The sequence below is a fragment of the Triticum aestivum genome, chromosome 7A (assembly GCF_018294505.1).
Source record: "Triticum aestivum cultivar Chinese Spring chromosome 7A, IWGSC CS RefSeq v2.1, whole genome shotgun sequence".
Taxonomy (NCBI): domain Eukaryota; kingdom Viridiplantae; phylum Streptophyta; class Magnoliopsida; order Poales; family Poaceae; genus Triticum; species Triticum aestivum.
In genome coordinates, this window is record NC_057812.1 from 330,609,161 (window position 1) to 330,753,339 (window position 144,179).

The window sequence follows — 144,179 nt, forward strand, 5'->3', positions numbered from 1 at the left end:
TTTGATCATTTCAAAAATTATACAAAAACATGGATTTCCCTGTTTCTAGAAAAAGTTAGATTTCTAATTCTTTAAGACAAAGAAGTCCAATTTTTATTACAAACCCCAAGAAGGTGAAACACAAAAAAACAAAGCATCTCAACACAAATTTATATAAAAAAGGGATTTTATTTATTTTAAAACCCTAGAAGTTCAAAATCGAAAAAACGGAGCAGTTCGATAGTTATAAGAAAACATATTTCCTCATTATTAAGGAATGAAAAAACAAGAACTTCAATTTTTTTAAAATAGAGCAGTAGAAAATTCGTAAAAAAGGATTTTCACCGTTTCTTACAAAAAAAACTCTAGAAGTTCATATTTAAATAACGGGTCGGTTCAATATTTATTAGAAAACTAGGATTTTTCCGTTACTACTAGGAAATAAACCAAGAAGCCCAAATTACGAAAATAGAGAAGTTTGATATTTATAAAAAACTCAGATTTTTCCTTGTTACTAAAGAATAAAAATGACAAAGTTCAAATTAAAAAAGAGGAGTAGTTCGATGTATACGGGAAACTCAAATTACTACCATTTCTAAGAAAAAAATAAACTATGAAGTTCAATTTACAAAAAAATGTTTGATGCTTATTTAAAATCATATTTCCTTTTTAAGAATATGACTAAGAAGTTGAAACTAAAATAACAGAGAAGTTCGAAGTATATAATAAACTCAGATTTGTTGCAAGAAGTTCACGTGCACCACCTTGCATGGTTCAGAATTTATATTGCGGGACATCCGACCTCCAATTACATGTTTTAAAATGGTAAAAAATAACGTGAGACCTTCAATTGCATGTAATTCGACGTATACACAAAAAGCGACAGAAGTTCATAGTGAAAACAACGAGAAGTTCGAGTAATGTAAGGAATGCATTTCAGGTGAGAAATAAAAGTATAGAAAAATAAAATCTTAAGAAGTTTGTTAACAGAAGTTCAAGTGCTCTATCCGGGGAAGTTCAAAAATTGTTGCAAGAGAGGTTCACCCTGTATTTCCATGTTCGATTTTTTCGTATAAAAATTGAATACAATTCTTTACTCAAAAAATAAAAAGGTGCAGTTCAAAATGAAATAACAGAGAATTTCAGAGTTTATTAAAACCTAGGATTTACCCCTTCAAAAAATAAAAAACACAACGACATTTTTTGCACTTTTAAAAACAACTCATAAACGAAAAATGGTTGCTAGAAGTTCAAGTGCTCTGTGAGGGAAAGTTCAAAAGATTCTTGTGAGAGAGGTTCACCGTGTATTTGGATGTCCAAAATACATAAAAAATATGTTGTTTTTTGTGTTTTAAAATAATTCTCTCAACCCAAAGAGATTTTCAAAGTGATGACAACATGGTAGTCCACGTACTACATGGTGTGTATTTCATATAGGAAAAATACAAATAAAGTGAAATAGAGTGAAGTTCAAATAGACACGCCTGAGAAATTCAACTATTGCACGCAGTGCAAAAAACAGAACGTCAAAAAATAGCACGTCAAAAACAGAGTGAAGTTCAAACAGACATGCCCGAGAAGTTCAACTACTTCGCGCAGTGCATTTCCATTCATGATGAAGGCAGAAAATCATTATCTCGTCGTTTTCTAATTTACTTCAAAACGGCCCAAATATCATTTGTGTAAGTTCAAGTCCTCGGTCGGAGAAAGTTAAAAAACATATCATGAGAGAGATTTGTACAAAAGAATATCATTTGTGTAACACTAACGAATGGATTAGAAAATTACAACCAAAAATACGTCACAGAAGTTCAACGTGAAAACAACTGGAAGTTCAACTACTAGGCTGAATGAATTTCACAAGAAAAACTTTTAAAACTGTCGCGAGTATGAAAAAATGATCAACACGGGAAAGTTGCGTGTCTACAGCAGCTTTCCATCGGTATATCACTTTGGTCAATGCCGGTGAGTGGATGGAGAGCTACAAGCAGTGGATGGAGAGCTACGAGCAAAAAAAACACGTGAAAAATAGAGTGAAGTTCAAGTAGACATGCCGAGAAGTTAAAGTCTTCACGCGGTGCATTTTGGAAGAATCTGTTTTGCGATAAAGGCAGAACGAATGATCCCACCGTTTTAGAAATTACTTGAAAACGGCTTGGAATCAGAGAAAACCATCAATACAAAAAAGTTTCGCATTTTCCATAGCTTTTCAACAGTATATTATTTGCCCCATTCTGATAAAGTTTGTAGAAATTACGGTGAAAATATGTTTTAGCCATTTTCAAAATTGACTTAAAATAGTAAGGAATTGGGAGAAATAATATATACCAAAAAGTTTCGCATTTCCCCAAGCTTTCCAACGCCGTATCATTTGTTGCATTCGGGCGTACGATTAAAAAACTAGCTCGAAAAAACGAATTTGGTGGGACTTGTACCGTTTTCTAAATTACTTTTAAACCGTTCAAAATTAGAAAAAACTTTCAACATGAGAAAGTAGCGCATTTTCATAAGCTTTCCAACGCCATATCACTTGCCTTAATTGGATTAGCCATTTAGAAATGACATCAAAAATACGAACTCGGCTGTTCGGTTTACAAAATTTTACAATTTTCCAAACTACTCTTTAACCATAGGGAATTAGGAAAAACTTTCAACATGTGGAAAGAGCGGTTTTCAGCAGTTTTCCAACGCCATATTATTTGCCTCATTCCGATAAACGATTTAGAAATGCGGTCGAAAATACGATTCATGTTTTTTGTATGAAGAAAAAACGGTTTTCAAAACCGCTCTTAAACCGCTTACATTTTGCCAAAAATTTAAATTGGGTCATGATACTGATGTCCATAGCTTTCCAACAGTATATAGCAAGCCCCATTTGGGCAAAGTTGGCGGAAGTTCAACCTAGCACAAGGGGAAGTTCAGGTCGAACAACTCACGCAGTAAAATTGCAAAAAAAACGCGAGTTCATCACGACCCGATTGCAAAATCCGCCTATGAGCGAGATTCCTATTTAAAACGGCTATTTAGTTGCTAAAAATCATTTGCAGATTACACTAACATCATATAGAACACGACTAACAAGAAAAAATCGTGGGGGAAGCCATGGTTGTGAAGATAGCCCGAAGGTCGGGTTCGTACACAGGGAAGTTTAGACGCGTTACTCAGGCAGTTCAGGTTGTGATCAGAATATTATTCTGATCCCCTGATCAGAAGAGTGTTTATGTATATATATATGATTGGTTCTATGAGAAATTCTATTTATATATATGCATAACATGTACAATATGTAGTATCGTAAAATACCAGTAAATAAAAAATATTTAAATGGAAAACACAAAATTAAAGGAAAAATAAAAAATAAAACCAAAACCCCCCAATATTTTAGTACCGGTTGGTGTTACCAATTGGTACTAAAGGGCTCCCTGCCCCCGGCGCTGGCTTGTGCCACGTGGTGGCCCTTTAGCGGCGGTTCGTGTAGAACCGGTACTAAAGGGGGGGCCCTATAGTCCCCACCCTTTAGTGCCGGTTGCAGAACCGACACTAAAGGCCCTTACAAACCGGTGATACATCCCGGTTCTGCACTAGTGGACATCTGAGATTGAATGTGATGCAAGCGGTGTTGGCATTAGTGGAGTTCTAATGCAAGAAGGTAAACCCATTGCCTACTATAGTGAGAAGCTTAATGGTCCAACTCTTAATTATTCCGTCTATGATAAAGAATTACATGCACTTGTTCGATCTATGGAAACATGGCAGCATTACTTATGGCCAAAAGAGTTTGTAATACATTCTGACCATGAATCTTTAAAACATCTAAAGGGCCAACTCAAACTGAACCGTAGACATGCAAAATGGAGTGAGTTCATAGAATCTTTTCCTTATATTGTCAAGTACAAGAAAGGGAAGGATAACGTTGTTGCCGACGCATTGTCTAGGCGTCACATTTTACTTTCCCAACTTGATGTTAAAATCCTTGGTTTAGAAAGCATCAAAGAATTGTATGCTAATGACTCATACTTTTCTGAACCATTTTCAAAGTGCAACAAGGGAAAGGGATGGGAGAAGTTTCACTTGCATGATGGATTTCTATTTCGAGCTAACAAATTGTGCATCCCAGATTGTTCTGTTTGTTTGTTTCTCTTGCAGGAGGCTCACGCTGGTGGTCTCATGGGACATTTCGGAGCCAAGAAAACTGAAAGTGTGCTCATTGATCACTTCTTTTGGCCGCGTATGAGGCATGACGTGGAACGCTACGTGATGAGATGCGAGATTTGTCACAAAGCTAAGTCCCGCTTGAATCCTCATGGTTTATATACTCCTCTATCTATTCCGAATATTCCGTGGGAAGATATTTCTATGGATTTTGTTCTTGGTTTACCACGGACTAAGAGGGGGAGCGACTCGGTGTTTGTGGTAGTTGATAGTTTTAGCAAAATGGCACATTTTATCCCTTGATAAGAGCGATGATGCTTCACACATTGCTGATCTATTTTTCAGGGAAGTTGTGCGGCTACATGGAGTACCACGCACGATTGTGTTAGACCGTGACACCAAATTTCTGAGCTACTTTTGGAAGACCTTGTGGGGAAAACTTGGCACCAAGCTCCTATTTTCCACGACATGCCACCCACAAACTGATGGATAGACTGAAGTTGTCAACTAAACATTGTCCATGATGCTACGAGCAGTCCTCAAGAAGAATTTGAAGATGTGGGAAGAATGTCTACCTCATGTGGAGTTCGCGTATAACATGGCGGTACATTCAACCACTAAATTTTGCCCATTTGGACTTGTTTATGGATTCAAACCTATTGCTCCCATCGATCTTTTGCCTTTGCCACTACAGGAACGAACTAGCCTTGATGCAAGTAAGCATGCTGATTTAGTCAAGAAACTTCATGCCCAAGCAAAGGAGAACATTGAGAAAATGACTGAACAATACACGAAGGAGGTAAACAAGACCAGGAAGAAGCTAGTGTTCGAGCAAGGCAATTTGGTATGGGTACACCTTTGGAAGGACTGTTTTCCTGAGCAACACAAGTGCAAATTGCAGCCACACTGTGATGGACCATTCGCGGTGCTCGAAAGGATCAACGACAATGCTTACAAGATTGATCTTCCAGAAGAATATGGTGTTAGCCCAACCTTCAATGTCTTCGATATTTCCCCATACTTAGGACCGTTAGAGTCGAGGACAACTCCTTCTCAAGAGGGGGAGGATGATGAGGACATCCCAACCATGGGCAACACACCACTAATCATCAACGGTCCAATCACAAGAAGCCGCAAAATGCAAATACATGATCAGGTGAACGCTAACTTAAGTATATCATTTGACCTTGAAAACATGGTTGTGCCTTCACCTCGTTTGTTGTTGGTTGAACTCAGGTGCGATAGCGAAGAAGGCCAAACATATTTCAGTCCGTGCAAAACAATGTTTTATGGTGAAGGAACAAAGTTAGGAATTCATGAAGAATGAGTTGTCTGCTGAAGAAACATTGTTCTGATTCTGACAAAACAATGTTTTGTACGAGTTTGCATATTCCAACTTACGAAAGGTTCCCAGAACTTGAGTTTGCTGCTGAACAAAACATTGTTCGACTCCAGTGAACAATGTTTGGTCGGGAACTGCCAACCACCTCCAACGAGAGTATTCCAGAAGCTACCCCATTAAGTCTTGAAGCCATTTAGTCAAACAAAGCTGGTTCCCTTTCACACCCAAGCTGGTTCCAGAAGCTAGTTCTATTTCACACCTATCCAGGGGGTTGTCCCGATTATAAATAGGCTAGCTCTTCCCTTTGTTGGGGACTTTTGCCATTTCTATCAAAGACCAAAGACATAGACTCCTCCTGAGATTGGAGAGCTCTTGTTACCCTTATTCTCATGATTCCTTGAGAAATTGCTCCTAATTCGTGCTCCACGACTATATCATGTTGTGTGGGTTAGAGTTTGTGGTTTCCCTTGCGGATTGCACCTATCCCATGCTCCACGACTTGAGCGTGGTTGTGTGGGGTAGTATTGCGGGTTGTGGATCGGCAAATGTTCGGATTGCAAGCTTCGTTGAGCCTCCTCCTCGTCGGGTCATAATCTCTTATTTTCCATTTTTCGGTTGCTTATAGCTAGTTATCCCCATCCATTTATCAATCCTACGCCGTGAAGATCGGACCTCCCCTTGAACACCCTCTTCTCTGAAGACGGTGTCGCATCATGTTCTTCCTCCAGAGCATCGAGAGAGTCCTAGCGAGCTTTCTTGTTATCTGCTTCAACATAAGCCTCCACTCTGGGGGAATCATGACGAATATCACTAGGTAGCACTTCTTCAACACCATAAACCATGAAGAAAGGCATATAACCAGTTGATCTGTTGGGGGTAGTTCGTATGCTCCAAAGGACAGAAGGGAGCTCCTCAACCCAACAACCCGGAGTATGCTCAAGAGGGACCATAAGTCTGGGCTTGATGCCTTGTAAAATCTCCTGGTTAGCACGTTCTGCCTGGCCATTGCACTGAGGGTGTGCCACAGAGGCCACGTTAAGTCGGATGTGCTCTTGCTGACAAAACTTCTTCATAGCTCCTTTGGATAAGTTAGTCCCATTATTAGTGATGATGCTATGTGGATAACCAAAACGAAAGATCAACTTCTTCACAAACTTGACTATTGTCTCAGCATCGCAATTACTGATAGGCTCTGCTTCAACCCACTTAGTGAATTTATCAACATCAACTAGAAGATGAGTTTTCTTGTCCTTGGACCATTTGAACGGACCAACCATATTAAGCCCCCATACTGCAAAAGGCCGGGTGATGGGAATCATCCGAAGTTCCTGAGCCAGTACATGAGCCTGACGTGCAAACTTCTGACATCCATCACATCTACACACGATATCCTCACCATCTGCATGAGCCGTGAGCCAATAAAAGCCGTCTCGAAAAGCCTTTGTGACCAAGCATCTTGAGACGACATGATGACCACAGTCACCTGAGTGGATCTCATTGAGGATCTCGCGGCTCTCATCTAGGGAAACGCAACATTGAAAAACACCAGTGATGCTTCTTTTGTGCAACTCGCCATGGACAATAGTCATAGACTTAGAGCGGGGGACGATCTAACAAGCAATAAGTTCATCCTTAGGGAGCTTGCCTCGAGTTAGATATGCCACATAAGGAACCGACTAGTCTGGGGTGGCACGAAGAGCCGCCGCCAACTGCGCCTCCGGGTCAGGCATAACCAGATCTTCCTCGGGTGGAAAATTCACAGAAGGATTATGGAGTACATCAAGGAAAACATCAGGAGGAACCGGCTTACGCTGAGAGCCCAGCCACGACAATGCATCAGCCACCTCGTTGAGCCGCTTATCAATGTGATCCACTTGATAACCCTTGAAGTGACCTACGATGTTAGTTACTGCTTGCCGATAAGGTGCCATGAGGGGATTCTTGGAGTCCCACATTGTTGGAATATTCCCGCATCAGTCGTCAGGGGATACCGCGAGTCGACAGATGCCACGGGGTGGCTTGAGGCAAGGGCAAGACTGTCGTGGAATATTCGGGGACGGGTATGCGAGTATCACGCGGTGGTTTACCCAGGTTAGGGGCTCTCCAAAGAGATAACACCCCTACTCCTGCATGTCTGTATCTATGTGGTATATCGGCAGTACAGAGTGTTCCTGGAGCTGTATCTGAGGTCAGTGCCATAGGCATGTGACTTTGTATATGCGGGTGGCCAGATGAGCACGCATGCTCTTGTGGCCAAATGGCTTGTGGTCGTGGGCATTCCTCCTCTTGGATGGATGGATGTGTCACCATATATATAGGCTTAGGGTAGCTTACTTCCTAAGCTAGGTAGTGGCATGGTGGGCAGGTGGGCATGGGGTACCATGCCCATGAGAGTGTGTGTGCGTGATGTGCATGCCTCCTTGTCCCTGGTGCACTTTATAAAATAGTGCCCATGGACAAGTACACTATAGATGATGTTGCCACTACTATTCGTCAACAGTGCCAGGTACAGCCGTCTCGTCCATGTCGTGTTCGATGGGACGCTGCAGTTGACTTCACGTAGCAGGCCGACTGGAGCAGCTAGACAGAGAGCAGGCTGGGCAGCCAGGTGGCGAGCCGGGCTATTGGCATTCTGGGACCGGGGGTGCCCAGACTTGCCTGCCTGCGGCCTAGAGTGTGTCTCCACCAACGGCCTGGTACATCCCATTTTCAGTAGCAACAACTCAAGACCCTCGCGAGGGGCCAAGCCTCGCGAGGCGGACGACACAAAGACCTCCCTAGGGGCAGCCTCTCTAGGATGGCTCCTGAGGAGCGGAGATATCTATGCAAGGGGCACCTCACGAGGTTCATGTGACGTGAGCCATGACGACCAAGGCCAGGCGGGCGCCAGTGGGCGCAGTGTACCAGTGTCCTATTTGGTGCTAAGGCGGCAAGCGCAGGCGCGGGGTCCCGAGGCATCAGACAAAGGTTTCCATATCGGTGCAACAAGACCAAGACCCCCAGGACGGCAGGACGGAGGTCATCGCAGAGCCCACAACAGCATCACCACCAGAGCCTTTGGCAGGCGAAGACCACCTTTTGTCAGGATAGATTGTACTAGTTGTCTCCCTTGAAACTTGGCCATTGTGGGATCCCTTCCCACCTAACATTTGGGAAGAGGACCAAGGCCTCTATAAGTAGGACCTAGCCACCACCATAGAAAGGGGGATGTGGTTCGGAGAGAGGATAAAGAGAGAGACTGATCTTGGATTGGATCCATTCCATCCCCACATCCACTAGCTCATTGAGCTCAAGAACACCTCTCTTCCTGAGGCTGTTTATCCATTGTACCAGTTCATCCTTAGCCCTCGAGGCAATCCACCACCACACTGGAGTAGGGTATTACACCACACGGTGGCCCGAACCAGTATAAACCTCTATGTCTCGTGTTCTTTGGGTTCGTCGAGCTAGGCCGTGGAATCACTGAGCAAGTGAGCTAGGGGAAGAGAGTACTTCGTGCGCACCCCAGAGTTCGAACCACACAAGGGTTTGCCGGAACCTGTAATCCGACATTTGGCGCGCCAGGTAGGGGTGCGCCGAAGCTTTTCCTCCATCGATCCACGCTTCACCGCTCCACCAGTCCCATGGCCGGCGCTCGTCGAGCCCACGCTGAGCGTCGTGCCACTCTCAATGCCCGTGTTGCCCAGACAGCGCTTGTCGGTGGACCTCCTCGCCGCTCTCCATCACCCGCTACCAACGCCACCACTGGCCTGGCAGCAAACGAGCAGTAGGATTCGTCGCTGCATCCCTCCGTGCGGCGGGACGGACGCACCGCCACCCCGTCGTTGACTCCGGCCGGTTCGTCATCCCACGCTCGCCGCGGGCCTGCGGACGCGCAGGCTGCGCTAGTCATGGCGCGCGAGCTCCTACGCTACCGCCTCGTCGACGACCTCTACAAGGACTGGCTGGAGCGCATCGCCGAGCTCGTCAACGCCGCTGGGGGCTCTCTTGCACCATCCCTCTCGCTGCCTCGTCCGCCTCCTGCTGCGCACAACGTGGCTCACGGAGCGCCTCCGCCACCTCCACATCAAGGCGTCTCCCTCGCACCAAGACACGCGGCCCCGTGGCACGACCCACCGCGCGCGGCACCCGCGCACGAAGAAGGAAGCTGCCAGGAGGTCCCTCGGCCGCAAGAAAGTGCTCCTGCAGTCCCTGCACCACCACGTCAAGACCGTGCGCTGCCCGTGGTGGCAGCGCGTGGGTACCAAGACCAGGCTCCACCTCCACGGCGGGCTCCAGTGACCACGGCGGGTTGCACCACCTTCACCTCAAGCTGCGCAGCGTTGTCTGGCCCGACAAGTTCAAGCCCGACCTACCTCCTCGCTACGACGGCACCCCCGACCCTGCTGAGTTCTTGCAGCTCTACGAGCTGAGGATCGAGGTGGCCAATGGCGATGAGAAAGTCATGGCAAACTGGTTTCCCATGGCCCTCAAAGATGGCGCGTGCTCGTGGCTCCTGAACTTGCCTGCGGGATCGATCTCCTCCTGGGAAGAGATGCGCGAGTGCTTCATCGCCAACTTCCAAGGCACTCACGACTGCCCGCCTGTCGCTGGTGACCTACGGTGCATCAAGCAGCAGCCAGGGGAGACTCTGCAAAAGTACATCCAACGTTTCAACAAAGTTCTCCTGAAGATCCCCAAGGTGATGGACGAGGCCATCATCTCAGCATTCTCTGATGGCGTCCGTGATGTCAAGATGAAGGAGGAGCTCGCCATCCACGAGGACCTGTGCACGGTTCTGGAGATGTTCAACATGGCGACCAAGTGCATGAGAGCCGAGGAGGGGAGCCTCTCCCTCCTCGAGCTTCCAGCCGCTAACCCAGAAGACAAGAAGGCCAAGACCAAGGACGTGAAGTGCAACGGAGCAGCCGTGCTAGCGGCCGAGCCAGAAATGAAGCGCGGGTGCGACCACCCCGAGTCATCCAAGGTCAACTGCCCGTTCTGCGCCTTCCACAACGTGCACAGCCACAACACCAATGACTGCCAAGAGCTCAGGCCCATCTGCGATGGGCGCTTTGGCCGACACCCCGAGCGCAACGACCGAGGCTACGACCGAGGAGAAGGACGAAGTGGAGGATGCTGGGACGATCGCGGCCCCTGCTAGGAGTGGTGTGACCGGCCTCGCGAGGACAGCTGGCAGGACCAGCCTCGTGAGGGCGCCTGGAGGGATCAGCCTCGTGAGGACCAACCTCAAGGCAAGGCTGGCCTTCCTCCGTTGCCACCACCGCCAAGGAGGAACGACGACCATCACCAGGACGAGGGGGCTGGGGGCTTCCAGGAGCTACGCGCCATCGCCTGCATCTTGGGCGGCACTCAGGCCCCAGCCTCCCAGCACATATTCAAGCAGTTCGGGCGTGAGGTGAACGTGGCTCTCCCGAGGCTCGAAGCCACGCGCCCTCTCAGGTGGTCCAAGTGCACCATTACCTTCAGCTTGTCCGACCAGCTCAAGTGCGCGGCAACTGTCGGCACCCCCCGATGCTCTGCTCACCCATCATCAGCAACGTCCTTGTCACCAAAACTCTCATTGACGGCGGCGCGGGGCTCAATGTTCTCTCTGTCGAGACATTCGACCGCCTCCAAGTGCCCTATTATCAGTTGCAGCCAACCAAGCCCTTCTCAGGAGTGACCAACGGCTCCACCACCCCGATAGGGCAGCTCCGCCTTCCTGTCACCTTCGGCAAGCGCGACAACTACCGCACCAAGCTCATCGACTTCGACATTGCCCACATCCGCCTGCTGTATAATGCCATCCTTGGGTATCCGGCCCTTGCCAAGTTTATGGCAGTGACCCACCATGGCTACAATGTCCTCAAGATGCCAGGAAGCTGCGGCGTCATCACGGTCGCTTGCGAGGAAAATGATGCAGTGTGCTCTCTCGAGCGCGCTTACCAGGCTGCGGCGGCCGAAAACCCAGATAACGAAGGCAACGTCTATCCTCCTAAGGTTGTCCCCAAGAAGAAGAAGCAGCTACTCTACCAAGGGCTTCAGGAGGGCGGAGTCTCCAGTGGCACCACCTCAGGATCTACACCCATGGATGGGGCGCCTTCCTCCCTTGCATAGGAAGGCGCACCTGGTGCCCTCCTTAGGCTGGGCTTGGGGGCTCTCTTCTGGAGGGCCTTTGACTTAGCCAATGTCACGAGGGAGGCGCTCGGGCGCCACGTGGAGGCATGCTTCAACGCACGCTTCCCTCATCAGGGCACAAGGCACGAGCTGCCTAGTGCTCAGGAGTTCATCACCAAGACCACCAAGGAGCTTCAAGAGGCAAGAGCCATGCGCGGCGACTGCCGTCCACCACCTAGCACAGCTCCTTGTCCTAGTGCAGACGACGAGCCCCGTGTCTGCATCGACGTCCCAAGGCTCAACTGGGCTGCATCTCAGGGGTGCTTCTGGCCATCGAGCGTTGGTTGGTGCGGGGGTCCCCCACACAACTACGTTCGCATGCCCTTCGGCCTACCGAATGCAGCTGTCGCCTTTCACTGGCTCATGCAAGGCGCCCTGGCGGTAGGCCGTCCTGGGGGAGGAGGAGCCAGAACCTCCGGGGTCCCCTGGGAACCAGCCCCCGGACGACTCGTGAGGAGCGACTTCTTCAGCGTGCATCTTCAGCTGCTCCAACACCTCTTCAACAACGGTGCCATGTGACATTTTCTGGTTTATTCAGCTGGGGGCACCCCTCGGGCTGCATCATCCCCAGGTCGCACGGGCCTGTCCCTGCGACATGTATCTTTTTGCATCTTACGCTTACTCTATTGGGGGCGCCCCTCGGGCTGCATCATCCCCTAGCCGCACGGGTCCGTCCCTGTGGCATGTATCGCTCTTGCATCTATTCTGAACTAGCTTGCCTCCTTGCATGGGTCACCTTATGATTATCACTCGCCAGTCCGACACTTCGATGCCATGAACATCGTATGCCCTTGCAAACCCACCCGTGACCACCTCATGATTAAGGACCGGCATGGCGTCTGTGCTCGGGTTCGTCCCTGCAGCGTCACTAAATCCAAGAGGATGAGCTCTGGCTCGCGGGCTAGCTCTCATGTACGTTGTCAGTGTCAAAACCGGTGGATCTCGGGCAGGGGGTCCCGAACCGTGCGCCCAGGATCGATGGTAACAGGAGACGGGGGACACGATGTTTACCCAGGTTCGGGCCCTCTCTATGGAGGTAATACCCTATGTCCTGCTTGATTGATCTTGATGAATATGAGTGTTGCAAGAGTTGATCTACCACGAGATCGTAATGGCTAAACCCTAGAAGTCTAACCTGTATGACTATGGTAATGAGTATATCCTTTCCGGAATCCTTTCCGGACTAACCCCTCCAGTTTATGTAGACACCGGGGGGATCTAGGGTTTACATAGAGTCAGTTACATAAGAAGGAATCTTCATAGTCGGTCGCCAAGCTTGCCTTCCACGCCAAGGAGAGTCCAATCCGGACACAAGTACGGTCTTCAGCCTTCATGTCTTCACAGCCCATCAGTCCGGCCCATGGATAACAGGCCGGACGCACGAGGACCCCTTAGTCCAGGACTCCCTCAGTAGCCCCTGAACCTGGCTTCAATGACGAGGAGTCCGGCGCGCAGATTGTCTTCGGCATTGCAAGGCGGGTTCCCTTCTATCCGAACTTCAAGATAGTCTTCGGATGCGATGATAGTATCCGGACCTGTCACACACACACAGCATACATAACCGCAGAGAGAATATATTTTCACACGAGTCTAATCTGCTGACAGCTTTTTATAACATGACATCACGTCTGCCCGGTCACAATTCCAAACCACTTTCATGTTTCGACGCCCCATGTCCCGAGACGCGGTTGCCATTGGCACGTCTTGTCAAAGCAGAGATCATGTCCTCTTATCGTGGGATTCTCATCAATGCGGGCATGGGTAAACCAACCGTGTCATTTATACAACCCTTGGGAATAGGCGAATCTTAAAGCGAGTGAGGAGGCGTTTTAATATTCGTTGCCTTCATAAGGGGATAAGGATTCCCTCTTCCTCTCTCACACCCTCTCTCTATCTCCGCCTTTCCAATCTCGAGCTCCAGCGCCCAAGTTCTCATCTCCTTTCCACTCAAGCAACCATGTCTAGATCCGGAGGTCAAGGCAAGTGGATGGTCTCCTCCGTCAAGGAGGAGGACATTACTAAGCTTTGGGCAGCCAGATACTGGGCGAAGGAGATTACTCACCGCCTGCCGACTGAGGGACAAGGCGTCCCCACGCCGAAGCCCACCGAGAGGGTAGTGTTCATTCCCCATTTCTTCCGCGGGCTAGGGTTTCCACTCCACCCTTTCATCCGCGGGCTGATGTATTATTACGGGATAGATTTCCATGATCTATCCCTGAATTCCTTCCTCAACATCTCGGCATTTATCATCGTGTGTGAGGCCTTCCTCCGCATCCAACCCCACTTCGAGCTGTGGCTCAAAGTCTTTAACATGAAGCCGAAGGTGGTGGATGGCCAGCACACGGAGTGCGGAGGAGCCATGGTGAGCAAGCTTTCCAACGTCTCCTGGCCCAAAGGTAGTTTTGTGGACACGGTAAAGGAGTGGAAGAAGCAATGGTTCTACATCACAGAACCTCGCGGCACCACCTGGGCCGCAGCTGCCGAATTCTGCACCGATGCTCCCATGCGACTCACCTCCTAGGTCGAGAAGAGTCCGGACTGATGTTCACCTGACGAGCTGATAGCACTACGGACGCGCGTTCAAAGCATGGTAATCAAGAATGTCAAGCTCGTTGATGTGATCCAGGTGATGCTAGTTCGCTGGATCCTTCCGTGCCATCACCGAAGCCACCCTCTGTGGGAGTTCAACCCGAAGAAGCACCAGACCCTGGTGAGGCTCTTCGAGACTACTCACGAAGGTGCATGGAAGTTGCTCTTTAAGGGCAACGAGAAACCGCCGGCCGCAGATTCAGATCGCGGGCACAATGCTAAACACCTCGCTAGCGAGGTATGTCTTTTTTGATGCGTTCTCCACTTGTTTGTTTCAAGGATGATGCCTGAGCTTTTATTGTTGCTTTTTCAGGACTGGATGGAGAGGGCAAAGCGGATCCAGTGTCTGGCTCCGCTGCCTGAAGAACCGATCATCCCGCGTCTAGCGAAGATGCTGGTGCCGGCGCCTTATAAGGCACCGGAGAAGAAGGCCAAGGGGGCCAAGAGTGTCCCTCGTTGCAAGGGCACTTCGGACGTGACGTCCGAAGACGACGAAGCTAATTCCTCTGTCCCTGAGGACAATGGCGAGGAAGAGGAGGAGGAGGAAAACAATCCTCCCCCTGAGGAGAGGAAGAAGAGGGCGGCTTCGGCGCATCCGGATGGGGAAGGGCGCCCCAGCGATCAACACCACATGGGACGTTGACATCAGTCCGGAACGACGCCCCCGCTCTAAGCCCCAGGCCGCATCGTAAGTGACATGGATCGCTCATGCGCGCATCCGGCTCTTTCTCTTCATTATCTTGACATAGTTAATTGTACTATTGCAGTCCGGCCCACGACCTTATCCAGCGATCCTCATCTGGAGGTTCGTTGGCTCCGTCGGAGATGGCGAGCATGTCGCCACCACCTGCTTATTCCCTCGGGGCTAGGGACGACACCGAAGTGTTATCTCGGAGGACCGCTTCGAACTGGGGAGGAGCCCAGGACACCGTCCGGGAGGCGCCACAAGGCGAGACCTCCACTGCCGGACACATGGAGGTGCCGATCCCCATGGAGACTGGTGAAGTGGGCCGCATCCAGTTTGGCCCTCAGCCGAATACGATTCCAGAGGCTGGCTCCAGAGTCGGGCGAGCAGCCCCCTTCGAAGGAGGGGGTGCGCCGCTTCCACCGATGGCCCCTGTCCATCCAGGGGCATCGGATAACCTGATGGAGGCGCTTCGAAGCGCCTCCGTCATGGACAAGCACAGTGTCCTTATGGGTGTGGTGATCGAGAAGATTCAGTCCGCCAAGAGTGGACTGAACGAAGCATGCAACAGCCCGTTGACAGGTTTCGGGGTAAGAAAGAGAAAAACCCCGTATAGACAGTAGCCCTTGAGACACTGTCTGGTGTTCGTCAAGAAGAACCGGACAGAGGATCAATCTTTTGTTATAGGAGACTAACATAATATGGATGGATAAGTAGGCGTCACTGTTCGCCGCAACCTTGCATGCTGCTGAAGTCTCTGAACTGAGGCAGAGGCTGTAGCGGACCAAGAACGGGATCGGCGAGGTTAGGGTTCAGCTCTAGGAGAAGCAAGGTGAGTGATGACTTGCTGTGTGTTCGGAAGGAGTAAGCGTTGTATATTGACCACGGTGTCGTAATATGTGCAGGAGCCGCGACCGCGGTCGAGGCCCTGAAGAAGGCCGAGGAGAAGGCTGTCCAGCAGCAAGCCGCCCGTAGGAAGTTCAAGGCTCGGGTCAAAGAAGTCCAGCAGGAGCTCCAGGATGCGGTGAAAAAATGCGAGGCCTTGGAGCATGATGCGTCGGTTCAAGGGGCCGAACTCACCAAGGCTCGTTAGAGCGCGGAGACCACACAAAATGAGGCCCAAGCCGCCCTCCAGGAGATCCAGGAGGCCAAGAAGATCACATCGGTTAAGGCATTTATGATGCAAAGCAAGTATGCGAAGAAGCAGTACCTTTTACTAACCCGGGTTTGGAGTTCCCCAGGAACTTTTGAGGATTTACCACGTAGTGTATCAGATGCCGCGGAGTTCTATCGAGCCGAAGGAGGGGGTTCTATGGAGCATCTCGTGTCCTTCATCGATCATCTGAAACAACTGGTGGAGCTGCATAGGGTGGCCGAACTAGACATGAAGGATTTGATAATCTAGCAATGGCCAGCCGAAGCTATGCCAAGCATCTACTTCAGACTCGTGAGGCGGATGGTGAACGCCTATCCTCGACTGGACGTTGTCAAGCACTCGGCCCGCATTAAAGGTGCACGCATGGCCTTCGCCCGTTGCAAGATGTGGTGGGCGAAGATGGACGCCGTCGAGGTGACCAGAGGGCCACCGGAGGGCAAGGAGCACCGCACACCCGAACAGTATTTTGTGGATGTCCTGGAGGGGTCTCGCCTTGCAGCAAGACAATGTTCGCAGGACGTTGTATTTGAATAAATGTATTCATGTTGCCTTTGCCTTGTATTATAAAAAACAAAGCCAGTTTTGTGATGTAATTTTGTTATGCTTTAATTGTTTCCTCCTGTGCGGCCGTGTTGTATGTAATCTGAGGGTTGGCCAGTCGTCGGCTTCTGCCCTCACATAGGTAGTATGGAGGTGTTCGGGATGGAATCTAAACAATTTTGATCCAATTATATGGTACTTGAAGGAGTTGTTTAGCGCAACGAACAAGGCAATCAGACTATACAGCTTAAATGCCCTCACTTAGCCATATGAGTTTTATAATAAAGCATGGGCGCAGCCCCTGGTTCAAGCCAGTGTGCTGTCAGTATGTGATCGGGAAGTGCCGATCTTTCGCATAATGCGGAAAAAATCTCCAACGATTTGTAACCCTTGAACAGCTGACCGGCTCTCGCCATATCATGACCGTCAGTTTTCGGCTTTCTCTATTGAGGTGCTCATCCGGTCAAGGCCAGGGCACAATCGCAGTAGTTCTCCCTTTACTACCCTAGCCGATTTAGCGGAACGTAGGGTAGCAAGCACAAGAGCCGGGCAACCCAACTATTGACCAAAGACATGATTCGGAGCCAATGCATATAATGCTAAATTTGGGGTGCCAAACTTATCTTTCAGGATTGTTCGGACTTTGTTGCCGTATTGTGGGGCGATGGGGAGCCCCTGGCAAATATGAAACTTACCAGAGTGTATGGTTGCTAGAAAATAAGTAATTTAAAGGAAAACAGAGGGAGAACAGAGATATGATCTAGGGCCCTTGAACTTGGATCATGAACTATTTCCATTATAGTTGGGTTAATGCGTCCAAGCACATTAGTACAAAATTATTCAATAAGCAACCGGCTGTTTGACATGCCGCGACCAAAGGCGAGCTGCGTGTGGGTCCTAAAAACGGATAGAGTAATTATTTAGTTAGCCTCTAGGGCTTCCCATGTACGCCTGTGCTCCGTGTCAATCCGGTGTGTTTATCCTTTGACAAGACCATTAGTCAGGCCGTCGAAGGAGGCCCACATAAGAGAAACCTGAAAAAAGGGAAAAGGAGATAGTAAAGTTATATGTGTGTCTGGTATCGGTCTAGCTGAACTGTAGATCCCGGGCTAGCTTGTGCCTCCGTCGATGTCCATGGAATTTTGAGTGCGTAATTATGTACGCGTGGTACGAATGCCACTACTTCATCGGGACTGGGACGGAGGCCGAATTGCTAATCGAGCTCTTGACGAGCCGCGCTGTCCTATTGCAGTGTAGTCCGGAACCTCTTAATGATGTCCACGGGCTCGGAAGCCGTACTATGGTGCTGCTTGAGGAGGCCGCTCTGTACCTCTGCTGCTAAGGCGGCGGTGTGCTCCTTTGTTCGGAGAGAGCGTTCAGTATTGCCATTGACTGTTATGACGCCGCGTGGATCAGGCATCTTGATCTTGAGATTAGCATAGTGTGGTACTGCGTTCAATCTAGCAAACACGGTTCGTCCGAGCAGTGCGTGGTAGCCGCTGTGGAAGGGGACGATATCGAAGATTAGCTCTTCACTTCGGAAGTTGTCCGGAGAACCGAAAACCACCTCCTACGTGATCAAGCCCGTACAGCGGGCCTCTACGCCTGGTATGACTCCTTTAAAGATAGTCTTTGTTGGTTTGATTCGTGAGGGGTTAATGCCCATCTTCTGCACTGTGTCCTGATAGAGCAGGTTGAGGCTGCTACCACCGTCCATTAGGACTCATGTTAGGTGAAATCCGTCGATGATTGGGTCAAGGACCAGTGCGGCTGAACCACCATGCCGGATACTAGTTGGGTAATCTCGATGATCGAAGGTGATCAGAAATGACGACCACGGATTGAATTTTGGAACGACTGGCTCTACCGCATAGGCGTCCCTAAGTGCTCACTTACGCTCCCTTTTGGGGATGTGTGTAGCATATATCATGTTCACTGTTTTGACTTGAGGGGGAAATTTCTTCTGCCACCCGATGTTCGGCTATCGGGGCTCTTCGTCCTCGTCCTCACTTTGTGATCCATTTTCCCTGTTTTCGGCATTTAACTTGCCAGCCTGTTTGAAAACCCAACAATCCCTGTTGGTATGATTGGCTTGTTTGTATGGGGTGCCGTGTATCTGGCACGTACAGTCGAGTATGCGGTCCAGGCTGGAAGGTCCATCATTGTTCCTCTTGTAGGGCTTCTTCCGTTGGTCGGACTTGGAGTCGCTGAATTCGGTGTTAACTATGGTGTCATCGGTGTTGTCACCGTTGCTTCGGCATTTCTGTCTGTTGCGCCGGAGCTTGCCGGAGCTGTTCTTGGCCTCGGAGGGGCCTGTCTCGCTGGCTGTGTTTTTGCTACGCGCCAGCCAGGTGTCCTCACCCGCGCAAAAGCAGGTCATGAGTGCCGTAAGGGCTGCCATGGAGTTCGGCTTTTCTTGGCCAAGGTGTCGTGCCAGCCATTCATCGCGGATGCTGTGTTTAAAGGCCGCTAGTGCTTCGGCATCCGGACAGTCAACCATCTGGTTTTTTTTGGTTAGGAACCTAGTCCAGAATTTTCTGGCTGATTCTCCAGGTTGTTGAACTATGTGGCTTAAGTCATCGACATCGGGTGGCCGGACATATGTACCCTGGAAGTTGTCAAGGAAGGCCTCTTCCAAGTCCTCCCAGCTGCCGATGGAATTCTCGGGCAGGCTATTTAGCCAGTGTCGAGCTGGCCCTTTGAGTTTTAGTGGGAGGTATTTGATGGCATGGAGGTCGTCTCCATAGGCCATGTGGATGTGAAGAATAAAGTCCTCAATTCATACTGCGGGATCGGTTGTTCCGTCGTATGATTCAATATTGACGGGCTTGAACCCCTCAGGGAATTCATGATCCAGCACCTCATTTGTGAAGCAGAGAGGGTGTGCGGCGCCTGTATATCGGGCCGCATCACGACGCACCTCCGATGAAGTCCGTCTGCGGTTATCGGCCTGGGTGTGACTAGGTTTGTCACGTCCGAATAGGTAGCCGTCATCCCGAGTCGGGAAGCGTCCTCGCGATCTGTAGATTGATCCGGTGTGTCCTACTCTTCTATCCAGATCCTGCCGAAGGTCGTATGTATGGTCCCGAGCTGTTCTGTCCCTATTTTTGCGAGGTGGTGGGGCAGGCTGTTGTTCAGCATGAGTTGCCATTTTATCCTGACTGCGGGGTGGTCGGTCCACCGCACTATCTCGACCACGTGGTGGTCGGTCCGCATTGCACGAGGGAGGTATGGGATCTGGTGCTTCCTCATCGAACTGAGGTAGCAGTCTGCTTTGGGTAACTCTTGGCTGGGCGCTCGAGGCCGTATTCTTCGGCTGCCAAGACATCAGTCCACCTGTTAATGAGCAGGTCTTGATCAGCTTGGAGCTACTGCTTCTTCTTCTTCAGGCTTCTTGCAGTGGCTATTAGCTGGCGCTTGAAGCGCTCCTACTCGAGGGGTGCCTCAGGCACGATGAAGTCCTCATTGCCTAGGTTCTCATCATCCTCAGAGACTGGACGATAACTATCATCATCTGGGTCATTGGGCATGGCCTGTTTATCAGGGGTATCTTGCCTGTTGTCTTGTTCCTCCTGCTCGGATGCAGCCCCGACAGGGTCTTCATTGTTTTCGGCGTCGCCCAGAGTACTGTTTTCTCCGGTGCTAGTGTTGCCATCTTTTGAGCGACGAGGCTTAGAGCGGCATTTAGGGCGCCGACGCTTGGACTATGTCTCAGAAGGTTTATTCACAATTGGATCTCCTTTGTCATCATCGCTAGCTTTTTTAGGTGTGCCGACCATGTACACATCGTACGAAGAGATGGCCATCCAACGTCCAGTAAATGGCGGGTCTTGGCCTTGCTCCTTGTCAGCATCGTCGTCCATACCGTCCATGTCTTCGGAGCTGTAATCAAGCACCTGGTTAAGTCATCAACAGTGGCTATGAAGTGGGTTGCGGGTGGGAAGCAAAATTTCCCGTCATCAGCCTCTCGCTCGAATCAAATATAGTTCGGCTATGAGTCCTTCTCCAAGGACAAATTCTTTGAAGAGTTTAGCACATCACCCAAAGGTGAGTGCTGAAAAACGTCTGCGGCGATGAATTCGAAGATCGATAACCGATCTAGCTCGGTGTCCATAAGCGTACATGGTGTCGGATGTGGGGTTCCGGCAAACCCTTAAGGTTCGAACACTGGGGTGCGTGTGAAGTCTTTCCCTCCTACCGATCTACGCTCTAGCTCGCTAAGATCTTGCGGACGAACTCGACGAACTCACAACACAGAAAGACACGGGGTTTATACTGGTTTGAGCCACCGTTGTGGTGTAATACCCTACTCTAGTGTGGTGATGGTGGATTGCCTCTTGGGCTGATGACGAACAATACAAGGGGAAGAACAGCCTCCTGAGGTTGAGGTGTTCTTGTGCATATGAACTTGTGGTTTGAGGATTCGACTTCATCCCCTTCTACTGTGGTGGCTAGTCCTATTTATAGAGGCCCTGGTCCTCTTCCCAAATATTGAGCGGGAAGGAAGCCAACAATGGCGGGCTAATTTGAAGGGGGACAGCTAGTACACGCTATCCTGACAAAAGGTAGTCTGCGCCTGTGAAAGGCTCTGGCGGTGACGCCGTCTTGGGCTCCATGGTGACATCCGCCTTGCCGTCCGCCTGTTCTTGGTCTTGTTGCACCGAAATGGCAACCTTTTCCTAAGGCCTCGGTACTCCGCTTCTGCGCTTGCCTCCTTTGCACCAAAGGGGAAACAAGGACGCTGCGCGAGCTGGCGCCCGCCTGGTGTCGATTGTCATGGCTTACGTCACGAGAGCCTCGTGAGGTTCGCCCCGCCTTGATATCTCCGCCCATCGCGAGCCTGCCTGACTAGGCCGCTCGGGAGGAGGCCTTGCACCGTCCGCCTCATGAGGCTTGGACCCTCGCAAGGGTCTTGGGTGCCTTGTTGGTGAAGACGGGCCATACAGCCTGCTGCTTGACCATGCCGCGGGCCGCAGGCAGGCAAGTCTGGGGGTCCCCGTTCTCAGAACGGTGATAGTAGCCCCCGAGCCCAAGGTGCGTGCGGGCTAGGCTTCGCGGCGAAGCCAAGGGTCAAGTTCGGAGCACCGCGGGCCCCAAAAGCCTGCGGCCTCGGTTGACGCGTGGCAGTTGATTGGACGTGGGCGTATCCGCTTCCCCACGCTGCCTCGACGACTGCACGACTTGACAAGTCCCCGCGACATGCAAGGAAAACCATCATTACCTGCGATCGTGGGAGACGCCGGTTAGTCTTCTCTTGCTATGAATGAGGGAGGGCGGAGCCCCCGTCGCCCATCTCTTCCTCGCTTGCTTGCTTCTTCTTTGCTTCATTGCTTGCAGTACCTCCGATGGCACCACGTAGGAAGTTCTCTGCCGCCGAGAAGGGGAAGGCCCCTCATGAGGGCCCTGGTTCCCCGGCGCCCAAGCGCGATCGCGTCCGTCCGCTCAAGCACGTTGCGACCCCCGCCGTGGCCCACCGTCGAGGCGGTGCCGCGACACGTGGAGGGGAACGTCCCAACCATGGTGGTCCAGCTGACGAGGGGAGGCGCATGGTGGTGGCGCGGCCTCCCCGCCCACGCTTCCATTCAACGGAGGTGTCGCCGGAGTTCATTGTCTGGTCAGAGAACCCGACCGGCAACTGGCTCCAGCTTCCCCGCTTCCTTGTCGATGAACCGCTGGCCCCTGGTACAGGCAGGCTCTAGTTGCAGGCGGATGGTTGCTGCAGCAAGGCCTCCTGGGTCGCGGTCGAGACTTCCGCCGCGGACAACATAGCCCTGGCCCGCAGCTGGCAGACGTTCACCCGCACGCGCGGCCTGGGCAGGCGTTGCACGCTTCACTTCAAGTATGGTGGTGGGTCGACCCTCTATGTGAGGGTGTTCGGGGAAGATGGTCGCCGCGCCGGGTGCTGCCCCGAGACGAACGACGGTGAGGAGGTGCTCGGCCTTGGTGATGGTCGCGACGAGGATGAGGGTGAGCCTGCCCTCGGCGGCGACCGCGTCTCTTCCAGCTACGGCGGCTCTTCCTCTGGTGACAGCTCCAGCAGCGGTGGCTACGACCAGCCACCGTGCCCGCTTCGAAGAAGGCAGCGGGTCATCTCATCGCTGCGCCTCCGTGAAGCGCGAGGAGGGGTCTGGCTAGGCTCGGGACGTCGCTAAGGGCCTGCCTCCGCGGATTGCTGAAACGCCGCTTTGTTTAGCTTTTTCCTTTTTTCCCGCATTAGAAAATGAAACCCGTATGGGCCCAGAGGGGCGTGTATCAAACTGTGGTTCTTGGTTAATGCAACGTGCGTGTTATTCCCATGCCGTGTTGTTATTTTGCGCAAATATAACTTAACCTGGCGCGTTTGGGACGCCCTTTCCTTCACGAGATGTCTGCGTTTGCTCAGGAACTACAAAAAAATTGTTAGGGGGTGCGCTAGAGGATTTGCCGTTTACCTAAACCTTGACTTGGCGCTTTGTATCGCGGTACCCGAGGGGCACGGATTAGGAGAGATGTGCCATCTTTTAGGCTCGAACGAGGGTGACTCGCGAGAAGGCAGAGAGAAGAAAAATGCTCGCGAGGTATGCGAGAGAGAGATCATGAGCAAACCAGAGCCGAAAAACGCAGTAAAAGGCGAAGGAACCAAATCAGCAAGGAACGCCAAATGCAAACTTGATTAAGGAGAAGCGAGCCAACTTCGGAAAGCAAATGAAAAGCTGCGTCCGACACCTAATCTAGTCTTCAAGTCTTCTCACCAGCGCAGAGCTAAGTGCTGTCCACTAGGCGTGGGAGGGAGCCCCAGGGCCTGAGGCCGGCGCTCCTAAGACTCCGGGGCGTGTACAACTCCAACTCATTATTATGTGAGAGTGTCACGAGCGGCGATTCTTCACAGGCACCGGGCCTTCTTCACAGGCTCTGGGCCTTTCTTCACAGGCTTTGGGCCTTGCTTCACAGGCTCTGGCCCTTTCTTCACAGGCTCTGGGCCTTGCTTCACAGGCTCCGGGCCTTGCTCCACAGGCTCTAGGCCTTTCTTCATAGGCTCTAGGCCTTGCTTCACAGGCTCTGGGCCTTGCTTCATGGGTAGAACCTCCGGAGGTGCTGGATGTTCTAGGCGTTTTGGATAGGTGTCCCTTCTTGCGTCTCCAGGCGCACGGCGCAAGGCCTGGAGATGTGGACGACCCTGAACGGGACCTCCCACATGGGTGAAAGATTGTGCAACCCTTCCCTGGAGAGGACCCGCCTCAGGACCAGGTCACCCGTCTCGAGTGTCCTGGAGCGAATGTTGCGACAGTGGTAACGCCGCAGCGCCTGGTGGTACCTTGCCGCCCTTAATGGAGCTTCATGACGATGTTCCTCCCCCAGCACGAGATCCATCCCCCGCATGGCGTCCTGCTGTGTTTCGTCGAACGCCAGAACCCGCGCAGAGCGATGCTTGACCTCGTGAGGGAGGACTGCTTTAGCTCCGTAGACGAGGAAGAACGGAGTCTCGCCCATTGGCTTGGTAGCGGTGGTGCGGATGGACCACATCACGGACTGGAGCTCGTTGTGCCAGCCCCTGCCGCAGGCCTCCAGCTTCTTCTTGAAGGTCCTGGTCTTGAGGCCCCTCAGGACCTCAGCGTTGGCGCGCTCAGCCTGACCATTGCTCCTGGGGTGGGCCACCGAAGCATAGAAGATCTGCGTTCCAAGGTTAGCACAATAGGTTTTAAAGAGGTTACTAGTAAACTGCGAGCCGTTATCTATGATGATGCGGTTGGGGACCCCGAAGCGGCACACGAGGCCCTTGATGAACTTGACAGCAGAGCCGGCTGGAATGGTACGGACGACTTCCATTTCCGCCCACTTGGTGAACTTGTTGATGGCGACGTAGAGAGAATGGTAGCCCCCTAGCGCTCGTGGGAACGGTCCTAGGATGTCTAGCCCCCAGACCGCGAACGGCCACGTGAGCAGGATGGTTTGGAGGCCCTGAGCAAGCTGATGGATTTGCTTGGCGTGGAACTGGCAAGCTTCGCAGGATTTCACCAGCTCGGCTGCATCGTTGAGTGCTGTGGGCCAATAGAATCCATTGTGGAAGGCCTTGCCGACGAGGGTCCGTGATGATGAGTGATGTCCATAGTCCTCGCCGTGTATGTCAATCAGCAGCTCCCTCCCTTGATCGCTAGAGATGCAGTGCAGCGTGACATCATTTGGCCGTTTCCTGTATAACTCGCCGTCTTGAATGTAGTATGCCGTGGCCTGTCGGGCCACACGTTCCGCATCCTCTTCCTTCTCCGGCAGTGTCCCGTGCATCATGTACTCCTTGAACTCCTTGGTCCAGCACTCCTCCTGGGGCTCAAGCGCCAAGAGTAGCCGAGCTCCTGAGGTTAGGCCGCAAGCTGGGGCTCCCGTGGCCGGGGGCTGTGGGAGCTCCTCCCGAGGCTGAGTCGTGCTTGAAAGAGGTGGCGTAGCTGACGGCTTGAAGAGCTGCTCTTCGAAGACGCCGGGCTCTTGCGGTTGCCGCTTGGATGCTCTCTTGGCAATGTTGTCGGCTTCCTTGTTGGTGCCTCGGGGCACGTGCTGCAGCTCGAAGCCTGAGAACTACTTTTCCATCTTGCGCACCTCCGCAAGGTAGGCCTCCATGTGCTCGTCCTTTGGCTCGTACACTTTGTTGGAGAAGTTAACAAGGAGCTGCGAGTCGCCCTTGACGGTAAGGCGCCTCACCCCCAGAGCCGCCGCAGCCTTCAGGCCGGCTATGAGGCCTTCGTATTCTGTGATATTGTTGGAGACCTTCTCGCCATGCTGGAAGCAGAGTTGCACGGCGCAGTAAAGCTTGTCCTGAGTGGGCGAGATGAGCACTGCTCCAGCCCCCGCGCCCTGGTGCGCAAAGGCGCCATCAAAATACATGACCCAGCCGTCTGGTGCCTCACTTCTTGGGAAGGTGGACCGGTCTTCTCCTTCCTCAAGAGCCGGGGCATCTATCCATTCTTCCACAAAATCGGCGAGCGCAGCTCCCTTGATGACCCTGGTGGTGCTGAACTCCACCTGGAATGCTTGCAGCTCGATGTTCCATTCAGCGACCCTTCCAACTGAGTTTGGGCTCCTGAGTACCCTCTCCAATGGGTAAGATGAGACGACCTTGATGGGGTGCCCCTGGAAGTAGTGTCGCATCTTGCACGAGGCCACCAAGAGTGCGAGCAAGAGCTTTTGCGACATGGGGTAGCGTGCCCTTGTGTCCCGCAGTACGGTGCTGACGAAGTACACCGGATGCTCGACGAGGGCTGGCACACTATTGAGGCTCGGGTCTTATGGAGATTGTGGCGTATCCTGAGGTGGAGGGCTTCCTGCGACTTGGCCATCCTCAGGAGTTTCCGCGACGTTGCCCTGCCAAGCTTGATCTTCCGCCGCTGATGGCTCTGGTGTGCCTTCCTGACCCTGCGCTGCATCAGCTCTGGCTTGGTGCGGCACACTCTTGTCTCTGCGCTCCTCCCGAACCGCCACCAGCGCCGCGCTGGCGGAGTATGGGGTGGCGGCGAGGTAGAGTACCAGAGGCTCAAGAGGCCGCGGCGCCACCATCACCGGGGGGCTGGTGAGGTATTTCTTGAGGTCTTGGAAGGCCCGGTCGGCCTCCGGGGTCCACTCAAAGGGGCCTTTCTTCTTCATGAGCTTAAAGAAGGGTAAGGCACGCTCGCCTAGCTTAGAGATGAAATGCCCTAACACGGTCACTCGTCCTGCTAGCTTTTGCATCTCCTTGAGGGTCTGTGGTGGGTTCATGTCTTTGATGGCCTTGATCTTCTCTGGGTTCGCCTCGATCCCTCTGTGGGATACGAGAAACCCCAGCAGCTTGCCAGAGGGGACGCCAAACATGCACTTCTCCGGGTTAAGCCACAAGTTCACCCGGTGCAAACTCTCAAAGGTCTCCTCCAAGTCTTGAATCAACGTCCTCGCCTCGTGAGATTTGACCACTATGTCATCAACGTAGGCCTCTGTGTTCCTGCCGAGTTGCCGCCCCAAGGCGATGTGCATCAGCCGCTGAAAGGTTGCGCCCGCGTTGCAAAGGCCGAAAGGCATGCAGGTGAAGCAATACACCTAACATGGTGTCAAGAAGGCCATCTTCTCCACATCCTCCACCACCATCTTGATCCGATGGTATCCAGAGAATGCATCCAGGAAACATAACAAATCGCACTCGGCGGTGGAGTCGACGATTTGATCGATGCGCGGAAGGGGGAACGGATCTTGGGGGTAGGCTTTGTTGAGGTTGGTGAAGTCAACGCACATCCGTTCCTTCCCACCTTTCTTCGGTACTACGACGGGGTTCGCCAGCCATTCGGGGTATCGAACTTCTCGGATGGTACCCACCGCCTCCAGCTTGCATGTCTCTTGGACGATGAAGGCCTGCTTCTTAGTGGACTGTCGTCTTGCTCGCTGCTTCACGGGGCGTACGTTGGGGCACACCCTTAGATGATGCTGGATTACCTCTCTCGGGACCCCTACCAGCTGATTGGGCTCCCACGCGAATATCTCCTTGTTCGCGCGCAAAAACCTCACCAAAGCTTCTTCTTGTCCTGGGCCAAGGCCGGTTCCTATGGTGAAGGTGGCTCTTGAAGACCCATCCTCGTTGACCGACACTTGCTTGGTCTCCGCCTTGTCTTGTGTGAATAGCTGCCTCTTCTTGGTGGGCGCGGTCTCCTTGGCCTCGGGTGCACCGGTGCCGACTGGCTATGCTGCTGCCGCGGTCTTGAAGGCCAGCCTGAGCACCGTCACGACCTCCTTAGTGTCCCCCTTGATGGTGAGGACGCCCTTGCTCCCTGGCATCTTCATGAGGTTGTAGGCCGGGTGAGTCACCGCCATGAACTGAGCGAGAGCTGGGTACCCGTGGATGGCGTTGTACGGGATACCGATGCGGGCGATGTCAAAGTCCACCAGCTTGGTGCGATAGTTGTCTCGCGTGCCAAAGGTGACAGGGAGGCGGATCTGCCCCAGAGAGCGGACAGCTCCACCACCCACACCCACGAAGGGCTTGCTTAGGCCGAGCCGCTTGAGCGGCACATGAAGAAGGCTGAAGGCTTCTACGGAGAGCAAGTTGAGGCCGGCGCCGCCGTCGACGAGGGTCTTGGTAATGACCACGTTGCAGATGGTGGGCATGCAGAGCATCGGGAGCACCCCGGAGCCGGCAGTGGAGTCGGGGTGGTCTTTCGAGCCGAAGGCGAGGTCGGCCTCCGGCGCGGCCCAACCTAGCGGAGCCCCCGGGTGCCTGGTGGCTGCCCCAATCTGACGGAAGAAAGGTTTGATGTGGCGATCTGAAGATGGTGCTTGAGAGCCACCCAGTAGTGCCACGAGTGCGTGGTGTGCCGGCACCGCATAACGTGCGGTGAAGAGGTCGCAGAGTTCCCCCCAGGATGCCACCGTGGATCCCGGGAGGTTGAGCAGCCAGGCGCGTGGCTCGCCGGCGAGGGCCATGGGGAACCAATTGGCCATGATCTTGTCGTCGCTCTGGCTTCGAGGACGGCCTCCTCGTACGCCAGCAGGAACGGCGTCGGGTCTGCCACGCCGTCGTAACGCGGCGGCATCTCCGGCTTGAACTTGGTTCGCCACTGCACTCACCGCAGGGCGGGGGCCAGGGCTCTGTACCCACACTCCCTGTTGCTGGTGTCGGCCGCAGAGGTGGGTGGCGGGGCACCTGCCATGGGAGCGAAGTGCGGCGGCGCGGGGCGCAGGTTGGTGGAGAGGAGCTCCGGCGCACCCCTACCTGGCGCGCCAAATGTTGGATGTGGGGTTCCGGCAAACCCTGAAGGTTCGAACACTGGGGTGCGCGCGAAGTCTTTCCCTCCTACCAATCTACGCTCTAGCTCGCTAAGATCATGCAAACGAACTCGACGAACTCACAACACAGAAAGACACGGGGTTTATACTGGTTCGGGCCACCGTTGTGGTGTAATGCCCTACTCCAGTGAGGTGGTGGTGGATTGCCTCTTGGGCTGATGACGAACAATTCAAGGGGAAGAACAACCTCCTGAGGTTGAGGTGTTCTTGTGCATATGAACTTGTGGTGTGAGGATTCGACTTCATCCCCTTCTACTGTGGTGGCTAGTCCTATTTATAGAGGCCCTGGTCCTCTTCCCAAATATTGAGCGGGAAGGGAGCCAACAATGGCGGGCTAATTTGAAGGGGGACAACTAGTACAAGCTATCCTGACAAAAGGTAGTCTGCGCCTATGAAAGGCTCTGGCGGTGATGCTGTCTTGGGCTCCATGATGACCTCCGCCTTGCCGTCCGCCTAGTCTTCGTCTTGTTGCACCGAAATGGAAACCTTTGCCTGAGGCCTCGGTACTCCACGGCTGCGCTTGCCTCCTTTGCACCAATGGGGAAACAAGGACGCTGCGCGCGCTGGCACCCGCCTGGCGCCCGCCTGGTGTCGATCGTCATGGCTTATGTCACGAGAGCCTCGTGAGGTTCTCCTCGCCTTGATATCTCCGCCCCTCACGAGCCTGCCTGACTAGGCCGCTCGAGAGGAGGTCTTGCACCGTCTGCCTCGCGAGGCTTGGACCCTCGCGAGGGTCTTGGGTGCCTTGTTGGTGAAGATGGGCCATACGGCCTGCTGCTTGACCATGCCGCGGGCCGCAGGCAGGCAAGTCTGGGGACCCCCGTTCCTAGAACGCCGACACATGGTCCGGAACTTATAGCCGGAGACGAGTCCGGAGTTCTGTTGGTGCAAATATTGCAGGGTGTCGAGTCTGCATGCGGCTCTAGCGCCACGGACTCTGTGGCCTCGAATGGCATGATCTGCTCTGGTTCTAAGACCATTGCAGCAATAGGAGACATCTCCTAAACCTGGTCCGATGACAGATTTAAGTCATGTTCATCGGGCGAGGGGGAGCGATCGCTGCGGTCTCAAATCCATTGAAGATCAAGTCCCCACGGATATCCGCGACGTAGTTCAAGCTTCCAAATCTTACCTGGTGGCAAGGGGCATAGCTATCGATCTGCTCCGGCTGGCCAAGCGAGTTGGCCCACAGTACGAAGCCGCCGTACATGAAAATCTGCCCGGGGAGGAAGGTTTCTCCTTGGACAACGTCACTATAGAAGATTGAAGGGGCCATCGAACCTTTCATCGACGGCACAGTGGAACTCTCAATGAAAGCACCAATGTAGGTGTCAAAATCGGCAGATCTCGGGTAGGGGGTCCCGAACTATGCGCCTAGGATCGATGGTAACTGGAGACAGGGACACGATGTTTACCCAGGTTCGGGCCCTCTCTATGGAGATAATACCCTATGTCCTGCTTGATTGATCTTGATGAATATGAGTGTTACAAGAGTTGATCTACCACAAGACCGTAATGGCTAAACCCTAGAAGTCTAACCTGTATGACTATGGTAATGAGTATATCCTTTCCGGACTAACCCCTCCGGTTTATATAGACACCGGGGGGGGGGGGGATCTAGGGTTTACATAGAGTCGGTTACATAAGAAGGAATCTTCATAGTCGGTCGCCAAGCTTGCCTTCCACGCCAAGGAGAGTCCAATCCGGACACAGGTACGGTCTTCGGCCTTCATGTCTTCACAGCCCATCAGTCTGACCCATGGATAACAGGCCGGACGCCCAAGGACCCCTTAGTCTAGGACTCCCTCATACGTCACCTCACATGGTCCTTGGTGCTTGGCCCTTGCATGAGCTAATCGCGGGCGGATGAGCGAGGGCGCGTGACACGGTGCCTCATCACCACGGGAGCCGCGCGCCGGTTGTCTTTCTTCAGGATTTTCGCATGAGAAGACTGGGCACGGCGTTTGTGCTCGGGTCCGTCCCTGCAGCGTCAATAAACCCAACGACTGAGCTCTATCTGGCGGCCCAACCCCGTTCACGTCACCTCCTAGGGTCATTGAGGGAGTCCTAGATTAGGGGGTCCTCGGACAGCCGAACTGTATACTTTGGCCGGACTGTTGGACTATGAAGATACAAGATTCAAGACTTCGTCCCGTGTCCGGATGGGACTCTCCTTTGCGTGGAAGGCAAGCTTGGCGATTCGGATATGTAGATATCCTCCCTTGTAACCGACTCTGTGTAACCCTAGCCCCTCCGGTGTCTATATAAACTGGAGGGTTTTAGTCTGTAGGACAACAACAATCATACCATAGGCTAGCTTCTAGGGTTTAGCCTCTCCGATCTCGTGGTAGATCAACTCTTGTAATACTCATATCATCAAGATCAATCAAGCAGGAAGAAGGGTATTACCACCATCGAGAGGGCCCGAACCTGGGTAAACATCGTGTCCCCCGCCTCCTATTACCATCCGCCTTAGACGCACAGTTTGGGACCCCCTACCCGAGGTCTGCCGGTTTTGACACCGACATTGGTGCTTTTATTGAGAGTTCCACTGTGCCGTCACGGCAAGGCATGATGGCTCGCCTTGTTATCAGGGACAATGTCACCTTTGGGGGAGCCCTGGCTGTAGGCCAAACTCTCTGATTAGGCGGCTTCGTCGTGACCGCCCCATTGGCCGTCGTGCCGACAATGACTTCTCGGGTCATCAAAAATAGCCTCCACATCATCTCGAGATTCACCGAGCAGATGGATCCAATGGAGCTCTCTTCTTTGAACGAGCTCTTGGATCGCATCGCCGCCTTGGGAGTCGCTATGGACTATGATCGGATTGGGCTTAAACCCGACCAAAGGGAGATTAACTCTCCGCCAGTTACCCATCAGATAGCGGTGGAGGAGTGATGTAGTGATTCTTCCTCTATTTTGAGGACAAACTATGTCCGGATTCCCGAGCTCTCCGAGCCGGATACCCGTCTACGGGTGGACATTGCCCAAGCTTCGAACCTGGAATCGAACAGCGGGCTAGTACCGTTGGGCAACGTCCCAAAGCCCGAACTACCAAGCTCGGAAACTCCTTTGGGTCTCAGACCGTTCTAGGGTTTGGACTTAAATCTACCCACCCCCTCACATAAGTGATCTTTCCTATATTAGACAAGAGCCCCAAGAGACAGTACATCACTATTAGGCCAGATTCCTCCTTGTAATAAGCAAGGCGAAGGACTGTCGCAAGGAAGACACAATTTCATTCTTTTGCAAAAATTGCACGGACAAAGGAATCCTCAACGCCATAAGTCACCGTGATATAACACACTTCGCTGACTTGGCATCCATAGTACGGAAGTACTGTGCGATGGAAAGCACTTTGAAACCCCAAACACAATTCTGGGATCCTCCGGCTCTAACTAAACCCTCTGTCCGAACTAAAAGGGTGTACTCTCGTAAGTCACCTAATCCAATTACAAAGAAGCGAAAACCCACTGCAGGGCGCGGAACCGTATTGGAGGGATGGCTCAATGGGCCATGCAAAATTCATGGTACATCGGATACCATGCCAACACACAACCTTAGAGCATGTTGAATACTCCGGCAGGTGGCCAGGAGCGGCGAAGACCTCCTCGTCAATAATACCGCAGAGCACCCTCCCGCGGAAAATAACAATACAATACTGACAGCCTTCGAGACTTTCGCCTCAAACAATAGGCGCAAGCGGGCACTTCGCAGCCTCGCCAAAGTTTGCCACGTTTGCAACGATAAATCCATGGAACGACACGGCCATAACCTTCAATACCAGTGACGAACCTCAATTCCGCACAGCCCGAGCTCCAGCCGCTTGGTCCTTAGTCCAATTGTGGATGGCTTTCGGCTTACTAAAGTACTCATGGACGGTGGCGGCAGATTAAACCTCATCTATGAGGAGACTCTTCGAAAAATGGAAATAGACAAGAGCCGCATTGAGCACAGCAGCACGACCTTTAGAGGAATCATCCCTAGTCGGGAGGCACGATATGCGGGAAGAATCACACTAGATGTGGTATTCGGCACGCCGAAGAATTAAAGATCCGAAGAAATCACATTCCAAGTGGCCCCGTTTAGTAGCGGATACCACGCCCTTTTAGGGCGAGAGGCATTCACGATATTCCAATCTATACCCCATTACGGGTACATGAAGCTCAAGATGCCCGGGCCCAATGGAATCATCACTCTAGCTAGTGATCTGGACATAGCACTCCGCACCGAAAACAAAACCGCCGCACTGGCTCTCGAAGCATTACCCGAAGCCCTCACGGCCGAAGAACTAACTGCTCTGCGCTCTATAGTGGATAGGGACGACGTGATACTCGACAAAAGACCCAAGTCCACCTTTTTTAAACCAGCGGACGAAATAGTCAAATTCCAGGTCCACCCAATGGACCCTTCAAAAACAGCATCCATTGGGGCACAACTGAACCCCACAACAAATGCCGCACCGTGGGAGTTATTACACGTGAATTGGGACATCTTCGCCTGGCATCCTTCAGATATGCTAGACATCCCACACAGGCTGGCCGAGCATAGCCTAAACATTCTAAATGGATACAAGCCGGTCAAGCAAACTCTTCGGCGTTTCTCTGTACCCAAGCGACAAGCTATGGGAGAAGAACTAGCCAAGTTACTCGAGGCCGAATTCATTAGAGAAATAAAACATCCGGACTGGCTAGCAAACCCGGTGATGGTACCAAAGAAGGACAAATCCTGGCGCCTATGTGTCGAAGGACCTTAATAAGGCTTGCCCCAAGGATCCCTTCCCCCTCCCCCGCATCGATCAAATTATCGATGCTACTACGGGGCACGACTCGTTGTGTTTCCTCGACGCATACTTCGGATACCATCAAATCAAGATGGCGGAGCCCGATCAAGCCGCAACAGCATTCATTACTCCATACGGCCCCTTCTATTTCAACACCATGCCTTTCGGGCTCAAAAACGCCGGTGCGACCTATCAACGCATGATTCAGACATGCCTAGAAGCACAAATCGGCAAAACAGTGGAGGCATACATAGACGATGTGGTAATTAAAACCAGACACGTCGAATCCTTGATAGACGACTTGAGGCTCACGTTCGACAATCTTCGAGCAAATGACATTAAGCTCAATCCAGAAAAATGCGTTTTCAGCGTACCCGCCTGTCGTGGTATTCTCACGGGGGGCTTGTGAGTCGACAGATGCCACAAGGGCTTAGTGTGAGGGTAAGACTGCTGCTGATAGGACCGGGAGCGGGTATGCGAGTAGCACGCGCTAGTTTACCCACGTTCGGGGCTCTCCGGAGAGATAACACCCCTACTCCTGCATGTCTGTATGTATGTAGTATATCTGGTACAGAGTGCTCCTGGATCTGTATCTGAAAGCAGTGCCACATGCATCTGGTTTCATATATGCATGTATGTGGCATGCTCTAGTGGCCGGCCATGCTCATGGCTCATGGCCGTGAGCATGTGTATGCTCATGTGTGTGTGTGTTATGTTCTGGACGGATGGATGGATGTGTGCCCTTTATATAGGCAAGGCTAGCTTACTTCCTAAGCTATGTAGTGGCATGGACAAGTGGGCATGGGGGTATGGTGTGGGTGTCATGCTTGTCTCCTAGGTCACTTCATGAATAGTGCCCATGGACAAGTGACACTGTACATGATGGCGTCGTGGTACAACTGTCTCGTCCATGGTATGGCCATCTCGTCGGTGTCGGGTCGGGCTGAAGTCGGCAGCCGGCTGGTCGACGCAGTCGGACGGGGAGTCGGCAGGAGCAGCCGGGCAGTCAGACTGAGGGGCTTTGCTAGCCCCGGTGTCTTGAAATATTGTCTTGCCGTCTTCGGGGTACCCGTGGTCAATTACTCCGTCAGTAGCCCCCAAGCCTCTGGGCAACTTGGCAAAGTTGGGCGGAGGTTTTTTTGGCGAGTGTTCATGGAAATGATCATGAAAAAGACAAAGTTAGTCGATGCAGATATATCAAATGTTTTCTTTTAGCATTGCAAGTTTTATGCTGAGGGTGCCGACTCGGTTTCGTCCGAGCCCCCTTCAATCTTTTTCATGTTCCCTTTGCTTTTTGGCTTGTGCTCTTGCTTGCCGGACAGCCGCTCTACGGTTTGTGGCTGAGAGTGGGCCGCGAAGCGTAGTGTACAGTACTCAGAGTCTGGGAGCAGATTCGACCGAGCAGATACTCATAAAGGAAATAGCTGGATCGCCCGATCTGTTTTTCTTCTCAGACGTTTTTTGCGTGGGTGGCCTCCAGCGTTCACTCTTGCTAGTCGGACAGCCGCTCTGCAGTCTGTGACTAAGAGTGGGACTTTGGTACCACGCACGGTACTAAGCCATCTGCGGGAACTAATGTTTCAGGCCAAGCGGCCAGCCCCTGGGCCAACTCTGGCTAGCGCTGGGGCGAACAATGATGCAACTATAATGAAATGCGGAGATAGTCCCCCGAGCATCGCTCGGGGTTATTCGTGCTTTCACGGTGCAAAAATATGCGGGTGAGGAGCCCACATTGATTTTCGTGTAGTCGCGGTCGTTGTCAAAGACAGCCGGCACGGCTCGGCGCTCGCGGAGCGCGCCGGTGCACCCGCTGGGTGCAGCCTTCGAGCCTCCGGGTGCTCGAAGGGGGGGGGTCCCGGCCGGTCAGGCTCGATCGGCCAGGCGGCGAGGCGTCTGAGCGCCTTTTTCTTCTCTCTTTTTTTTCTCTGCTGGCTGCTGGCAGCCGGACAAAACTCTTCTCTTGTCTCTTGTTTTCTTCTGTGGGGGCGCGCCAGCGCACCCACTGGGTGTAGCCCCAGAGATTCGGGCCGATTGCTGAGCAGTTGGCCCAGATCTCCCGGCAACTACTTTGTCTTCTTATTCACGGGGGCGTGTCAGTGCACCCGCTGGGTGTAGCCCCCGAGATTTGGGCCGACTGCTGAGCAGTCGGGCCGGATCTCCCGGCAACTACTTTGTCTTCTTCTTCGTGGGGGCGCGTCAGCGCACCCGCTCGATGCATCGTCGGAGCAGGAGGCAGTCCAGCCGGCCTGACACAGCCGGCAGCACGGGTCACGACTGACCATCCGAGTGGCGAAGCAGGCGGACGGACAGACATACATTTTTTCTTTTCTTCTCTTTGTCTCAGCCGACTTTTTTTTGGGGGCAGTCGGCCGACTGGGTACCCGGCCTGACTTTTCTCTTTGCTTCAGCCGACGCACCGTGCCGAACCAGCCGTCCTTTCTCTTTCTCTTTCTGCTGTCTGTTGGCACCCGAACGCTCTTTTTTTTCCAGCACCCGGCCACAGACTTGTCCTCTCCTGGACCCATCTGGCCAAGCGGCCGCTTTGGGCAGTCGGCCCTCTCCCGCACAGGCAGCCGGACGCAGCAGGAGCCGGCACGACAGATGCGCGGATGCGGCCGTCTGCGGGAGGAGCCGGCGCGCGGGAGCCGGCAGGGGCGGGAGGCCAGGCGCGCGAGGCACCGCGGTGCGGGAGCAGCGACATGAAGGCGGCCGGTCTGTGAGGTGCGCGGGAGGCGGCCGGGCGAAGCGCGGGAAACCGGCGCGCGCGGGAGCTGGACGGCCGGGTTGCGGGGCCGGCGGGGCAGGCAGGCACGCGCGGGATGGACCCAGGCGGCAGCGGGAGGCCGGCCGGGTGCGCGGGAGGCTGAGCGTGGGGGAGTGGAGGCCGGCGCAAGGCACGAGAGCTGCCGGAGGCCGAGTCACGCGGTCAGGCACGGACGCAAGCGCGTGGCCACATGGGAGGCACGACAGGCCAGAGCTAGGCAGCCACGGTGGAGTGGGCATGGACGCGCGAAGACGGCCAGCGGGGGACCGAAGCAGCAGCTCAGCGGTGCTCGAGGAAAGAGCCGGCGACCCGACGCAGGGTGGACGCGGGCGCTGTAGGCGCGGGGGGCGACGACCGTGCGCGACGGGAGAGGAGACCGGAGGCAGCGCGGGGGGGGGGGGGTCGCGCCGAAGCGATCCATGGCGAGGGGAGAGGTGAGGCAAGGCCTCACGGGCATGGCGCAGAGGCGAGGTGGACACCGCGAAGCGGCCAGGCGCCAGCATGCACCGGCGGCGAGCCGGACATGGCATGGGGCGAAGGCGAAGCCGGCCGGGTGGCAGAAGCCGGCGGGCGCGGAGCAGGCGAGGGCGGCATGCCGGCCGTGAGCGGGGCCGCGCACGTGTGCTTGCTGGAGGCACGGTGACGAACCAGGCGACACGCGCGTGGGGTGAACGTGAACGGGGGCGCGGGGCAGCAGAGGCAAGGTAGCAAGGCCATCGGGGCCGCGCGCGAGCATACGGGGGCAAAGGATGCGACCCGCAGCGGCGGGACATCATGAGACAGGCAGAACGGGCGGGCGGTTGGCCATGGAGCATGGCGTATATGGCCAGTGTACAGGCGAGATCTGGCTATGGTATGGGTAGTGTTTGACCTTAGTTGACCTGCATCTGGCTAGCTTGCAAGCAGATGCAAGTGGGACAAGCGTGAGCAGGCCCAGCGGTGTCGAGGCCGATGACGCGGACGCACCGTCCCTCGCGGCCGCCCCGGGGGCGTGTTGATGTCGAGCCCTCGAGCGCGGCTGGAGAAGGCGACAGTGACGCCGCGACGGAGGTGACAAGGGTGGTGAGGCTGACGGCGAGGACGCGCCGTCCCTCACAGCCACTCCGGGGGCGTGTCGATGTCGAGCCCCCGATCGCTACTGGAGAGACGGCGCGACGCCGCGTCGGTGAAGACGAAAATGGTCCCGCCCGGACATCGAAACCAGCAGCAGCACGGTAGCATTGTACCGACCCACGGTGGACGCCAACTGTCGTGGTATTCTCACGGGGGGCTTGCGAGTCGAAGATGCCACAAGGGCTTAGTGTGAGTGTAAGACTACTGCTGATAGGACCGGGAGCGGGTATGCGAGTAGCACGCGCTAGTTTACCCAGGTTCGGGGCTCTCCGGAGAGATAACACCCCTACTCCTGCATGTCTGTCTGTATGTAGTATATTTGGTACAGAGTGCTCCTGGAGCTGTATCTGAAAGCAGTGCCACATGCATCTGGTTTCATATATGCATGTATGTGGCATGCTCTAGTGGCCGGCCATGCTCATGGCTCATGGCCGTGAGCATGTGTATGCTCATGCGTGTGTGTGTTGTGTCCTGGATGGATGGATGGATGTGTGCCCTTTATATAGGCATGGCTAGCTTACTTCCTAAGCTATGTAGTGGCATCGACAAGTGGGCATGGGGGTATGGTGTGGGTGTCATGCTTGTCTCCTGGGTCACTTCATGAATAGTGCCCAGGGACAAGTGACACTATACATGATGGCGTCATGGTACAGCTGTCTCGTCCACGGTATGGTCGTCTCATCGGTGTCGGGTCGGGCTGCAGTCGGCAGGCGGCTGGTTGGCGCAGTCGGCAGGCGGCTGGTCGGCGCAGTCGGACGGGGAGCCGGCAGGAGCAGCTGGGCAGTCGGATTGAGGGGCTTTGCTAGCCCCGATGTCTTGAAATATTGTCTTGCCATCTTCGGGGTACCCGTGGTCAATTACTCCGTCACCGCTGGAAAGCTCTTGGGCTTCATCATTTCCAACAGAGGTATTGAAGCGAATCTGGCTAAAATTCAAGCTCTGTCACAGTTGGCTATCCCAACAAACCTCAAGCTAATCCAGAAATTAACTGGATGCGTGGCTGCCTTAAGCCGCTTTATCTCCCGATTGGGAGAAAAGGCATTACCTCTTTATCGCCTTCTTTGGCACACTGAACACTTCGAGTGGACGAACGCGGCTATGGCCAGATTGGAAGAAATAAAAGTTGCCTTGGCCAGCAACCCAATCTTGGCCGCGCCGAATATCGGCGAACCAATGCTGTTATATATAGCGGCAACACACCAGGTTGTAAGCGCAGTGCTCGTCGTCGAACGAGAAACGGACGGACATAACTTCCTGCTTCAAAAGCCGGTATACTACGTATCTACTATCCTCACTCCATGCAAATCCCGGTACCCATACTATCAAAAGATAGCATACACGGTCTTCATGGCATCCCGAAAACTATGACACTACTTTCAAGAGTGTTCAATTACGGTGGCCTCCAAGGTTCCACTCAACGACATTATAAACAACTGCGATGCCACGGGCCGGATTGCTAAATGGGCTATTGAGATCCTCCCGTTTGACATATCATACAAACCACGGCGAGCCATTAAGTCACAAGTACTGGCCGATTTCGTCGCTGAATGGACAGAAGCCGAACTCCCTAAAGAATATGACGCGTACTCCAATTGGATCATGTACTTCAACGGCTCTAAAATGCTGGCAGGTCTGGGGGCAGGCGTCGTCCTGACATCCCCAACCGGGGATACAGTCTAATACGTACTCCAAATATTATACACAGACTCCAACAACGTAGCCGAATATGAGGCCCTGTTGCATGGTCTCCGGATGGCAGTCTCCATGGGCATTCAACGCCTAGAGGTGCGTGGGGATTCGAACCTTGCAATATCCCAGATGAATGGAGATTTTGATGCCAAAGGACCCAAAAATGGTGGCTTATCACAATGCCGCCCTCAAAATGTCAGCTCGATTCGAGGGGCTCGAATTCCACCATGTGGTCCGAGAAAACAATCAAGCGGCGGATATCCTCGCCCGAATCGGCACTAAGCGCGACCCTGTCCCACCTAATATTTTCCTGGAAAGGATGTTTAAGCCATCCGTGGTGTGGGAAGGGGAGACCAGCAACAATAGTCTGGATCCAGCCACAACACCAGCCCCCGAACACTTTGACGTAATCGGAGGCTCCGCCACCAAGATAAAACCTTCTGCCCACGTGATTATGGCTGTCATCGCCCCGTGGACAGAACCCTTTTTGGCTTACCTAAATAGGCAAGAACTCCCAGAGGACCAAAACGAGGCACGTTGCATTGTGCGGCGGTCTAAAGCCTACATGGTCCACGAGGGGGAGCTTTATAAGAAAAGCGCTACCGGAGTACTGCAAAGGTGCATCTCCGAGGAGGAAGGACGACAACTTTTGGCAGAAATTCATGCTGGACTCGGCGGCCATCACACCGCAGCTCGGGCCCTTGTAAGTAAGGCCTTCCGTACAGGTTTCTACTGGCTGACAGCTCGAGCACACGCACAGGACCTCGTTCAACATTGTGTCGGTTGCCAGCTCTTTGCAAACCAAAGCCATATGCCACCTACCGCTCTCCAAACAATCCCCATTACTTGGCCCTTTGCGGTCTAGGGGCTTGATATGGTCGGACCCCTTAAAGGAGGAAGCCATAAGAAAAAGTACCTATTTGTCATGGCAGATAAATTCACCAAATAGATAGAGGCCAAACCAATTAAAACGGCCGAATCCAGACCAGTGATAGATTTCATATCCGGGGTTGTACACCGCTATGGTGTCCCCCCACAGTATCATCACCGATAATGGCTCGAACTTCATAGCCGATGAGGTAAAAACTTGGTGCAGCAAAATGGGCATTAAGCTCGATTATGCATCCGTCTATCACCCTCAAACTAACGGTTAAGTCGAATGAGAAAATGGTCCTATAATGAGCGGCATTAAACCCAGACTAGTGCGGTCCTTAAAGGAATCAGATACACACTGGGTCGAGGAACTCGACTCCGTACTATGGGGGCTGCGGACCACACCAAATCACACTACCGGATACACACCTTTCTTTATGGTGTACGACGCACACTACAAAAAAAATACACTTCCGTGATGATACATGTTTGTCACAGTAGGTCGTATTTTTTTCATGCATGTACATCCATGACGATTTTATGACAGAATCAAGATAGTCATACCTGTGCTGTCATAGAAGTGTTCCATGACATTACCAAAATTATCATCACGGAAGTGTCCACTTCCATGACGATAAATCGAGTGTCACAGAAGTGCTTTCGTCAAGGGTGACCGACATGTGGCATCCACCGTAACGGAATGCCGTTAAGCTATCGGGTTGGGTTTTGGATCCGATAACCGATTAAAAGCCCCGACCAATGGGGATTTTCCACGTGTAAAATCATCATTGGCTGGAGGAAACACGTGTCGGCTCATCGTTGGGACAGATGTCATCCACTCATTGGACGGAAGGCGCCTATGATACGTCGACACGTGGCATGACCCAACAGAGGCCCATTCCTGTGAAAAGGCCGGCCCGTTTGACTTGGTCAAAAGGTGGCAGGCCGGCCCATGGAAAGCCTGTTAACGGCCTGTTCGCATATAGCCCATTTACAACCCGCTAACCCAAGGCCCGTTACGCCCTATCCGAATTAGGCCTAGTAGCATCATCTGGGCCATCCAATATGATTCCAGCCCATTTTCACTTCTGGCGCATGTATGGCCCATGACATCTTTCGGCCCATATGAGGCCCTATGTAACTCTTGGCCTATTAACGACCCATGGTGAAACTGTCCCTTAATGAGCAGTGTATCACTTTACACCCGCTAACGGCCCGTGGTGAAACTGGCCCGTAATGAACAGTGTATCACTTTATACCCATTAATGGCCTGTTATTCCGTTGGGCCGTTTCCAGCCCATGTTATCTCTCGGCCTTCTCAGAGCCCATTTATTCTTGGGCTCATTTCCAGCATTCGTTTACTTACGGCTCGTTACAGTCATTTTCTACTTGTGGGCTAAATTCAGCCCGTGGTTACAGTCGGCCCGTTCGTGGTCCGTTAATACGTTGGGCCATTTTCATAGCATCATCAAATACGACCTATTAACGATGGCCCGTTATGGTCAGCCCATGAATGGACGATTCCAACTCTAGCCCGTTTATGGCCATAATGCGGTCTGTTTGGCCCATGTTTGGCCAATCGATCGTACGGGCCGTATAAGGCCCATTGATGATACGGCCCGCAGAAGGCCCATTGTTTCTACGGCCCATAGAAGGCCCATTGTTTCTACGGCCCATAGAAGGCCCACAGTTTCTACAGCCAGTAGGAGGCCCAGTGTCACTACAGTAAATATTAGCCCATGGTTATTGTGGCCTAGTTTTAAAAAATAGGTTATTGCAGCCACTAGGTAACCACGAAAAAAGAACTGCAATGACTACAAGCAAACAAATAAACAAGACAACAAGGAAATAAATAAGCAAGCAACTAACGCTAGGCTATCACGGCTATTACACATATTACATCCACTGGGCATCGAAGTTCGCCACCAGTGCAAATATAGGGAACAAAGCAGCATATCATATACACTGGTTGTCAAAGTTGGCGACCAGCGCAAATAAACGCCGCAGCAAAACAAATCCAGAACTGAAACCACTTCAGAAGATCTCAAGAAACAATATCCTGGGTACCCATAATGCTAGCAAGATGCTTAGCAAACTTATTAACTTTCTCTTGTTTGGCCCTTAAATCCTCCAGCGCTTGCTGTTGCACCAGAAAATATGCATCTGAATTCTGCAGGGACTTCCTCAGTCCTTCAGCTTCCTGTCGCAGCACATCTGATCGATGTCTTTCAACTTGAAGTTGAGACTCAAGAAGACGAACTGATTCAGGCAGCGAGTTCGAAGAGCTTGTGCCAGCAGTAGTGGCCAGTAACTCGAACACTACATCAAGACAGGACTTTTGGGTTCCCTCACTGTCGTCAAGATAGTTTTTATCAGCTTTCTTGGAGACCAACAGGGATGTCTCACTATCTTGAACCTTATCTGCATTACTTCCTTTACCATTGGATAACGCGGTACTGTTCTCCAATATTTTGTCCGCATTCTAAAAGAGAAACAAGCAGACACATCACATGTTTACCATGTTGTATATGAAACTCATTTTGGTAAATGAGTTCAGTAGTAAAGTGGACAGGATAACAGCATGAAACAAACATATATCTATGTACCATGGTCACTTTATGGTCTATATCATTCTAGTTTTTGTTGCCAAATCAAGATAGAGACACAGTTCAAATAATATTTGTTCAAGACAAAGCAGAATAGACAGAATATAAGTGTGGGTAACTATAGAGCAATAACAACACTTGTAATGTGCATGACATGAGAACATAACTGTTTATTCAATTGAAACTGAAATCAACATAGAGCAGGTTACAACAGCAAACCAGTTAAAGAAACAGGTTTAAAACATACCTGTTGCGCCATTGGAGTTTCAATTCCATCCTTCAAATTTGAAAATAGTTGGTATGAGTAAATACAGTAATGCAAGAGCAAAGGAGTATGAACCATAGCTACAGAACCTGACCTGAGAACAAATCTTCTTCTCCTTTAAGCGTTGAGTTGGGATTCGGAGTGGTGGTCCTCGTGCTTTGGGCACTGCAGTTCCCTTACTAACTGCTCGTGTTTGGGTGCTCTGTGGTGGAGACGGTGCTGTGTCAACTGGAACTGGGTTACTATCTGCCGGGGTTGGGGTTAGAAGGGGTGTAGCTGGTTCTCTGTCCAACTGGGTAGGGGTACAATCTGCGAGAGTCTGGGTTATGTGTGGTGGATCTGGTCCTTGGGCAAGTACAACCGTGGTTCTATCTGCATCAACTGGTAGCACTATCTTTTCTGAAGACCGTGTTGTTACTCCCTTAGATACTGCCATCACGCTCTCCAATTCAAATGGCTGATAAACAAGAAAAGTAATTGAAAGTATAGACATTGTATGATAGACAGGTGCAATGGATAGTGGGGAATAAAAGAGGGCATGAAATAATTCATATTTATGTTGTCTAACCAAACAGGATAGCATGACACAATTTCACATATATGATGGCTAACTAAACAGGATAGCATGACACAATTTCACATTATGATGGCTAACTAAAAAAGATGGAAAGACATAGTTCAAAATATGAGACTATGTAAACAGGATGACATGACATAACTATATAATGTGTTTATTAAATAGGTTGGCATGCCATAATTCACATACATTCACGGATAGAATGCCATAATTCAAAATATGATGACTGTAAACACTAAACAGGATGAGATGATATAACTATATGATGTCTTTATTAAATGGGTTGCCATGCCATAATTCAGATAGATGATGTGTATGTACTATGTAAACATGATGGCATGATATAATTCAAATATATGATTTATATAGTAAGCAAGTAAGCAGATGGCAATCCATATATGATGTAAAAACTAAGCAATGCAAGACAACATGCATGACATGGGTAATATAACCCTGCCAAGTTTGAGCATAGACCTCAGGGGGGAAATAGGACTGGTCATCAGTCTCTGAATCCTCCTCTGAGGAGCTCTCTGTAACCAGCAAGATGTCTGCTTCAGCAGGTAGCATTGTCTGCTCTGAATACCTTGTTTTCACTCCAGATACTTCCATCACCGCTTCAAATGGCTGATGCACAGGAAGAGTAGTTGAATATACAAACGTTGTCGACAAATGGAACACGTAATACAAAAAAATGATAGCATGATATAATTCACATACATGATGATTGGCTAAACAGCATGGCATTGCATAATTCACATATATAATGCCTTTGCAACAAGATAGCATTGTATAATTCACATATATAATGTCTTGCAACAAGATGGCAATGCATAATTCACATATATGGTAATTAGACACTGAACAGGTGGCATTCACACAAAGCATGTCTAAACTAATCAAATGACATAGCAATGCGAGACACCATACGCACGATATGAGCAACATAACCCTGCCAAGTTAGAGCATACACCTCGGGGGGGGGGGAATAGGACTGGTCATCTGTCTCTGAATCCTCCTCTGAGGAGCTATCCGTAACCAGCGAGATATGCGCTTCGTCAGATAGCATAGTCTGCTCTGAAGACCTTGTTTTCACTCCAGAATTTGCCATCACCGTGTCAAATGGCTGATGCACACGAAGAGCAGTTGAATGTACTAACATTGTTGACAAATGTAATATGTAACGAAAAAAAGGATGGCCTGATATAATTTACATATAAGATGACTGGCTAAGCAGGATGGCATTGCAAAATTCACATATATGATGCCTGGCTAAACAAGATGGCGTTGCATAATTCACATAAACGATGAATAAACTAAACAGATGGCATTCGCACAAAGGATGTCTAAACTAAGCAGATGACATATTTGATGTATAAAGTAAGCAATGCAAGACACCATATGCATGATATAACCAACATCAGCATGCCAAGTTAGAGCGAAGACCTCAGGGGGTAAATAGGAGTTGTCTTCTCCTTCTGAATCCCCCTCAGAACAGATATCTTCCTCTCGATTACAATCCGAAATGCGTGGAGGGGGGCTGCCTTTGCGCCTACCATGGAGCGACGTCTGCATGAAATTTTATTGCCACGCAAGGCTCGTCTCTTTTGCTCTACATGTTCAGTTCCATTGTTTACAATAACTGTCATGCATAGGAATAAAACATAGTGAGATTATGTAAGGAGTGCATGCAGAAATCCAGAGTGATGGTAGCAACCTGTGGATAGACCCAAAACCAATAATAGCAGGCAGATAATGGCTTCAGTTAAAAAATACAGATAATGGCTTCTTTACTGTTTGTTTCCCACCCAACATGAAACTCATAGTAGACACCGGAGATTAACCAGATAGTAGATAGATACTATTGATAGCGGCCCCGATATGTACCCCACAACCATTTAAAAACTCAAGTTTGACCATTAGTTTGGAGCTGACTCAGAGTCTAATCGGTGAACAGGACGATAAAGTAGCATGTAATATTAAGCGATGCATAACGTAAGCAGACACGAAAGAGTGCGACCTCTCTTGCGGACCCGTGTAGTCCTCGAGGTCATCTGCTCGGTTGATGATGGTAATGCAGTTTTCATGGCTGCCAGCGGCGGGGAAGAAGATCTGAGGCGGCGAAAGACAGTCTGGAGGCCGGATCCCTGCTGTGCTGGACCCTTCTGTCGTTGGAGCAGCTGAGCTGGGGTGGACGACGGCGCAGCAGGAGCGGGACAAACCACGCAAGGTTTTCTTTGACAACTATCTGTAAGAGAAGTAATTCTGTAAGGGCTCGTTTGAATTGGAGGATTCCAACAATGCAGGGATAGGAAATAGACAGGAATAGGATAGGAATGCACGTGCAAAACAGAGAATTTAAAAACACAGGATTTCTGCCAATCTGGGTGTTTGATTCACAACAATTGGAAGATCACAGGATGCAAAGAAGCATGGTGAGATTAAGTCAAACCACAAGAAAATGTACGGTTATAATGCTATTATGCTACTATCTCTTAGTCTTGTGCTTCATGAATAGGAATTTGAAAAGGAGGACAAGTGAAAATTAAAATTCCTACGTTTTTTCTTTCAAGGAGACACTAAAGGAACAAATCCGTGTGCTCAGTGGACAATATATATAACATGTAGAGTAAAAAAGAGATGCAACAAGTGTACAACCTCTTTGGCGAAGCCATGTCGATCTCAGCGTGATTGGGTTGGCCGGTGAGGATGCTCCGGCTGACTTTGCTGTCGGAGGAGGGGAAGAAGATCTTAGGCGTCTGGAGATGGAGCCCGAGGTACTGCTCCGCTGTGATGGAGGGTTTCATCGTTGGAGCAGCTCCGGTGAGTTGTACGACGCCGAGGCTGAAGCAGGACAAGAGAGACAACGAACAATGTTAACCTGAGTGGAATTCTAATAGCATCTCCAATACATGACGTAAAATACATAACCACAAAGTGCTAGATGTAAAATACATCAGCCGCTCATCTATGAACTTAACTGTCGAAACTGAACTTAACTGTCGAAACTGAATTTTGCTGTCGAAACTGAATTTTGCTGTCGAAACTGAACGCACTAGCAAGGTGAGGCTACACGTCGGTCGACTGACTTTTTCATCTCTGGTCAGTCGATTTTGCAGCCATTGGATACGAAATCAAGGGCCTGCGGTTCATCTTCAAACTGCACCCCCTGAGCCGCCATCCACCACTGGCGAAACAGCAGCCCCCCGCCGCCCGCGACCGGCAGTGCGCCGCCCCGCCCGCCCCGAAAACACTCCCCACCACCGGTCCGCTACCGCCCCGACCATCCCTCTAGTCCCCCCGTGCCGAGCTTTTTCTCCGGCGATCCCCATGCCACCGCCCGCCAACGCCCCGCCACCGCCGGCGACCACCGCCCCCATCCTGAACCCTAAGATAGATAGTGGGGTACCTCTCTGGTGATCCCCCCTCCCCGTTGTGGCTGGTTCTTCCTTCACCCTGGTGACCCCCCACCCCCTGAAAATCGACTAACCCAAAAGTCGATTCAGTCGACTGAAGTGTAGCTAAATTGGAGCAGCATCGCAAGCAAGAGCAAGAGCGAGAGCAGCAGCGCGAGCAAGAGCAATAGCAAGAGCAGACTAGGCAGGGGACCGAGAACAAGAGCAGAGCAGCAGCACGAGCAAGAGCTAAAGCAGCAGCAGCTCCTACTGATGTGGACGTTGCCGCTGAGGGAGCGACGCCGTGGAGGAAGTGGCCGGCGATGCCGCCGTGGATGGAGCCACGCCGTGTCGGCTCGGGACCGAGCGCCGGCAGCACCATGAGATCGAATCAAGAAGAAAATGCGGCGATTAGTGTACAACCTCTTTGGTGGCGCCGATTAGGCCGCAGCTTCATCCGAGGAAACGGTGATGATGATGCTCTTCTGGTGGGCAGGTGAATACGGCGGTGTGGGAATGGAGGTGGCGCGAAAGACGAGGGGAACGTTGGGGCAGCTCCTTGGAGGTGGAGGACGGGGTGGCTGAACCAGCGGGACGATGAGATCGACGACGGATCCTCATCCGGTACGGTGGATGAGGGACGTCGAGGTGTTGCTGTGGACGACGTCATCGGGGAAGAGGCTCCGGCTGGGTGGCGGACGGAGCAGGGTGTGGGGTTTCGTCGCGGGTTTTCGCGGCCTCGGTGTACGAATGGGTGGGCGGATGGGATGGCAGTGGGGAACCATGGCTTAGAGACGCGCTTGTCCGAAATGTGGGGTAAGTTACGAAAGTACCCCCACCGATTTGAGGCGGTTCTTTCGGTTCAGGGGTACCACGGGCATTTCGCGTGTCGGGATTTCACAGGAGGTGGGAGTTTTTGCGCGTGTTGTAATTTCGGAATAGCAAGGCGCGGGTTGAGATGGAGGGAGTTGTCGGAGCACAACGAGACAAAGATATATCTTAAATATTTCGGGCTAACAAGGCGCGGGTTGAAATTTCCGGACAAGCCTAACGTGTACTGTACCAAATCAATGCGCACTACAAATGTCATTCAAAACTTTGAATTCATGTTATGTTCAATTAAAATATTTCGCTACGTGTATAATGCATGCAACCTACTACTCAAATGAACGTTTTAGTGCATTCCAAACGTATATACTACCGCTTCAATATGAACTAAATTTGAATTCGTTTCTCTATTTGAATAAGATCTACAGTAATGATTGTTGTGAAGTCAAAGCATTTGAATTCGTTTCTCTGTTTTAATAAGATCTACAATCATCATTATTGTCAAGTTAAACCATCGTTTGTGTATTATCTTCACAGCACACCACATGATTAGTCTCGAGTTACATATGAACTATGTGTACTATATGAACTCGAACTAGATTTTTTGAATCCACTTTATTTTGATTTCAAATCACATTACATTTCTAGCTCTAGCTAGATCTTCATAATCTAAACCATGTCTCATATGTATAATGTGTTTATCACATTATGTATGGTGCCCCGCCCCCTACGCCTACAAGTATTTAGATGTGAGTTGCAAACACCACACATTACCACAAATTCAAATAAAATGTGAGAATGTTCGATATATAGTATTGTTTAGATTGTTCGATATTTAGTTGTAAGCTGCAAACGCCACACATTATCACAAATTCAAATAAAATGTGAGATTGTTTGATGTATAGTATGGTTTAGATTGTTCGGCATTTAGCTGTGAGTTGCAAACGCCATGCATTATCACATTATGGTATAACATGTGCACAACACGTGTATCACCGCTATATTCATGCATGCAATGTTTAAAACACTATGATCTCCTATTCAAATATATGAATCCGCTTTCATATCAAATTATGATCTTTGTTAGTCTCTTACACCCACACAATCCTCTAACCTTTGTAGCTACCACTAACTTTCTCTCGTGCATGCACACGCCCTCCTCGCCCTCCCCCTCCCTCGGCATTCTATCCACCGGGCACATTCATTTTTTTCTTTAGGTCGTTCTCCCAGAGTCTCCACAACTCCTTTCCGACACACACCGATCGATAAACCTCTCCAGCGATGCCTGCCTACAACATACACACACACCTTCAATCTCCTCCTTTATGTGTCCTTGCCTCGTGTCTCTCATACGGTCAGACACACGTGTAAACTCTCGCCCCTCTTTTCATCGATCTCACAACCGCACACTCCTCCCCCTATCTAGCTAGTAGTTGGGCCTCTCGCACCACCTCCTAGCTCCATTCTCTCTGTCTATCCGTCTCGCTGGGCCTTATTTGCCTCTAACAAATGGACGTACACCGACCGATCTCTCGCTATACATATAGCTAGCTAGGTCCTTATAACTCGTTTTTACCCACACGTCAATCGATCTACCTCATTAGTTGTGTCTCTCCCTTCCTCCGACAAACAACAATTGATCTACCGATCTAGTTAGGTTTGCTTACCAAACACATGGTTCCCCTTCATCATCCATGGATGCGTCCCGACAGATCTATCACGCACAGGCACACACAGAAACACATCCCCACTCTTATTGATAACATTGCAGTTCCACCCTCAGTTTGTCTAGTAGGCCTCTCCCACCATCTTCGAGAAGCAACTCCATCACCCATCCAGCACTCTACCCCTCTCCCTCCCTCTCCTCTCTCTCTCCTCTCTCTCTGTCCCATCATATTTCCCGTCCTTCAGTTATGTATGGATGTCGACCGATCTCCCTCAAGACATAGCTGGGTCTCTCCTTCTCAACACATATACGAGTCGTTCTACCTCTATAGTTAGGCCTCTGCCTACCCCTCCCCCACCCCCTCCCCCCACACACACCGATACATCGAGCGCTCTAGTCATGTCTCCCTGCCACACACAAACTTGACATGTGCCCTCTAACGTTCCGGTAGGCCAGTCGCCCTATATCTTTGACTTGCACACACACACAATTTCGATGGCTCTCTTCATCGATCTCGCACCCACCCACTTGATCCTCTCTTCGACTCTATCGATAGCTATGACCCCTCCCTCTCTTCTCGTGGATTGCCCGACCCTCTATGTATGATATGGATAGGCCTCCATTTCACACACATTGCATGCAAAATTTTGTTTGAGATGTCATCGACACATATTCCCACAAATAATTCACGAAATCAACCCCCCCACCCCCCAAAACAAAAAACACTCACGAACGCGGTTTGTATCTCTCACACACACCCACGTAGGTGGGGGACGTGCACGAAGAGAAGAGGTGCATGCACGGCGCACGTACTCCCGTCTCTTTCCCAACCACACCCGCGCGGGTACACGGTGGAGCTCATTTCTGTACGAAAAAGGCAGCCCACGTGGTAATTTGGCACGTGTACTGGTTGTCCACTTGGTGGAGGGAGGATCGTCTACCACGGGTGAACAAACAAATTGCGACTTGACGTGTTATGTTAAAAAAAGAGGCAAACCATGTGGGGCCTACCTTAGAGGCAAGGCTCTATACACTGGAGTACTTTTGATGTGTCCCGTCAACTCGCAGAACGAGGAGAAGCTTGCTTAGTACGCCGTCTCCCCCGTTCCTAAATATAAGTCTTTGTAGAGATTTCACCATGAATCACATGCGGATGTATATAGATGCATTTTAAGTGTAGATTCATTCATTTTGTTCCGTATGTAGTGGAATCTCTACAAAGACTTATCTACTAGTAATAGCTAGCCCCCACTACTAGGAATTCTCTATCCTCTCCTTGAGCCACATCATCAAAATTGATGTAGCCGTTAGATGAAGTAAATCAGTCCATAATAGCCGTCTGATCTAGACGTTGAGAGGCTCCGCACTAAGCCACATGCAAGCATGCAGAAATACCGTGGCACATGCATGTGAGTGGGTTTTAAATCACATCAACATGTCTGCATGCAAGCATGCACCGGTAGCATGCATGTAAGTGAGCTTTTAAGTCCCATTAACATGTCAAAAAGAAAAATATAATCCCATTATGCAGTAGGAGTTGGTTGATCTTTTTTCCTTACGTGGGATGATCTAAATGATGATGGGAGTTTATTTAGTTTGGCTACCACATTTGTCATGCGGTTATAGAGTTTTTTAGTTCTATGAAATCGATAATTTTGCGCAGAGAGATATACCGCTGTTCCACGGCAACGCGCGGGGACTCATCTAGTAATATTTAGGAACGGAGGGAGTACTATGTAAAGAGTTAGGTGTCGCACGGTGATAGTGTGCGATGGGCCATGTAATCACTGAGCCTGCGTGTTTTCACTGCTCTTGCACGCCTCCGCTGTAAGAATGGAGAAAATTGTAATCTAGTAGTAGTACTTCCTTTCGCCGAAAGCGTGGGACATCCAGCAGTCCTACCACCTCAGTAATAAAGACCAATGAGCCGTCAAATCACATAGACCCAGCAGTAAGTTGGACAGAGGAAGCAACCATCACTCTTGCACCAGTGAGAGGTCACATCCGCTCTGCCCGGGCATGAATGCGACACCGATTCTTTGGAGCGGTGCTGACCGTTTCGAGCGGGAAGCGCGCGCGGGCGATGGAGGGGATTTGGGTGGGCCAAGCTGGTCAGGAGCGGGCATGGCAGCTGTCCGCATGTCCCTACCAGACACGCCGGAAACGAGAGGATGCACCGACTCTCGCGACTAAAATCGTACACTACACAACATCTCTCTGTAGGAGTAGGTTGATCTGTCGCTCTCTCTAACACACATGCTGTTAAACACACACACACACACACACTCTCTCTCTCTCTCTCACACACACACACCTTGGTCCCGTTGCACCTTCTAACGTGACTTATTACACCTAGACGGAGGGAGTAGTAAGTATACGAGATACAGTGGCACACTGACTTAAGTCGAATACAAGTGCCCCAAATTTGTGTGCATGTTATAATAAGGATTCACTTAAAATAGTACGTGAGTGAACAGAGGGATCAATTGGACAGTGTTCCCGAGTAGTAGCGAGATGTGTGAGGTAAGAAACACCGCTGGCGCTTTTAATTTTTCTTATTAATTTGTTTGTTTCACCCTCTGACCGGTGGGACCCAACGTACTACGTGGAGAGAGGTAAGGTGACTAAGGCTGCATTATTTTTGCACCATTGTGGATAGTCTTACCACCAAAGCCACATGACACGATTATGGTTAAAATCCCAATGACTCCCACACACAAAAAAAACACGGCATGCTTGTCACACGAATGCATGAATGTATAAAAGGTTATTTCCCTCTCGTTGAACATAACAGGAGGGTTGTGTAGCTGGTTAGCCTGTCCGCTCATCAAACTTGAGGTCTCGGGTTCGATAACTACACTTGAGCATAATTTGTGCGAGGAGGATTCTTTGACTGGTCAAAATGTTTTCTAGGGTTTGCATGCTTCACTCTCTCTCTCCAGTATATATATACATGCTAGAGCCTCAGCGCTTGTAGTTGCTCTCTTCACACTCTCTCGCCCTCTCTCGCTGGAGCCTCAGCGCTTGTAGTTGCTCTCTTCACACTCTCTCGCCCTCTCCAGATCTAAACAAGACTTCGTTGGCCTCTCTCTCCCCTCACTGCTGCTCAAAGAGCCGGCAGGATCCGTCCGCCGGGAAGGGATGGAGGCTTAACGCTGTCACCGTCGGCGAGGGACTACCAGCGCAGCTGTTCACTTTCCACCCAGCGGCGGCGCGGGAGGGCCTCCGACCCCTTCTTCTTCGCTGCCGTCCCGTCGCCCACCGAACCACGCCCCAAGAACCTTAAGGTATAATTTACTTACTCCACATGCATTTCTCTAGCTGCATGTATACCATGAATCTAGGATGTGGTTCAAAGAGGAAAGGAGTGGGGGAAAATGGTGGGAAAACTTGTATATAGCATGAATCTAGGATGTGGTTCAAAGAGGAAATGAAGGGGGAAAGTTGTATAGCATGAATCTAGGATGTGGTTCAAAGAGGAAAGGAATGGGGGAAAGTAGTGGGGAAAGTTGTATCGCATAAATCTAGGACGTGGTTCAAAGAGGAAAGGAAGGGGCGAAAGTACTAGTTCAAAAAGGAAAGGAAGGGACAAGGCTGTAGAGTTTGAGCAGGACTAGATTTGCTGCGCTCACATAGGGAAAGGTGTCTAAAGATAACAAAACTGGGACCAACACAAATATGCTCCTTGGTTGTTTGTTCTTTGTTGCAACAGGCTGTGCATGACCACAGTACATTGGTAGATGCACATGGTGCTGGTGCGTCCACTGTCCCGTGCAACTCATTAGCTGTTGTTAATCTAAGGCCCTGTTTGGTTAAAAACTCCCTAGTCCCTACCTGCTTGGTTCCAGGGACTAAACACGGACTAGAGGTTATTAAATGACATGCTAAAAGACCATGTTACGCCTAGTAATGAACTAATAGAGACAAGGTGCGATGCGTGGCAGGGGCAACTGTTGGAAAAAGTCCCAAAAAGACTCCCTTGGGGTCTTCTTTCTTTAGTCCCAAATGCCCACTTTTAGTCCCTAAAAGTCCCTCCTGTTTGGTTTAGATGGGACTGACACGGAGTTTTTTTAGTCCCTACACCAAAATGTCCCTGTAAACAAACACCCTCTAATAATGCCGCTGGAAAATTGGTGCAATGCCATAGTTAAAAGCAAATGACATGTTTAACAAATTTTATTGTTAATATAATCTCTATGTTAATATTAATCAATGCCACTGTTTGAGAAATGCTATTGTCTTGCTTTCTTTCCCATTTAGATATGGTAGATGCTTCTTTTTGTTGGCTTTTGTGTCATCCATCGTTATTGACCACAAATTGTTTCCTTTGCACCTCTGTGTAAACAGGGTTATCTACTTCACCTTGTTGCCATTGTGACCTTTTGTTGTGCTGCACAAAACACTTTTGTTTTAAGAGTATTTTTGTGCAGTTCAACCAAAATGTCACACCGACAATGTTGCTTGATTGCTTCATCTTAGTGGAACTGCACAAGAGGAGATCTTACTTCCTATCCGTTAAGGCGAATTTGGTTCAGATCTTCTTCTTGTGAGTTGTTTGAATTCCGCATCATGAGAGGTCAGTACTAGCGTTCTTTCACATGATTCTATAGTGTGCTTTCATATGTTGTGCTACTTGTACGACAATGTTGCTTGATTTTAGTGAACTGCACAAATGGAGACAAGACTTCCAATCTGTATGTGCACCGTAATATCCCATTGAGGTAAGATAAGGATATTTCACAACTACTGGCCTGTATTTTGCCACTTTCATCAGAAAATTAAGTTTAGTACTATACTTGTGCTCCCTAATTGACATGCCAAATCTTACATTGAAGGCGAAGCTTGTCTGTTATTGAGCCAAGTGATGAAGGGGAAGAACAAGCGGAAGAAAAACAAAAATCAACTCCCGGTGTTGTAATGAAGCACTGGAACTGTGATGACACAAGTAATGATATAGTTTTGCATTTTAATTTATTGCTATGGCTGGAGCGAGCAATTGTTTTGCCACTGATTTGATGCCACTCTTAATGTAATATGTAATTATCTCTACTTGTGCAAACAGGGATCTTCTTTGAAGATACCATATATTTTAGTGGAACTACACAAGAAGATGTTGGAAACATTAAACTAATCGAGGAGTATATAGTAAGCATGGCCACCATCGTAGATAGCAACAGATGGTTCCGGAGAAGTGCTTCATCTGTATGCTCTACACAATAAGCCTCCTGACAAAGGTTGGTACTCGCCCACTAATTTCATCCATATGATTGAGCTTTGTCATCTCTATTGGCGTTGTGCTACTGTTTAGATACTGTCATGAAAAAGTGGTATTGTCCTTGAGAAGTGCTTCATCTGTGCTGTTTTAAATATTTCCTTTCCTTTTCTTTGAGCAAACAGGGATGCTAGCATTTAGTAGTCCTCTTGTCTTTGCACAATAGGAGCATCTTCCTGTGAAGAAGAATATGGAGTACCTGAAGTGACTAGTTCCGATTATGCCAGGCTGAAGAAGCCCTGTCTATCTTCTCATCAGAAGGAGCAGTTGAAGGATGGTTACATTACTCCCCACAAGACCAAACTAACTTCAGCTCAGAAGGACTTACAAATCTCCATTTTTTTGCTGTGATGCACGAGTACAATGTTGTTCTAGGATTCTTTCTGGTGAGTTCCATTTTTCTAATAGTGTGCTCTACATGGACCATGTATGTGCCTGTTGAAACTGTCAATTCATAGTACAGTTTGCTTTATACTAATCACTTTTTTGCATTTGTGCAAACAGGGGTGCTTAGCTTGATTTCAATGGGAACTGCACAAAATGTTGATGAATACATCGAATCATTCATTTCCACCACAAGAAAGGAGGTGCCGATAAGTTCAAGTGTTGCAACATATAAGGGCGAAATCATACAAGCTACGCGCGAATTTGGTTGATTTTGGTGGAACTGCATAAAAAGAACAACTGGTTTATTTAGCATGAGGTGCCATGTCAATGTCCGAACTTATGGCAAACCCTGACCATTCCACAATCGTAGGCATTTGATATTTTGAAATGGGACAACCTTGTCAAATTTTGCTCATTGATTTTAGCAAGACATGCGTTTGATATTTTCGAATGGGACGCCCTTTGCTGTCAGGATCATCGATCAATTTTTTCTTTATTATTCATTTGTGAAGTAAATATTGCCTCTGACATGTGAGTCGCTGAGATGCATAATCATCGATTGTTTTGAATGTTCTCTATGAATTGCCAGGCCTGTGTGTTTGATTGCAATGTATAGAAACGCTAAAAAGCTGCTCAAACTCTTTGTACTCCTTCTGTTCCTTTTTACTTCACACATTGTGAAAGTGCATACTTTTTTGTATAAGATTGGTCAAAGTAGAGATACTTTGACTGCAGACAAAACTTGTATGCAGACTAGAAAGGACCGGAGGGAGGACATGTGAAACTGCTACAAACAAGGTGATCACCTTGGGAATAATGCTAGTACGTATTGTTTTGCATGTTCATCCAATGCCAGTGATACAGGAATTTGAACTAATCGAAATAAATTCATTCATACACGGTCGGATTTCATATAAACATGCCGGATTTCATTACATTTCATACATTCTTCAACTAAAAAGGGGTGCGTTGGAGGTATAATTAATTAACCGAACGGCGGAGCCTCGGTGGAGCAGGGCCTCGTCGACGCCAGCGGAGCGGGGACTCGTCAGAGCCGGCATTGTCCTCTGCCTCGTCCTCGGTCTCACCAAACCGCGCCTCGCCCGCTTCATCGCCGTCTTTGCTAGCCTCTTTGCAGGCGGCCACAGCCTCCGCCACCTGCATGCGGTACTGCCAGCGCTCGAGGCAGCTCTTGCGGGCGGAGCGGTACGAGTCAAGCAGCGCCTCCTGCTTCGCCCGCTCCGCGGCGATCTGCTCCTCCGCCTGCAGGTGCTCCTGGAGGAGATGGTGGTTGTAGGCGGCGTTGGCCTGCGCCTCCTGGAACTGCTCCTCATGCATCTGCCTTACCCTATCCATATATTGGGCACGGGCCTCGCCGATGGTCATGGTGCAATGCATCGGCGAGGATGGCACGAAGGAGGGGGTTGGCGCCAGATCGTCGACTACCATGTTCTCCATTGGGACATTGTCGTCCTCTGGCTGCCTGCCGGCCAGCCGGTCGGCAGCAATGGCTGCCATCTCCTTGTGGTCCGTCGTCCGCCCATCCCGAAGAGCGCTGGAGCGCGAGGAAGCCATGGTGGGCAGTAGTGGTGTGGACAGGAGAAAGGGAACGGATGCGAATGACTGCGGCTATGGCCGGCGCAGTAGTTTATATAGCAATGGTGGGCGGGCGGAGGGACGGACGTGTGGCGCCGGAGTAGCTGCCTCGGCAACCGCATATCATTAATGTGGGCGGCAGATGGACGGACGTCACTTGTGTCGTTTGAAGGCAGAGCAACCGCCTGCACCGGGAAGTGGGGCGGGCGGCGCTGACTGTTTCGGGCGGAAAGGGCGCGCGGGCGAGGAGATGACTTTACTTGGAGAGGATGACAATGGGGACCACCAGGTCCATAGCCTCACGTACGCAAGTGCCTCCTTATTATATATATATATATATATATATATATATATATATATATAGCTATAATTTATTTTGCTTCCTCCCGGTTCCCTGACATCACGGTCCCACACCATTGTCAACCTATGTAGTAGTCAATAAACAAGAGAATTGCACAAGAAGCGGCCGACAGATGGGACCAAGCAGCTCGAGCAGTATTTGTGTTTTTGAGCTGTGAGCACTGCAGAGTTTTTCGATGTTTAGACCAGATATTAATTTTTCTCCTCTGAACAACAACGAAAACATCGCTGCAGGTATTAGCTGGGCGGGCTGTGGCCCATCTAGCCCAGGACAGATATCCAACCCAGATATTAATTTTTTTCAAGCCGAAAATGGCTAGCCCAGCTATACTTTTTTTAGGAATACCCAGGTAAGGTCAAGTTGTTATTCTTCGTTCCGCTGGGCTGCAAATCTTTCCTATGAGGGATGCATTAGGCTTAACAAGAAAATGGGCTTTAAGAAATAATAAATGGGATGTAATTATAAAAACTGGGCAGTAACTATAAAAAATGCACCAAACACGTGATTACTTTATAAAATATTATTTTTGGATATTGAAAATTTTAATTTCCTTAATTGTTGCAAGCGCAATGTTTTGTTGTATTTTTACGTAATATAAATTTATATTGAAATTGTATTTAATCTGACTAGAAATTTCGGGATAAAAATATTTCGGATCCCATCAAAATGTGGGAATTTTTATTGAATTCTGTTTTGAACGGTTGGTTGAAATGGGCTGTACTTTTAACAAACTGTAAATGGGCTGTAGTAAATTCCATTAGAATTAAAAAATGGGCTACACATTCTTACAAATCTCAAATGGGCTATAAGTTCTCTGCCACACACTTCTAGCCTTACTAAGTTGACGCATCCCTAAAAAAACAGAGTTGACGCGTATGCAAGGCTTTGTCAACTTATAGTCAACACACGGTTCTAGCAGCAGTGGCCATTGGATGTCCATCCAACGGATGCCGTGCTTCTTCTTCAATCTCGGATATTCTAGCTTCACTCGCCCAAAAAATGATTCCTCCCCCTGACATCTAGGGCGCACCGTTTCGGAAGCTGACCTGTGGGCCTACTAAGTTGACGTACCAAGGGCTTTGTCAACTTAGTCAATATAAACGATTCTAGCTGCAGTGACCGTACGATGTCCATCCAACGGCCGTCGTGCTTCTTCAACCTCTGGTCTTCTTGCTCCAGCCGCCCAAAGCAGCGCTGGTCGTGCTGCCTGCTCCTGCCTCCCGTGTCCGGCTATGCTGCCGCGGAGGCCTCACCGCCCTACTACTCCCACCGCTGGCCAGGCCATCCCTACACTCACCCACACCCCCTGTTATTCTGCAGCGACGACAGCGCAGCCGAACCAGTGAACCCTTGTACTCCTCTCCGCGTGTGCATCCACTGCCGCGTCTTCCCCGGCTCCGCATCGTCCCCTTCCTAGGCCTCGCCTTCGTCCACCGCCCTGGTGCTCTCGGCGCGGCGTGGTCAACATGGTCAAGGAACGACTTCCATCGGACGTGGACTGTACGTGGAGAGGCTGACAGCTGGGTCCACGGCAGCCGCAAGGAAGTGCCTCCTTATTACACGCAAAATAATTATTCCTCCCGCTAACAGCGGGGACCGACCGGACGGGCCACCGTATTTCGTGAAAAAATGATTCGCCCCCTGACTGCTGGGACCCATAAGCTACATCTTCGCACACAAGGAAGTGCGTCTGAAAAAAAAGATTCGCCCCCCTGACTGCTAGGACCTACCAGCTACATCTTCGCACGCAAGGAAGTGCGTCCAAAAAAACGATTCGCCCCCGACTGCTGGGACCCACCAGCTACACCTTCGCACGCAAGGAAGTGCGTCTGGGCAAAAAAAATGATTCGTCCCCCTGACTGCTGGGACCCAGCAGCTACACCTGCGCACACAAGGAAGTGCGTCCGGGCAAAAAAAAAACAAAACGATTCGCCCCCTGACTGCTGGGATGCACCAGCTACATCTTCGCAGGCAAGGAAGTGCCTGACAGTCAGGACCCACCTGGTCGAAGCGTACGTAGCATTGTCATTCTGGTCGCGAATGTGTACATACATATATACTGGTGGATGTAGAGGCGCGCACGTGTCATAGTAGAGGCGCATACGTGTCGTAGTAGAGGCGCGCACGTAGCATGTACACGTACGTACGGCGGCCATGGTGCAAGAAAGAAAATACGGCCATGTATGTGTACATACGGGCGGGGTCTCGAATGCCTACTCGCGCATACGTACGGCCAGGGCTCGTGTACATGGCTGGGTCGGAACAGAGAAACATCGTCGCCGTCATGTTCATGGGGAGGCAACGGAATGCATCATGTTCATGGGAGGCAACAGAATGCGTCGTGTTCATCGGGAGGCAATGGAACGCGCGGGAGCCAACCGGCTGGGTCAGAACGGAATGCGTGGTCGTGTTCATCGGGAGGACTTGGACGGAACATGCGATGGAAACGAGGCCTGGCGTACCACACAACGGAGGAAACCGACCTCCTACGTTCGGAACAGGGTCCTGTTGATCGGGAGGGGTCTGGCGTACTGCAAAACGAGGAAACGGACCTCCTACGGTCGAAATGGGGGTCCTGTTGATTGGGAGGGGTGTGGCGTACCGCAAAACGGACGAAACGGACCTCCTATGGTCGAAACTGGGGTCCTGTTGATCGGGAGGGGTGTGGCGTACCGCAAAATGGACGAAACGGACCTCCTACGGTTGAAACTAGGGTCCTGTTCATCGGGAGGGGTGTGGCGTACCGCAAAACGGGACTCCACGCGATACTGTTCATCTCCACTGACGACCTCCTCCAGCCTCCACAGGCTACCGTCGACCTCCTCCAGCCTTCATGGGCTCCTGTTCATCCAGCCTTCACCGCGCGCTACTCCACTGGCTACTATTCAACCACCCCTCCACCGTCTACTGTTCATCCAGCACTCCACACCACGGGGTCATGTTCAACCATCCCTCCACGGGCACCCCTCCACCATCTACTGTTCATCCAACCCTCCACACCACGGGGTCCTGTTCATCCAGAGGCAACGCCACCGCTCACTGTTCATTCAACCCTCCCGCAACGCTCACTGTTCATCCAATCGATCGGCTTCAGTTAGCTGCAGTAGCGAAGGAATCGCTCGATCGGGTTCAGTTAACAGCCATCGATCGATCGCTCGGGTTCAGTAATGCGTAGCCTGCAGTGCAATTGCTCGGGTTCAGTTAGAGCCAACGCCTCACACACACGCGCGTACGTGTACGAGAGAAACGCGCATCGCTCGGCCCCCGACCTCCCACCGTAACCGGGAACTCCCCGAAATTTTCCTCGCCCTCGCTTCTACCACGGTTTTTTCTGTCATGGACGGCCCAAAGAATGTCATGCAGCTGCATCTCCGGCCTGCCCAGGACAAAAAGCCCATTTTCTGTCATGATTTTTTGTCATAGAAGTAGGAGCCCACCACATCTATGATTATACCGGGTTTTGTCACAATTATCGTCATAGAAGTGTCATATGTATGACAGATTTTTTTTTGTTCGGCCCAAAATGTCACGGATGTGTCTTTTTTTTGTAGTGGTAGAGGCGGTACTGCCCTGCGACATCATTCATGACTCACCTCGCGTGTGCATGTACGAAGAGAAAGAAGCTGAGCTAGATCGGTAGGACAGTTTGGACGCCCTGGAGGAGGAGCGTGACGTGGCAAAAGCCCGATCCACATTCTATCAACAACAGGCTCGACGATATCAATGCAGAGAAGTACGGGCCAAAACTTATAATGTTGGCGAACTCGTTCTGTGCCTACCAGAGAAGAAAAAGGACAAGCTCAAACCCAAATGGGAAGGTCCCTTCATTATTGACAAAGTTCTGACGGGTGGAGCGTACCGTCTACGGGATGCATCGGACAATCGACTTGAGCCAAACCCATGGAACGCGGCCAGACTCCGAAGGTTCTACACCTAGCGCCGGACTCTGTGTTCGTCTCCTTACCTCCGTCAATTATATATATATATATGTTATCTATATTTTCTGTCTTTCTTCCTTTTCTTCGCGGCCTTCAAAGGCTAAACTGTGTCTTGATTGCACAATTTGTACGCGCTAAGCATGCTCATTATACCTGGGGGCTTCTTATACAGACGCTGAATATAATTATGATCTGGGCTCTATGCCTGCCACACATGTGTTATTTTTACACATGCACCTTTTCTGTGCCATTATATGCATCGATATGACTTAAATTTTGGTCAAGCTGGGTTGCCTGGCTCTTGTGTTTATGCCCTACGTTCCCGTTAATTGGGCTAGGGCATAAGGGGAGCACCTCTACGATTGTTACTGCCGGGTCAGCCGGACGTGTACCTCAGACTGGGTGAAGCCTAAAGCTAGTGTTCTTAAGGGAATATTCGGCCGGCGAACAAAGGATGACTTTTTTACTTATTAGAATACATACCCCCAGATGTTTATATCCTGCGCCTCTTGTCGTAGTTTGTACATGCACATTAATGCATGCGTACCCAGGGAAAGGAACCCTTAACGGAACTATTCTCCCTGGAAGATGTTTCTTACTATCCATGTAATATAACATAACTAGTTGGGTACTTGTTTGTTCAAGCACTTATGACCCCTACGCCTGGTTTCCACGCGTACCCCGGTTTTTACATATCTGAGTGGGTATTCGGATACACTCCGGACTGTCGGGTCCGGAGGTCGAAGCGAAAAGGTCCACCATGACAAATGATTTACAATCCGGCTAGGGACAATATATGTCACTCAAAGTACAAAGTCACTTAGAATGACTAAATTCTTCTTCTATAGCATCCAACAGGCTGTCTAACCTATAATCCTGTTGGGAATACTTTTCGGCTAATTTCACCTAGTCATACACCAAGCTGACGGGGATCTCTTTCCCGTCAGGCCCTACAGGTCCGACCTCGGCCATATGATTCGGGTCAGCCTTGGTATATTGAGTCTTCACCATGGCCCATGCTTCCCTTGCACCTTGTCGGCAGGTAGATATCTTCCACAATCGGAAGCGCCGCCGCGCTCCCTTGAGTATCTCTACAAGCTCTCCCATGCCTCCTGGCAGGGAGGCGGATGGCCACAAGGCCTGGGCAAGGTCCTGCATCACTTGCCGAACTCGTGCGTGCAGTTGTGAGAGCTCTGGCAGAAGATCTCCCGCAGATCCGGACATCTCCTCTCTGGGACGGCCCGTCAGCATACCTATAGATATAGCTCTGTTAGCTGGTTTCTTTGCCGAACTCTATAGGAGTTCACTCAAGCACTTACTGAAAATGCCGCGTCGAAGCCTTTTATTCTCCTTTACGGAGTCAGCCAGTTGGGCCCGAACATCCTTCAGTTCAACATCCAGCCGGGTATTGGCATCTTGGGGATCATTTTTCTCCCGCCTTACTTGTGTAAGCACGCGCTCGCCAGCCTTCAGCTGTTGTTGAGCATGTTGCTCCTCCGGATTCACTCTGGGATCATCTGCAGAATCTATTGATTAGATTAGCATGCAAGCCAAATATTAACTGGTACATCTCGTTCTTTTCGATAGGAACAAGGGTTACCAGATGGGGCCTTCTGGGACTCCTCCATTTTCTCAACTGCGGCCCGTAGATGGGCTTTGCACTCCTCCAGCTCTTGAGACAACTGGGTATTCTTCTCAGTAAGAACCTATGCAAATAATGATCCTTAAATCAGTTCTGCCAACTATTTCAAGTCTTAGGGGCTACTGGTATATATATAATTATCAGATTTTCTTACCCGTACATCCTTTACATACTGGTCCGTGGCTCTGGCAAGACCATTTTGAGCAGCTCGGATGTACGTGTCCCCCGAGTTGAAGGCATCAAACGCCTCTTCAGAAAAACCAGGGTCGCGGAGTATGGCCCGGTGATGCCTGTGCTTCATGGCACTCTCCACTTCGGAATTTGTGGCGGACAGCCTATCCGCATCCTCGGTAGGAGGAATATCCGGCGTTGTCCCCATGTTAGAATCTGCCTCCAAGTCCGGCTCTGGAGCCCGGCTGGTGGAGGCATGGCCGGCAGGCTCTCCGGATACGGTCCGGTGAGCATTTTTCCTGGTTTTAACCACGGACGTTATTAAATTTTAAAGACAATAACCACGGAGTAGGGTTCTTTTTCATAGCTCTGCGACGGCATCTCAGTCCTGACCGCCTTCCTTTTAAGCCTACCCGGTTTCAGTGCCCCTTGTTGAGTAACTGCGGGTTCGGCATGGCGTCCCGAGGGCCTTCCCTGCAAGGCACCATATGTGTGCAGTGGGTGAAGTACAAAAAAGAGGATCCTTCTCGGAAGTTGGGACTCTGGTTTTACTTACATGCGATGCAGGGAGCAGTCCAGGATAATCGCGCGGTGATGGCCACCAAGGCACCGTCGCAGCTTAACTGATAAAACGTCCTGTCGGTGAGCTCCACGAATATGTCCGGATCTTCTTCGAGTTCGGGATTGAGGGCCCGATCAGGGTCCTCTGGCTGTGGAGATGGGCTGCGAATCTCCCTCACAGCTTTTCGTAGTTCCTGCTATGAAATAGCAAGGTAAATATTTATGACAAAGAAAGCGGGAAGGTTTGGAGTAAAAAGCAGCAGCTCACCCAGTTTGGGGGTTGTACATGGAGAATCCATCCCGTGGCTTAATACGGATGAACTCCTCTTCCTATCCCTTATATAAATCGGACAGTATTTTCACCAGAGCAGCGGCAGAGTCCGAACCTTTTCAGCCGCAGCGGGTGGCATCGTCTTCTCCATTGAAGTGCCACATGGGTTGTCCCTGATATTGAAGTGGCTGCACCCCCGCATTATACATACTGACATAACCTCGATTATTGTCAGTCCTGATTCGACCAGTGTCTTTATCCAGCTCATCAGGTAAAGGACCTCTCTGTTATCTTCCTCCTGGGGGCTCCGAGGGTGCCAGCTACGGCGTTTCTTCAAAGGGGCGTTGTTGAACTCAGGAAGGCCCATCCGAATAGGGTCCGGGAGGGGAACATCCTCCATATAAAACCACTCCGAGGGCCAGTCTTCAGATGTCTTCTTCAGAGTACCAGACAGGTATCCGGTCCCGGCAATGCGCCATATTTCGGCTCCGCCCACTTGAAATATTGACCCCTTTTATGTATGGGGCACGAGGCAGAATAGCCTCTGCCATAGCTCGAAATGAGCTTCACAGCCCAGGAACAGCTTGCAAAGGGCAATGTAGCCTGCGATGTGTAATATGGAGGCGGGAGTAAAATTATGCAGCTGGAGGCCATAGAACTCCAGGAGCCCGCAGAGGAATGGATGGATTGGAAATCCAAGTCCCCTCAATAAATAAAGGACGAGGGATACCCGCTCCCTCGTGGAAGGGTTGGGGAAGCTTTCTGCTTGCTCCCCGCCATTATAAGTGGCTATTCCGGCTCGGACGGGGACCATGTATGCAGGAGGAAGAAACCCCTGGATCTGCAAGTCCACTAGTTGGCCATGGGGAATAGAGCACTTCTCCCAACTACCTGGCTTAGGGCTACGGGGGCGAGAGGAGGAGCTACGGTGGCCGGCCATGATGGGATGGATTTTTCCGGGCACACTCCGATGGATACTCGCTGTGGGAAGGTGGTGTGATCTGGATCTGAAGATCCCCGACTATTTAAATAGACGGTTCATATACCTGGTTAGGGTGGTAAATGTAAAAATACCGCGACCTCTCGCATTCGCTCGATACGTGGAAGATACCCATTATTAAGGCACAAAGCCGAGGAGTGCAACATTCCTGGGAGGCCGGACACAACTCGCTACGACAGGTACTCAGGACTTGGAGGAGAACCTGCCTTGCAATGCCGAAGACAATCTGCGCGCCGGACTCGTCATCATTGAAGCCTGGTTCAGGGGCTACTGAGGGAGTCCTGGATTAGGGGGTCCTCGGACATCCGGACTGTTGGACTATGAAGATACAAGATTGAAGACTTCGTCCCGTGTCCGGATGGGACTCTCCTTTGCGTGGAAGGCAAGCTTGGCGATTCGGATATATAGATTTCCTCCATTGTAACCGACTCTATGTAACCCTAGCCCCTCCGGTGTCTATATAAACTGGAGGGTTTTAGTCCGTAGGACAACAGCAATCATACCATAGGCTAGCTTCTAGGGTTTAGCTTCTCCGATCTCGTGGTAGATCAACTCTTGTAATACTCATATCATCAAGATCAATCAAGCAGGAAGTAGGGTATTATCTCCATCGAGAGGGCCCAAACCTGGGTAAACATCGTGTCCCCCACCTCCTATTACCATCCGCCTTAGACACTCAGTTCGGGACCCCCTACCCGAGATCTGCCGGTTTTGACATCGACAGTCGTTGGTGTCCAGCCTTCTCATGTGATCACCTCAAGAGATTCATTCGGTGCAGGTCGCCTAACCATCTCACAGGACCACCACAGCTATCAAGAGTCAAATTCGAGCGCAACCTGCCTTGAGGTAGGGCCTCGTGAGTCCTGCGCTGGCTCACGAGTGCCTAGACACACCTCGTCTAGCCCTGCCATGCAAGCCACATGTCATGGCGGGGTGTCGGTGTCAAAACCGGCGGATCTTGGGTAGGGGGTCCCGAACTGTGCATCTAAGGCAGATGGTAACAGGAGGCGGGGGACACAATGTTTACCCAGGTTCGGGCCCTCTCTATGGAGGTAATACCATACTTCCTGCTTGATTGATCTTGGTGATATGAGTATTACAAGAGTTGATCTACCACGAGATCGGAGAGGCTAAACCCTAGAAGCTAGCCTATGGTCTGATTGTTGTTCTACAGACTAAAACCCTCCGGTTTATATAGACACCGGAGGGGGCTAGGGTTACACAGTGTCAGTTACAAGGGAGGAGCTCTACATATCCGAATTGCCAAGCTTGCCTTCCATGCAAAGGAGAGTCCCACCCGGACACGGGACGAAGTCTTCAATCTTGTATCTTCATAGTCCAACAGTCCGGCCAAGGGATATAGTCCGGCTGTCCGAGGACCCCCTAATCCAGGACTCCCTTAGTAGCCCCTGAACCAGGCTTCAATGACGATGAGTCCGGCGCGCAGATTGTCTTCAGCATTGCAAGGCGGGTTGCTCCTCCGAATACTCCATAGAAGATTTTGAACACAAGGATAGTGTCCGGCTCTGCAAAACAAATTCCACACACCACTGTAGATAGTATAATATTTCCACAAATCTAATCTGCCGACAACTTTTCATAACGTGACATCATGCCATGGCCCCGGTCATTATTCGAACCATTTTTCTCAACTAGCCACTACACGTGTTGCGAGGCGGTTTTATTGGCACGTCTTGTCGAAGCAGAGATCGTGTCCCCTTATCCCAGGATCCTCATCAATACGGGTGTGGGTAACCCAACCGCGCCATCAATACGGGAATAAGCGAGTTTTACCAGACAAGTGGGGAGGCACGCAGTTTCTACCGTCCTTATAAAGGGATAAGGACTCCTCTTTTTTACCCGCGCCTTCTTCTTCCCTGCCCATCCATTTTCGCGCACTCGAGCTCCAACACCCAAGTTTGCATCTTCTCCGCAAAAACACTCTGAACATGTCCGGAGCAAGAGGCAAGTGGATGGCCTCCTCCGTTACGGAGGAGAACATCACGAAACTCCGGGAAGCCGGATACCTGGCCGCAGATATCGCGCACCGGCTCCCACGCGCGGGGTAGATCGTTCCTACCCCCGAGCCCCACGGAAGGGTTGTATTCCTTAGCCATTTCATCCGCGGGCTAGGATTTCCCCTCCACCCATTTGTTCGCGGGCTCATGTTCTACTACGGGATGGACTTCCATGATCTGGCCCCCAATTTCATCCTCAACATCTCAGCATTTATCGTCGTGTGCGAGGCTTTCCTCTGCATCAAGCCCCACTTCGGCCTGTGGCTGAAGACCTTCAATGTCAAACCGAAGGTGGTGGTCGGCCAACAAGCGGAGTGCGGAGGCGCCATGGTGGGAAAAATGCCCAACGTCACCTGGCTCGAAGGCTCCTATGTGGAGACTGTGAAGGGGTGGCAATCGGCGTGGTTCTACATCACCGAGCCGCGCGATACCAACTGGGTGGCGGCCCCTGAATTCCGATCCGGCATCCCCATGCGGCTAACCTCCTGGAAAGAGAAGGGCTTATCTTGGGGTTCATCGGTGGAGCTGACCGGACTCCAGAACTGTGTTAAAAACATGATAAGCAAGAAAATCAAGCTTGTCAACATGGTCTAGGTCATTCTCTTCCGCCGGATCCTCTCGTGTCAAAGACGGGCATTCAATATGTGGGAGTTCGACTCGGCAAGGCACCAGACGCTGCGAGAACTCTTCGACACGACGCACCAGGATCTGGAGGGTGCTGTTCAAGTCTGCCGAGGTACCTCCTCCCCTTACCGAGGACCACGGACTCAGCGCAAAGCGCCCTGCTAATCCGGTAAGCTGCTTATATCTCATAAGGCGTTTCTTTCCCTAGTATAATTATGTGAGGGATCTGGGCCTCCACATTATTTGATAGGGGTCGCGACAGCGGAGCGGATCGACTGTCTGGCTCCACTGCCTGAAGATCCAGCAAGTACTCTCCTGACGGAGATGTTGGTTCTGGCGCCCTATGAGGCGCCAGAGAAGAAGGCCAAGAAGAAGGCTGCGGGGACCAGGAAAGGTCTCCGGCGCAAGGTTGTATCGAAATCGTCGTCCGATAACACCGAAGGCTCCAAGAAGGGAAGAACCCTCCTTCCGGACCGCTCCACCACGGCCGCGTTCAACGACGAAGAGTGGTTGCCCAGGGACAAGCCCCTTGCGAAGTCGTAAGTATCCGTATACCATAAAAGTTCTGGTATATTTCATTTTATTGTTTCTTATCATGCCAAACATGATCATGCAGCCCACCCAAGGACCTTCTCGACGTATCCTCTTTGGATGGGTCTCTGGGCCTATCAGAGATGAATAGTGATTCGCTCCCGACCGCCTCCTCCCCCCGCCCTACGGACGACGCCGAGGTGTTGTCCCAAAGGGCACCAAACCAAGGGAAGGTAGTTCTGGGGGCACCCAAAGGCGACCTCCCAGACGCTGGGCGCATGGGAGGCAAGGCTCCCATGGGCTCTAATGATGGGGGCAACAAGTCCGGCTCCCGGCCGAATACTGCGCCGGAACCTCCAGTGGTTTCGGACTCTGTCAGGCAACCCCTCACTAAGGGGGGGCGAGCCATCTGTGCTGATGGGCTCTGTCCATCGAGAGGCACCGGACAACTTGCTGGAAGCGCTTCGCGGTGCTTCCATTGACGAAGAGCACCGCACTGTCGTGAGTGCGGTGGTAGAGAAGGTTCAGTCCACTAAAAGCGGACTAACTAAAGCCTATGCCAGCCTTCTAACAGGCTTTGAGGTAAGTAATCAATTTATAAGAAAATGTTATAGCATAGATAGTAGCCCATGATGCTCTGTTTGGCGTTCGCAAAGAAAGGCTGAATAGAGGATCAAATAATAATCACATGAGTCTAATCAGAATATGTCTTATGTGAATAAGCAGGCTTCGCTACTGGCCGCTGCCGCTCGCACTGCGGAGGTCTCTGCACTGAAGCGGGACCTTGAGCAGTCCGAAAAAGAGCTCAGCCTTACCAAGAGGCAGCTCGAAGAGAACAAAGGTAAGTAATACCCATCCGTATATTGATAAGGAATAAAAAGGAATGTGGTCGTTAAGTCACAGGATCATCATGAATTTTGCTAGGGGCCACGACCGAAGTGGCGGCCCTGAAGGAGGCGCTGTCCAAGGCCGAAGACAAAGCGGCCAAGGAGCACGCCGAGCGCGAGAAGCAAGAGGCTTGAGTCGGCGAGGTGCAACAAGAGCTCCAGGATTTTGTCAAAAAATATGAGTCCTTGGAGCGTGACTCTAAGACGCAAGGGTCTGAGCTTGCGAAGGCCCTTGAGAACGCAAAAAATGCCAAGGCTGAAGCCCACAAGGCCCTCCAGGAGCTTCAGGCGGTTCAGAAGATAGCGGCGGGTAAGGAATTCATTATGCAAAGTGTAACATCCCAAAATTCTAAATTTTGGAATGTTATAATAATTAGATAGATTTGGTTGATTGTTTGATTGATTGTCTGAAAGTGAGTGAATTCGAAACTTTTTGAAAGTTAAAAGAGAGGGAATAAAAGGACTTTCCCAAACTTTCATATTTGCTTTTTGATCTCCGTGAATTCAAATTATTTTCATCACAAAACCCTGGAGAGAAGATGACATGACTTCTTCCATTTATTTAAATGAAATGGGTGTTTGAAAATATTTGAATTTCATTTGGAAAATATTTCCAATTCTGCAACTTTATGCAACTCAATGATTTTCACGAGCGAAGATAAAATGACTTCTTCAAATTATATGAAATATGAGTTGGGAGTTCAAAGAATTAAATTCAAAGTTCATTTGAATTTATTTTCAATTTGGAGATATTTGAGTTTTATTCAAATTATTTTTCTCCAAAAATAAAATATATGGAAATTAGGGTAACATGATTCCCTACAATAGAAAATTGGAGAAAAATTAATTTGAAATCATTTTGGTATTTTAAAAATGATTTTTATTGAGTTTTTATTAGACTAGTAGCACTCTTTGATTTATCTGAATTTGTGTGGATTTTATTTGAAGTTATAAAAATGTTCATGTCATAGAAAATCTTTTTCTGAAATTTTTGATATATTATATGCCTATATAATATTTTTAGTTATTTTGTTTTTATTATTTTAAGTTCTCTGAAAAAAAGGTTTATTAAAAAAAGAGCTCCCCTCCGCCGAACTGGGCCGGCCCAATAGGCCAAGCCCAGCCCAGTGCGCCGCTCCTCTCCTTCCCGAGCGGGAGTCCCGCTCGGGCACGCCGGCGCACCGCCATGGCCGCCATGCGCCGTCCGGCCTCCTCCTCTGCCCCTTCTCCAAGCCTCGCGCAGCCCCCCTCCTTTAAAGCCGCGCCCGCCGCCCGTCTCTCCCTCTTTTCCCCCGCACCGCCGCCCTTGCGCCGCATCCTGCCGCCGCCGGCAAGATCCATCACCGTCGCCCAGCTCCGTCCTGCCCCGCGGACCACCACCGACGCCGCCATCCGCCTCGTCGCGCCGCCCTTCCCCAACCCCTTCGCCGCCCTCCTGGACGACCGGAGCTGCCGCCCCGGCTGGACCCGAGCCACTGCCGCTGTCCGGTCTCGCCGGAGAACGCCACCGCTGTTGGTTTTCTTGCCACGGTTGACTCCGCGAGAACCGGTACAAAACCCCTCGGTTTCCTACAGTTTTTTTTGGTTTTTAGGTTAGAGCGGTTTATTATTTTGTTAGTTTATTTAACGAATGCTTTCTGTTTAGGTAGTTCTAGTGAACAGATTCATTAGTTGGCGTTCGGCAGCGAACGTTCGTTCGGTAGCGTTTCTCCTTTTCTTTTTATTTTAAATTTCGGCCAGTAACCCATCCATGAAGATTTTATTTACAAATTAGTCCCTGATTTTCAAATGACTATAACTTTTTACTTGTTAGTCCAAATCCAACGAAACCAACGCCCACATCTTCGTTATAATCCCCTCTATCCAGTAATCCAACTCAAACATGTTTTTGAAAAGTTTAAAATTTGAATTAGATTAGATTTGAATTCAAACTTCGTATAATCATAACTTTAGTTTCGTAGCTCCGTTTGAGTTGATTCTTTTTGCAAATCGAAGCTCTTGACCTAAACATTCTAATAAGGCCAAATTCACATAATTTTGGTACTGTTAGAAATTGTTTTTATGTTGCAAGAGCTATTTGCTTGGTTTTGATGTTTTGCGAATCGACTTCTTCGTTCTTTCTGATCTTTTGAGTGATTGCTTATGTGTGGTTACTATTGCTTGCTTACGATAGATTGACCGGAGTAAGACGAGTAGATCTATCAAGAGTTTTGAGTGTGAATCATCTTCATCAACATTGCAGGCAAGTTCACACTTTGATCATATCCCCTTTCATACCCAGTTTTTATGCATTAGTTTCACCCTCAAACATTGCATGAGTAGGATTGATAACATGTGGGTATTGGGAAGTAGTTGATGAGGTAGGAACCTATCGCCCTGCATTCAAACCTTGGGAGTTACTATTACGTTATGCTTACATTGCCATGCTATGCTCGTGGACGTGGATTGGGTTTGAGAGTATTTCATGACAGATGTGAGATTGTTAATTTATGGTTCAACTTAAGGTGGCAACTTTAATACACATCTGGGTGGATTGCTAGGGGCACCCTGGGGATATACCAGTGGACTTGCCCGGACACCTGGGGAAATACCAGTGTTGTCCTAGGAGATCTCGGGGATATACCATGTGATCATCCTACGGTCCGCCACCCAGGCTCAAAGGGATCATAAGATTATTCATGCTAGAAACTTCCGTGTGCAGCCACAAGCTATTATGGGCTCTAGCATAGTTGATTAAGTCGTGTGAACTCTTACAGTGGTAGACTAGCAGATGTAGGGGTTGTAGGTGGAACGGTCTACCCATAGTAAGGTGCAAACGCTTCTGAAAGACTATGTCCCGGTCATCCATTTTTCAAACACCATGTAGTGCGAGAAATCCAACGGAGGAGATCGAGTCTTGTGGGGAAAAGTGCGCAAACCTCTGCAGAGTGTATAAACTAATCATGATTAGCCGTGTCCCCGGTTATGGACATCTTGAGTATCTAGTTCTTGGATTATCCTGCTGATCTCATCATGTTACTTTAAATTAATTTTGTTGGGCTTAATGATGTTACTTAATTGGGATTGAGAATGCTGTCAACCATTCTCAATGTTTAACAACCACCATGATAGTTAATTAAAATTTATTCCTTTGTAGTAGGGAAAAATTGGCTTTTCGCAAAAACCTTATAACCATAGAGCTTTTCCACCAGCCAAATATGCATGTAGTGATAGCCTTTATTCATCATTCTCTATGGTGTGAATTTGCCAGTACATTCAATGTACTGACCCTTTATGGCTGCAACGTCTCATGTTGCAGGATATCTTACGACGAGTAAGTGATACATTAGGGTTACGATTTCTACACTCAACTTTTCCGTTGGTGTTGATGGGAATCCACAACCTTGTTACTTCCGCTATTTTGGGATTAAGGTAATAGTATTTACGTTACTTATACATGTGATTTACCTCTGTTATAAATCCTAGAGTACTGTGTGTGTCAGCATACCGATCCAGGTATGACACTTAAGCACAGAGACTTGATCCATTCGGGTCGGGTCGCTACAAGATGGTATCAGAGCACATGTTGACTGTAGGACGTGACCCTAGAAACCGGCAAGCCCATAGAAAAGATTTTTCTCTACAACTTTCCCTTTCAAAAGATCTTTTACCTCTCTTCTCTTCTGAGCTTATTCAAAAATTCCCTTTAGTGAGACCATACCCCTTTCCCCTTTTGACCACACGAAGATTCGACTGATGAGACCACTCTAAGAAGTACAAGATATCGGACAACTAAGACCACCTCGGAATGAAGAGTATTTTCCGTGCATCTGAATAATGGAAACTACAACGGTTGAAGACCGAAGACAAGTAGAATTTGAAGGCTCTGAAGAATTCCCAGATTTGTATGACCTAGGAAGGCTACCCTTATGGAACTTGACAGACTATGGAAGTTGTCAATACCCGAGATCAAGGTGTATCAGAGAAAGACTGAAACAAGGAGCATGATAACTTGAAGTTTTGTCAAAGAAAACCCTAAGGCAGGAGATATCAACAACGGAATGATAGACCATGGGAATGACAAGAGCAGAAACACGATTATCCGTGATGTCATCGCCCGCTGATGCTATTTGTCACCGTGTTGAGTTAACGATGCTTTCTTCAGAATGGATTTGATGGACGAAGGCTGATGGAGCACCTATTAGTAAGATGAAGTTTTAACCTTAGCCGGTGTATCACCAGGATCTGGAGTATTACATCAAGAAGTTAAGATGGAGCCACAAGAAGCCGTATTTGAAAGGAAGCATCTCGTGAAGAACTCAGGACCCAAAAGTTGAAAGTAGCCAAGCTAGAGGAGCAAAACCTCGAGATACCGAAGATTCATCAGGAACTGAAGGACAGTAGGACCATGGTTCACGCCAAGGATGTTGAAACCCAGAAGTTTGGAATGCAACTCCAGAAATATTAAAGGACGTCATGATAGACTTTGCGACAATAGAAATGATCTGGCAAAAGGATTTGAGGAAGACAAGCATGATCGGAAGAAGCCATTGGAGGCATGAACAAGGCTTGAAGAGTTGGAGACATTGAAGATTTATTAACCTCTAGAAGACCAAACCCCTGTTATATACCTATGTTAGATGCGATGGTTGTGAGCTGTCATTTGTTTGATGTTTTTTCCGACAGCCACAATAAAATCTGCCTTTTTAAAACCTTGTTTGTATTGTGTGCATCCCTCTCTATCTCTCTTCTCACCCCAAAACCCTTGGACCCAATAGAGGATGAATGGAGATGAGCTTGTATTTTCTAGACCGACGAGTCAATTGGAGACGGACCAATGGATTCAGAACATGGAGGATCACATGAAGAATAACCCTATAGTCGGAAAATATATGACCTAGCATGCTCTTCAGTGCTTTGAAAGAGGTGCTGCTACTTGGTGGAGAATGTACCAAACCATCAATGGATGGCAAGGCGTAACCACTTGGAAATAATTTAAGTTGACTTTGCCAAAGTCCCGGTTTGTGTCCCAGAAGTTGAAGCCTTATGGAAAGGATATGAAGAAACCTTGTGCATGCAAGATTTGTGGAGAAATAGGACACACCCATAAAGAACACAAGGATGAATGCCCTAATTGTGAAGGAAGTCACCCAGTTGAAGAATGCCCAACTAGGAAGATTACTTGTTTCTTGTGTGAAGGGACTACCCACTATCCTGCTCAGTGCCACATCTACCCCATGGTACAACGAACCATCCAGCAGAAGAAAGAAGAAATGAAAGGAGCCCTCATGGAAATTTTAGAAGAAGCTGTGATGGAGGACACACCTAAAGAATACCCGAGTAAACCCTGCACTAAGTCTTGCTATTCATGTGGAGAAGAAGGACACATCTCCCAAAATTGTTTGAATGGGGATCTAGTAGAATTCCCAACAGAGGAAGTAGAATATGACCCAGAGAAATAGAAGCCATGATTGGCATGGTAAGGTCCAGGAAGAGAAGCAGATTGGATTCCAGGAAGAATCTGAGTCATATCACCTGTTACAGGTGCAAGAAGTCAGGACACTACCTCAACAATTGCCCAAAAAGGAAACCTCGATACTTGTCAGAAGTAATATGTTTTAGTTGTAATGGAGCAGGGCACTTTGCCAGAGAATGCCCCAAGGAGAAGGAGACTTGTGCTAGATAGTTGAGTTTGCAACAAAAGAAATGGAGTAGTAGAAGTGAGAACATTTTCTTTTATATTGAGGTGTTGAGTTGAGACATGTAATGGAAAAGTGAGAGATTGTAATCACTTGAGAATGAATAAAAGTTAGCATCGTTGGTACTGATATGGATTTTATGAGTTGTTACTCTATGAAGAAGAATTTTGGCCATTCTGAGGATATGAGAAATATGGTCTATGGAAGATTTGTGCATTTTAAGGGTGGTAGTACCCTGTAAGAACCGTTGACCCCTGGAAAAGATAAGGATACTCCACTGAGTGGATTTCGGACAAAATGAATACGAGTTTTGTCTCAATATGTGTGATACCCCAAGAGTATGTGGGATGAAGTTGGAGACCGTCAGTTGTTTGGACCAAATGTGATCAAGGAGTCAGAAGAGAATGTTAAGTTGATTCGAGATAGACTGAAAGTAGCTCAGTCCAGGCAGAAGAGTTATGCAGACTTAAAAACGCAAGGAGGTAGTCTATGAAATTGGAGACAGAGCATGTCTTCATGTGACCCCTCTGCGAGGAGTTAAACTATTTGGAGTTAAGGGACAGTTAGCCCCGAGATTTGTAGGACCATACCGAGTTTTGGAGCATATGAGAGAAGTGGCCTACAAGTTGGAGTTACCCGAAGGACTGTCAGGACTTCATGATGTGTTTCACATTTCCCAGTTGAAGAAGTGCCATGCAGAGATGGCCAATATTCCCCTGTAAGGACGCTTGACCCTGGAAAGGATAATGATGTTCCACGAAGTAGAGTATGGACTTCATAAGTATAAGTTTTACCTCGATATGTGGGATAACCCATGAGGATGAAGAGATGAATTACTATTGGATATAAAGGAGGCATGATGTCAGAAATATGGATCAATGGGAACTCCATGATGAGTCCGAGTAATCATGTCCTAGTTTGGTGCCAATAGAAGGAAGGAAGATAGTACAATTGGATGGATTTTAAGTATGCTTGGAAGCTGGTAGTTGGATTTTGGAATAATGATTAGCTGCCCCGATGATAAGCTCAAGGACTACAAGTGATGAGATGGGCCATAACCCACATGCCCCAGGACCTGCCAAGAAGCAAGCACATTCTTGCTGAAGGAAGAACCCTGGAAGAGGATATACCTTTGTCGACAGACAATCTTATAGGAGTAACGCAAAACCTGAGAGTTGTGAAGGAACGATAGATGTTTGTTTGGCTTGCAGAATCCATGGAATTTTCCGAACTTAGTTCATCGACAAGAGAAATTCTGCAATGCTTGTGAGGATGACCGAGTGTTAGAATGCGAGATTCACTAAAGCATATACAGGGTAATGATTTGGGTGCGGGATGGATTGATCACCATACCGACTTACTCTTATTATTCACCTTGCTATATGGGATGGTAAATCTGAGTGACTTGCCTATAGTAGAGAGACGACGATATTAAACCTTGTTAAACCTTAGAATGGTATAAGAATTTTTCCCTTGTACACGGTAGCTTTTTGCCAACCGTAGGTTATACGGTGAGGATCAACCCAGACCCATTTCCTGCAGGAGAAACCAAAAATTGTTGACCACCATGAGATGTCGATAGTTGATTAGTATTGGCGCCAGACCCGTCCGCTAAGAAGACCCAATCTCGGAATAACCTTACCTAGATGAAAGACAGAAGAATTGAGGAAAAGGTTATGCCACTACCGGAAGAGCTCCGAGAAGGAATTTTCTCGAGGATCTGAGAAGACCGACACTGTCAAGAATAAGGATGGATAATAACCTTAAGGGTGGTAGGTTTGTAACATACCAAAATTCTAAATTTTGGAATGTTATAATAATTAGATAGATTTGGTTGATTGTTTGATTGATTGTCTGAAAGTGAGTGAATTCAAAACTTTTTGAAAGTTAAAAGAGAGGGAATAAAAGGACTTTCCCAAACTTTCATATTTGCTTTTTGATCTCCGCAAATTCAAATTCTTTTCATCACAAAACCCCGGAGAGAAGATGACATGACTTCTTCCATTTATTTAAATGAAATGGGGTGTTTGAAAATATTTGAATTTCATTTGGAAAATATTTCCAATTCTGCAACTTTATGCAACTCAATGATTTTCACGAGCGAAGATAAAATGACTTCTTCAAATTATATGAAATATGAGTTGGGAGTTCAAAGAATTAAATTCAAAGTTCATTTGAATTTATTTTCAATTTGGAGATATTTGAGTTTTATTCAAATTATTTTTCTCCAAAAATAAAATATATGGAAATTAGGGTTACATGATTCCCTACAATAGAAAATCGGAGAAGAATTAATTTGAAATCATTTTGGTATTTTTAAAATGATTTTTATTGAGTTTTTATTAGACGAGTAGCACTCTTTGATTTATCTGAATTTGTGTGGATTTTATTTGAAGTTATAAAAATGTTCATGTCATAGAAAATCTTTTTCTAAAAAATTTGATATATTATATGCCTATAAAATATTTTTAGTTATTTTGTTTTTATTATTTTAAGTTCTCTGTAAAAAAGGTTTATTAAAAAAAATAAATAAAAAAAGAGCTCCCCTCCGCCGAACTGGGCCGGCCCAACAGGCCAAGCCCAGCCCAGCGCGCCGCTCCTCTCCTTCCCGAGCGGGAGTCCCGCTCGGGCACGCCATCGCACCGCCATGGCCGCCGTGCGCTGTCCGGCCTCCTCCTTTGCCCCTTCTCCAAGCCTCACGCAGCCCCCCTCCTTTAAAGCCGCGCCCGCCGCCCGTCTCTCCCTCTTTCCCCCGCACCGCCGCCCTTGCGCCGCATCCCGCCGCCGCCGGCGAGATCCACCGCCGCCACCCCGCTCCGTCTTGCCCCGCGGACCACCACCGACGCCGCCATCCGCCTCGCCTCGCCGCGCCGCCCTTCCCCAACCCCTTCGCCGCCCTCCTGGACGACCGGAGCCGCCGCCCCGGTCGGACCCGAGCCGCCGCCGCCGTCCGGTCTCGCTGGAGAAGGCCACCGCCATTGGTTTTCTTGCCACGGTTGACTCCGCGAGAACCGGTACAAAACCCCTCAGTTTCCTATGGTTTTTTTTGTTTTTTAGGTTAGAGCGGTTTATTATTTTGTTAGTTTATTTAACGAATGCTTTCTGTTTAGGTAGTTCTAGTGAACAGATTCATTAGTTGGTGTTCGGCAGCGAACGTTCGTTCGGTAGCGTTTCTCTTTTTCTTTTTATTTTAAATTTCGGCCAGGGACCCATCCGTGAAGATTTTATTTACAGATTAGTCCCTGATTTTCAAATGATTATAACTTTTTACTCGTTAGTCCAAATCCAACGAAACCAACGCCCACATCTTCGTTATAATCCCCTCTATCCAGTAATCCAACTCAAACATGTTTTTGAAAAGTTTAAAATTTGAATTAGATCAGATTTGAATTCAAACTTCGTTTGATCATAACTTTAGTTTCGTAGCTCCGTTTGAGTTGATTCTTTTTGCAAATTGAAGCTCTTGACCTAAACATTCTAATAAGGCCAAATTCACATAATTTTGGTACTGTTAGAAATTGTTTTTATGTTGCAAGAGCTATTTGCTTGGATTTAATGTTTTGCGAATCGACTTCTTTGTTCTTTCTGATCTTTTGAGTGATTTCTTATGTGTGGTTACTATTGCTTGCTTACGGTAGATTGACCGGAGTAAGACGAGTAGATCTATCAAGAGTTTTGAGTGCGAATCATCTTCATCAACATTGCAGGCAAGTTCACACTTTGATCATATCCCCTTTCATACCCAGTTTTTATGCATTAGATTCACCCTCAAACATTGCATGAGTAGGATTGATAACATGTGGGTATTGGGAAGTAGTTGATGAGGTAGGAACCTATCGCCCTGCATTCAAACCTTGGGAGTTACTATTATGTTATGCTTACATGGCGATGCTATGCTCGTAGACGTGGATTGGGTTTGAGAGTATTTCATGATGTTACTTAATTGGGATTGAGAATGCTGTCTACCATTCTCAATGTTTAACAACCACCATGATAGTTAATTAAAATTTATTCCTTTGCAGTAGGGAAAAATTGGCTTTTCGCAAAAACCTTATAACCATAGAGCTTTTCCACCAGCCAAATATGCATGTAGTGATAGCCTTTATTCATCATTCTCTATGGTGTGAATTTGCCAGTACATTCAATGTACTGACCCTTTGTGGCTGCAACGTCTCATGTTGCAGGATATCTTACGACGAGTAAGTGATACGTTAGGGTTACGATTTCTACACTCAACTTTGCCGTTGGTGTTGATGGGAATCCACAACCTAGTTACTTCCGCTATTTTGGGATTGAGGTAATAGTATTTACGTTACTTATACATGTGATTTACCTCTGTTATAAATCCTCGAGTACTGTGTGTGTCAGCATACCGACCCAGGGATGACACTTAAGCACAGAGACTTGATCCATTCGGGTCGGGTCGCTACATAAAGCAAGCATGTGAAGGAAACTTACCTTTTACTTACCCGAGTTCGGAGCTCTCCAGGAGCGTTCGTAGATCTTCCCCGTAGTGTGTCCGATGCCGCGAAATTTTACCGGGCCGAGGAAGGGAGCTCGACGGAGAAGTTGTTCTGGTCTCAGTATACTGGGACCGAACATCCGATGCCCTTGAGCAACCAGTTGAAGCAACTGGTCGAGCTTCACAAGGCGGACGAACAGGCCATGAAAGGCCTCATAGTCCGGATGTGGCCTGGCAAGCCCCTGCCTGGCAGCTACTTCGACCTGGTGAGGCAGCTTGTGAATGCATGCCCACGGCTTGAAGTCATAAAGCAGCCTGTCTGCATTGAGGGTGCATGCAGGGCTTTTGCCCGAGTGAAAGTGCACTGGGCGAAGATGGACACCGAGAAGCTGGTGAAGGAGGGGCCGCCGGAGGGCAAGGAGCATCGCCGCCCCGAAAAGTATTATGGCAGCGTCTTGAAGGGTGCCCGCCTTATGGCGGAGGAGTGTTCTAAGGATGTAATATTTGAATGAATGTACTCATGTGATCCTGTAGTATAAAAACAAGTTCATCTGCGCTATATAACGCTTGTTGATTTAAAATATTACCTTCTATGCGGCCGTTTATAAAATCTGAGAGTTGGCTAGTCGTCGGCTTCTGCCCCCATGTAGCTAGTACTGAGGTGTTCGGGATAAATCTGTTCACTCTTTATCCCAGTTTTGGGTCCTTCGAAGGAGATGTTCATCACAACGAACCAGGCAATCAGACTATAAAGCTTTATCACTCTCACTTAGCCATAGAAGTCTACAATTTTAAATTTTGGCGAAGCCCCTAGTATTCGGAAGGCCGTACTTGGGGCGCTATGAATGCCGAAATCGGACAAGGCCGACTCCTCGCCTGAAGCGGAAAAAATCTTTAGGGATTTGGGACCTCTCGAACAGCGACCAGCTCTCACCGCATCATGACAGTCAGTTTTCGGCTTTCTCTACTAAGGTGCTCGTCCGGAAGAACCGGGACACAATCACAGTAGTTCTCACAGTGCGACCTTAGCCGATATAGCGGAACGTAAGTCACCAAAACATGGGAGCCAGGAAAACCCAACTATTGACCCAAGACATGATTCAGAGCTGATGCATATAATGCTATAAGTTCGGGGTGCCGCACTATCGAAAGTGTTCGGACTTTTCTTGTCGTGTTACGGGGTACACTGAAGCCCCTGGCGTACTAAACGTACCAAAATGTACGGGAGCAACTTGTCGTGAATAGACAAACAAGGAAAAGAAAATAAATAAATAAATGCAATAATAAGCCGACGCTGTGCATTGTTATTTAGAGGATACGTCAAAGCGTATGTATAAGTAGTATAATAAGCAAAAATAGGACTATCTGACATGTCCGATCCAAGGGCGAGCTGTGTGCGGGTATGTAAAACAGGTATAACGATCGTTATGAGAGACCACCTGGGGATTCCCTTGTACGCCAAAGCTTCTTGCTCCCTTGGTGCTTCCCTCCCGTGATGGGTCCGATGATCTAGCTATCGGAGAGGGCCTCCAGAGAATAGGGTCCTGAAAGGAAGAAGATAATAAAGATATACTGGTCCTGAGGCGGTTGAACCGCCTTGTGGGACGTGCCATAGCCATGCCTCTGCCTATACCCATGGTATCTTTAGTGCGTAGTTATGTACGCACAACACAAATTTCATCGCTTGACTGGGACTAGGACGGAGTCTGAATTTCTAGGCTAGCTCTGAACGCGCCTGGTGATCCTGTTGCAGGTTATTCTGGACTCGCTTGAATGTGTCTGTGGACCTTGTCGTCGAATGGGCGGTTTACCTCAAAAGGCTGCTTTGCACTTCTGCTGCAAGGGCCACAGTGTGCTCCTCCGTGCGGAGCGAGCATTCTGTGTTTCCATTAACTGTTATAACCCCACGAGGTCCTGGCATTTTGAGCTTGAGGTATGCATAATGCGGTACCGCATTGAATCTAGCGAATGTGGTTCGTCCAAGTAGTGCGTGATAGCCACTATGGAAGGGGACGATATCGAAGATTAACTCTTCGCTTCGAAAGTTATCCGGAGATCCGAAGACCACTTCCAGTGTGATTGAGCCCGTGCAATATGCCTCTACACCTGGTATGACACCTTTGAAGGTGGTTTTTGTGGGTTTGATCCTCAAGGGGTCTATACCCATTTTGCGCACCTAATCCTGATAAAGTAGGTTCAGGCTGCTGCCACCGTCCATAAGGACTCGAGTGAGGTGGAATCCGTCAATGATAGGATCAAGGACCAATGCGGCAGAACCGCCATGACAGATACTAGTGGGGTGGTCCCTGCGATCAAAGGTGATCAGACAAGAAGACCATGGTTTGAACTTTGGGGCGACTGGCTCCATCGTGTAGATGTCCCCGAGTGCACGCTTCCGTTCCCGCTTGGGGATATGGGTTGCGTATATCATGTTCACCGGTTTCACTTGGGGAGGAAAATTCTTCCATCCTCCTGTGTTCGGCGGTCGGGGCTCCTCGTCGTCGTCGCTATGCAGCCCCTTTTCCTTGCTTTCGGCATTCAACTTGCCGACCTGTTTGAACACCCAGCATTCTCTGTTGGTGTGGTTGGCTGGCTTATCGGGGGTTCCGGGAATTTGACACGAGCGGTCGAGTATGCGGTCCAAACTAGACGGGCCCGGATTGTTTCTTTTGAACGGCTTTTTCCGCTGACCGGATTTAGAGCCACTGAATCTGGCATTGACTGCCGTGTCTTCGGCGTTATCGCCATTGTTGTGGCGCTTGTATCTGTTGCGACGTGGCTTGCCGTTGCTGTCTCTAGCCTCTGATGTGCCAGGGTTGCTTCTGTGTGCTACGGGCCAACCAGCTATCCTCGCCCGCGCAGAAGCGGGTCATGAGTGTTGTGAGGGCTGCCATGGATTTTGGCTTCTCTTGGCCGAGATGTCGGGCGAGCCACTCATCACAGATGTTATGTTTAAAGGCCGCTAGGGCTTCAGCATCTGGACTGTCCACAATTTGGTTCTTTTTGGTTAGGAACCGAGTCTAAAATTTCCTGGCTGACTCTCTGGGCTGTTGTGTTATGTGACTTAAATCATCAGCGTCCGATGGTCGCACATATGTGCCCTGGAAGTTGTCCAGGAATGCGTTTGCCAGGTTTCCCAACTTCCGATGGAGTTTGCTGGCAAGCTATTTAGCCAATGCCGAGTTGGTCCTTTGAGTTTTAACGGGAGGTACTTGATGGCGTGTAGATCATCCCCGCGGGCCATGTGAATGTGGAGGAAGAAATCCTCTATCCATAACGCGGGGTCAGTAGTACCATCGTATGATTCAATGTTCATGGGTTTAAACCCTTCTGAGAATTCATGATCGATTACTTCGTCAGTGAAGCATAGGGGGTGTGCGGCGCCTCCGTGCCAGGCTATGTCACGACGCAGTTCGTACGATTCTTGTCTGCTGTGTTTGGCCCGACCGGATTTGCTTTTGGTATATCCGGCATGATGGTCGTCATCATGTGTTGGGGTGCGCCCTCGTGATCCGAAGATCGATCTTTTGTGTCCTGCTTTGTTTTCCAATACGTCTTGCAGGTCCTGCGTGTTACCCCGGGCCTTGCTGTATTTGTTTGACTGGCGACGGGGTGCGGGCTGGACTTCGGGCTTATATGCCACTTTGTCCCGGCCACGAGGTGGTCGGTCTGCCGCATCATACGCTGGAAGCGTAGGCTTTAATGCTTCCTCTTCAAGTTGGGGTAGCAACCTGCGCTTTGGGAAACTTTTGATTGGGCGCTCGAGTTTGTGTTCCTCGGCTGCCAGAACCTCAGTCCATCTATCCGCTAGCAGATCTTGCTCAGCTTGAAGCTGTTGTTGCTTTTTCTTCAGGCTTTTTGCTGTGGCAATAAGCCGGCGCTTGAAGCGCTCCTACTCGACGGGATCCTTAGGCACGATAAATTCTTCGTCACTGAGGCTCACCTCGTCTTCAGAGAGAGGCATGTAATTCTCATCCTTTAATTCTTCGTCTGCTGCCTGTTCCTTAGGGCTGGCTTGCCCATCCTCCTGCTCAAAGCGTGGCTGGAGGGGATTGTCTTCGTCTTTGGCACTATTTGCAGCGTTATTGTCTCCTGTGCCGGCATCGCTGTTTTTTCTATGGCGGGGCTTAGAGCGGCGCCAATGACGCCGGTTCTTGGATTGCTTCTCGGGGGGATTATCCTCCGTTGCCTTAGTGCCATCGCTTTCATTGGGGGTGTCCACCATGTATATATCATATGATGAGGTGGCAGTCCAGCACCCTGTGGGCGGTGGTTCCTGTTCATCTCCCGCATCGTCGTCCATACCGTTGATGTCTTCGGAGTCGAAGTTGAGCATGTCGGTTAGGTCATCGACATTGGCTACTAAGTGGGTGGTGGGTGGGGAACGAATTTCTTCGCCGTCTGCTTCCCACTCGAGCCGGACATAGTTCGGCCAAGGGTCTCCTGACAAGGAGAGAGACCGTACTGAGTTTAGCATGTCGCCTAGGGGCGAGTGCTGAAAGATATTCGTGGAGGTGAACTCCATGATCGGTGCCCAATCAGATTGGATGGGCACGGATGCGAGCGGTTCGGAGTCTGTGGCCGGGGGCGAATCCGAGTGTCCGGCAACACATGTCTTATAGGAGGTGAAGTCAGTATTCGACTCTATCGCTGCTGAGTGTGCGGCCTCCGTGGCGGGGTTCATCCACCCATCCTCGGACGGCGCAATCTGTTCCGGATTGAGGGCCGGAGTAGTTACAGGTGTGATCTCCCAACACTATCCGACGACAGAGCTAAATCATGCTCATCGTGACTGTGCGGCGTACCTGACATGGGTTCGAATCCGTCGAAGATCAAGTGTCCGTGGATGTCGGTGGTATACTTCAAGCTTCTGAACCTGACCTGATGGCCAGGGGCGTAGCTCTCGATCTGCTCCAGATGGCCGAGCGAGTTGACCCACAGTACGAAGCCGCCGAATACAAAGATCTGTCCGGGGAGGAAAACCTCACCCTAGATCGCATCGTTGCCGATGATCGAAGGAGCCATCAAGCCTTATGATGACGACACAGTGGAACTCTCAATGAAAGCACCAATGTCAGTGTCAAAACTGGCGGATCTCGGGTAGGGGGTCCCGAACTGTGCGTCTAAGGCGGATGGTAACAGGAGGCAGGGGACACAATGTTTACCCAGGTTCGGGCCCTCTCGATGGAGGTAATACCCTACTTCCTGCTTGATTGATCTTGATGATATGAGTATTACAAGAGTTGATCTATCACGAGATCGGAGAGGCTAAACCCTAGAAGCTAGACTATGGTCTAATTGTTGTTCTACGAACTAAAACCCTCCGGTTTATATAGACACCGGAGGGGCTAGGGTTACATAGAGTCGGGTACAAGGGAGGAGATCTACATATCCGAATTGCCAAGCTTGCCTTCCACGCAAAGGAGAGTCCCACCCGGACACGGGACTAAGTCTTCAATCTTGTATCTTCATAGTCCAACAGTCTGGCCAAGGGATATAGTCCGGCTGTCCGAGGTCCCCCTAATCCAGGACTCCTTCACGGGGCTGTACATGCCCCATGAACTCCACTCAGAGGGAGCCCTCACCCACGCACTTGTAGAAGCACCATGCTCCGTACTGTCAGTTGACACGATCGAGGAGTGGCTATGCCCGTGCAAGTGCGGAAGCGCTATGCTCCGCGCTGGTGATAAACAATTAAGGGCGGCCCCATGGCCGCATCAACCTCAGGAAGCCACCCGGCTCAGTTTCCAGCCTCGTAGCAATGCTTTCCCCTCGGGAGAGTCGCGCGAGGGGGCTGGGCACGGGGGCTACGCTTAGGTCACGCTTAGTGTACGCCGCCCTACCAGGTCCCTCAGAACTAGTCGTCCCGCGCCCCTCCCGAGCGGTACCTTAGCGAGGACATGTATGGAGGTCTGTTTGAGCGTCAAAGGGGACTCCTGAGCATCGCGACTCAGGAGCCTAACTGGCCACTTAGCCCCTCACCCCTTGGTCTCATCCTAGCGATCCGGACGACCCAACGGCGGCTGGGTACGCGTGGGGCTGGGCCCTGCCGAGATAGAACACTAAGTCCTACTTTCGCATCTCATTCCCGCATGTCGTTTGTGAATGAAATATGCCCTAGAGGCAATAATAAAGTTGTTATTTATATTTCCTTATATCATGATAAATGTTTATTATTCATGCTAGAATTGTATTAACTAGAAACTTAGTACATGCGTGAATACATAGACAAACAGAGTGTCACTAGTTTGCCTCTACTTGACTAGCTCGTTGAATCAATGATGGTTATGTTTCTTAACCATAGACATGAGTTTTCATTTGATTAACGGGATCACATCATTAGAGAATGATGTGATTGACTTGACCCATCCATTAGCTTAGCACGATGATCGTTTAGTTTGTTGCTATTGCTTTCTCCATAACTTATACATGTTCCTATGACTATGAGATCATGCAACTCCCGAATACCGGAAGAAAAATTTGTGTGCTACCAAACGTCACAACGTAACTAGGTGATTATAAAGGTGCTCTATAGGTGTCTCCGATGGTGTTTGTTGAGTTGGAATAGATCGAGATTAGGATTTGTCACTCCGATTGTCGGAGAGGTATCTCTGGGCCCTCTCGGTAATGCACATCAATATAAGCCTTGCAAGCAATGTAGTTAATGAGTTAGTTACAAGATGTAGCATTACGGAACGAGTAAAGAGACTTGTCGGTAACAAGATTGAACTAGGTATTGAGATACCGACGGTCGAATCTCGGGCAAGTAACATAGCGATGACAAAGGGAACAACATATGTTGTTATGCGGTTTCACCGATAAGGATCTTCATAGAGTATGTAGGAACCAATATGAGCATCCAGGTTCCGCTATTGATTATTGACCAGAGATGTGTTTCGGTCATGTCTACATAGTTCTCGAACCAATAGGGTCCGCATGCTTAACATTCGGTGACGATTACTATTATGAGTTTATGTGTTTTGATGAACAGAAGGTTGTTCAGAGTTCCGGATGTGATCATGGACATGACGAGGAGTCTCGAAATGGTCAAGACATAAAGATCGATATACTAGATGACTATATTTGGACATCGGAATGGTTCCGGGTGAGTTCGGACATTAACCGGAGTACCGGGGGTTATCGGAACCCCCCGGGGAGTATATGGGCCCTAATGGGCTTTAGTGGAGAGAGAGAGGAAGCCAGGGCAGGCCGCGCACCCCCTCCCTCTCTGGTCCGAATTGGACTAGGAAGGGGGGCGGCGCCCCCGTCTCCTCCCTCCCTCTCTCCCTCTTCCGTCTCTCCTAGTCCAGCTAGGGAAGGGAGTAGGACTCCTCCAGGGCGCGCCATAGAGGGCCGACCCTCCCCCTCCACTCCTTTATATACGGGGGAGGGGGCACCCCATAGACACACAAGTTGATCATTGATCCCTTAGCCGTGTGAGGTGCCCCCCTCCACCATAATCCACCTCGGTCATATCATAGCGGTGCTTAGGCGAAGCCCTATTTCGGTAGCATCATCATCACCTTCATCATGCCGTCGTGCTGACGAAGCTCTCCCATGACACTCTGCTGGATCGTGAGTTCGTGGGACATCACCGAGCCGAACGTGTACAGATCACGGAGGTGCCGTACTTTGGGTACTAGGATCGGTCGATCGTGAAGACATATGACTACATCAACCGCGTTGTCATACTGCTTCCACTTATGGTCTATGAGGGTATGTGGACAACACTCTTCCCCTCTCGTTGCTATGCATCACCATGATCTTGCGTGTGTGTAGGATTTTTTTGAAATTACTATGTTCCCCAATAGTGGTATCAGAGCCAGGTTTGTGCGTAGATGTTATATGTATGAGTAGAACACAAAGGAGTTGTGGGCGTGGGTATATACATATTGCTTATTGTCACTAGTTGATTCTTGATTCGGTGGTATTGTTGGATGAAGCAGCCTAGACCGACATTACGCGTACGCTTACGCGAGACTGGTTCTACCGACATGCGTTGCACACAGGTGGTTGGTGGGTGTCAGTTTCTCCAACTTTAGTTGAATCAGATTCAATTAATAGGGTTCTTTCTGAAGATCAAAAAGCAATCACTATACCGCATTGTGGTTTTTGATGCGTAGGTAAGAACGGTTCTTGCTCAGCCCGTAGCAGCCACGTAAAACTTGCAACGACAAAGTAGAGGACATCTATCTTGTTTTTGCAGGGCATGTTGTGATGTTATATGGTCAAGAGATGATGCTAAATTTTATTGTATGAGATGATCATGTTTTGTAACACAATTATCGGCAACTGGCAGGAGCCATATGGTTGTCGCTTTATTGTATGAAATGCAATCACCATGTAATTGCTTTACTTTATCACTAAGCGGAAGCGATAGTCGTAGAAGCAATAGTTGGCAAGACGACAACGATGCTTCGATTGAGATCAATGTGTCAAGCCGGTGACGATGGTGATCATGATGGTGCTTTGGATATGGAGATCAAAGGCACAAGATGATGATGGCCATATCATATCACTTATATTGATTGCATGTGATGTTTATCCTTTATGCATCTTATTTTGCTTAGTTCGACGGTAGCATTATAAGATGGTCTCTCACTAAATTTCAAGGTATAAGTGTTCTCCTTGAGTATGCACCGTTGCTACAGTTCGTCGTGCCGAGACACCACGTGATGATCAGATGTGATAAGCTCTATGTTCACATACAACGGGTGCAAGCCAGTTTTGCACATGCGGAATACTCGGGTTAAACTTGACGAGCCTAGCATATGTAGATATGGCCTCCGAACACTGAGACCGAAAGGTCGAGCGTGAATCATATAGTAGATATGATCAACATAGTGATGTTCACCATTGAAAACTACTCCATCTCACGTGATGATCGAACATGGTTTAGTTTATATGGATCACATGATCACTTAGATGATTAGAGAGATGTCTATCTAAGTGGGAGTTCTTAAGTAATTTGATTAATTGAACTTTAATTTATCATGAAGTTAGTACCTAATAGTATTTTGCATGTCTATGTTGTTGTAGATAGATGGCCCGTGCTGTTGTTCCGTTGAATTTTAATGCGTTCCTAGAGAAAGCTAAGTTGAAAGATGATGGTAGCAACTACACGGAATGGGTCCGTAACTTGAGGATTATCCTCATTGATGCACAGAAGAATTATGTCCTAGAAACACAACTAGGTGACAAACCTGCTGCAGGAGCAACGCCAGATGTTGTGAACACTTGGCAGAGCAAAACTGATGACTACTCGATAGTTTAGTGTGCCATGCTTTACAGTTTAGAACCGGGACTTCAACGACGTTTTGAACGTCATGGAGCATATGAGATGTTCCAGGAGTTGAAGTTAATATTTCAAGCAAATGCCTGGATTGAGAGATATGAAGTCTCCAATAAGTTCTACAGCTGCAAGATGGAGGAGAATAGTTTTGTCAGTGAACATATACTCAGAATGTCTAGGTACCACAACCACTTGACTCAACTGGGAGTTAATCTTCCTGATGATAGTGTCATTGACAAAGTTCTTCAATCACTGCCACTAAGCTACAAGAGCTTCGTGATGAACTATAGTATGCAAGGGATGGATAAGACGATTCCTGAGCTCTTCGCAATGCTAAAGGCTGCGGAGGTGGAAATCAAGAAGGAGCATCAAGTGTTGATGGTCAACAAGACCACCAGTTTCGAGAAAAAGAGTAAAGGGAAGAAGGGGAACTTCAAGAAGACAACAAGCCAGTTGCTGCTCAAGTGAAGAAACCCAAGTCTGGACCTAAGCCTGAGACTGAGTGCTTCTACTGCAAAGGAACTGGTCACTAGAAGCGGAACTGCCCCAAGTATTTGGCGGGGAAGAAGGATGGCAAAGTGAAAGGTATATTTGCTATAGATGTTATTTATGTGTACCTTAGTAATTCTCGCAGTAGTGCCTGGGTATTTGATACTGGTTTAGTTGCTAACATTTGCAACTCAAAACAGGGGCTACAGATTAAGCGATGATTGGCTAAGGACAAGGTGACAATGCGCGTGGGAAATGGTTCCAAAGTCGACGTGATTGCCGTCGGCACGCTACCTCTACATCTACCTTCGGGATTAGTTTTAGACCTAAATAATTGTTATTTGGTGCTAGCATTGAGCATGCACATTATATCTGGATCTTATTTGATGCGAGACGGTTATTCATTTAAATCAAAGAATAATGGTTGTTCTATTTATATGAGTAATATCTTTTATGGTCATGCACCCTTGATGAGTGGTCTATTTTTACTAAATCTTGATAGTAGTGATACACATGTTCATAGTATTGAAGCCAAAAGATGCAGAGTTGATAATGATAGTGCAACTTATTTGTGGCAATGTCGTTTAGGTCATATTGGTATAAAGCGCATGAAGAAAATCCATTCTGATGGACTTCTGGAATCACTTGGTACTTGCGAACCATGCCTCATGGGAAAGATGACTAAAACTCCGTTCTCCGGAACAATGGAACGGGCAACAGAGTTATTGGAAATCATACATACTGATGTATGTGGTCCAATGAACATTGAAGCTCGTGGCGGATATCGTTATTTTCTCACCTTCATAGATGATTTAAGTAGATATGGGTATATCTACTTAATGAAACATAAGTCTGAAACATTTGAAAAGTTCAAAGAATTTCAGAGTGAAGTGGAAAATCATCGTAACAAGAAAATATACAATTTGATCGTGGAGGAGAATATTTGAGTTACGAGTTTGGTCTTCATCTGAAACAATGCGGAATAGTTTTGCAACTCACGCCACCTGGAACAGCACAACGTAATGGTGTGTCCGAACATCGTAACTGCACTTTATTAGATATGGTGCGATCTATGATGTCTCTCACTGATTTACCGCTATCGTTTTGGGGTTATGCTTTAGAGGCAGCTACATTCACATTAAATAGGGCACCATCTAAATCCATTGAGACAACACCTTATGAACTGTGGTTTGGCAAGAAACCCAAGTTGTCGTTTTTTTAAAGTTTGGGGCTGCGATTCTTATGTGAAAAAGCTTCAACCTGATAAGCTCGGACTCAAATTGGAGAAATGTGTCTTCATAGGACACCCAAAGGAGACTGTTGGGTACACCTTCTATCACAGACCCGAAGGCAAGATATTCGTTGCTAAGAATGGATCCTTTCTAGAGAAGGGGTTTCTCTCGAAAGAAGCGAGTGGGAGGAAAGTAGAACTTGACGAGGTAATTGTACCTTCTCCCTTATTGGAAATTAGTTCATCACTGAAATCTGTTCCAGTGATTCCTACACCAGTAAGTGAGGAAGCTAATCATGATGATCATGAAATTCTGATCAAGTTACTACCGAACCTCGTAGGTCAACCAGAGTAAGATCCGCACCAGAGTGGTACGGTAATCCTGTTCTGGAAGTCATGTTACTTGACCATGACGAACCTACGAACTATGAGGAAGCGATGATGAGCCCAGATTCCGCAAAATGGCTTGAGGCCATGAAATCTGAGATGGGATCCATGTATGAGAACAAAGTGTGGACTTTGGTTGACTTGCTCGATGATCGGCAGGCCATAGAGAATAAATGGATCTTCAAGAAGACTGACGCTGACGGTAATATTACTGTCTACAAAGCTCGACTTGTTGGAAAAGGTTTTCGACATGTTCAAGGAGTTGACTACGATGAGACCTTCTCACCCGTAGCGATGCTTAAGTCCATCCGAATCATGTTAGCAATCGCTGCATTTTATGATTATGAAATTTGGCAAATGGATGTCAAAACTGCATTCCTTAATGGATATCTTAAAGAAGAATTGTATATGATGCAACTAGAAGGTTTTGTCGATCCAAAAGGTGCTAACAAAGTGTGCAAGCTCCAACGATCCATTTATGGATTGGTGCAAGCCTCTCGGAGTTGGAATATACGCTTTGATAGTGTGATCAAATCATATGGTTTTATACAGACTTTTGGAGAAGCCTGTATTTACAAGAAAGTGAGTGGGAGCTATGTAGCATTTCTGATATTATGTGTAGATGACATATTGTTGATCGGAAATGATACTGAATTTCTGAATAGCATAAAAGGATACTTGAATAAGATTTTTTCAATGAAAGACCTCTATGAAGCTGCTTATATATTGTGCATCAAGATCTATAGAGATTGATCAAGACGCTTAATTGGACTTTCACAAAGCACATACCTTGATAAAGTTTTGAAGAAGTTCAAAATGGATCACACAAAGAAAGGGTTCTTGCCTGTATTACAAGGTGTGAAGTTGAGTCAGACTCAATGCCCGACCACTGCAGAAGATAGAGAGAAAATGAAAGGTGTTCCCTATGCTTCAGCCATAGGCTCTATCATGTACGCAATGATGTGTACTGATACATCTCCAACATATCTATAATTTATGAAGTATTCATGCTATTATATTATCAACCTTGGATGTTTTATATGCATTTATATGCTATTTTATATGATTTTTGAGACTAACCTATTAACCTAGTGCCCAGTGCCAGTTTCTGTTTTTTTTCCTTTTCTTGAGTTTTACAGAAAAGGAATATCAAATGGAGTCCAATTGACGTGCCAATTTTTGACGATTTTTTATGGACCAAAAGAAGACCCCGGAGTAAAATAGTTGGGCCAGGAGAGTCCCGGGGCGTCCATGAGGGTGGGGGGCGCGCCCACCCCCCCAGGCACGTGGTCCTACCTCGTGGACACCTGGGCACCTCTGTGATGTGAGACCGACGCCAAAAATTCCTATAAATACAGAAACCTCAGAAAATTAACCTATATCAGGAGTTCTGCCGCCAGAAGCCTCCATAGCCACCGAAAACCACTCTAGGCCCTCTCTGGTACCCTGCTGGAGGGGGCCGTCATCATCGGAGGGCATGGAGGAGGATCTCGGAGGGGCCATCATTACCATGAAGGCCAAGGAACATAGGGAGAACCTCTCCCCATCTAGGGGGAGGCCATGGAGGAGGAAGCACAAGGGGGAGAACCTCTCCTCCTCTCTCTCGGTGGCACCGGAGTACCATCGGGAGGGGAATCATCGCCGCGGTGATCGTCTTCATCAACATCACCATCATCATCATCACCCTCATATATTTTACGCGGTCCACTCTCCCGCACCCTGCTGTAATCCCTACTTGAACATGGTGCTTTATGCCACATATTATGATCCAATGATGTGTTGCCATCCTATGATGTTTTGAGTAGATATCCTTTGTCTTTGGGTTGATTGATGATCTAGATTGGTATGAGTTGTTTGTTTTACTTTGGTGTTGTCCTATGGTGCCCTGCGTGTCGCGCAAGCGTGAGGGATTCCCGCTGTAGGGTGTTGCAATACATTTACGATTCTCTTATAGTGGGTTGCATGAGTGACTGAAACACAAACCCGAGTAAGGGGGTTGTTGCGTATGGGATAAAGAGGACTTGATGCTTTAATGCTATGGTTGGGTTTTACCTTAATGATCTTTAGTAGTTGCGGATGCTTGCTAGAGTTCCAATCATAACTGTATATGATCCAAGTAGAGAAAGTATGTTAGCTTATGCCTCTCCCTGATATGAATCTGCAATAGTGATTACGGGTCTTGTTAACGATTGCCTAGGACAATTCCGCACACCGATCCACCATTATTCCACACTCACTATTTATAATATTTAGTAATATATTCTAACTTTATGATAACAGCACCTACTTTTATATTTTAGCTCTCTAATATCATACAAAGTTATCCTCTTCATACCCACAGCATAGTTTTATTTCTCGTTGCTAGTTGGAAGCAAATGTTCGGTGTACGTAGAGTCGTATCAGTGGCAGATAGGGCTTGAGAGAATATTGATCTTACCTTTAGCTCCTTGTGAGTTCGACACTCCATAGTTATCACTTCCATCTTTGGAAATTGCTACGATGATTCCTTACACTTGGGGATTATCAAGCTCTTTTCTGGCGCCGTTGCCGGGGAGCAATAGCGTGGGGTTGATATTCTCGTGTGTGCTTGTTTGCTTTCTTCACTAAGTAGATTTTGTTTTTCCTTTTGGTTTCTGTTTGGTTGTGGGTGAAACATACAATTTTTTTTTAAAATAATGAAAATACCAAAAAAAGTTTACTTGCCTCTCATGCCGAAAAAGTTTTTCAAAGAGAAGTGATTGGAAAGTTATGCATTGAAGAAGTGAGGGTCGACCTTGAGCACTCGTGTTCATGCTCACGGAAACAATGTAGAATTTTTCATGGAAGTTTCTCTATAAATAATTATCCCCTTATATATATCCATTGTATTATAAAAATAATGTGCCAAGGTTTGGTTTTAGGATGATTAGATTGCTTGTTTACTATGTTCAGAACAAAAACAGAAACTTTGGCTGTAGCGTGTGATTTTATTTTTTTACTAGAAAGCCAAATGGGTCTGAAACTTTCTGCACATTACTTATGTATAAATTTTTAAAATTTTCAAATTTATTTCATAATTTTTGGAGTTACAGAAGTTTACTAAACCTTCAGATTACTATAGACTGTCCTGTTTTAGACAGATTCTGTTTTTCGTGTGTTGTTTGCTTATTTTGATGAATCTATGGGTAGTATCAGGGGGTATGAGCCATGGTGAAGTTGGAATAAAGTATATATATAGTTATAATATTAAATTGGAATGAGTTTTCAACAGTACCTAAAGGTCGTGATTTGCTTTATTATACTAACGGATGTCACAAAGTTTTTGTTAAGTTTTTTGTGGATGAAGTGTTCAAAGAACGAGGAGTCACCGATGTGAGAAGAATAAAGAGAGGCAAGAGCTCAATATTGGGGATGCCCAAGGCACCCCAAGTAAATATTCTAAGGATACTCAAGCATCTAAGCTTGGGGATGCCTCGGTTGGCATCCCATCTTTCTTCTTCAACAATTATCGGTATACCTCGGTTTTTGTTTCGTTCACATGATTTGAGTCCTTTGTTTTTTTGTTCTTACTTTATGAACCATGCTAGTATGATATAGCACTTCATTGATTTATAGAATGCTTCATTTGCTTCACTTATGTCTTTTAAGTATGATCTTACAGAATTGCTCTTTGTGCTTCACTTAAATCTTTCGAGTATGGTTTTATAGAATGCTTCATGTGCTTCACTTATACATTTTGAGCTTGGACATTGGTTAGTTTATATTAATTGTAGAAAGCTCCATGAACTTCACTTATATATTTTGGAGTATGAATAATACTATCATCTAAAGTGGGTTTGGAAGAGTGTCAACTCTAGGAACTAGTGATCCTGCTATTTCGAATGAGAAGAATTTTGCTTATGTGGAGAGTAGAAAAATTTCTATGCTTGTAGATCATGAAAATAATGCTTTATGTGATGGTTATATTGTTGAAATCATTCATGATGATACTGAAAATTATTATGAGGGAGGAATACATGCTTGTAGGAGTGCAATAATATCAAGTTTTTCTCTCTATGTGCTTAAAGTTTTGAAGTTATACTTGTTTTTCCTTCCTATGCTAGTTGATTCTTGTTACCATAAATTGTGTTCTCACAAAATACCTAGGCATAGTAAGTGGGTTATGTTTAAATGTGCTAGTCATATTCTTCATGATGCTCTCTTTATGTTCAAGTCTTATCTTTCATGTGAGCATCATTGGAATCATCATGCCTAGCTAAAAGGCATTAAAGAAAAGCGCTTGTTGGGAGACAACCCAATATTTACCCTTACTGTTTTTGTGTGTTTACATGATTAAGATACTGTAGTAATCATGTTTTATAGCTTTTGTTTCAATAAAGTTCCAAGTAAGACCTTTGGGAAGACTTAGGTGAAAGTTAACGTGATCTTGCTGTAAAAAACAGAAACTTTGCACTCACGAGATTAGCTGCCATTTTTTAGAGAAGAGTGCTTTGGTGCTGATTGTTTTTGCAGAAGATTAATAGACAAATTCCTCACGTCCACAAATTTATTTCATAATTTTTTTGAGTACCAGAAGTATGGTTAGTGTTCAGGTCATTACAGACTGTTCTGTTTCTGACAGATTCTCTTTTCATTGCATAGTTTGCTTGTTTTCTAGTTTCTATGACTTATATTACTCAATATAAATTATAGAAATGATATGGTACAGTAGGCATTGTGTGATAACAATTGCGATCTTTGTCTTTGCGAGTACCAATGTGAATGGTTTACTCTTTATCATACTAACCTATCTCACGAAGTTCCGTTAAGTTTTGTGTGATTGAAGTTTTCAAGCTTTGGGTGAGATATTGATATGAGGAGAATAAGGAGTGGAAAGACCCTAAGCTTGGGGATGCCCAAGGCACCCCAAGGTAATATTCAAGGAAGAGTCAAGCACCTAAGCTTGGGGATGCCCCGGAAGCCATCCCCTCTTTCGTCTTCAAAACTATCGGTATACCTTACTCGGAGTTATATTTTTATTCGTCACATGATATGTGTTTTGCTTGGAGCGTATTTTCAATTTTACTTTCTGTTTGAATAAAATCATTGGATCTGAAATCTTAAATGAAAAAGAATCCTCCCATGGCTAGTTAATTATTTGACTACTCAGTGTCCTTCACTCATATCTTTTTGGAGTAGTTTGTCATTTACTCACGTGCTTCACGTATATCCTATGAGTAAATGGTTGAATAATTGAACATCATAAATCTGAATTTATATATGTTTCATATGCTTATACCATGGGGAGTAATGACTTCACATAGAATAAGTATAGTTAGTAAACTTATTGAAAGTTAGCAAACGTAGAATTGGTCACTTGAACAATTCATGAAAGAATATTGAAGGAAGAGAGATTTCACATATAAATATACTATCTTGGACATCTTTTGTAATTGTGAGCACTCATTAAAATATGACATGCTAAAAGGTTGATGTCAGACAGGGAAGACAACGTAATGGGTTATGTTTTCTTATATCCGAAATAAAGTATATTGTCTTGGATCATCCAACATGTTGAGCTTGCTTTTCCCCCTCATGCTAGCCAAATTCTTTGCACCAAGTAGAGATACTACTTGTGCTTCCAAACATTCCTTAAACCAGTTTTGCCATGAGAGTCCACCATACCTACCTATGGATTGAGTAAGATCTTTCAAGTAAGTTGTCATCGGTGCATGCACTAAAAATTGCCCTCTAAATATGTATGATCTATTAATGTGGAGAAAATAAGCTTTATATGATCTTGTGATGTGGAAGAAATAAAAGCGACCGACTGCATAATAAAGGTCCATATCACAAGTAGCAATATAAAGTGACGTTCTTTTGCATTAAGATTTTGTGCATCCAACCATAAAAGCGCATGACAACCTCTGCTTCCCTCTGCGAAGGGCCTATCTTTTACTTTTATCTTCTACCTTATGCAAGAGTCATGGTGATCTTCACCTTTCCTTTTTACATTGTATCCTTTGGCAAGCACATAGTGTTGGAAAGATCCTGATATATATATATATATATCCAATTGGATGTAAATTATCATGAACTATTATTGTTGACATTACCCTTGAGGTAAAAGGTTGGGAGGCGAATCTATAAGCCCCTATCTTTCTCTGTGTCCGATTAAAACTTTGAACCCATAAATATCACGTGAGTGTTAGCAATTGTGAAAGATTAAATGATAGTTGAGTATGTGGAGTTTGCTAAACCAAAGCTCTGACATAGACCCTTCCTGAAAATAAGATGAATTGCAATTGTTTGATGACTGAGAATATAGTTTGTTAGTTTCAAGAAAGTTTATGATCTATACTTTAACATGTGAATAGCTTGTTACTTGATCATGAAAAGTTTTATGAAGATGAGCTACTGTTATGATATATAATGATGTTATAAAAAGTGATTGAAACTATCATTGATGAAACTTATGCACTTGCTAGCATTCACACTTCATAAATTATTTCTTTTATCATTTACCTACTCGAGGACGAGCAGGAATTAAGCTTGGGGATGCTGATACGTCTCCAACGTATCTATAATTTATGAAGTATTCATGCTATTATATTATCAACCTTGGATGTTTTATATGCATTTATATGCTATTTTATATGATTTTTGGGACTAACCTATTAATCTAGTGCCCAGTGCCAGTTTCTGTTTTTTCCTTGTTTTTGAGTTTTACAGAAAAGGAATATCAAACGAAGTCCAATTGATGTGCCAATTTTTGATGATTTTTTATGGACCAAAAGAAGACCCCGGAGTAAAAGAGTTGGGCCAGGAGAGTCCCGGGGCATCCACGAGGGTGGGGGGCGCGCCCACCCCCAGGAGTGTGGTCCTGCCTCGTGGACGCCTCGGGCACCTCCTTGACGTGAGACCGACGCCAAAAATTCCTATAAATACAGAAACCTCGGAAAATTAACCTAGATCGAGAGTTCCGCCGCCAGAGGCCTCCGTAGCCACCGAAAACCAATCTAGGCCCTCTCTGGCACCCTGCCGGAGGGGTCCATCATCACCAGAGGGCATGGAGGAGGATCCCGGAGGGGCCATCATCACTATGAAGGCCAAGGACCAGAGGGAGAACCTCTCCCCATCTAGGGGGGAGGCCATGGAGGAGGAAGCACAAGGGGGAGAACCTCTCCTCCTCTCTCTCGGTGGCACCGGAGTGCCATCGGGAGGGGAATCATCGCCGCGGTGATCGTCTTCATCAACATCACCATCATCATCATCACCCTCATCTCTTTTATGCGGTCCACTCTCCCGCACCCCGCTGTAATCCCTACTTGAACATGGTGCTTTATGCCACATATTATGATCCAATGATGTGGTTGCCATCCTATGATGTTTTGAGTAGATATCCTTTGTCTTTGGGTTGATTGATGATCTAGATTGGTATGAGTTGTATGTTTTACTTTGGTGCTGTCCTATGGTTCCCTCCATGTCGCGCAAGCGTGAGGGATTCCCGCTGTAGGGTGTTGCAATACGTTTACGATTCTCTTATAGTGGATTGCATGAGTGACTGATACACAAACCCGAGTAAGGGGGTTGTTGCATATGGGATAAAGAGGACTTGATGCTTTAATGCTATGGTTGGTTTTTACCTTAATGATCTTTAGTAGTTGCGGATGCTTGCTAGAGTTCCAATCATAAGTGCATATGATCCAAGTAGAGAAAGTATGTTAGCTTATGCCTCTCCCTCATATGAAACTGCAATAGTGATTACCGGTCTTGTTAACGATTGCCTAGGACAATTCCGCACATCGATCCACCATTATTCCACACTCGCTATTTATAATATTTAGTAATATATTCTAAATTTATGATAACAGCACCTACTTTTATATTTTAGCTCTCCGATATCATACAAAGTTATCCTCTTCATACCCACAACATAGTTTTATTTCTCGTTGCTAGTTGGAAGAAAACGTTCGGTGTACGTAGAGTCGTATCAGTGGTAGATAGGGCTTGAGAGAATATTGATCTTATCTTTAGCTCCTTGTGGGTTCGACACTCCATACTTATCACTTCCACCTTTGGAAATTGCTACGATGATTCCTTACACTTGGGGATTATCTTGTACCAGACCTGATGTGTGCCTTTCTATCAGTTTAGCGGGGAGGTACCAAAGTAATCCAGGTGTGGATCATTGGATAATGGTCAACAATACCCTGAAATACCTGAAAAGGACTAAGGATATGTTTCTCGTATATGGAGGTGACAAAGAGCTCGTCGTAAATGGTTACGTCGATGCAAGCTTTAACACTGATCAGGATGACTCTAAGTCACAAATCAGATACATGTTTTTATTAAATGGTGGAGCTGCCAGGTGGTGCAGTTCCATGCAGAGCGTCGTGGCGGGATCTACATGTGAAGCGGAGTACATAGCTGCTTCAAAAGCAGCAAATGAAGGAGTCTGGATGAAGGAGTTCATATCCGATCTAGGTCTCATACCTAGTGCATCGAGTCCAATGAAAATCTTTTGTGACAATACTCGTGCAATTGCCTTGGCAAAGGATCGAATCCAGATTTCACAAGAGAGCCATGCACATCAAGAGACGCTTCAATTCCATCCACGATCAAGTCAAGGAGGGAGACATAGAGATTTGCAAGATACATACGGATCTGAATGTTGCAGACCCTTGACTAAGCCTCTCTCACGAGCAAAACATGATCAGCACCAAGACTCCATGGGTGTTAGAATCATTACAATGTAATCTAGATTATTGACTCTAGTGCAAGTGGGAGACTGAAGGAAATATGCCCTAGAGGCAATAATAAAGTTGTTATTTATATTTCCTTATATATGATAAATGTTTATTATGCATGCTAGAATTGTATTAACCAGAAACTTAGTACATGTGTGAATACATAGACAAACAGAGTGTCACTAGTTTGCCACTACTTGACTAGCTCATTGAATCAATTATGGTTATGTTTCCTAACCATAGACATGAGTTGTCATTGGATTAACGGGATCACATCATTAGAGAATGATGTGATTGACTTGACCCATCCGTTAGCTTAGCACGATGATCGTTTAGTTTGTTGCTATTGCTTTCTCCATAACTTATACATGTTCCTATGACTATGAGATCATGCAACTCCCGAATACCGGAAGAACACTTTGTGTGCCACCAAACATCACAACGTAATTGGGTGATTATAAAGGTGCTCTACAGGTGTCTCCAATGGTGTTTGTTGAGTTGGCATAGATCGAGATTAGGATTGGTCACTCCGATTGTCGGAGAGGTATCTCTGGGCCCTCTCGGTAATGCACATCAATGTAAGCCTTGCAAGCAATGTAGCTAATGAGTTAGTTACGAGATGTAGCATTACGGAACGAGTAAAGAGACTTGCCGGTAAAGAGATTGAACTAGGTATTGAGATACCGGCGATCGAATCTCGGGTAAGTAACATAGCGATGACAAAGGGAACAACGTATGTTGTTATGTGGTTTGATCGATAAAGATCTTCGTAGAATATGTAGGAACCAATATGAGCATCTAGGTTCCGCTATTGGTCATTGACCTAAGACGTGTCTCAGTCATGTCTACATAGTTCTCGAACCCGTAGGGTTCGCACGCTTAATGTTCGGTGACGATCAGTATTATGAGTTTATGTGTTTTGATAAACCGAAGGTTGTTCGGAGTCCCGGATGTGATCGCGAGCATTACGAGGAGTCTCGAAATGGTTGAGACATAAAGATCGATATATTGGATGACTATATTTGGACATCAGAATGGTTCCGGGTGAGTTCGGACATTAACCGGAGTACGGGGGGGGGGGTTACCGGAACCCCCCGGGGAGTATATGGGCCCTAATGGGCTTTAGTGGAGAGAGAGAGGGGCAGCCAGGGCAGGCCGCACGCCCCTCCCCCTCTGGTTCGAATTAGACTAGGAGGGTGGGGGTACCCCCCTTTCCTTCATCCCTCTCTCCCCCTTCCTTCTCTCCTAGTCCAACTAGGGAAGGGGGGGGGGAATCCTACTCTCGAAGGGAGTAGGACTCCTCTAGGGCGCGCCATAGAGGGCCGGCCCTCCCCCACCTCCACTCCTTTATATGCAGGGGAGGGGGCACCCCATAGACACACAAGTTGATCATTGATCCCTTAGCCGTGTGCGGTGCCCCCCTCCACCATAATCCACCTCGGTCATATCGTAGTGGTGCTTAGGTGAACCCCTATTCCGGTAGCATCATCATCACCATCATCATGCCATCATGCTGACAAAGCTCTCCCTCGACACTCTGCTGGATCGTGATTTCGTGGGACGTGACCGAGCCAAACGTGTTCAGACCGCGGAGGTGCCGTTCTTTTGGTACTAGGATCGGTCGATCGTGAAGACGTATGACTACATCAATCGCGTTGTCATAACGCTTCCGCTTACGGTTTACAATGATACGTGGACAACACTCTTCCCCTCTCGTTACTATGCATCCCATGATCTTGCGTGTGCGTAGGATTTTTTTGAAATTACTACGTTCCCCAACAGTTTGTGCGTCAAGGGGGACTCCTGAGCATCGTGACTAAGGAGCCTAACTGGCCATGTAGCCCCTCACCCCTTGGTCTCGTCCTGGTGAACCGGACGGCCCAACAGTGGCTGAGGTATGCGCTAGGTGGGGCCCTGCCGACATAGAACGTCGAGCAAATGGGAAGGAAATCGCGGAATCTTAACAAAATATTACAAAACATATTGTTCCTCAAACACTAAACATAAGTTTTGACGCCTCCACGAGGCACGTTGCATATCGCCGGAAAGTAAAAATGGGAAGGAGCACCACCGTCCACCAACAAGCCTCCTCTTCAGCCTTGGGCGCTGTCATCAGGGAGCGCCTCCCCATCGGCAGCATCGCCGTCGCCCATGCCATCGGCCGTGGTCGCGGGATCGGTGGCACCATCAGCCAGAGGTGCAGTGTCGATGGCAAGGAACTTCTTCAACAGGGCCTCCACCTGGCCCTTCACGGCTTTGGCAGTAGCTGCACAGTGCTCCTCATCCACAGGCTTGAGCAGCACACCGAGGTCGGCATCAGGGTCGCGAAGATGAAGGTGGCTGAAGACACGAGTCAGGGCTGATGAGGAGAGCGCGCGGGCTTCCCCCTCCACCATAGGGCTGATCCCGTTGATGACACCCTCGAGCGCCGTGACAAGCTAAGGGAGTAGCTGGGTGGGGCCATCATCATCAGTCGCCAACGGATTCTCCTAGCCCTTCTTGTAGAGCTCCTGCAATGCCTCATGGGACCTCAGCTCAAGGGATTTGAAGGCCACGCGATCTTCGGCAAGAACCTTCACCTTGGCCTCCAGCTGGGCCTTCCCCGCCTACATCTTCTTCTCCAGCTCCTCCAGACGGCAGTGCTCCATGACATGCACCTACTCTAGCTGCTCCAGCTCAGTGTCACGGTCGGCGACCGCATCTTCTCGAGTCTTCAACTTATCCTCTTGTGCCCCGTGCTGGTGAGCCTCGACATCGCGTTCATTGCACAGGCTCTCCAGCTCGGCCCCCGCCACCTGGCAGCGCTCCTTGGCGTCCTCAGCGTCCCTCAATGCCACCTCACGGGCGGCACTGGCCAGGTCGGCGGCCCGCTTACCCTCCTCAGAAGCAGCCACGACCTGCCCCCATGCTGCCCTCATGGACGCATCAGACCGCAAACACCCCATGACCAGCTCCAGTCGCCCTGACGCCAGCCGACTGTTGGCGCCCTAAAGGTCGTTACGAAGGTGGTCAGCGCGAGAAGGGCGTCCTCCAGGGCATCAGGTGAAGCAGGAGGATCACGGCCCAGCAGCGCGATGGGAGGGGGAAGAGACGACATCAGTGCTAGGGTCTACAGCGTCGTGGTAGCAGAAGGAGCTGGGGGCTCCTGAGCCTTTGCAACCTTAGCAGGTGAGCTAGGGGCAGAGGACTTAGGAGTCAGCTTGGCTGTGGAGAATGCCTACTCCCGAGAGCAGGCTCCTGGATCTCACGAGGATGACCCGGACACTGGGGCTCGGGAGCCATCGCCATCCCTCCGCGCCGGAGGAGGTGCGGAAGCAGCTGGCTGCTGAGCCTTTGGGGTTGCGGTCGCCCCCTTCTTCTTCTTCTTCTTCTTCTTCTTCTTCTTCGCCATCGACATTGGCCTACAAGAGGAGACATCAAGAAACTACAACAAGGATAGGAAGGAAGGATTAAGACGAAGCGCTTACTGATCTACAACGGCATACTCCCTCGGCCTCTTCTGGAGCACCAAGCCCGAAGGCTTCACGGCCTGGGGCACCAGCATGCGAGCACCAGGAGCGGGCAAGAGCATGGCAGCTGGGCCCGCGGCAGCACCAGCTGGCCATGGAGTGGAAGCGTCGCCTCGAGAGATCAGCGCCGATTTGCTATTTTTCAGGACCCCGGCCGGCGGCTTCGACGGAGGGGTGCCCCCGGACCTTGTGGTGACCCCTGCGGGGTTCGACGGCTCCCTCACTGGATGTTCACCAGCCTCATAGTCGTCAGGGAAGGTGTGGAGGAGATCCGCCATGCGAAGAGGAGAAGTCTCCCCCGTCCCCTCCAGGGTTGCCTCCGAGTCAGGCCTCTCCTGCTCACCAGACTCGCCGGAAGACACCATCATCAGGGCTGCCACTACCGGGGCCCCGGATGGCGTCAGCATCTTGAGCCCGCGCTTGTTGAAGTCGGGCATGGCGGCAGCGATCTCAGCCCCATCCGGGCGGCGGTACAGCGGAAGATGGGTATCAGACGGATACCCATGATCCTCCGTGACCAGGAGGTGGAGAACCTTGTCCAGCTCCTCGTCGAACAAGGCATCCGGGCGCAGGCGGAGGTCACCTCCTCCTTCTTCCATGAGCCTCCACAAGGGGCGCGAGCGCGCCTGGAGCGAGGCCAGGCACTGCGACAAGAACTCCTTGGCGATCATGGCCCCTATCAACTTCTCCCCCTTCAGATCGTCTGGCTTCAGGTCGGCCACCATCCTCACCAGCATCTACTCCGCCCGCAGGTCGGTGAGCTTCTCGTTAGTCCACCCCTCGTGAGGCACTGGCCTCCTTGTTGGTAGCACCAGCCGAGGGTAGGGGCTCTTGGCATCCATGAGGACCCATTTGTTCCGGAAGCCCTCTGCCTTCTTCCCGGCTCTCGAGATGGCGTTGCTTCCATTTGCCGCGACGAAGTTGGCGCACCCCAAGCATGGCACACCATCCTTGTTCTAGAGGTAGAAGAAATGGCGAAGCAGCGCCACGGATGGCATCACCCCCACGAATGCTCCGCAGTAGAAGGCGAAGATCGACAGGAGAAGGACGGAATTGGGATGAAGGTGGAGGGCGTGGAGCTTGTAATGTCGGAGGACGGTGTAGAAAAGTTCAGAGAAAGGGGGGACCAGCCCCGCGAAGATGCTGTGCACGAAGAAGGGGTAGAAAGTACTACCCGGGGCCTCCGGCTTGTGGGAGCCGGCCCAAAGCGCGGTCTCTCCCCCCTCATTGTTGTCGACCGCCACCATCAGGAGCGCGGTGGCAAAGTTCTTCTCCGGGACCAAGGGCGCGCTCAAGGCTGGCTCGTACCAGGAAGGTGAGTGTGCAGCCTTCACCTTGTCGGGCGCCATCGACTGCGAGCTCAGGGAGGATTTCCGGCGGATCGGGGGTCTCTTGGGGTAAGGAGGAGAAAGGGGATCTGGAGCAAGGCGAAGGGAGGCGATCAAAGCTCAGCGGCACGCGCCAGCCTTTTTGTCAGTCAAGGACGATTGCCGAGGCAGTGTGGGGAAGTGGAGGCGCCCACGTCTCGTCAGTCGCCACGCATCGACCAAGGCCGCAGGCAGTTGGGGCCCGCGGCGCTCCGCACTTGCCCTTTGGCTTCACCTCGAAGCCAAGCTCAAGTGCGCCTTGGGCCCGGGGGCTACTGTCGGTGTTCTGGGACCGGGGGTGCCCAGACTTGCCTGCCTGCGGCCCAGAGCGTGGCTCCACCAATGGCCTGGTACGGCCCATCTTCAGCAGCAACAACTCAAGACCCTCGCGAAGCGGACGATACCAAGACCTCCCTAGGGGCAGCCTCTCTAGGCTGGCTCCTGAAGAGCAGAGATATCTATGCATGGGGCACCTCGTGAGGTTCACATGACGTGAGCCATGATGACCAAGGCCAGGCGGGCACTAGTGAGCGCAGTGTACCAGTTTCCTCTTTGGTGCTAAGGAGGCAAGCACATGCGCGGGGTCCAAAGGCATCAGGCAAAGGTTTCCATATCGGTGCAACAAGATCAAGACCCCCAGGACAGCAGGACGGAGGTTATCGCGGGGCCCACAACAGCATCACCACCGGAGTCTTTGGCAGGCGAAGACCACCTTTTGTTAGGATAGCCTGTACTAGTTGTCTCCCTTGAAACTTGGCCATTGTGGGATCCCTTCACGCCTAACATTTGGGAAGAGGACCAAGGCCTCTATAAATAGGACCTAGCCACCACCACAGTAAGGGGGATGAGGATCAGAGAGAGGAGAAAGAGAGAGACTGATCTTGGATTGGATCCATTCCATACTCACATCCACCAGCTCACCGAGCTCAAGAACACCTCTCTTCCCGAGGCTGTTTATCCACTGTACCAGTTCATCCTTAGCCCTCGAGGCAATCCACCACCACAATGGAGTAGCGTATTACACCACACGGTGGCCCGAGCTAGTATAAACCTTTGTGTCTCGTGTTCTTTGGGTTTGTCGAGCTAGGCCGTGGAATCGTTGAGCAAGCGAGCTAGGGGGAGAGAGTACTTCGTGCACACCCCAGAGTTCGAACCACACAAGGGTTTGCTGGAACCCGTAATCCGACAGTGTACCCTCAAGAACGTTTTGGTTATCACAAGAGACCATTTTGGCAACTTGGCGAAGTTGGGCGGAGGTTTTTTAGTGGGTGTTGATATAGACGATGCTTGATGACGGCCGGTTCTAGGCCGCAACCAGTGCGGCTTGCTTCCGGCGGGGGCGCACGAGCGCACCCGCTGGGTGTAGCCTCCGAGCCTCCGGGAAACTTGGCAAAGTTGGGTGGAGGCTTTTTGCGGTTGTTGGTGCAGACGATGGCGTCGAGGAGCCGGTTGCAGCCGGCGGCGGGCATGCAACAGGAGCAGCATGTTCCGAGCGGGGGCACGCAAGAGCACCCGCTGGGTGTAGCCTCCGAGCCTCTGGGCAACTTGGAAAAGTCGGGCGGAGGGTCTTGTTGTTGATGATGAAACCGACGGCGACATCGAGGGTGCTGGGCGGGGACACGGAGTCCGCCGGCTGGTGGGCGCGGGGCCCTACCTGGCACGGACACGGAATCCGCCGGCTAATGTTGTCGAGCATGGACGCGGGGTCCGCCGACTGAGGCTGTCGGGCATGTATGCGGGGTCCGACAATTGAAGCTGTCGGGCACGGACGCAGGGTCCGCCGACCGATGCTGTCGGGTACGGACATGGGGTCCGCCGACTAAGGCTGTCGGGCGTGGACGCGGGGCCCACCGACTGAGGCTGTCGGGCGCAGACGCGATATCCGCCGAGTGAAGCTGTCAGGCATGGACGCGGAGTCCGCCGACTGATGCTGTCGGGCGCGGACATGGAGTCCGCCGATTGATGATGTCGGGCACGGATGCAGAGTCCGCCCACTGATGCTGTCGAGCGCGGATGCGGAGTCTGCCGACTGATACCGTTGGGCGTAGACGCGAAGTCCGCGATGTTGTCGAAGACAGCTGACTGCGGGCTATAGCTGGCGCGACTTGCGAGTGGGGGCGCGCCAACGCGCCCACTGGGTGTAGCCTCCGGGCGACCGGGGGGAGGGGGTTCCGCACGAAAGTGATCATGCAAAAGACAAAGTTAGTCTGCGCAAATATATGAAATGTTTGCCTTTACCATTGCAAGTTTTATGCGGAGGGTTCCGATTCGGTTTCGTCCGAGCCCCCATCAATCTTTTTCATGTTCCCTCCGCTCTTTGGCTTGTGCTCTCGCTTGCCGGACAGCTGCACCATGGTCTTTGGCTGAGAGTGGGGCGCGGAGTGAAGCGCACAATACTCCGACTCTGGGAGCATATTCGACCAAGCAGATACTCATAAAGCAAATGGCCAGGTCGCCCGGACCGTTTTTCTTCCCGGATGTTTTTCACGTGGGTGGCCTCCAGCGTTTGCTCTCGCTAGCCAGACAGCCGCGTTACGGTCCGTGGCTGAGAGTGGGCCTTTGGTTCTATGCAGGCTACTAAGCCGTCTGTGGGAATGGACATCTCAGGCCAAGCGGCCAGCCTCCGGGCCAACTATGACTGGCGCCGGGGCGAACAGTGTTGCAACCGTAATAAAATGTGGAGATAGCCCCCGAGCATCGCTCGAGGTTATCCGCGTTTGTGTGGTGTAAAAATATGCGGGTGAGGATCTCACATTACTTTAACGCAGACAGGGTGGAGATGATCTCCGGCAGGCGGCCCAAGCCTCCGGGCGCTCGTGGGATTCCCCAGCCGGTCAGGCTCATCCGGCCAGGCGGCCGAGCGGGAGGCGGCCTAGCCGGCTCCCCAACCGGCAAGGCGTCGAAGCGGACATCGGACGAGCCAGCCGTGCAGCGACGTGGGCAGTCGACCTGAGCAGCCGGCTGAACTGCTAGCCGTGCATCCGGTCACGCAGACTGATGCGCAGTCGGCCATGCATGTACGCACGCACTTTGTACGTAATTTTTCCTCGTCCGACTGAGCAGCCGGACACAATATTCTCCCTCTCTTTTTTTGGCTATGGGCATTCGACCCTTTTCTTCTTTTCTCTTCCTCCAACCCGACCATGCCTTGCCCTTCTTAACGGGCAGCCGACTGTTGGGGTGTGGAGTTCTGGCAAACCCTTAAGGTTCAAACACTGGGGTGCGCGCGAAGTCTTTTCCTCCAACCGATCTACGCTCTAGCTCGCTAGGATCTTGCGGACGAACTCGACAAACTCACAACACAGAAGGACACAGGGTTTATACTGGTTCGGGCCACCGTTGTGGTGTAATACCCTACTCCAGTGTGGTGGTGGTGGATTGCCTCTTGGGCTGATGATGAACAATACAAGGGACGAACGGCCTCCTAAGGTTGAGGCGTTCTTGTGCTCGGTGAGCTTGTGTGCGTGGGGGTGGTCTCTCTAGCCAAGATGAGATCCTCTCCTCCACTATGGTGGCTAGTCCTATTTATAGAGGCCCTGGTCCTCTTCCAAAATATCGAGCGGGAAGGGAGCCAACAATGGCGGGCTAATTTGAAGGGGGACAACTAGTACAAGCTATCCTGACAAAAGTAGTCTTTGCCTGCACAAAGTTCTGGCGGTGACGCTGCTCTAGGCTCCACGATGACCTCCGTCTTGTAGTCCATGGCCTTGGTCTTGTTGCACCGAAATGGCAACCTTTGCCCGAGGCCTTGGTATTCCGCGGCTGCGCTTGCCCCCTTTGCACCAAAGAGGAAACAAGGATGCTGCGCGCGATGGCACCCTCCTGGCGCCCGCCTGGCGTCGATCGTCACGCCTCACGTCACGAGAGCCTTGTGAGGTTCACCTTGCCATGATATCTCCGCTCCTCGTGAGCCTGCGTAGCTAGGCCACTCCAGAGGAGGTATTGCGTCGTCCGCCTCGTGAGGCTTGGCCCCTCGCGAGGGTCTTGGATGCTTTGTTGGTGAAGATGGGCCGTACGGCCTGCTGGCTCAACCACGCCGCGTGCCACAGGAAGGCAAGTCTGGGGACCCCCATTCCCAGAACTCCGACAGTAGCCCCCGGGCCCAAGGTGCGCTCGGGCTTGGCTTCGTGGCGAAGCCAAGGGTCAAGTTTGGAGCACCACGGGCCCCAAAAGCCTGCGGCCTCGGTTGATGCGTGGCGGTTGATTGGACGTGGGCATCTCCGCTTCCCCATGTTGCCTTGACGATTGCACGACTTGACAAGTCCCTGTGACATGCAAAGGAAACCATCATTACATGTGATCGTGGGTGACACCGGTTGGCCTTCTCTTGCTATAAATGGGGAGGGGGGGCGGAGCCCCCGTTGCCCATCTCTTCCTTGCTTGCTTCCTCCTTCTCGCTCCACTGCTTGTTCCAATGGCGCCCATGAGAAGGTTCTTCGCCGAGGAGAAGGGGAAAGCCCCCCGGGATGCCTCGGAGCTACTCCCGCCGAAGAAGAGGTTGATCCATCACCATGGTGAGGCGGCGTTGCAGGTGGTGGCGAGGCCTTTGTGCGAGCGGCCTCCGCCGGGGTACCCACAACCCTTGTACGCCCAAGTCGTAGGCTCAGGAGGACGAAGTGGCGAGCAGCATCACCCACACCGCACCCGGGGTCGCCGCGCCTCGGCGACGCGGGCTGTCCACGCTGCGGACTCCTCGCGCGAGCTGGTGCTGTGGACGCCGACACCTCCGAACTCCTGGATCCGCTTCCCACAGTTCTTCTCTGACATGATGCCGCCGAGGGGGCCTCTCGAGTTCTGGCTGTAGCATGCCGATTGTGGCGCTCCGGCTATCAGAGCGAAGATCGAAGCGGTCCCCATTGGCAAAATCTTCATGACTCGCGGCTGGGGCGAGATTGCACGGATCCTTCGCGCGAGGGGTGCCCTTGTGATCCACTTCGAGTACGATGGCGCCTCCACGCTTCTCTTGAAGGTCTTCGACGCCGAGGGCCGCCGCTTGGAGTGCTGCTCTGGAGAGGAGCACGAGGCTGATGCGCGCTCCGCCCGCGACTACTCCAGCAGCAGCAGCCCTTGCGAGTCTAGAAGTTCTCCTGAGCTCTACGAGACTCCGGAGACGAATGACGATAGCTACGTCCCCACGAGCTCTCGCCGTGTCGGGGGCAAGGCTGCGGCGTCCGGCCACTCCCGCTGATCTGGATGGGGTTGGTGCCGGCCTCCCGTGGCCCACTATTGATGATGGCGTCCGCCACGGGAGGATGTAGATATGATCCCCCTTAGCATCAGCTTTTGTTTCCCGCAAAGGATCATGAATCACCCTGTGGGGGCATGTAAGGATCTGCAGTGCCTTTGTACCTATTTTCCTTGTTATGAAGATTTGATGAACGCGCGTCCTGTTAAGGCTCGGCCTCTCCTTTCTTTCCCTGTGATAGCTTGTTGCTCTACGTTGACGGGTCCCGGTCCCAAGGTGACTACAACCGTCGCTGGTATGCCAGGTCGCGATGCCGTGGTCAAGGCCAGGAGGTGCACGGCCCGAGGTCCAGTAAGAGCCCCTAAGGCGCGATGCTTAGGAGGTCCCCCTTAGCGCCCAAGCAGCCACGGCAAGGAAAGAAAGGAAGATGACTTGGCCGCAACGGGGTTGCGGCATGGCGTGTGCGACTATTAGGCCCAAATATTTTGCTGATCTGAGGGCGAGACTTATCTTGATGACTTCGCGGTGATTCCTGATGTTGCGCCAGGCCTGCGCGCCAACTTACGCGACATAGCTAGGCTGACCCGTGCGAGATTTCCTTCTCCTGAGCTCCTCTTAATGCTCTACGTCCTGAGGTCCCGGCCCTCGAGCAAGCTCAGCCACCGCTGGTATGCCAGGTCGCGATGCCGTGGTCAAGGCCAGGGTGTGAGGGCTGGAGAGCCAGTAAGAGCTCCTGAGTCGCGATGCTCAGGAGCTCCCTTTTAACGCGCAAGCGAGTCGCACGAGAGGAAAGGAGACTCATGGTGCCGCCTACTATCCTTCCCGCGGGGTTCCTGTGAACATGCATAAGAAGAAACATGGTTTGCCGTTACTGCCGCCTTCCTGCTGCTGGTTGGTCCGGATGAAGTGAAGGCACCTAGGGCCTGATGAGGTGATGTGCACGGCGCGTGCTGCGAGCCAGAGCTCGACCGCTCAGATTTGTCGGTCGTGGCAGGGACAGACCCATGCACCAGCGCCGTGCCTATGTAGGGGCCCCGAGGGAGGTGATGATCGAGCAGGTGATAGCAGTTGGCAGGTTAAGCAGATTGTCTGGGATAAATGCAGGAAGGTACATGCCACTGGGTCTGGCCCGAGCGGTGTGGGGATGATGCAGCCTGAGGGGCGCCCCCAGCAAGGTAATCTTAGAAGCATAAGGAAAAGGGATACATGCCATAGGGACGGACCCACGTGGCCTAGGAATAGTGCAGCCCGAGGGGCGCTCCCAGCTTAAATGAACTTGGAGATGTCACCTGGGTCTGTAGACGAAGTAGAGCTGGTGCAGCCGAAGCCACGCGTCGAAGGAACGACTCCTCATGAGCCACCGGGACCCTGAGCCTCGGGAGGCTCTGGGAGCTCAGGAGGTTCCCTGAAGGCCATCGCCATCTCCTCCAGAACAGCGTGGAACTTGGTCTCCTGAGTCGCCAGGACTTGCCATGCATTGCGCCGATGGGCCGACGCCATGCTTGGCAAGCCGAAGGGCATGCAAACGAAGCTATGTGGTGGACCCTCACAGTGGCCCACGCGTGATGGCTAGAAGCGTTCCTGAGATGCGGCCCTGTTGAGCCCTGGGATGTCGACGCAGGCGCGTGACTCAGCACCCTCGCCTGGGTGGTGAGCCACACTCTGTGAGCGGCTGTCGCCACGCATGGCCCTTGCGTCTTGTAGCTCTTGGGTGGTCTTGGTGATGAACTCCTGGGTGGTGGGCATTCCTTGCCCCATGTTCTCCTAAGGAACACGTGCCGTGAAGAACGCTTCCAAGTGGTGCCCAAGCGCCTCCCTCGTGAGATTGGCAAGGTCTGAGGCCTTCCAGAAGAGAGCCCCCGAGCCTTGCTTGAGGAGGGCATCGGGCGCGCTTTCCTATGTGGTGGAGGGAGGCGCCCCTGGAGCGGGCGTCGATCTTGACAAGGCTCCTGATGCGACGCCATCTTCTTGGGGTCCTGCTCGACGCAGTAGCTTCTTCTTGGGGATGGTCTCTGGAGGGACTTCACTTCTTTGTCTGGGTTGTCGATTGCCGCAGCTTGGAAGGCGCCCTCAAGGGAGACACCGCATCCCTTTCTTCACATGGGACCGTGATGACCCCCCCCCCCGCTTCCTGGCATCTTGAGAACGTTGTAGCCGTGGTGAGTGACTGCCATGAACTTGGCCAGGGCCGGATACCTGAGGATGGCATTGTACGGCAGGCGAATGTGTGCAACATCGAAGTCGATGAGCTCGGTGCGGTAATTCTTGCGCTCCCCGAAGGTGACAGGCAGGCGGACTTGCCCTATTGGTGTGGTGGAACCGTCAGTCACTCCTGAGAAAGGCTTGGTTGGCTGGAGCTGCTCGTAGGGCACTTGGAGGTTGTCGAACGTGTCGGCCGATAGGACGTTGAGCCCTGCGCCGCCGTCGATGAGAGTCTTGGTGACTTGCACATTGCTGATGACCGGGGAGCACAGCATAGGGAGTGTGCCAGTGGTGGCTGCGTACTTGAGCTGGTCACCTGAGCTAAAGGTGATGGCGCATTGGGACCACCGGAGCGGGCAGTGGCCCCGAGCTTGGGGAGCACCGCATTCACCTCGCGAGCGAACTGTTTGAAGACGCGCTGAGAGGCTAGGGCTTGAGCGCCGCCCAAGATGCAAGCGACCACACGCGGCTCCTGGAAGCCCCCAGCCCCCTCGTCCTGGTGGTGGTGGTCGTTCCTCCTTGGCGACAGGAACGGGGGAAGACCAGCGTTGCCCTGGGGGCGATCCTCATGAGGCGGGTCCCTCTAGGCGCCCTCACGAGGTTGGTCCTGCCAATGGTCCTCACAAGGCCGGTCACGCCACTCCTGGCGTGGGCCAGGGTCATCCCAGCGTCCGCCTCCGCGTCCTCCTCCGCGGCCGTAGCCCCGGTCGTTGCGCTCGGGGCATCGGCCGAAGCATCCTTCCTGAATGGCTCTGAGCTCTTGACAGTCGCTGGTGTTGTGGGTGTTCAGGTTGTGCAAGGCGCAGAATGGGCGACCGTTCTTGGATGACTCGGGCTGATCTCTGCCTCGCTTGGTGTCGGGCTCTGCTGCGAGCACTACTGCCTCCTTGTGCTTCACGTCCTTGGCCTTGGTCTTCTTTTCCTCCACTCCTGCAGCTGGCAGCTCAAGGAGAGAGAGGCGCCCCTCCTCGGCTCTTGCGCACCTGGTCGCCAGGTTGAACAGCTCCTGAGATGTGCAAAGCTCTTCATGGATAGCCAGCTCTTCCTTCATCTTGACATCGCAGACGCCGTCGGAAAATGCGGAGATGATGGCCTCATCCGTGACCTTGGGGATCTTGAGGCGTGTGCTGTTGAAGCGCTGGACGTACTTCTGGAGGGTCTCTCCTTGCTGTTGCTTGATGCGGCGTAGGTCGCCCGCGACTGGTGGGCGGTCACGAGTGCCCTGGAAGTTGGCGATGAAGCGGTCGCGCATCTCGTCCCAGGAGGAGATCGAGCCGTGCTACAGGTTCAGGAGCCAGGAGCGGGCCCCATCCTTGAGAGCCATGGGAAACCAGTTCGCCATGACTTTTTTGTCGCCGTTGGCCGCTTCGATGCTCAACTCATAGAGCTGCAGGAACTCTGCGGGGTCGACGGTGCTGTCGTACCGAGAAGGCAGATCTAGCTTGAACTTGCCTGGCCAGGCAACACTACGCAGCTGAGGGGTGAAGGCGTAGCAGCCTGCCGTGGTTGCCGGGGCCGGCTTCGGGGGCGGAGCTTGGTCTTGGCGAGGTCCGCGCTGTGCCACTGCAGGTGGCGCGCGGTCTTGATGAGGTGGCGTGGGGAGCGCTGGCGCAGCTTCTCGCGGCCGCATGATTTCTTGGTAGCTCCTTTCATCACGCGCGAGCACCGGGCGCGGCGGATAACGGCGCAGAGGTGCGCGCCTTGGCGCCAAGGCACCGTCTTGGGGTCGAGGCAGTGGAGGCATGCCACAAGCCCCGTCGCCCACGACCTGCTAAGGGGGAGGCAGAGGGTGGGACGACGCCAGAGATCCCCCCGCGCCACGGACGAGCTCGGTGACGTGGTCGAGCCAATCCGCATAGACGTCGTCGATGGGGCGGTAATGCAGGAGCTCGTTCGCCGTGATGAGCGCGGCCCGTGCCTCCATGGGAGCGCGGTGCGCGTGAGACGAAGAGCCAGCAGGGGTGAGCGATCGAGTAGCGGTGCGGCCGTCCTGCCGCACCGAAGGATGTTGCAAGGATGCCTGCTGCTCGTTTCCCACCGGGCCGGTGTCAGCGTTGGCGGCGGGGGACGGAGAACGATGAGGCGGCCCGCCGACGGGATCCGTTTGAGCGACATGGGCGGCGAGGGCGGCCCGACGCTCAGCTCGAGCACGGCGAGCGTCCGACATGGAGACGACGGAGTGACGAACTGATGGAAGGGAAGCTACGGCGCACCCCTACCCGGCGTGCCAAATGTCGGGGTGTGGGGTTCCGGCAAACCCTTAAGGTTCGAACACTGGGTTCGCGCGAAGTCTTTCCCTCCAACCGATCTACGCTCTAGCTCGCTAGGATCTTGCAGACAAACTCGACGAACTCACAACACATAAGGACACTGGGTTTATACTGGTTCAGGCCACCATTATGGTGTAATACCATACTCCAGTGTGGTGGTGGTGGATTGCCTCTTGGGCTGATGATGAACAATACAAGGGAAGAACGGCCTCCTGAGGTTGAGGCATTCTTGTGCTCGGTGAGCTTGTGTGCGTGGGGGTGGTCTCTCTAGCCAAGATGAGATCCTCTCCTCCACTGTGGTGGCTAGTCCTATTTATAGAGGCCCTAGTCCTCTTCCCAAATATCGGGCGGGAAGGGAGCCAACAATGGCGGGCTAATTTGAAGGGGGACAGCTAGTACAAGCTATCCTGACAAAAGTAGTCTTCACCTGCACCAAGTTGTGGTGGTGACGCTGCTCTGGGCTCCACGACGACCTCCGTCTTGTAGTCCATGGTCTTGGTCTTGTTGCACCGAAATGGCAACCTTTGCCCGAGGCCTTGGTACTCCGCGGCTGCGCTTGCCTCCTTTGCACCAAAGAGGAAACAAGGACGCTGCGCGCGCTGGCGCCCGCCTGGCACTGATCGTCACGGCTCACGTCACGAGAGCCTCGTGAGGTTCACCTTGCCTTGATATCTCCGCTCCTCGTGAGCCTGCCTAGCTAGGACACTCCAGAGGAGGTCTTGCGTCGTCCGCCTCGCGAGGGTCTTGGATGCTTTGTTGGTGAAGATGGGCCGTACTGCCTGCTGGCTCAGCCACGCCGCGGGCCGCAGGCAGGCAAGTCTGGGGACCACCATTCCCAGAACACCGACACCGACCACAGTAGTCAGCCGGGGGAGCCGGCGGGGACGCGCGAAGCTGGTAGGCAGAGGGCCGACCGAGTGGTGGGGTCCGGCCTGGCACGGAGGGGTCGGAGGAGCGCGGCACGGGCCTGTGGAGGCGGAGGAGGAGGGGTACCGGCGCGGCGCACGCGCGCGCTGATGGCGGTGGATCGGGGCAGCGGCCGGGTGCTGGCGAGTCCGGAGCCAGCGGGGCGGCCGAGTGCTAGAGAGGTCGGAGACTGGCGGACCCAGCGTGTGCGGAGGCGGGTGCAGAACAGAAGAGCGGTGTCACCGCGCGGAGCAGGTGGCCATGTGGAGCGGGACGATGCCGGATACAGGGGCGCCGGTGACCCGACGGCCGGGTGCTGAAGGAGTCGGCCGGTCGCAGTGGCGAGGCGGAGCCGGCCAAAGGCACGGCAGCGGGACGGTGGCCGGTCGAGAAGTGGGCGCGCGGCCACCGCTGGTGCTCAAGGTGGAGGCGAGCGAAGCAGCTCGAGGACGCAGTAGGAGCAGCTACGGCGAGGCGGCACTGCAATGAATTTTTGGAGTGCATGGGCAAGTGTCCGACTTGCATCTAACTGAATTATGTGTAGTGATTGTCTATAGTCTAGTTAGTATTTGGTCGTGATCTGGTTGCGATACGAGCAGTGTTCTAGGCATATATTGCTTGCATCTGGGAAGTGTACAGGCTATATATAGCCATTATCTGGCTTGTATATGGAAGTGAGCTGGAGCAAGCACAGCGTGGGCGCTCAGGTACGAGGATGAGCAGGTAGCAGCAGGAGGAAGACGAGCACGCACTGGCCGGACTCGGCAATGATGCTGAGCAGCGCTGCTGCTGCCTGGACAGTGGGGCGCGGGGCCGCAGACGCTCGCGAGGAGTTGGTGAGGCGCTTAGCGCCGGGCGTCCGCAGAGAAGAGAGTGAGGCCGCCGATGTCGAGGTCGACTACACGGACGCGCCGTCCCGTGCAGCTGCCCAATGGATGTGTCGATGTCGAGCCCTCGAGCGCGGCCGGAGAGGCGACGACGACATCACGATGGAGGTGACAAAGATGGCGAGGCCGCTGACAAAGGCGTGCCGCCTTGCGCGGCCACCTCGGGGGCGAGTTGATGTCGAGCCCTCGAGCGTGGCTGGAGAGACGGCGGCGATGTCGCGGCAGAGCTGACGAAGATGGCGAAAAAGGGTCCCGCCCGGACCGCCGTTCCAACAGCAGCTTGCCCCATGGTGGGCGCCAATTGTCGGAGTATTCTCGCATCAGTCGGCAGGGGATATCGCGAGTCGACAGATGCCACGGGGTGGCTTGAGGTGAGGGCAAGAATGCCGTGGAATATCCGGGGACGTGTATGCAAGTGTCACGCGGTGATTTACCCAGGTTCGGGGCTCTCCGAAGAGATAATACCCCTACTCCTGCATGTCTATATATATGTGGTATATCTGCAGTACAGAGTGTTCCTGGAGCTATATCTAAGGTAAGTGACATAGGCATCTGACTTTGTATATGCGGGTGGCCGGATGAGCACGCATGCTCTTGTGGCCAAATGGCTTCTGGCCGTGGGCGTTCCTCCTCCTGATGGATGGATGTGTGACCATATATATAGGCTTGGGGTAGCTTACTTCCTAAGCTAGGTAGTGGAATGGTGGACAGGTGGGCATGGGGTACCATGCCCATGAGAGTGTATGTGCGTGATGTGCATGCCTCCTTGTCCCTGGTGCACTTTATAAAATAGTGCCCAGGGACAAGTATACTATAGATGATGTCGCCACTACTATTCGTTAACAGTGCCGGGTACAACCATCTCATCCGTGCCGTGTTCGAGGGGACACTGTAGTTGACTTCACGTAGCAGACCGACTGGAACAGGCGGACGGAGAGCAGGCTGGGCAGCCAGGTGGCGAGCCGGCCCGGGTAGTCGGACAGGGGGCCATCTGGGGCGGCCTGAGCAGTCGGACTGAGGGGCTTTGCTAGCCCCGATGTCTTGAAATGTTGTCTCGCCATCTTCGGGGTACCCGTGGTCAATTACCCCAACACACTTTCCATAAACTTGTTGAGCAACCAAGTCAGAGTCGCCGAGGCATCTGATCCATCTAAGGTTCATCTGCTTAGCCATACAGAGATGATGGAGGAGAGCTTCGTACCCAACTGCATTGTTAGTACAGGGAAACATGATCCTCAGAACATAACAAATTTATCACCTCTTGGGGAAGATAAGATAACTCTAGCCCTAGAGCTCTCCAACTGTCTGGAGCCATCAAAGTGAATTGTCCAATAAGTGTTGTCTCGCTTCTCTTTGGGAACTTGAAGTTCAGTCCAATCGTTGATGAAATCCACTAGTCCTTGAGACTTGATAGCTATTTGGGGCATGTATTTCAGATGATGTGGCCCAAGCTCAATTGCCCACTTAGCAACCCGACCATTGGCTTCCCTGTTCTAGATGATATCTCCAAATGGGGCGGAGCTAACCACAGTGATGGGGTGTTCCTGGAAATAGTGCTTCAGCTTGCAACTAGCCATGAAGACACCAAACAGCAGTTTCTGCCAATGTGGATATCTCTGCTTGGATTCTGTCAAAACTTCGCTGACATATTAGAATGCTCGTTGGACACGATATTCTTTCCCAACCTCCTTGCGCTCCATGACAACTGCAACACTTACCGCTTTGTTATTGGCAGCAATGTACAAGAGCATAAGCTCTTTGTCGATAGGGGCAGCTAAGACAGGCGGCTCAGCCAACTGTTTCTTAAGGGCTTCAAAAGCTATATCCACATCATCACTCCAAACGAAGTTGTTAGTCTTTTTTAGCATCTGATACAGAGGAATTGCCATCTCACCGAGGCGGCTTATGAGCCGGCTCAAAGCAGGCCTGGCATACGTTGAACATCATTGAAGTTTGCTGGCTTGGCAAGCCTTGATTTTCTCTAGATTAGCTTCAATGCCTCGCCCAGACACCAGAAAACCAAGCAATTTACCTGCACGAACCCCGAACATACATTTGGCTGGGTTAAGCTCATCTTATAAACCCGAAGATTGTCAAAGGTTTCCTTGATATCTCCAGCAGTGCTTCCTTCTTCTAAGATTTGACCACAATATCATAAATGTAAGCATAAACATTGTATCCAATCTGATTGTGAAAACAATTCTTCACGCAACGCTGATAAGTCATCCCCGCACTCTTAAGCCCAAAAGGCATCGAGACATAGCAGAAAGCCCCAAAAGGTGTGATGAAGTCTGTCTTCTCCTGGTCCTCAACGGCCATCTTTATCTGATGATAGCCGGAGTAAGCATCCAGGAAACATAAACTTTCACACCCAACAGTGGAATCGATGATCTGATCAATGCAGGGGAGGGTAAACGGGTCTTTGGGACAAGCCTTGTTGAGATCTGTGTAGTCAACACACATACGCCAAGTGTCGTTCTTCTTTAGGACAAGCACTGGATTGGGCAGCCACCCAGTATGAAATACTTCCATGATGAACCCAGCAGCTAGGAGCCGGGCCACTTCTTCCCCAATAGCTTTGCTGTAACACCCCGGATGTAACTTTCCCTATTTGTACTCAAACTCTTGCCGTTTCCGGCGTTAAGTTATTTTATTTTCTTGGGTTCCGGTTTTGCCTCCGTGTGTTGTTGTCGTTGTCATGCATCTCATATCATGTCATCATGTGCATTGCATTTGCATACGTGTTCATCTCATGCATTCGAGCATTTTCCCCGTTGTCCGTTTTGCATTCCGGCGCTTCGTTCTCCTCCGGTGGTCATTTCTAGCTTTCTTTCGTGTGTGGGGATTAAACATTTCCGGATTGGACCGAGACTTGCCAAGCGGCCTTGGTTTACTACCGGTAGACCGCCTGTCAAGTTTCGTACCATTTGGACTTCGTTTGGTACTCCAACGGTTAACCGAGGGACCGAAAAGGCCTCGTGTGTGTTGCAGCCCAACACCCCTCCAATTTGGCCCAAAACCCACCAAACTCTACTCCATGTCCTAGAGCGTTCCATCACGATCGCATGGCCGAAAACCGCACCTCATTTGGACTCTCCTAGCTCCCTCTATGCCTATATAAAGACCCCTCCGAATCCGGATCTTCCTCTCCCCCCGAAACCCTAATTTTCCCCTCGCGCGCCCGGACACGTCCGGCTGTCACCGGACAAAGCCGCCGCCGCTCGCCCGCGCCTATCGGCTGCCGCCACGTGGCACAAAGCCGCCGCCGTCGCTCCGGCCCGGGAGGCCCAGCCGGGGCCCCCGAGGCCCATCTCCTCCGCGCCTCCTCACCCGCGAGCCGGCCGCCGCCGCCCGCTCCGCCGGCCGCCGGCCGCCGCCACCGACCTCGCCCGCGAGCCGGCCGCCGCCACCCGCTTCACCGGCCGCCGCCCGCCGCCACCGACCTCGCCAGCGCCGCGGCCGCCGCCCGCCACCACCGGCCGCACCGACCCCGTCCGGCGCCACCACCGGCCGCGCCGCCCCGCCGCGCTCGGAGCCCGCGCCGACGCCACTGGCCGGTCCTCTCCGGCGAGATCCGAGGATTCCGGCGAACTTCATAATCCGTGCCCGGATCTCAGATCTGAAATCCTAACCGTAGGTCGTTTTTTTTCACCAAGTCCCAGAATTCCTGATCCAAGTTGCCATGTTCGCGGCTCCGTAACTTTGCATCCGTAGCTCCGATTCATGCATATAGCATATGAAAATGTTCACCTCAGAGAGTACATCATTTCATTACATTGCATCATTTTCATTTGAGTTCATCTTGATGCCCGAGATTCTGTTAGAAGAGGGCTACTTGAGTTAATTGTCAGATCTGCTACTCCGTTTAGCACTTCTGTCATTTTTGCCATGATTATTGTGTGCATGCTATGCCCGTGAGTTCTTCATATGTTTTGTTAAGGGTTTTGTCATCTTTCCAGAGGTGCAACCCATGTATTTCTAGGATTTATGTGGTGACTTGTGCAAGCTTGCAAAGTGGTGCACTTGCTAATTGTGTTTTCAGGGACTTAGTGATTTCACTAAGTCCTGGGATTGTTTATCTCATGATGCCATATGTTCATGTTGTTTCCTAGTGATCCGTGCCTCTTTTGAGGATGATCAGTAAGGAGTTTTGTTAATATTGTAGTGCTCTATCCATCCATGTCTTTGTTTGCAATTATGGAGCAACCTAGCTTGAGTCAATCGAGCTCTACTTTTGCTTCGCTTGCGAATCTGGGCAGATCGTCAACTTGTTTGCGATTTTGCCGATGTTATTGTAGTTGATCCGTGCATGCTATGCCATTGTTCTTGCCATGTCTAGCTTGATTTTGTGCCTTCTTAAGGGATGTATGCTTGTCTTGCCATGACTTGCACCGTAGTGAGTGCATCGAGCTCGTAAACATGCCTTCGTGAGTTATGTTTCAGCATGTCCCAGTTTTCACTAAGTCTGAAAACTGATTATGTTTTTGCTATGTTCGTGTGCTTGTTAGTATATTTTGAGATCCCTTTTGGCTCAAGGTCACTAAGGGACTTCTGTTAAGCTTGTTGAGTAGTTCCATGCCATGTCTTTCTTTGTCATGTCCAGGTCCTGTAGCATGTTGTTTTGTTGCTCCGAAGAGGGCTATATGATCTGAAATTCCAGACAAGTGTTAATTTCACTAAGTCTGAGATCTGTTTTACCATTTGCATTTTTGCCATGCTTGTTTGAACCTGTTAATGGATGATTTGGCCGTAGCTCAGTGCTAGACTTTTGTTAAGCATCTTGAATGCTTCCCTGCAATGTATTTTGTTGCCATGTTTGGGTGCTGTAGCATGTTCATTTCATTGCATTTAGATGCCTACTTGCTGTAAATGCAGACCGGTGTCATATTTGAATCGCTTGCCATTTCCAAACCGCAACTCCGATTCCGGCGTTCTTTATATCGTTTTCAAGCGATTTCATCTCATCTTTCCAGTGGCACACTTGGTTTTCCAAGTTGAGGCCAGGTTCATGCATTTCCTGTCATATCTTGCATTTTGCATCCCGCATCGCATCCCGCATAACATATCATCATTTCATCCTATTGCTTGTTCTTGCACGTGGTTGATTGTATCCTTGTTGCTTGTTTGTCTTGTTTGGGTAGAGCCGGGAGACGAGTTCGCTAACGAGGAGCCCGTTGAGTTTGCTTTCGAGGATCCAGTCAACTCTGACAACTGTGCAGGCAAGATGATCATACCCTCGAAATCACTACTATCTTTGCTATGCTAGTTTGCTCGCTCTTTTGCTATGCCATTGCTACGATGCCTACCACTTGCTTGCAAGCCTCCCAAATTGCCATGTCAAACCTCTAACCCACCATGTCCTAGCAAACCGTTGATTGGCTATGTTACCGCTTTGCTCAGCCCCTCTTATAGCGTTGCTAGTTGCAGGTGAAGATTGGAGGCCGTTCCTTGTTGGAACATTTATTTACTTGTTGGGATATCATTATATTATCTTGTTATCTTAATGCATCTATATACTTGGTAAAGGGTGGAAGGCTCGGCCTCTCGCCTAGTGTTTTGTTCCACTCTTGCCGCCCTAGTTTCCGTCATATCGGTGTTATGTTCCCGGATTTTGCGTTCCTTACGCGGTTGGGTTATAATGGGAACCCCTTGATAGTTCGCCTTGATTAAAGCTTTTCCAGCAATGCCCAACCTTGGTCTTACCATTTTCCACCTAGCCTCTTTTTCCCTCGGGTTTCCGGAGCCCGCGGGTCATCTTATTTTAAACCCCCCCCGGGCCAGTGCTCCTCTGAGTGTTGGTCCAAACTAGAGTCCTGTGCAGCGCCCCCTCGGGGAAACTCGAGGTTTGGTTTTAGTTGTATGGAGCGCTCATCTGAGTGTGCCCTGAGAAAGAGATATGTGCAGCTCCTATCGGGATTTGTCGGCACATTCGGGCGGTGTTGCTGGTCTTGTTTTAACCTGTCGAAGTGTCTTGAATTACCGAGATACCGAGTCTGATCGGAACGTCTTGGGAGGAGGTCTATTCCTTCGTTGACCGTGAGAGCTTGTCATGGGCTAAGTTGGGACTCCCCTGCAGGGATTGAACTTTCGAAAGCCGTGCCCGCGGTTATGGGCAGATGGGAATTTGTTAATGTCCGGTTGTAGATAACTTGAACCTTAACTTAATTAAAATGAATCAACTGAGTGTGTTACCGTGATGGCCTCTTCTCGGCGGAGTCCGGGAAGTGGACACGGTGTTGGAGTAATGTTTGCGCAGGTTGTTCTCTAGTTTCTCGCTCGTGCTTTGCCTCCTCTTCTCGCTCTCTTTTGCGAATAAGTTAGCCACCATACTTGCTAGTCGCTTGCTGCAGCTCCACTCATATTTTACCTTGCCTTACCTATAAGCTTAAATAGTCTTGATCGCGAGGGTGCGAGATTGCTGAGTCCCTGTGGCTCACAGATTACTATTACACCAGATGCAGGGCCTGATGATTCCGCTCCAGGAGACGCGTATGAGCTCAAGTGGGAGTTCGACGAAGACTCTCAACGTTACTATGTTTCCTTTCCCGATGATCAGTAGTGGTGCCCAGTTGGGGGTGATTGGGACCGTGTCGCATGTTGGGTTCTCTTTTATTTTGGTGCCGTAGTCGGGCTATGAGTGTTTGGATGATGTAATGTTATTTATGCACTTGATTGACGTGGCGAGTGTAAGCCAACTATGTTATCTCCCTTTTATTATCATATTACATGGGATGTTGTGAAGATTGCCTAACTTGCGACATATGCCTTCAATGCGATTATGTCTCTAAGTCGTGCCTCGACACGTGGGAGCTATAGTCGCATCGAGGGTGTTACAAGTTGGTAATCAGAGCCTTCCCCGACCTTAGGAGCCCCATTGCTTGATCGTTTTTAGCAGCCGAGTTGTGTCTAGAAAAATGTTTTGAGTCTTTTAGGAATTATATATCGGAGAGTTTAGGAATTCTTTTTACTTCCCAGTCTCCTCATCGCTCTGGTAAGGCATCCTGACGTAGAGTTTTGACTCTTCTCTTCTCAAATTTCACTAAAAAATTTTTAGGATCACGCGGGTATCTTGGAATCGTTCCGATGGTTTTATGATGAGAACATTGTCTTGGTGCCTCCTGTCAGGGGTTTAGTGGAAGTGTCCCGGGGAGTTGAGCTCTGAGGTGTTGTCATCATAATTTTATCGTTGCAGTTCTGGAATACCTGAGTTTAGTACGCCGACATCGAAAATCTCTTTTATGCAGTTCGTTGGTGAGATAACCTCGACGCCACCCAGTACTGGGGCGGGAGTTCGGGAGTATCGCCATAACTTGTATAACGGATGCTTTTCGAAGGTTGAGGTAGATGGTTTCCGAAGGTTTCTTGGTTATGTGTTGAAGGATGGATACAGCTGGATGTAGGATTTGCTAGTTTGGGTGAGATATTATGCTTCCCCTGTATCCCCAACACCTGATTGCATAACCGGAAAGGTTCGGGAGTTTCATAGGTGGGAATTCTAGTAGCTCTAGTTCTTCTTCCACGGATATTGGTTTGAGATTGGGATTTCTTACCGATTATTCGTTCTTGATCCGTACCTTGTTGATTTATTTCTCTACCTTAATTCTACGTGGCTTCTCAATTTATGGATATGTGACCATTTCAAGAGGAATGCATTCGTTCATTTTGTTCGGATGTGAAGACTATATGTTGCAATTTTCATTCCGTTGGATTCAGCTTCAATATTTATCTGTCAATGTGCTAATGGTGGTCAACCTCTTCAGGATGGCTCCTCCAACGCGCACGACTCCGAATCCTGATCCGCCACCACCTCCACCTCCTCCAGAGGCATGGCAAGCTGTGATGGCCGCAACCAATGCAAACACACAGTTGATCATGCAAATTCTTCAAGAGCGCAATCAAGGCAGTCAAGGGAATCAAGGCAGCAATCAGAGTCACTTTGCTACACTCAACCAGTTCCTTGCTAACGGGCCAAAGACTTTCAGCAATTGTGTTGAGGCAACCGATGCTGACGATTGGCTTGTGGATCTGTGCAAGCATTTCGAGTGCAGTAACGTCAGGCCTGAGGACTTTGTCAAGTTCGCTTCCTTCCAACTCAAAGATCAAGCTGCAGAATGGTTCCAGCAGTACAAGGACTCCAGAGGTGGACGTGTTATCACTTGGGATGATTTCCGTCGAGATTTCCGAGCTCATCATATTCCGCAGAGCGTGGTTGAAAGCAAGCGTGAGGAATTCCGCAATCTGAAGCAAGGCTCTTTGTCTGTCTATGACTACAACAAGTTGTTCCAGAAGCTCGCCCGCTTTGCCAAGCAGGACGTCCCTGATGAGAAGAGCATGATATATCAGTTCAGGGGTGGTCTCAGAGAAGAAATTCAGCTCGCTCTTGTTCTCTTTGAGCCTTTGAGGTACGATGAGTTCTACAACATGGCACTGAAGCAAGAGGCTGCTCAGTTGAGGTGTGATGCTTCCAAGAAGCGAGTCAGAGATGCTACTCCTTCTTCCTCTACTCAAGTGGCCAAGCAGCAGAAGTTTTGGCTTCCTCCTCCTCCGTTCCGTCAGCCGTATCAGCAGAAGAGCAAAGGTGGCAGTGGTTCTTCCCACCCACCCAACCCTGGCTTTCAGAACAAGACTTCGTCTCAAGCTCCAAGATCGAGTGCTCCGTATCACCGTCCGCTTTCAGAGGTCACGTGCAACAAGTGCCAACAGAAGGGTCACTATGCCAACAAGTGTCTCAACCAGAGGCGTCTTCCTCCTCCTCCTCCTGTCAGATCGACAAGTACAGCTGTGGTCAAGCATAACCCCAAGTTCGCCAAGGTCAATATGGTGAATGCAGCTCAGGCAGAGGACTCACCAGATGTCATCATGGGTAACCTTCCTGTTAATGATATTCCTGCAAAAGTTCTTTTTGAGACGGGTGCATCGCATTGCTTCATTTCCAAACCTTTTGCATCAAAGTATGAGTGTGATTATCAGTATCTGCAAAGTTCCTTGCAAATTGTGTCACCGGGCAAGCAGATGACAGCTAACACCTGCGTCCCTGAGGTTACTATCACATTGGGTGACTACAAGTTCCTTTCTTCCCCAATTGTTCTTGGTAACTCGGATATTGATCTTATTCTCGGAATGGATTGGCTTTCTAAGCACAAGGCACATCTTGATTGTGCAGCCAGGCAGATTCAATTGACTCGTTCGTCTGAGGATGTAATTGTCTTTGCCGCTCGGGATAATACTATCCGTCTGTTTTCTCTCAATGAAAAGGGTGAATTGGATGCCATCTCTCAAATTCCAGTCGTTTGCGAATATCAAGACGTCTTTCCAGAAGAGCTTCCAGGAATGCCTCCGCACCGGCCAGTTGAATTCGTTATTGATCTTGAGCCTGGCACGGAACCTGTGTGCAAACGTCCTTACAAGCTCGGACCTGAAGAGTTGAAGGAGCTGAAGAAGCAACTCGATATGCAAGAGAAAATGGGTCTCATCCGGCCTAGTTCTTCTCCGTGGGGTTGTGGTGTTCTTTTTGTGAAGAAGAAGGATGGAACGGACCGACTTTGTGTTGATTACCGTCCAGTGAACAAGAAGACCATCAAGAACAAATACCCACTTCTCAACATCAATGAGCTGTTCGAACAACTCAAACGTGCCCAAGTATTCTCCAAACTTGATCTCCGTATGGGTTATCACCAGATTCGCATTCGTGAAGAAGATATTCCCAAGACAGCATTCAGAACAAGCTTTGGTTCATATGAATACACTGTCATGTCTTTTGGCCTCGCCAACGCTCCTCCGACGTTCTCTCGCATGATGAACTTCATCTTCAACGCCTACACCAATGACTTCGTTTTGGTCTATCTCGAAGACATTCTGGTTTTCTCGAAGAACAAGGAAGATCATGCCAAGCACTTGCGTTTGGTTCTTGATAAGCTTAGGGAACATCAGTTCTACGCCAAGTTCTCCAAGTGTGAATTTTGGCTTGATGAGGTTCTTTATCTTGGTCATATCATCTCTGCCAAGGGCATTGCCGTGAATCCTGAGAAGGTGTCTGCAATTGTGAATTGGGAACCTCCTCAGAACGTGAAGCAACTCCGCAGTTTTCTCGGTCTCGCAAGCTATTGCCGAAGATTCGTTGAAAACTTTTCTAAGATCGCGAAGCCTCTCTCTAATCTTCTTCAGAAGCACGTCAAGTACGTTTGGTCTCCGGAGTGTGATATTGCTTTCAACACTTTGAAAGAGAAATTGATCACTGCTCCAGTTCTGACTCCGCCTGATGAATCCAAGCCGTACGAGGTCTTTTGTGATGCCTCTCTCCAAGGTCTTGGCGCAGTATTGATGCAAGAGAAGAAAGTTGTTGCTTATACATCTCGCCAGTTGAAGCCTAATGAGAAGAACTACCCCACTCATGATCTCGAGTTGGCGGCAGTTGTGCATGCTCTTTTGACTTGGAGACATCTTCTATTGGGAAGAAAAGTGGACATTTTCACTGATCACAAGAGTCTCAAGTACATCTTCACTCAGCCTAATCTCAACCTCAGGCAAACTCGATGGGTCGAAATGATTCAAGAGTATAATCCGAGTATCGAGTATACTCCAGGCAAGGCCAATGTGATTGCTGACGCTTTGAGCAGGAAAGGCTTACTGCAACAGTCTGATTCTCAAGCCTTATCAACCCGAGCTTTGTGAAGCTTTCCGCAAACTTAATCTGCAAGTTGTTCCTCAAGGTTTCCTCGCCAACCTTCAAGTCTCTCCTACCTTAGAAGACCAGATTCGCCAAGCCCAGCTTCTTGATGCTATGGTGAAAAAGGTGAAGATTGGGATTGCCAAGAGTCAGTCCAAGTACAAGTGCTACCGCCTTGATGACAAGGACACTCTCTTCTTCGAGGATCGTATTGTTGTACCCAAAGGTGACCTCCGTAAAGTGATCATGAACGAGGCTCACAATTCTCTCCTCTCCATCCACCCTGGGAGCACGAAGATGTATCAGGACCTTAAGCAAGCTTATTGGTGGACTCGAATGAAGCGCGAGATCGCTCAATTCGTGAATGAATGTGATGTCTGCAGAAGAGTGAAGGCAGAACACCAAAGGCCAGCAGGTCTCCTCCAACCTCTTGCCATTCCAGAATGGAAGTTTGACCACATTGAAATGGACTTCGTGACTGGGTTTCCAAAGTCCAAGCGTGGCAATGATGCTATATTCGTTGTCATCGACAAACTCACCAAAGTGGCTCACTTTCTGCCTATCAAAGAGTCGATCACTGCAGCTCAATTGGCGGAACTCTATACCTCTCGTATTTTTTCTCTACACGGTATTCCTCAAGTGATCTTCAGACCGTGGTAGCATCTTTACCTCGAAGTTTTGGGATTCTTTTCAGAAGGCCATGGGCACGAACATCCGCTTCAGCACAGCTTTCCATCCTCAAACTAGCGGTCAAGTCGAGCGTGTCAACCAGATTCTTGAAGATATGCTCAGGGCGTGTGTGATCTCCTTCGGCATGAAGTGGGAGGATTGTCTTCCTTATGCTGAATTCTCCTACAACAACAGTTTTCAAGCAAGTTCGGGCAAGGCCCCATTTGAAATTCTGTATGGCAGGAAGTGCCGTACCCCTCTCAACTGGTCTGAAACCGGTGAACGTCAGCTTTTGGGTAATGACTTAATCACAGAGGCAGAAGACATGTGCAAAGTCATTCGTGATAACCTCAAAGCAGCCCAATCCCGCCAGAAGAGCTACTATGATAGTAAGCACCGTGATTTGGCTTTCGAGATCGGAGATCATGTTTACCTCCGTGTCTCTCCTATGAAAGGTACTCGTCGCTTCGGTATCAAAGGGAAGCTTGCCCCTAGATACGTGGGACCTTTCAAGATTGTCAGCAAGAGAGGCGACCTCGCCTATCAACTCGAGCTTCCTTCAAACTTTGCAAATGTTCATGACGTGTTCCATGTCTCTCAGCTTCGAAAGTGCTTCAAGACTCCTGACCGCACCGTCAACTTCGAGGACATTGAGCTCCAAGAAGATCTCTCTTATCGTGAGCACCCAGTTGCTATTCTTGAAGAGACTGAACGCAAGACTCGCAACAAGTCAATCAAATTTCTCAAAGTCAAGTGGTCACACCATTCCGACCGTGAAGCTACCTGGGAACGCGAGGATCACCTCCGTTCTGAGTACCCGGCGTTCTTTCAGTCCTAGATCTCGGGACGAGATCCTTTCGTAGTGGTGGAGTGTTGTAACACCCCGGATGTAACTTTCCCTATTTGTACTCCAACTCTTGCCGTTTCCGGCGTTAAGTTATATTTATTTCTCGGGTTCGGGTTTTGTCTCCGTGTGTTGTTGTCGTTGTCATGCATCTCATATCATGTCATCATGTGCATTGCATTTGCATACGTGTTCGTCTCATGCATTCGAGCATTTTCCCCGTTGTCCGTTTTGCATTCCGGCGCTTCGTTCTCCTCCGGTGGTCATTTCTAGCTTTCTTTCGTTTGTGGGGATTAAACATTTCCGGATTGGACCGAGACTTGCCAAGCGGCCTTGGTTTACTACCGGTAGACCGCCTGTCAAGTTTCGTACCATTTGGACTTCATTTGGTACTCCAACGGTTAACCGAGGGACCGAAAAAGCCTCGTGTGTGTTGCAGCCCAACACCCCTCCAATTTGTCCCAAAACCCACCAAACTCTGCTCCGTGTCCTAGAGCGTTCGATCACGATCGCGTGGCCGAAAACCGCACCTCATTTGGACTCTCCTAGCTCCCTCTATGCCTATATAAAGACCCCTCCGAATCCGGATCTTCCTCTCCCCCCGAAACCCTAATTTTCCCCTCGCGCGCCCGGACACGTCCGGCTGTCACCGGACAAAGCCGCCGCCGCCCGCCCGCGCCTATCGGCTGCCGCCACGTGGCACAAAGCCGCCACCGTCGCTCTGGCCCGGGAGGCCCAGCCGGGGCCCCCGAGGCCCATCTCCTCCGCGCCTCCTCGCCCGCGAGCCGGCCGCCGCCGCCGCTCCGCCGGCCGCCGGCCGCCGCCACCGACCTCACCGCGAGCCGGCCGCCGCCGCCCGCTTCGCCGGCCGCCGCCCGCCGCCACCGACCTCGCCGGCGCCGCGGCCGCCGCCCGCCACCACCGGCCGCACCGACCCCGTCCGGCGCCACCACCGACCGCGCCGCCCCGCCGCGCTCGGAGCCCGCGCCGGCGCCACTCCGGCCGGTCCTCTCTGGCGAGCTCCGAGGATTCCGGCGAACTTCGTAATCCGTGCCCAGATCTCAGATCTGAAATCCTAACCCTAGGTCGTTTTTTTTTCACTAAGTCCCAGAATTCCTGATCCAAGTTGCCATGTTCGCGGCTCCGTAACTTCGCATCCGTAGTTCCGATTCATGGCATATAGCATATCAAAATGTTCACTCAGAGAGTACATCATTTCATTCCATTGCATCATTTTCATTTGAGTTCATCTTGATGCCCGAAATGCTGTTAGAAGAGGGCTACTTGAGTTAATTGTTAGATCTGTTACTCCGTTTAGCACTTTTGTCATTTTTGCCATGATTATGTGTGCATGCTATGCCCGTGAGTTCTTCATATGTTTTGTTAAGGGTTTTGTCATCTTTCCAGAGGTGCAACCCATGTATTTTTAGGATTTATGTGGTGACTTGTGCAAGCTTGCAAAGTGGTGCACTTGCTAATTCTGTTTTCAGGGACTTAGTGATTTCACTAAGTCCTGGGATTGTTTATCTCATGATGCCATATGTTCATGTTGTTTCCTAGTGATCCGTGCCTCTTTTGAGGATGATCAGTAAAGGAGTTTTGTTAATATTGTAGGGATCTATCCATCCATGTCTTTGTTTGCAATTATGGAGCAACCTAGCTTGAGTCAATCGAGCTCTACTTTTGCTTCGCTTTCGAATCTGGGCAGATCGTCAACTTGTTTGCGATTTTGCCGATGTTATTGTAGTTGATCCGTGCATGCTATGCCATTGTTCTTGCCATGTCTAGCTTGATATTTGTGCCTTCTTAAGGGATGTATGCTTGTCTTGCCATGACTTGCACCGTAGTGAGTGCATCGAGCTCGTAAACATGCCTTCGTGAGTTATGTTTCAGCATGTCCCAGTTTTCACCAAGTCTGAAAACTGATTATGTTTTTGCTATGTTCGTGTGCTTGTTAGTATATTTTGAGATCCCTTTTGGCTCAAGGTCACTAAGGGACTTCTGTTAAGCTTGTTGAGTAGCTCCATGCCATGTCTTTCTTTGTCATGTCCAGGTCCTGTAGCATGTTGTTTTGTTGCTCCGAAGAGGGCTATATGATCTGAAATTCCAGACAAGTGTTAATTTCACTAAGTCTGAGATCTGTTTTACCATTTGCATTTTTGCCATGCTTGTTTGAACCTGTTAATGGATGATTTGGCCGTAGCTCAGTGCTAGACTTTTGTTAAGCATCTTGAATGCTTCCCTGCCATGTATTTTGTTGCCATGTTTGGGTGCTGTAGCATGTTCATTTCATTGCATTTAGATGCCTACTTGCTGTAAATCGCAGACCGGTGTCATATTTGAATCGCTTGCCATTTCCAAACCGTAACTCCGATTCCGGCGTTCTTTATATCGTTTTCAAGCGATTTCATCCCATCTTTCCAGTGGCACACTTGGATTTCCAAGTTGAGGCCAGGTTCATGCATTTCCTGTCATATCTTGCATTTTGCATCCCGCATCGCATCCCGCATAGCATATCATCTTTGCATCGTATTGCTTGAGTTTGCACGTGGTTGATTGTATCCTTGTTGCTTGTTTGTCTTGTTTGGGTAGAGCCGGGAGACGAGTTCGCTAACGAGGAGCCCGTTGAGTTTGCTTTCGAGGATCCAGTCAACTCTGACAACTGTGCAGGCAAGATGATCATACCCTCGAAATCACTACTATCTTTGCTATGCTAGTTTGCTCGCTCTTTTGCTATGCCATTGCTACGATGCCTACCACTTGCTTGCAAGCCTCCCAAATTGCCATGTCAAACCTCTAACCCACCATGTCCTAGCAAACCGTTGATTGGCTATGTTACCGCTTTGCTCAGCCCCTCTTATAGCGTTGCTAGTTGCAGGTGAAGATTGGAGGCCGTTCCTTGTTGGAACATTTATTTACTTGTTGGGATATCATTATATTATCTTGTTATGTTAATGCATCTATATACTTGGTAAAGGGTGGAAGGCTCGGCCTCTCGCCTAGTGTTTTGTTCCACTCTTGCCGCCCTAGTTTCCGTCATATCGGTGTTATGTTCCCGGATTTTGCGTTCCTTACGCGGTTGGGTTATAATGGGAACCCCTTGATAGTTCGCCTTGATTAAAGCTTTTCCAGCAATGCCCAACCTTGGTCTTACCATTTGCCACCTAGCCTCTTTTTCCCTCGGGTTTCCGAAGCCCGTGGGTCATCTTATTTTAACCCCCCCCCCGGGCCAGTGCTCCTCTGAGTGTTGGTCCAAACTAGAGTCCTGTGCAGCGCCCCCTCGGGGAAACTCGAGGTTTGGTTTTAGTTGTATGGAGCGCTCATCTGAGTGTGCCCTGAGAAAGAGATATGTGCAGCTCCTATCGGGATTTGTCGGCACATTCGGGCGGTGTTGCTGGTCTTGTTTTAACCTGTCGAAGTGTCTTGAATTACCGAGATACCGAGTCTGATCGGAACGTCTTGGGAGGAGGTCTATTCCTTCGTTGACCGTGAGAGCTTGTCATGGGCTAAGTTGGGACTCCCCTGCAGGGATTGAACTTTCGAAAGCCGTGCCCGCGGTTATGGGCAGATGGGAATTTGTTAATGTCCGGTTGTAGATAACTTGAACCTTAATTAATTAAAATGAATCAACTGAGTGTGTTACCGTGATGGCCTCTTCTCGGCGGAGTCCGGGAAGTGGACACGGTGTTGGAGTAATGTTTGCGCAGGTTGTTCTCTAGTTTCTCGCTCGTGCTTTGCCTCCTCTTCTCGCTCTCTTTTGCGAATAAGTTAGCCACCATACTTGCTAGTCGCTTGCTGCAGCTCCACTCATATTTTACCTTGCCTTACCTATAAGCTTAAATAGTCTTGATCGCGAGGGTGCGAGATTGCTGAGTCCCTGTGGCTCACAGATTACTATTACACCAGATGCAGGGCCTGATGATTCCGCTCCAGGAGACGCGTATGAGCTCAAGTGGGAGTTCGACGAAGACTCTCAATGTTACTATGTTTCCTTTCCCGATGATCAATAGTGGTGCCCAGTTGGGGGTGATTGGGACCGTGTCGCATGTTGGGTTCTCTTTTATTTTGGCGTCGTATTCAGGCCATGAGTGTTTGGATGATGTAATGTTATTTATGTACTTGATTGACGTGGCGAGTGTAAGCCAACTATGTTATCTCCCTTTTATTATTATATTACATGGGATGTTGTGAAGATTGCCTAACTTGCGACATATGCCTTCAATGCGATTATATCTCTAAGTCATGCCTCGACACGTGGGAGCTATAGTCTCATCGAGGGTGTTACATTTATGTCTCTCCTTGTTAAAATGATGGAGGTATTTCTGGACTGGTTTCATCTTAGGGTCAACATTAAGGTGGTGCTCAGCGAATTTTCTCGGTACACCAGGCATGTTAGAAGGTTTCCATGCAAAGATGTCCCGATTCTCACAGATGAACTCAATGAGCGCGGTTTCCTATTTGGGATCCATGCAAGTCCTAATAGTGAACTGCTGAGATGAGTCGCCCGGGGTGAAGTCAACCTGTTTCATGTCCTCGGCTGACTTAAACTTGAGTGGGGGGGGGTGTTTGTTTCTGTGATGGGTTTCTTTAGGGACGTCATATCAGCCGGGTCAACATTGGATGTGTAGAATTTCAACTCCTCCGCCGCGTAGGCCGACTCAACATAAGTCGTATCCCCTTATTCACACACACAAGAAATTTTTCTTTCACCATCGACCGTGATAGTGCCCCTTCGCCCAGGCATCTTGAGCTTGAGATACACATAACATGGTCGAGCCATGAAATGAGCATAAGCCGGCCGCCTAAACAAATCATTATATGGGCTCTTGATCTTGACCACTTCAAACATTAGAAACTCTGTTCTATAGTTGTACTCATCACCGAATGCAGCCTCTAGTTTGATCCGCCCGATGGGGTATGCAGATTTTCTGGGGACGATCTTCATACGTCTCCAATGTATCTATAATTTTTTATAGTTCCATGCTATTATATTATCTATTTTGGATGTTTTATATGCATTTATATGCTATTTTATATTATTTTTGGGACTAACCTATTGCCCTAGAGCCTAGTGCCAGTTTCTGGTTTTTTCCTTGTTTTTGAGTTTTACAGAAAAGGAATACCAAACGGAGTCCAAACGAGCTAAAACTTTACGACGATTTTTTATGGACCAGAAGAAGCCCATGAATTATCGGAGATGGACCAGAGGAGCCATGAGGCATCCACAAGGGTGGGGGGTGCGCCCTACCTTATCGTTGCCTCATGGACCCCCTTGACTTGAAACCGACACAAAAATCCTATAAATCCAGAAACCCCCAGAAAGAAACCTAGATTGGGAGTTCCGCCGCCACAAGCCTCTGTAGCCACGAAAAACAATCAGGATCCCGTTCCGGCACCCTGCCGGAGGGGGAAACCATCACCGGTGGCCATCTTCATCATCCCGGCGGTCTCCATGACGAGGAGGGAGTAGTTCACCCTCGGGGCTGAGGGTATGTACCAGTAGCTATGTGTTTGATCTCTCTTTCTCTGATGTTCTTGATTTGGCACGATCTTGATGTACCGCGATCTTTGTTATTATAGTTGAATCATATGGTGTTTCTCCCCCTCTACCTTGTTGTGATGAATTGAGTTTTACCTTTGAGGTTTCACTATTATCGGATTGAATACTATTATGGATTTGAGAACACTTGATGTGTGTCTTGCATGGGATACCTGTGGTGACAATGGGGTGCTCTATTGATTCACTTGATGTATGTTTTGGCACGCAACTCGTAGATTCCCGAGGTGACTGTTGGGGGTGTCGTGCGACATATGCCAAAGGATGGCTTATCATGGTGGGGGAGAGTAATACATTGCCGGTGCCTGGAAATGGGATAAAGCGCAGATAGGTATGCCGACGCATCTTACCCAGGTTCGGGGCTCTCCTAGGAGATAACACTCCTTGTCTTGCTCTCCGGGGTCTCCGCATGATCACTATCTCAACAAGTAGCTACAAGCTTGATCCTTGAGCTGTTTGGCTTGAGGAGGAAGAAGAGAAAGGCTAGCTCTACTCCTCTCTCTATGTGTGTGTGTTATCTAAGAACCCGAACCCTTTGCATGGGTTCTTTGGGGGGTTTATATAGGCCTACCCCCAAGGGTACAATGGTAATCCGGTTGGGTGTAGGACCCAGCCGTCAGTGTCTCTGGTGGCCCGCTTCTCCGCCGGCTACTGGGGCCCGCCGCCTGGTGGGTCCCACTGGCTGTCTCGTACTTGGCCGACAGGCCGCGCCCGCCGCTTGCGGGTCCTGCCGGCTGCTTAGTACTGTGGAAGTACCACTGATGATGTGTGCTTTGTCGGGTGGAATATGGCTACAATGTCGTTGCCTGGCAGGCGTTTACTGTAGCCATTCCTCATCTCTTCTGGATAATGGCGCACAGACTTTGAGGGAGGGGGAGGGCCCCTGCTAGGAGTCGGCCTCCCCCGTGCTGACTGGTCGGGGCCTGCAACCCGTTGGCTTCTCATGGACAGGTAGGGCCCGCCGCCTGCGGGCTGTACGGATAGCCCATTGTGGGGCCGCCGCACCCTAGGTCGTAGGTGACATCACGGGCTGTGTGGCAACAGTGTCGCGTCGGGCGAGGAATGTCTGCCCCGTACGCTGCACTGTGGCCACCTTCCACCCTAGATTCGGGGGTGGCAGGCTGTACTGTAGCCATGCCCCGTCTTGTCGTCGTTATGAGGTGCTAACTTCTAGGGAAAGGAGGGGGCCCCTGCTGGAGCCGATCTCTCTGGAGGCCGCCTGCTAGGAGTCGACCCACCTCATGGCCGCCCTCTGGGCTCACTGCCTTCTAGCAGCCGGCCGTTTGGACCAGCCGTCCCAAAGAAGGCGACTCATCGTCTTTGAGGCTTGAGGGGCGCAGCTGGCCCCGATGTCTTGAAATACGAAGGGGAGCAGATGAGGCTACCCGTGGTTATTTACTCCGACAGTAGTCCCTGAAGTTGGTGGGGCGCCGCGGCTGAGAAGGCGAGAAGCCTCAGCAGCTTCCTACTCCGAGTGGTCTGGAAGTATTGCTTCGTCCATCTTCTGAAGTGCCGACAGTTAGGAGTCAACTGTATTCAAGAAGGCCTCTTGGTGAATTCGAAACGTTTGCGATGAGTCGGACGACTCGCCAGCCGGATGGTTGTTCTGCCGCCCGTTGCTTGCCCGCCACGTGGCGCCAGCATGCTGGGCAAACCTGCCAGCCCACGCGCGTGACGGGACGTTGCCGCAGGCCGGGGCCCTCCACTACAGGGCCTCGTCACGAGTGCGGTGATACGTCTCCAACGTATCTATAATTTTTGATTATTCCATGCTATTATATTATCTGTTTTGGATGTTTATGGGCTTTATTATACACTTCTATATTATTTTTGGGACTAACCTATTAACCTAGAGCCCAGTGTCAGTTTCTGTTTTTTCCTTGTTTTAGAGTATCGCAGAAAAAGGAAAATCAAACGGAGTCCAATTGACCTGAAACTTCACGGAACTTATTTTTGGACCAGAAGAAGCCCACGGAGTATTGGAGATGGACGAGGAGAGTCACGGGCTGCCCACGAGGGTGGGGGGCACGCCCACCCCTCCTGTGCGTGCCCCCTGCCTCATGGACAGCCCAGAGGTCCACCGACGTACTTCTTCCTCCCATATATACCCATATACCCTAAAAATTCGGAGGGCACAATAGATCGGGAGTTCCGCCGCCAGAAGCCTCCGTAGCCACCGAAAACCAATCTAGACCCGTTCCGGCACCCTGCCAGGGGGGATTCCCTCTTCGGTGGCCATCTTCATCATCCCGGTGCTCTCCATGATGAGGAGGGAGTAGTTCTCCCTCGGGGCTGAGGGTATGTACCTGTAGCTATGTGTTTGATCTCTCTTTCTCTCTCATGTTCTTGAGGTGGTACGATCTTGATGTATCGCGAGCTTTTATATTATAGTTGGATCTTATGATGTTTCTCCCCCTCTACTCTCTTGTAATGGATTGAGTTTTTCCCTATGAAGTTATCTTATCAGATTGAGTCTTTAAGGATTTGAGACACTTGATGTATGTCTTGCGTGGGATAACCGTGGTGACAATGGGTTATTCTATTGATTCACTTGATGTATGTTTTGGTGATCAACTTGCGGGTTCCGCCCATGAACCTATGCATAGGGGTTAGCACACATTTTCGTCTTGACTCTCCGGTAGAAACTTTGGGGCACTCTTTGAGGTTCTATGTGTTGGTTGAATAGATGAATCTGAGATTGTGTGATGCATATCGTATAATCATACCCACGGATACTTGAGGTGACATTGGAGTATCTAGGTGACATTAGGGTTTTGGTTGATTTGTGTCTTAAGGTGTTATTCTAGTACGAACTTTTGAATAGATCGATCCGAGCGAATAACTTTGAGGCGGTTTCGTACCCTACCATATTCTCTTCGTTTGTTCTCCGCTATTAGTGACTTTGGAGTGACTCTTTGTTGCATGTTGAGGTATAGTTATATGATCCAATTGTTGTTGTTGAGAGGACTTGCACTAGTGAAAGTATGAACCCTAGGCCTTGTTTGAACGCATTGCAATACTATTTGTGCTCACTTTTATCATTAGTTACCTTGCTGTTTTTATATTTTCAGATTACAAAAACCTTCATCTACCATCCATATACCACTTGTATCACCATCTCTTCGCCGAACTAGTGCACGTATACAATTTACCATTGTATTGGGTGTGTTGGGGACACAAGAGACTCTTTGTTATTTGGTTGCAGGGTTGCTTGAGAGAGACCATCTTCATCCTACGCCTCCTATGGATTGATAAACCTTAGGTCATCCACTTGAGGGAAATTTGCTACTGTCCTACAAACCTCTGCACTTGGAGGCCCAACAATGTCTACAAGAAGAAGGTTGTGTAGTAGACATCAAGCTCTTTTCTGGCGCCGTTGCCGGGGATCTTTAGATCTTGCAATCGAGTCTTTTCGTTTCTCGTTCTATCACTAGTTTAGTTTATAAAAGAAAATTACAAAAAAATGGAATTAAGTTTGCCTCATACGCTTCATCTTTTTAATATCTTTCGTGAGTATGATGGAAAGGAAAATTTTGCCAAAGTGTTAGAAGACGAATGCATTAAAAAGTTTGGCACTAAATCTTTGAATGATGAGCATGATTGCAATGTTGTTAGTATGAACTCCTTGAATATTGTAACGCCCCGGACACACCCGCCGGTGGTCGTTACTCCTGGCGGGATCTAGACTAGCCCCATAGATCAATACTACTCTTTTCTGCGCACTTTATCCTCACTCGTGCGCACCCGAGAGCAACTTCCTAGTCGGTCACCCATCCTGAAACTACTCCAAGCTGAGCACGCTTAACTTTGGAGTTCTGTATGAATGGGCTCCCAAAAAAGAAGGAATTCCTTATTGATATGTGTAGTCTATCATCCCTAATAAGACAGGCTATCACATACACCCCCACTCAGAGGAACCGACGTCCTCGTTGGGCCACAGGAACGTTCCCTCTTGGCACATACGTCCGTGCTTCCAGTCCGGTACATGTGCCATGCCGTGTGCCACGATGGGTCACAAACGTCATGAACAACATGACCGCACACCTGTCCACAAACGTCCGTGTAACCGTGAGGGTCGGCTCTGATACCAACTTGTAACACCCCGGACACACCCGCCGGTGGTCGTTACTCTTGGCGGGATCTAGACTGGCCCCATAGATCAATACTAGTCTTTTCTGCGCACTTTGTCCTCACTCGTGCGCACCCGAGAGCAACTTCCCGGTCGGTCACCCATCCTGAAACTACTCCAAGCTGATCACGCTTAACTTTGGAGTTCTGTCTGAATGGGCTCCTGGAAAAGAAGGAATTCCTTATTCATATGAGTAGTCTATCATCCCTAATAAGCCAGGCTATCACAAATATCCATAGTACTAATGATGATTGCACTAGTTATGATGAAAATGTCTCCTATAAACATGTCAATTTTTGTGGAGTGCATTGGGTTTGCATGTACACACCAAATAGGGAAGATAGATATTGCAAGAGGTATAAGCATTTAGAAACTAAATTGTTGCAAGAAAGGCTAGATGTTTGTGTTGAAAGATTCAATATTTATCGCCATCCTTGTGAACTTTGCAATGAACATGGTCATTTAAAGCTGCAATGCTATTTATTTCATGATCAAGTCATGTCCAAAAATTGTGATACCTTGATTACCCTTGAGCATCATAAAGAGCTTAGTCTTCTTTTGGGTTATGAAGAAATGAAACATATAACTGAGGGTATTTCAGAATTAAATCTCGATAAATTTCTTGATTTTGATCTAGAGGAAATTTATATGTATTGTGCGGTGAATTGCATTGAAAACCCTTATATTGCCAATTACATAAAGAAAAGAAAACAAATAGAGGATGAAGAGAATACTAATGAAAGGGAAGAGACTTCCCAATATCCTCCTATTATTTCTTATTATGAATCAGGTAACGAGGAGGAGCCTTCTATTCAACCAATCTCATTAATAAGGAGCTCCAAAAAGAAGATTAAACCCACACATGATGTGAAGAAGAAAAAGAAAAGAGGGAGAAGCAAAGGTAGAAAGGTATCTCTCCCAAATAATGTTCCTCCTATTACTCATTGTGATGATGATAATTGCTATACTATCGGTGCTATCCATACTATTAATGATGAGAGTGATTATGCTTATGATATGAAAAGGCCCAAGCTTGGGGATGCTATGTTTGATGAAGATGATGTTTTTGAGAATATATTTGCTGCAATTAATGTTTGTCGCAAGCTTGGCGATGCTACGTTTAATGAAGATAATATTTTTAGTCTCCCAAGTTTTGATATTCAAATTTATAATGATGATAGCATGCCTCCTATTTATGATGATTATATTGATGAAAGTGGGTTTGGAGAGGTCATGACTTTATTTAGTAATGATTCCACTATCTTGGAAGAGGATTCAATTGATTATGATGAGAACAAAGTTGCTACTTATGATGATTATTGTGATCACACTTATGCTATAAAAAGTAGTAATGATTATATTTATAAAACTTGTCATGATTATGATTACCCTTTTTCTGAACATTACTCTTTTAATGTGGAAACAATTTATAGTATTCGAGTCTCTTATGATACTCCCACTATTCCGAATGAGAAGAATTTTGCTTCTATGGAGAGTAATAAAATTTCTATGCTTGTAGATCATGAAAAGAATGCTCTATGTGATGGTTATATTGTTGAATTAATTCATGATTCTACTGAAAATTATTATGAGGGATGAATATATGCTTGTAGGAATTGCAATGATATCAAGTTTCCTCTCTATGTGATTAAAGTTTTGAAGTTATGCTTGTTTTACCTTCCTATGCTAGTTGATTCTTGTTCCCACAAGTTGTTTTATCACAAAATCCCTATGCATAGGAAGTGGGTTAGACTTAAATGTGCTAGTCATATTCTTCATGATGCTCTCTTTATGTTTCAATTCTTATCTTTTATGTCAGCATCGTTGAAATCATCATGCCTAGCTAGGGGCGTTAAACGATATTGCTTGTTGGGAGGCAACCCAATTTTATTCTTTTTCTTTGCTTTTTGATCCTGTTTAGTAATAAATAATTCATCTAGACTCTGTTTAGATGTGGTTTTATTCTTTAATTAGTGATTGGGCCAAGTAGAACCTTTGGGAAGACTTGGGGAAAGTCTTTGCGATCATGCTGTAAAAAACAGAAACTTTAGCACTCACGAGAATTGCTGCCATTTTTTATTGGAGAGTGCTATTTAGTTAATTATTTTTGCAGATGATTAATAGATAAATTATTCACGTCCACCAATTTATTTGAGAATTTTATGAGTTCCATAATAATACGTTTGATCCATATTACTACAGACTATTCTGGTTTTGACAGATTCTGTTTTTCGTGTGTTGTTTGCTTATTTTGATGAATCTATGGCTAGTAATAGAGTTTATGAACCATAGAAAAGTTTGAATACGGTAGGTTTAACACCAATATAAATAAAAAATGAGTTAATTACAGTACCTTGATGTGGTGATTTATTTTCTTATACTAATGGAGCTTACGAGTTTTCTGTGAAGTTTTGTGTTGTGAAGTTTTCAAGTTTTGGGTGAAGATTTGATGGACTATGGAATAAGGAGTGGCAAGAGCCTAAGCTTGGGGATGCCCAAGGAACCCCAAGGTAATATTCAAGGACAACGAAGAGCCTAAGATTGGGGATGCCCCGGATGGCATCCCCTCTTTCGTCTTCGTTCATCGGTAACTTTACTCGGAGCTATATTTTTATTCGCCACATGATAGGTGTTTTGCTTGAAGCGTCATTTTTTATTTAGTTTTGCTTTATGTTTGAATAAAATACCAAGATCTGAAATTCTTAAATGTCAGAGAGTCTTCACATAGTTGCATAATTATTTGACTACTCATTGAGCTTCACTTATATCTTTCGGAGTAGTTTGTTGTTGCTCTAGTGCTTCACTTATATCTTTTTAGAGCACGGCGGTGGATTTATTTTGTAGAAATAGATGAACTCTCATGCTTCACTTATATTATTTTGAGAGTCCTAAACAGCATGGTAATTTGCTTTGGTAATGAATTTAGTCCTAATATGATGGGCATCCAAGAGGGGTATAATAAAAACTTTCATATAGAGTGCATTGAATACTAAGAGAAGTTTGATACTTGATAATTGTTATGAGATATGGAGATGGTGATATTAGAGTCATGCTAGTTGAGTAGTTGTGAATTTGAGAAATACTTGTGTTGAAGTTTGTGATTCCCGTAGCATGCATGTATGGTGAACCGTTATGTGCTAAAGTCGGAGCATGATTTATTTATTGATTGCCTTCCTTATGAGTGGCGGTCGGGGACGAGCGATGGTCTATTCCTACCAATCTATCCCCTAGGAGCATGCGCGTAATACTTTGATTCGATAACTAATAAATTTTTGCAATGTGTATGTGAGTTCTTTATGACTAATGTCGAGTCCATGGATTATACGCACTCTCACCCTTCCCCCATTGCTAGCCTCTCTAATACCGTGCAACTTTCGTCGGTACCTTAAACCCACCATATACCTTCCTCAAAACAGCCACCCTATCTACATATTATGGCATTTCCATAGCCATTCCGAGATATATTGCCATGCAACTTTCCACCGTTCTGTTTATTATGACACGCTCCATCATTGTCATATTGCTTTGCATGATCATGTAGTTGACATTGTATTTGTGGAAAAGCCACCATTCATAATTCTTTCATACATGTCACTCATGAGTCATTGCACATCCCGGTACACCACCGGAGGCATTCATATAGAGTCATATTTTGTTCTAAGAATCAAGTTGTAATTCTTGAGTTGTAAGTAAATAAAAGTGTGATGATCATCATTATTAGAGCATTATCCCAGTGAGGAAAGGATGATGGAGACTATGATTCCCCCACAAGTCGGGATGAGACTCCGGACGAAAATAAATAAATAAAAGAGGCCAAAGAAGCCCAAATAAAAAAGAAGAAGAGAAAAGAGGCGAAAAAAAGAGAAGGCCCAAATAAAAAAAATAAAAAAAATGAGAGAAAAAGAGAGTAGGGGCAATGCTACTATCCTTTTACCACACTTGTGCTTCAAAGTTGCACCATGATCTTCATGATAGAGAGTCTCCTATGTTGTCACTTTCATATACTAGTGGGAATCTTTCATTATAGAACTTGGCTTGTATATTCCAATGATGGGCTTCCTCAAAATGCCCTAGGTCTTCGTGAACAAGCGAGTTTGATCCACACCCACTTAGTTCTTTTTGTTGAGCTTTCATATACTTATAGCTCTAGTGCATCCGTTGCATGGCTATCCCTACTCACTCACATCAATATCTATTGATGGGCATCTCCATAGCCCGTTGATACGCCTAGTTGATGTGAGACTATCTTCTCCTTTTTGTATTCTCCACAACCACCATTCTATTCCACATATAGTGACATGTCCATGGCTCACGCCCATGTATTGCGTGAAGATTGAAAAGGTTTGAGAACATCAAAAGTATGAAACAATTGCTTGGCTTGTCATCGGGGTTGTGCACGATTTAAATATTTTGTGTGGTGAAGATGGAGCATAGCCAGACTATATGTTTTTGTAGGCATAACTTTCTTTGGCCATGTTATTTTGAGAAGACATAATTGCTTTGTTGGTATGCTTGAAGTATTATTATTTTTATGTCAATATTAAATTTTTGTCTTGAATCTTATGGATCTGAACATTCATGCCAAAATGAAGAGAATTACTTAGAGAAATATGTTAGGTAGCATTCCACATCAAAAATTCTGTTTTTATCATTTACCTACTCGAGGACGAGCATGAATTAAGCTTGGGGATGCTATTATATTATCTGTTTTGGATGTTTATGGGCTTTATTATACACTTTAATATTATCTTTGGGACTAACTATTAACCCAGAGTCTAGTGCCAGTTTCTGTTTTTTCCCTGTTTTAGAGTATCACAGAAAAGGAAAATCAAACGGAGTCCAATTGACCTGAAACTTCACGGAACTTATTTTTGGACCAAAAGAAGCCCACGGAGTATCGGAGATGGACCAGGAGAGTCCCAGGCTGCCCACGAGGGTGGGGGGCGCGCCCCCTACCTCGTGAACAGCCCGGAGGTCCACCGACGTACTTCTTCCTCCCATATATACCCATATACCCTAAAAACTTCGGAGAGCACAATAGATCGGGAGTTCCGCCGCCAGAAGCCTCCGTAGCCACCGAAAACCAATCTAGACCCGTTCCGGCACCCTACCGGAGGGGGATTTCCTCTCTGGTGGCCATCTTCATCATCCCGGTGCTCTCCATGATGAGGAGGGAGTAGTTCTCCCTCCGGGCTGAGGGTATGTACCAGTAGCTATGTGTTTGATCTCTCTCTCTCATGTTCTTGAGGTGGTATGATCTTGATGTATCGCGAGCTTTGCTATTATAGTTGGATCTTATGATGTTTCTCGCCCTCTACTCTCTCGTAATGGATTGAGTTTTCCCTTTGAAGTTATCTTATCGGATTGAGTCTTTAAGGATTTGAGAACACTTGATGTATGTGTTGCGTGGGATAACCGTGGTGACAATGGGTTATTCTATTGATTCACTTGATGTATGTTTTGGTGATCAACTTGCGGGTTCCTCCCATGAACCTATGCATAGGGGTTGGCACACGTTTTCGTCTTGACTCTTCGGTAGAAACTATGGGGCACTCTTTGAGGTTCTATTTGTTGGTTGAATAGATGAATCTGAGATTGTGTGATGCATATCGTATAATCGTACCCACGGATACTTGAGGTGACATTGGAGTATCTAGGTGACATTACGATTTTGGTTGATTTGTGTATTAAGGTGTTATTCTAGTACAAACTCTTGAATAGATCGACCCGAACGAATAACTTTGAGGTGGTTTCGTACCCTACCATAATCTCTTGGTTTGTTCTCTGCTATTAGTGACTTTGGAGTGACTCTTTGTTGCATGTTGAGGGATAGTTATATGATCCAATTATGTTATTATTGTTGAGAAGACTTGCACTAGTGAAAGTATGAACCCTAGGCCTTGTTTCAACACATTGCAATACCGTTTGTGCTCACTTTTATCATTAGTTACCTTGCTGTTTTTATATTTTCAGATTACAAAAACCTTTATCTACCATTCATATACCACTTGTATCACCATCTCTTCGCCGAACTAGTGCATCTATACAATTTACCATTGTATTGGGTGTGTTGGGGACACAAGAGACTCTTTGTTATTTGGTTGCAGGGTTGCTTGAGAGAGACCATCTTCATCCTACGCCTCCTACGGATTGATAAACCTTAGGTCATCCACTTGAGGGAAATTTGCTACTGTCCTACAAACCTCTGCACTTGGAGGCCCAACAACGTCTACAAGAAGAAGGTTGTGTAGTAGACATCATGCGGATCCGCTGCGGCCTAGGCGAGCGGTTGGGCTCCCGCGGTAGTTATCACGCGCCTTTTTCGGTGCGACAATTGTGGGATCATGGGGGGAGTGGGAGCAGTTAATACCACACCCCCACATTCATGCCTCCTTAGCTCCGCCGCCTAGGGCTATAAGTAGGGGGAGGAGGGGGGCGGCATACACACGTGCGCCCTCCTCTCCCTTCTCCTTTCATCTTCATCTCTTTGCTGCCGCAGCACTCCCGCCTCTCGCTGAAGCGCTACCACAGCCCATCATCACCGAGCTTCTTCTCCTTGCAGCGTTGCTGCTTCGCCATAGGCTCATGTGTTCATCGCCGAGCCGCGCCTCCGTCGGGCTCAAGCTTTCATGGCGCGCGAGCAGGCCTGCATGTGGGACGGCTCCAACGCCAACGAGGATCACCTCACTTTCCTCCGCCAGACGCGGCGGCTGCCCGGCGAGAACTACGTACGGGTACATGTTCCGCTTGAGACGGAGATCTCGCCGGCGCCGGAGGACGGTGAACGCTTCGTCTTCCGGTCGCATTTCCTTCATGGCCTCGGCCTGCCGGCGAGCAGCTTCTTCCATTCTTTCCTCCAGTTCTATCAACTCCAGCCGCACCACCTCACACCGAACACGGTGGTGCTGCTGTCCGCCTTCGTCACACTCTGCGAGGGCTACCTCGGCGTACTCCCCACCCTCGAGGTTTTGGGAGAGTTCTTCTACACCAAGCTCGGCACCACCGCAAAGAAGGAGGCGGCTCAGTGCGGAGCCTTCATCGCGTGGCGACCTCCGGGCACCGGGAACTGCTTCCTAGCCATCAGCTTGACAAAGTCGGTCAAGCTGTGGCAAAAATCTTACTTCTACTTCAAGAACGTCAACCTGCCGGCTTATACAGCTGGCCCGCCAACTGAGCCATGCACCAATTGGGCATTCTGACCAAAGACACTGTCGGCCACCTCCTCTGCCGCCCTCACCCAACTCAAGGTGATGATGGAGTCAGAGGGCCTCAAGGCCTCGGACCCGCTGACCGCCTTTGTGGCGCGCCGAGTGCTCCCTCTTTAATCCCGGCCTCACATGATCGGTCGGATGAGTGGGCATCGAGACCCGTGCCGGATGTGCACCTAGGAGATGCCGAACATGGAGGTGGCCCGGCTGGTGAACCACATCTCGAACTGCAAACTCTCAAAGGCAGAGTGGCAGTTCGTCAAGCGGCCATACTCCCGTGCACACCCGCCGCCTGCTGTAAGTCCTTAACTCTTTTCTCTCTCTTTATTTGCTGGGTTCTG